The sequence below is a fragment of the Engystomops pustulosus genome, chromosome 7 (assembly GCF_040894005.1).
Source record: "Engystomops pustulosus chromosome 7, aEngPut4.maternal, whole genome shotgun sequence".
Taxonomy (NCBI): Eukaryota; Metazoa; Chordata; class Amphibia; order Anura; family Leptodactylidae; genus Engystomops; species Engystomops pustulosus.
In genome coordinates, this window is record NC_092417.1 from 146,843,486 (window position 1) to 146,986,417 (window position 142,932).

A 142,932-nucleotide genomic window follows, 5' to 3' on the forward strand; every position below is an offset into this window, starting at 1 on the left:
ACCCCAGACGCTGGAGCACAAGAGGATATGCAGCACTTCATCCCCTTATCAAACGAGCTGCGTCAGGCAGAATTTTCAGGTGTTTCACCAGATACATAGTTGAACTCGGTCTATCTGTCGCCGCCATGCTGGAGACCTGAAGTTGCAATCATAGCAGCGCAATATGAATGCCCCATACTGTCGCTCTTAATCATGGAAGTCGTCTCCATGGCTGCCTCCACATGTCGTCCCCTTATCAAAAGAGCTGTGTCAGGCTCATTTTTCGGGTGTTTCACCAGATACGTTATGGAACTTGGTCATATTTAGGGATATTATTTCAGCGCTTCTTGCGCATCTGTTTACATTCCCCTCACCCGCCATATCCTAAACTTATAAGAACGCTACTACACTTGATCTTATACAAAAGGTTCTTAGAAGTGCTGTTTGGGGAGTAGCCTAGAGACAGGGGCTTGGATTGGCGAAAGCTCGCCTGGCTGCAGAGCGCCAGCTCCATCCCAAGATCCAACTAACATAGTTGCAGCACCTTTAATCTACTACTAGTTCACTGCCTCCATAATAATAATAATAATAATCTTTATTTATATAGCGTCATCATATTCTGTAGCGCTTTACAAATCATAGGAAACAAATACAAATGTAATGTAACAGCACAACATTTGTATGGAACAACAGGAGTGAGGTCCCTGCTCGCCAGAGCTTACGGTTTATGAAGATGATGGGGTAACACGAGGTAAAAGAATATTTAATGGTCAAGCCATTCTTCTTAGGGAATAGAAAAAAATATAATAAATGGAATTGCTGTCGCTTGAACCACTCAGCCGTCATCTTATATACCAGGTCCAGGGTGAATGGGACTGCAGAGAAGTCTGGTGCCTGTTGGTTGCTGGATAACAGATGGGAGGACGACACAGGACGGGTTAGTAGAAGAGTTAAAACTTCATGCAGTTAATGAGTGTTATAGGCTTGCCTAAAGAAATGGGTTTTAAGAGCACGTTTGAAACTTTGGAGGTTAGGTATTAGTCTGATAGTCCGGGGCAGAGCATTCCATAGAATTGGTGCAGCTCTAGAGAAGTCTTGGAGACGCGAGTGGGAGGTCCGCACTAGGGTAGAGGTTAATCTAAGATCACTGGCGGATCTAAGAGCACGGGTTGGGCGATAGACTGAGATAAGAGAGGAGAGGTAGGGGGGTGCAGCATTATACAGAGCTTTATGGATGAGGGTTATTATTATTTTAAACTGTATTCGAAAGGAGACTGGCAGCCAGTGCAGCGACTGGCATGAACTGTAAGCATACATGGTCCCCTTATCAAACGAGCTGTGTCAGGCAGAATTTTGGGTTGTTTTCATGGCTTCCATGTTAACTTTGTCGCCACCCTGCTGTGTAATCCACAAAATATACTGGCAAACTTTTATCATGTACCGATATTATTTGAGCGCTTCTTGCTCACCTCCTTTGGTTCCTCTCTGACACCCATTGGTTTGAAGCCTGAGTCCAATTAGGGTATGTCGCCATGCCACTCTCTAGCCTGCTGCCGCTGCCTCTGCATGCCGTCCCCTATAGTGTCAGGGTCAATTATTGGATGTTTTAGATGCTATCTAGCTTCATTCTGTCACTCTGTCATGGCCATGCTGTTGCCCATAATTTTGGCATAATGGTGCGATTAGGCAGCCTCAGAGGCATCCATGCATGCTGCCCCTGCTGTTTCCTGTCCATTTCCGTGGTGTTTCCATCCTTTTCTGAGGTTCCCAGGTGTTTGGCCAAGCTTCCCTGTGCAGAGCCTTGGTCCCCTTGAAAAATGCTCGAGTCTCCCATTGACTTCAATGGGGTTCGTTATTCGAGACGAGCACTCGAGCATCGGGAAAAGTTCGTCTCGAATAACGAGTACCCGAGCATTTTAGTGTTCGCTCATCTCTAATCTTTAACTTATAATGACAAATCTATCTGATCCCTGATGAGAATTGTCAGGAAACGCGTAGGATCTTAGTATCTTTAGGAGTACTCGCTGAGGAGTTAGGGTTCTAGACAGCCTCTGTATTAGGTTAACAGCTGATCTTAGCCCATTGCGGCTTCAGTTTAGCCGACTAGTTGACCCATCTCCTACATCAATTCAGCTGATAGCCTCCATCACATTTCTTTCCCCTCCTGGTGCAGGGTGTACACTCCGCTCTGCACTGTGGTTGGGGGTTGATATATATTTTTAAAAATTTTTGTCCATCTCATGCAAGAGGTGTTGGCCGGATAATAGGTGCATTAGCCTGCTTTTGGCACACATAAAGGCTCTCTATTATCCATTAGCCTGTAACCCCTGCAATACTGTCTGACCCTGGTTTAGTTTGCCCTAGACTAGCGCCATGAACTGGGCCCAGCACAAATGTTTTTAACGCACATGAATTTGGTGTAGTACCACACACCCTCCACATTCGTTATTTTTAATTTATTAAATAAAAGTTATATTTTAGTTTACATGGTTTAGTCGATACTCTCTAACTACCCTCGTCAGTGATGTACTTATAATTCAGAGAGGTGAACAAATCTTTATCTCTATACAGTGAATAATAACATCATGGGGCACTAAGACATTAAAGGGACTTCATTAAACTACTAGACCAATGATGGTGAACCTATGACACGCGTGTCAGTGCTGACACGCGTAGCCATTTTCAGTGACACGCAGCCGCCGAGGAGTTAAGCTTAATCCTCAGGTGCAGTACCCGGGAGGCTGAGAGACTGTTACAAACTGAGCTCCCAGCACTCCCCCCTCCTCAACCTCCTTGCCAAGCTGTGTCTCCAGTCAGCACAGGTATCATCCCGGGGCTCAGCACCAGGAGAGGTGACCCGGCCATCATCTCCAGACACTCCTCTGCAGCTCCTGATAGGTGTGGTGGGGGGAGGGTGGCAGCACAGAGAGAGGCTACATCAATGCTGCTCTGTGTGATGTCCCAGCAGCTGCCACCCTACACTGACCATCTCCACAGCAGGGACCAGTGAGGAAAACCACTCTCATCATACAGCGAGTAATGTCAGTGTAACTCTGCCACCTCTACACTGACCATCTCCACATTAGGGATGAGGGAGGACAACCTGCCACTCACATCATACAGTGAGTAAGGTCAGTGCACTGTATGATGAAAGACAGTCATCGCCAGACATTGCGATTATTTTGCTCCTCATGAAGGAGATGCAGACAGCGGCGCCTGCGCCCTCGCTATAACCTGTGAACTTTCATAACTGAAAGTTTGCATGTTACTAAGCATTTCCACACCTGTCCGATTTGCACATAGTAATAGATGATGCGGAAAATCCCCATATACTGCCATACTGTAATATGTCAGTACATGGTAGGATCAATCAGACAACCTAGGGTTAAAGTACCCTAGAAGTTTAATAATTATACGTATTTGTTATTTAAACTATAAATATTGCAAAATTAAGGGTTTTTTTTCACGGTGACACACCACCTGAGTTATGCTCGGAATTTTGACACACCAAGCTCAAAAGGTTGCCCATCACTGCACTAGACCCTCAGGTAGGATATGAAACAGAATTTCTAGAATTTCCTTTATTATGTAAAATCCACCCGTTGACCTATCAAAAAAAATCGCATCCCAAGTCATCCCTGATCGTGAAAATGATCAGATAAGAGTCATTTTACGTCTTAGATGAGTCAAGTTTATAGGCTGCTGGTGGCCCTTATCTTTGGTTCTATAGTAGCTAGAGATATGCATTTGGTAACATTTTTGTGAAGATAAGGAATTCATCTTTCATTTTGCTTGTGTTTCTGTGAAAACTGGAGATACAGGCAGTTAAAGAACTAAGCAGAAACTGGATCTTTATCTGCCACTTGCATTTCCCACTATGTCTTCAACTGCCTGTATCTCCGGTTCTTTAGCTTACACAACCATACTATCAATGTTATTCTATAGATGAGATCCTTATCCTCAAAAGCATGTTTCTAGTTAATGTTTCTAGCTAGTACCAACTAGCCCGATCCTTCTATCACCTCCTCCATCTATGGAGAGTCAGTGGGGTGCTGGGAGGTCTTGCATACGATTAAGGGAAAAAAATCAGCAAAAATCAGCAAGTTTTGTCAATTTTTATCTAATGTGTACATCCTCTGACATCATAAGTGATGTTCTGTGGTCCAAGGAGACCAGGTATTGTCCCAAGTAGGTCCCTTTAACCCAAAACACTTTCAGCCAAGAATAGCAGCGGAAGACTGGAAGTATTGGCACAACTTGTGAACAGGGATATAGAGCAGGGCAAGACCACTGTTTTTTGACCATCCTTGTTTCAGCCCCTAAGTGACAATGGTAGTATGGAGAGGGTTCATGGCCGAGCTTACTCTATACAGCATATTGCTGGCACTGACTTGGGGTGTCATCCCTTTATAGGCCACCCCCTGATGATGCCAAGGTTTGTCACCCCCCGTTGGCATCATCGAGGGATGGCAATCCATTGCTGCGACCACCAGGAGTCTCTGTGAGACTCAGGGGCCTGTTAACAGCCTGTCTATACAGATCACTAGCAAAATGCCCATATATTGCAATACAGGACATCCCACATATGGATATAAACCAATTTATGGGCTCATAACAGGGCACAAAAAGGAAAGGGGCACATTTGAGATTTTGATAACATTGTTATCAGGTGCAATTACACATCTGAAAAAGTAGAACCCCCTCAAATTACCATATTTTGATAATTACATCACTTGCAGAGGGTAAAATGACAATTTTAACACCACAGATACTATAGATTTTTTTTTTTATATTTACTTTTGTTTGTAATATTCTGTAATAGATTTTTACTTATTTTTTTGTTTTGTACACAGTCCCGGCATAATACATACAGTTATGTAACATTAAGGGGTAATACACATGGCAATGTTACAGTGCAGGTATAATACACTGATATCACAGTACACAGAGTGGTGTCAAGGTACAGGGATAATGTACACAATGGTGTCACAGTACAGGGATAAATCACACAGACAGTGTTGAACCGCCTCACTGGTGGGCCCCAACCCCTGCTGCCCGCTGATTTTGCTGCTTGCCACTCAAGCCAACTCTATCTGCGTCCTCCTGAAGATGATTATGATACAGAGAGCCTTCAGCATTCTGCATCATCACTGTTACCTGGCCGCAGCTCTCTGGCCGGTAGGCTGGATGTGATGATGTCATCACGTTTGGTGGCATCATGGCACACAGCAGCAACAGCAGCAGCAGAGAAAGATGAGAGCTGCTGGGGAATGGGGCAGGTGAGTATCGGGTGTTCAGTATTATTTTTAATTAATTTGAAACAAGAAAAGGAGAAGGAGAGGGGGCCCACAAGAAGGGGGAGGACAAAGGGATAAGGGTGGCAACAGGATGTGGAGAGGGTACCCACAATATGAAGGGGGGTTGATGGGGGCCCATAAGACGAGGGGATGAGAGGGGCCACTATATGAGCAGCAGGTGATGGGGCCACAATATGAGGGGAAGATGATGGGACACAATATGAGGGGGAGATGGTTGCCCACATTATGAGGGGAAATGAGAGGGGCCACAATATGAGGTCTGAGAATTCATGTAGAGATATAGAATTTAGCGCTATAAGTAATATACTGCTTAGCACCGTTTGTTACAACTGCTTCACCATCCCCCTCAATATTTTTGGACCATTTTGAATCATTGTATGTATAGATTGGATGTCTTTTCAACAATATTAACAACAAAATTTATTATTTTTTATTAAAATGGTGGTAAAGTTCCCTTCATTTAGGTGATTTAGGTTTATTGAAGTGGGGGACACCTATGTAAAAAGATAGGATGAAACTAATTTTGGTTGAATTCAGTAATTATGTTATAGCCATTATACAGTCACAGCACAGCATAATATACACCAGGATATAAACACCTAGGGGCACATTTACTAAGGGTCCGCAAACGCATTTCCGTCAGGTTTCACGATTTTTTCCGATTTGCCCTGAATTGCCCCGAGTTTTTGGCGCATGTGGTCGGCTTGCATGCGACACAAATCGGAGGTTGTGGACGTCGAACAACTCAACTGATTCGGACAAACCGCAGAATTTAAAAACCAAATTGTGTCACAAGATCAGCACTCACATGCACCGAGAAGAAGAAGGTGAATTCCGGCGGACCTCAGCAGCGAAGCAACACATGCAGGAAATTGGACGCACGATCTTAGTGAATCTCAGTAGCTCCAAATCCTTGTCGGACATTCCGGATCGGCGGCATCAATGGGGCGGGTAAGTAAATGTGCCCCATAGTTATAACGTTCATAAAAAAGTATAACAAATAGAACTAATGCAAAAAAGTTGGAGCAATGGATGCAGGAGATGTAAATACGAATGCATTCAGTTTTATTTGCCTTCTCCTATAATCACTGCTAAGTGAATATACCGTAGGGTCAGGAGTTTTGGGACCCTAGAGCAGCTGTTATGTCTGTAGGTGCACCCATGACATGAGCAATACCAATGAATTTTCATAGCTGAAGACAAAGATATTTAGTGAGCGTGGAAGTGCTAAATGTACATCTCACTTAAATCCAAGAGCTCTGAAAGTAACAAATATGTCATGTAAATGCTAAACTAATACACTTTATAAATTACATGGAAAGCAGTGTCCAAGTTCTCAGGGTTCTCTTAAAATCCTACAAACAGATTAATTGATTTCTTGTTCTCTATTTTACGAAACAATAAAACCAGCTTAGGAATATTTGCAATGAAGGAAGATGGGTAAACAACGGTATGTACATACAGAGCAACAAACCTTTTGAACTTAGAGGTGATCCCAGCCCAATAGTACTGTAACCTCTGTTGATTTTTCCATGTTACTGCTGTTGATTCTGTGGGTGAAGTTGTACCAGACGGCCTGAAAAACTAATGAAGCAGAAAGATCATTTGATTCATACATCACAACGTGGAAATACAGTACAACCTGCGTAGAAGTCTCCTGCAAACAAAATCATTATCAGATGACCAGGCCCAAAAGGGTGTAAATGTGCTGTGGTCCTGGGTGATAGCAAGGATCCTGGCAATGATAATCTCAAGCCAATATTAGGTTTGGCAACGTCATATTCACCATGTTGATTATTGATAGACTCACCAACAGGAGTTTCAACGAAAAGCTAAGGAAGGGAGATGTTTCTTAATTAAAACTCTATTTAAAATGAACCCATAGGACTGGGCCAGTATCCTCACCAATGGACCTTAATGGAGGGTCTAGTTCTGCTATGAGAATTTACGTGTCCTGTGTAGTTTCTCTCACAAAGGAAGTTTTGAGTTCTCTTACCTCCCTTTGCACAGAATGTTGTGGTAGATTATCCCTTCTGACACTCCCTAAAACCATCTAACTGTTTAAAGGGGTATTCCGGGAATATGAACGACTGATACAAAAACCTATAATGCTATGAATAAATGAATATAACAAAACTCAATGGGGTACATTTACTAAGGGTCCGCAGAACGCATTTCCGGCGGGTCTCCCGAATTTTTCCGTTTTGCGCTACATTTAACGGGGCTTTCTGGCGCACGCGATTGGATTTTGGCGCATCGGCACCTGCTTTAACACGACACAAATCAGGGGGCGGGCCATCGGGCGATCTGACAGATTCTGACAATGCGCTGGATTTAACATCTCAAATTGTGTCGCAAGACATGCACTCACATACACCAGGAAGAAGGTGAACTCCGGCGGACCTCAGCGGGGAAGCGACACATGCAGGATCTCGGGGCGCACGATCTTGGTTTAATTGCGCCGGAATTCATCTTCGTCAGACTTCCCGGATCGGGGATCGCGACAGGACCGGGTAAGTAAATGTGCCCCATTGTCATTAGTTACAAAATGGATCTTAAAGGGGTATTCTGGGAATATGAACCTCTGATGCAAAAACACATAACGCTATAAATAAGTGAATACAACAAAGATCAATGTTATTAGTCACCAAATAGAGCTTAAGTAGTTTTATTTTATGATTTACAAAATATTTGGGCTTCCTTAAGTAGGTGGAGTTATCACCAAGATGCGTGCATACCTGTTCCCTGCAACTTTCTGGAGTAGATCCTCATAAAATCAGTCATGGCACCATGACCTTCTAATAGACTGCTGTGTACATAGACACTAAGGGAGTAATTTATCATTAGGTGGCTCCTTGGGACAGTTCTATGCCTGTCTTTGGAGCACCGCTGCCCATCAGATTCATCAAAGTTGCTGTGGTCCTTTAACGAATGTTCTCATGCTTTACTTGCCGTCTGTAAAAAAATTTTCTAAAAGTTGCAAAAATGTATGAAAAAATACCCAGCACATACACCCGCAGGGAACTCGATTGACTACAGGCAGTCCCCGAAGATGGGGTCTCTAAGTTTGTTCTTAAGTTGAGTTTGTATGTAAGTTGGAACAAGTATATTTTGTATATGTAAATACGGACAAAAATGTTTTGGTCCCTGTGAGAAATTAGTTTTTCTCAATTTTGAGTTGTCATGGGAAAAGGATTAACAATAAAGCTTCATTGCAGACACCTTTCAAAACTACAGCTGTCCATTGTAGCCTAAGTTTAGTAAATTATCACCATCCACAGGTCCTTTTGTGACTAGGAGTTGTCTGTAAGTGGGTGTTCCTAAAGGAAACCTACCGTGAGAAATCTACCTATTAAAGAGAACCTACCACCATGGATCTATCTATAAAAGTAGATCAAATGGTAGGTGGATCTATAGGACGTGGTCACTACTCCAAAGCCGGAGCTGCGCAGCCACGGGCCTGCTGTTCTGCGCATTTGCAGGTTTTGCAGACGAGGGCGCGCAGCTACGAGGACCTGCGTGCCGAAGATTTCTGGTAGGTGGATCGGAAAGGCTACTGGGGCGTGGTGTAGCTGTGCCGTGTAGCTTCAGCTCCGGCTACTCCACGCCCCCAGTAGCCTCTTTAGAAAATTTACATATTAGGCAAATAAAAGTTATTAAAAAAATTGCGGGGACATGAGAATTAGCCCTTAAAAGGGCTATCCTCACATCCTATAAATCCACCTTTCACCTGGTCTACCTTTATATCTGTGATCTGTAGATCTGTGGTGATAGGGTCCCTTTAAATTAGATCTGATGGTAGGTAACTAATAACATGCAAAGGCCTAAACTATTTTTACCTAATCCTAAAAAACTAGACTTTATCTAGCTAATATGCTAATTGTGGCGTGGATTAGCAATTGCTTCCACTACCTCGAGAGGCTACTCCATGACCCAGTAGCCTCTGCCGATAATTAGCATATTAGTTAGATAAAGTGTAGTTTAGTTTAGGAAGTATTTTAGAATTAGGTCATAATAGATTAGGGTTTAGCATGTTACTAGCCGCCTCCCATAAGATCTGCCTTAATAGGTAGATTTCTGATTGTAGGTCTGCCTGTATATACGACTTTATATGCGGGTCACGAATCTGGTTTTGCATTGCATTGCACTAGCAGTAGTTTTGTGTTTACACCAGATTAGTGAAGTGGCGACTTTTTAGCAGTGAAAAGTAAAGTGGAAAATAAACTCAAGGGGGGGACATTTATCAGAATTGTCTGAGGTAAAACTTTTCTAGATGCCCATGGAAAACAATCAGAGCTCATCTATAATTTTATAAATAGCTGTGGGAAAATGAAAGTTGAACTCGAAAAGTGTCTGAGACAAAAACTCTTCTAGTTCCCCATGGCAACCAATAAAAACTCGGCTTTCCTTTTCCCACAGCTGTTTATAAAATGAAAGCTGAACTTTGATTGGTTAACATGAGCAACTAAAACAGTTCTGCTCAGAAACGAGGCCCAATTCGACTTTTTTGAGACTTTTTTACGCCAAAATAGCCAGCAAAACCAATGATAAAATTGCAGCGTGATATCAGATGAGGTGAACAGGTTGAAGGTTACTTGTCACCAGATTGGAATTTCATATTGTTAATGAATTAGTGGCTCATAGTGAATTATGTTATACTTGTGAAATATAATATGCATCTTTCCTGCATGTTTGTTTTCCTGTGATTAACTTCTGCTAAGGGTGACAGTGCGTGCATATTGACTGTGAATAGAGTGCTTAACGTGCTGGAATGAAAGAGAATATCCTGTGTTTATTTTACCAATACCACAAGCAATCACGCTGCTATTAACCCTCTACTAATGACTAATGTCTTTACGAAATATTGGAAAGTGAGACTGTAATATACAAGATTTACTAGATTTACTAGATTTCCTGGTCTGTACAACTATTACATACATACCTGACCGTATGTATACTCAAGTATAAGCCAACCCGCATATAAGCCGAGGCCCCTGATGTTACCACTAAAAACTGGGAAAACAAATTGGGGCACATTTACTTACCTGGTCCAGTCGCGATCCCGTGGCGTGTTATCCGACGAGGATTTGGGTCTGCCGGGATATCCAGCATGTGTCGCTGCTGCACTGAGGTCCGCCGGAGTTCACCTTATTCTTCCTGGTGCATGCGAGTGCTTGATCTTGCGACACAAATAATTTTTTAAATTCTTCGGTTTTTCTGAATCCGTCAGGTTGTCTGACGGCAACGACCCCAATTTCTGTCGCGTGAAAGCCGGCGCTGATGCGCCATAATCTGATCACCTTTCCGGTGCCCCTGCAGGTCTTCTGTTTGATCCGTCCGGCAGTAGCGGCAGGTCGTGCTGCGCACAGCTGTGACTGTAGCCGCTACTGACATTAAAGTGTGAGCCAGCTGCCGGTTATTGACTGAAGTGAGATGAGTATCTCACCTCAAGCGGCAGACTGCATAATCCCTGGTGCCAACTCTGTATCTGAGCCATGAGCAGCCAAGTTCCAAGTCCCATTGTGATTATTATTTATTTATAGAGCACCATTAATTCCATGGTGCTGTACATCAATAAGGGGTTCACATACATTTCATTACTTACATCATATACAATACAAAAACTACAGTGATTAGGAAACAAATGGAAGGAAGACCCTGCCCATGAGGGCTCACAATCGACATGGTCCTATAAAAGTCCCATCCCTCCACCTAGAAGGACCCTGCCCATAAGGGCTCGCAATCTACATGGTCTCATATAAGTCCCATCCCTCCACCGAGAAGGGAAGGACCATTCCCCTGAGGGCTTACAATCTACATGGCCTCATATAAGTCCCACTCCTCAACAGATCCTGAACTGTGGTTTGAGAAAACAAAGTGGCCTTCTTCCATCCTCTACTAGTGTGTGGTTTGGCTCCATAGGTTCAGCCTATGTCATGTCTTCCACATAAGTTGAATACAGTTGAGTGCAATTCTGGAGCAGGAAGTCGTCAAGTCCCTGTACCATTAGTTACCAAATTAAAATAGGAGTAGTTTGGGGTGATGTTTGATGTCTTGGTGCCTGCTGCTCTGAGCTGTTGATAGCGTATTATGGAAATGGGGAATAGGAAAACATTTATTTGATTGAATTACTTTAAATAATTACTTTTGTTTAAGGATTTATTTTCTGCTGTGCAAAGTCCATCAGTTGCATTAAAATATAAAATATATATAATATAAATATATTGCACCATATGGGACCATATACGGTTCTACATATGGGATGTCCTGTTTTGGAGTGCTGAGATCTTGTGTCACAAGTGTTCAGGAACTCAGACCTAAAGTAAACATTTCATTTACAAAGAGAAGATAAAATAATGTAAATGTTAAGATTTTACAAGTGCTAAGTGACTGGTGGAAAGCGCGGTGATTTCCCACATCTATATAACTACTTCATGCATGACTCGTTTCACCGGCTGTCAGGTCAAATTTTCTTTTCCTTGTTCCCTTAGAAGCCATTGCAACAAGGAAAGGTCCTGGTCGATAACAGAATGGCCGGACTAGCTGTCCCTGTATGACTCCCATTTGCTCAGTCGTGGCCATAAATGATCTCCAGTTATAGAATCCCTCATATTTAAGACAACTGAATAATACTTTTGGAGCAGAATAATAATGTGCTGCATAAAACTGCCAGGGCCGGTGTTAGGGGACGGCAAGCTGGGCATCTGCCCAGGGCCCCCTGTCCTAAAAGGGCCCCCTGCATGTGGACTTTTGTGGGCAGAGGATGTATTGCTCCATTAATACTCCTTGGTTGAATGCCCGGGTGCAAATGCTTATCATCTATTTCCTGTCTATATATCTATCTTCTATCTTTCTAGTTATCTATCTACTATAATTAAAGGAGTTTTCCCTCAAAAGAAAATTCTCACATCTCAATCCCCTAGTGATGTTAACACAATAAAGAACATATTAACCCCTTACTTTACAATGTTACTCAGTGTTATTGCTGTTTTAGCTCCTATCACTCCCTTGGCTGCTCAGTAAAAAAAAGTACCAAGGTGTGGGCGGGGACTCTCTAAGCGGACACATTATAATCCATCTAGTTCTGTGGGGTGACAATGTGGTTAGATTATCAGAGTACAGGTGTATATGCACTTCCACCTGGCTTCTGACATTGTACTAACACACTGGACATAGAAAGAGAGATCAGAGATGATGAGATGCACAGCAGAGGCATGGCAGACAGAGGCTGACAGACTTTTACACTGTTACACTTTTAGCTTTGCTTTATCTCACAGATATGTGCTTGCCTCCCCCTTCCTTTGTATCACTTATCTCCTTGTAGTTTGCAGCCTCTCTCTCTGCTCACGATCTCCTGGCAGGATGTGATCAGCCATACAAATCCAAGATGACGGCCACCTGACCTGTCGTGTCTAGTGCCAACTGAAATTGTGTACAGCAGGACTGATAGAGACAGGATGGAATTATATCTGTGAAATGCTGTATTTTTGGTAATAACAGTGAATTATAGAATGTGTTATTTTGTTATCCTGAGTATATATAAGAAACCTGTCTTCGTGGGAATACCCCTTTAATCTATTTTCTATCTATAGATCTGTCTATCTAACCATTTATCTATCTAGTTTTCGGCACCAGTTTGTCTAAAACCGGTCCTGACCACTGTAGATATTTTTGGGCATGTCCTTTCCCCTCATCATATCAAAGCTTAGTCCATTATTTTGATTGTTGAACACAAGATGGCTTGTTTTTTGGATGGATGGATAGGTTGTTAAAATAAGTCTACCAGCAGTCTTGACCAGCAGCACGCATGTTGAATGTTACAGCAGTCACTTAGAACAAAAGAAAGGGGCTCCAGAGATCTCACAGCAGTGTAAGGACACTTCCAAAGTGCACCAAGTCCAGCTACAATTCTTGAATATAAATCCGCTATGGAGGAGGAAGAGAGAAGAGTTAGTTGCAGCAGCTAGGTCTCCATATGAGACAACTACAAATTACACACATCACAGAGAGGGAACATCACAAAATTGTTACATAATGACAAGAAACAGTGTTACACCTTGTGTGTACTCACTGGACTTCAGATTTCCCTGAGTAACCTTTTATTATGACTAAATGGATATAAAATGCAATTGTGCCTCAGTTTTATTAAAGCCACTTATTTTAATATTTATATAATGCATAGAGTTCTTCACTTTCGTGTATGGGGATGAGGGGGGCACCTTATATATTTGTATGAATGTATGGTTCAATACCATTTTTTTGCATTTAATTGTTTACGGTCACAATTATATTTTTTAACCCTTCTGTGATCAAATATTGTTGGAACCTGAATGTCCAGGTCATTTTTTGCTGGTCTCTTTTGCTCTTCTTTAAATTATGATATCTTTGTAACAGCTTTACAGATCATAATAATTTTTACTTAATATTTTTCATGACATGTGAGTCTTGATAAGTTGTAAAAATAAACTTTTTTGTCATTTTAACCAGTAAAGGTTTTTGATAAGCGGTAACATTTAATAAGCCTTTTCCAAAATATGTTAAAAATATGTACAGCGTCAATCCAGGTTCAGCAACAGAAGTAGGGGGTGCATGTCCTTCTGCACACTGTCAGCTCTGTCTCCCAGCAACTCCTCCATTGTGACATTATCTGACAGACTGGAGGGAGGGGGGACTTCAAAAGGTTATATCTTCTAAAGATCCCAACAGGATTGTTTAGGTTTCACAGAACCGGAGATATCTACTGTTAAAGTTAGAAAGAGAGCATGGTATATTAAAATACAATTTTTTACTGAAAATATAAGACTGGATATCTACAGTTCTGTCTAGAAACACAGTCCTGATGCAACATTTAAGGAGACTCTCTTTTACATGACACCAGAACTGTATTTGTAGGTGCCATAGATAAGAAGATATAGCCATTTGAAGCGGGCCACTGTCACAACATTTATACATGAGGTATGTGAAATTAGGACATTTATGATCTTACGGCATTCGTGAAGGGATCCATAAAATTGTTGGGCTTAGATGCTCTTGTTATTTTTCAGTAGCAGTATTGTGTGTGTACCTCAGTATCTGAGAATGATCTCCTGCACCTGCATTTACACTCTAGAGCTGCACCCATTCTATGGAATGCTCTTCCCTGGACTATCGGACTAATAACAAACCTCCAAAGTTTCAAACGTGCTCTTAAAACCCATTTCTTTAGGCAAGCCTATAACACTCATTAACTGCATGAAGTTTTAACTCTTTTACTAACCCGTCCTGTGTCCTCCTCCCATCTGTTGTCCAGCAACCAACAGGCACCAGACTTCTCTGCAGTCCCATTCACCCTGGACCTTGTATATAAGATGACGGCTGAGTGGTTCAAGCGACAGCAATTCCATTTATTATATTTTGTTCTGTTCCCTTAAGAAGAATGGCTTGACCATTATATATTCTTTTACCTCTTACCCCTTGTGTTACCCCACTCCTCCTCATAAACTGTAAGCTCTTGCGAGCAGGGACCTCACTCCTTTTGTTCCATACGAATGTTTGTGCTGTGTAATGTTTTATTATATTTGTATTTGTCCCTTATGATTTGTAAAGCGCTACGGAATATGATGGCGCTATATAAATAAAGATTATTATTATTATTATTTACATTAAATGTGTCGAGTGGGACATGTTGTGATCATTAGTTACCAGTAGATGGCTTCAGAGCTCAATGGCCACACATTTCTAATACATGATGAATTGTCTCCAGCAGCATATTGTATAATGGATCACCAGCAGGGGTAGGTTTAAGCTATTACAAGTCCTTGGGCTGTATCAAGATTATCCCCCCCAGTATAAGATGTCAAATGTATTGGATTCTTACTGCCAAATATTTAGAACTAAACATTTTAGTGTATTATAGCCCCTACAAGTCTGGAATCACTTCCTACTTTTGGTGCCAGAATCACCTTTTGGGGGCAATGGAGGATGTGTCCCTACTGCTGCTTTCAATCTGTGAAAGCAGGAACAGATTTACAAGGATTTCATGGGTGAAGGTCCTTTTCAGTATAAAATTTGGTGGGTGGTTTGGGTGATCATCGACCCCCAAACCACTCCTATATTATAATCCACTACTAACCAGAACGATTGAAACTATAGCGCAAGTTGATACTATAAATTGATACTATAGCGCAAACTTACTACATCAATAAATATTAGAGCCAAACATACCTAATAGATGGGGTACCAGAGCCAATTGTTATGATGTAGATACCATACAAGCACCAAGCTTTCTATGTACAGGGCGTACAGGGGTCACCCAAACTTTGCCAAGTAAGAGGGGCATAGTAACAGGTCTGTAGTACCTAATAGTACCTTAAACTGTGTTACTATAGTAGTGTATATTTAATAATGGATATACAGTATGACCAATGGACTGTATTTATGTCGATATAGTGTGCTGTATATCCCTTCAACAAACATAATGTGGAACATTCCTCTAAACCATAAGGAACCCATCTAGACAGTCTCAGATTTACGGGTCTGCACTGCTGTCCTATGAGGCGAGGATAAAAGGAACCTCAAATCTGAGCCTCTACTGCTTCAGGTGAAAAGGAGCAGAACTGCTGTGGGGGAATGGGGACAGGTGAGCACCTGATTCTTTAAAAAATTTTACAACAGCAAAAAAAGGAGGAGGTTAATATGAGGATGAGGGGTGTCCACAATAATGAGGGGGTTGAACATCAATATGGAGGGGAAGGGCATAATATAAGGGAGTGGACAACAATTTTCTAGGAAAGGAGGAAAACAGTGAGAGGAATGACACAACGGGGCACATTTACTTACCCGTCCCGTCGCAATCCCCGAGGTGCGTTGTCCGACGAGGATTCGGAGCTGCCGCGATTCACAAAGATTGTGCGTCCAATTTCCTGCGTGTGTCGCTTCCCCGCTTAGGTCCACCGGAGTTCACCTTCTTCTTCTCGGTGTAATTGCATGGCTTGTGACACAATTTTGAATATTAAATCTGGCGCTTAGTCCAAATCAGTCGGGTTGCCCAGCGGCCGCCCCCCAGATTTGTGTCACATGAAGGTCGTTGCAATTATGCCAAAATCCGATCGCATGCGCCAAAAAACCCAGGTAAATGCGTCGCAAAATGGAAAAAGTCGGGAAACCTGATGAAAATGCAGCCCGCGGACCCTTTGTAAGTAAGGGGGTCAACAGTGTTGGGGTGTAATATTGTGAAGGAGGGCTGCACAAAATGATGATTAAGTGGGGCCAAAATTAAAGGAGGCATTTTTTGTTAGGGGCCAACAGAAAAGGAGGTATTATGAGTGGGAGCTATAAAACAGGTTATTATAAGGGCAGGTAACATGAGGGTGCAACAGAAAGGGTGGGCATTATGTGTTTTAGGGCCACTGTAGGAGGTATGATATTTTGGGTCCACATTTGGTCATTGGATTGAGTGGATAGTCACAGAACAGGAGGCATTATAAATGGAGGAGCCCATGATACGAGGTATTATATGTGGTCAGGGTCGGACTGGGGTGCCTGGGGCCCACCAGTGAAATTGATTTTGGGGGCCCACCTACTACTGCATATAAATATTCTGGGATGAGGGAATTTGTAAGCACTAGCGGGGGCAGTGATGCAGAGGCTAAGCTAAGCCCTTTCTCCCACCTTTTCTGCTAGTGCTCGGCTCTTGGTTTGTGTACAGGGGCTGCAGTGGTGATATCACCTCAGGGCATTAATGCTAGGGATAGTATAAGAGTTACCCCTGGTGTCCCGGGCTTCTGCTGGTGGCGGGGCTGTGGTTAGGGATAGTATAAGAGTTACCCCTGGTGTCCCAGGCTTTCTGCTGGTCGCTGGGCTGTGGTGAGGGATAGTATAAGAGTTACCCCTGGTTTCCCAAGCTTTCTGCTGGTCGCTGGGCTGTGGTTAGGGATAGTATAAGAGTTACCCCTGGTTTCCCGGGCTTTCTGCTGGGCTGTGGTTAGGGATAGTATAAGAGTTACCCCTGGTTTCCAGGGCTTTCTGCTGGTGGCTGGGCAGTGGTTAGGGATAGTATAAGAGTTACCCCTGGTGTCCTGGGCTTCTGCTGGTGGCTGGGCTGTGGTTAGGGATAGTATAAGAGTTACCCCTGGTGTCCTGGGCTTCTGCTGGTGGCTGGGCTGTGGTTAGGGATAGTATAAGAGTTACCCCTGGTGTCCTGGGCTTCTGCTGGTGGCTGGGCTGTGGTTAGGGATAGTATAAGAGTTACCCCTGGTGTCCTGGGCTTTCTGCTGGTGGCTGAGCTGTGGTTAGGGATAGTATAAGAGTTACCCCTGGTTTCCAGGGCTTTCTGCTGGTGGCTGGGCTGTGGTTAGGGATAGTATAAGAGTTACCCCTGGTTTCCAGGGCTTCTCCTGGTGGCTGGGCACTGGTTAGGGATAGTATAAGAGTTACCCCTGGTGTCCTGGGCTTCTGCTGGTGGCTGGGCTGTGGTTAGGGATAGTATAAGAGTTACCCCTGGTGTCCTGGGCTTCTGCTGGTGGCTGGGCTGTGGTTAGGGATAGTATAAGAGTTACCCCTGGTGTCCTGGGCTTTCTGCTGGTGGCTGGGCTGTGGTTAGGGATAGTATAAGAGTTACCCCTGGTGTCCTGGGCTTCTGCTGGTGGCTGGGCTGTGGTTAGGGATAGTATAAGAGTTACCCCTGGTGTCCTGGGCTTTCTGCTGGTGGCTGAGCTGTGGTTAGGGATAGTATAAGAGTTACCCCTGGTTTCCAGGGCTTTCTGCTGGTGGCTGGGCTGTGGTTAGGGATAGTATAAGAGTTACCCCTGGTTTCCAGGGCTTCTCCTGGTGGCTGGGCACTGGTTAGGGATAGTATAAGAGATACCCCTGGTGTCCTGGGCTTCTGCTGGTGGCTGGGCTGTGGTTAGGGATAGTATAAGAGTTACCCCTGGTGTCCTGGGCTTCTGCTGGTGGCTGGGCACTGGTTAGGGATAGTATAAGAGTTACCCCTGGTGTCCTGGGCTTCTGCTGGTGGCTGGGCTGTGGTTAGGGATAGTATAAGAGTTACCCCTGGTTTCCAGGGCTTTCTGCTGGTGGCTGGGCTGTGGTTAGGGATGTAAGTGTTCGCACTGCACCAACCTTCCAATAAGGAAATGCTGAAAACCTTTATAAGAACTGATGACAATAACCCTACTCTGGCGCCCGCACCACAAAGACAAGTTATACCTGGCTCTCTGACCCTATAGATATAACAGTATATAAGCTGAGAGCAGTCTCACACTAGAAGGTAAGTCAGGGACTACAATACTGATCGGACACACTGCCATCCCCCCCTCCATATTTTATTAATGCCCCCCATGCAAACTGCTATCCCCCCCCCATATTTTATTAAGGCCCCCGCCCCATAGATGCTGCCATTCCCTCCAGCATCTAAGGTTTGAGTGTGGTGCACGCACTCAGTGATAGTACCCAAGCGTCTGCTTCCGGCCGCATTGAGTACTATTGCAGCCATTGGCAGGGGCCACCAATACAGGGGTAAAGAATTTAAGCCTTTATGCTGCCCGAGGCGAGCCATAGAGAGACCCCCCCCCATATATGTAATATGTAGTACAAAATAATTACAGCGTAACGCCATGTAGTACAAAATGCATACAGTGTACCGCCATGTAGTACAAAATGCATACAGTGTACCGCCATGTAGTACAAAATATATACAGCGTACAGTAATCAGTGTATACAGCTCCCCCAGCAATCACTATATACAGCTCCCCCAGCAATCACTATATACAGCTCCCCCAGTAATCACTGTATACAGCTCCCCCAGTAATCACTGTATACAGCTCCCCCAGTAATCACTATATACAGCTCCCCCAGTAATCACTATATACAGCTCCCCCAGCAATCAGTGCATACAGCTCCCCCAGTAATCACTGTATACAGCTCCCCCAGCAATCACTGTATACAGCTCCCCCAACAATCACTATATACAGCTCCCCCAGTAATCACTGTATACAGCTCCCCCAGCAATCACTATATACAGCTCCCCAGCAATCACTGTATACAGCTCCCCCAGCAATCACTATATACAGCTCCCCCAGTAATCACTATATACAGCTCCCCCAGTAATCACTGTATACAGCTCCCCAGCAATCACTGTATACAGCTCCCCCAGTAATCACTGTATACAGCTCCCCCAGCAATCACTGTATACAGCACCCCCAGCAATCACTATATACAGCTCCCCCAGTAATCACTGTATACAGCTCCCCCAGCAATCACTGTATACAGCACCCCCAGCAATCACTATATACAGCTCCCCCAGTAATCAGTGTATACAGCTCCCCCAGCAATCAGTGTATACAGCTCCCCCAGCAATCAGTGTATACAGCTCCCCCCAGCAATCACTATATACAGCCCCCCAGCAATCACTGTATACAGCTCCCCCAGCAATCACTATATACAGCTCCCCCAGCAATCACTATATACAGCTCCCCCCAGCAATCACTATATACAGCTCCCCCAGCAATCACTATATACAGCTCCCCCAGCAATCACTATATACAGCTCCTCCAGCAATCACTATATACAGCTCCCCCAGCAATCACTATATACAGCTCCCCCAGCAATCACTATATACAGCCCCCAGCAATCACTATATACAGCTCCCCCAGCAATCACTATATACAGCACCCCCAGCAATCACTATATACAGCCCCCAGTAATCACTATATACAGCTCCCCCAGCAATCACTATATACAGCTCCCCCAGCAATCACTATATACAGCTCCCCCAGTAATCACTATATACAGCTCCCCCAGTAATCACTATATACAGCTCCCCCAGCAATCACTATATACAGCCCCCCCAGCAATCACTGTATACAGCTCCCCCAGCAATCACTGTATACAGCTCCCCCAGCAATCACTATATACAGCTCCCCCAGCAATCACTATATATAAATATACACACACATTACATATTACACCTATATATAAACTAGAGATGAGCGAACATGCTCGTCCGAGCTTGATGCTCGGTCGAGCATTAGGGTACTCGAAACTGCTCGTTACTCGGACGAATACTTCGCCCGCTCGAGAAAATGGCAGCTCCCGCCGTTTTGCTTTTTGGCGGCCAGAAACAGAGCCAATCACAAGCCAGGAGACTCTGCACTCCACCCAGCATGACGTGGTACCCTTACACGTCGATAGCAGTGGTTGGCTGGCCAGATCAGGTGACCCTGGGATAGACTAGCCGCTGGCCGCGCTGCTCGGATCATTCTGTCTCTGGATGCCGCTAGGGAGAGAGCTGCTGCTGGTCAGGGAAAGCGTTAGGGTGTTCTATTAGCTTACTGTTAGGCAGGAGTGATTCTCAAAGAACCCAACAGCCCTTCTTAGGGCTACAATAACGTTCTACTTTTTTTATTTTAATTTGCATCTATTACCATTTTGTGAGGAATTAGCAGGGGGACTTGCTACCGTTGTGTTTAGCTCTTAGTGGCACACATATCCATAGCAAAGACCGAAGTGGGAAAATTCAGTAGGGGTTGGATTTCTATTAGGCAATAACTCAGTGTCATCTCATCTGGCATAGTAGTGTGCTTCCTTTGATACTTGGCTAGAAAATAGCCATAGGAGAATACAAACAGCTTCTTGAAGCCTACAGTAGCGTTCTATATATTTGATTTCTGGTTGATCTGCTGGTGGCTGTAGTTTCTGCAGTGCATGTACTTGCCAATTCTGAGCAATTTGTAGTGAGACTTGCGACCGCTGTGTTCTGCGCTTAGTGGCGCACATATCCATAGCAAAGGCCGAAGTGGGAAAATTCAGTAGGGGTTGGATTTCTATTAGGCAATAACTCAGTGTCATCTCATCTGGCATAGTAGTGTGCTTCCTTTGATACTTGGCTAGAAAATAGCCATAGGAGAATACAAACAGCTTCTTGAAGCCTACAGTAGCGTTCTATATATTTGATTTCTGGTTGATCTGCTGGTGGCTGTAGTTTCTGCAGTGCATGTACTTGCCAATTCTGAGCAATTTGTAGTGAGACTTGCGACCGCTGTGTTCTGCGCTTAGTGGCGCACATATCCATAGCAAAGGCCGAAGTGGGAAAATTCAGTAGGGGTTGGATTTCTATTAGGCAATAACTCAGTGTCATCTCATCTGGCATAGTAGTGTGCTTCCTTTGATACTTGGCTAGAAAATAGCCATAGGAGAATACAAACAGCTTCTTGAAGCCTACAGTAGCGTTCTATATATTTGATTTCTGGTTGATCTGCTGGTGGCTGTAGTTTCTGCAGTGCATGTACTTGCCAATTCTGAGCAATTTGTAGTGAGACTTGCGACCGCTGTGTTCTGCGCTTAGTGGCGCACATATCCATAGCAAAGGCCGAAGTGGCAAAATTCAGTAGGGGTTGGATTTCTATTAGGCAATAACTCAGTGTCATCTCATCTGGCATAGTAGTGTGCTTCCTTTGATACTTGGCTAGAAAATAGCCATAGGAGAATACAAACAGCTTCTTGAAGCCTACAGTAGCGTTCTATATATTTGATTTCTGGTTGATCTGCTGGTGGCTGTAGTTTCTGCAGTGCATGTACTTGCCAATTCTGAGCAATTTGTAGTGAGACTTACGACCGCTGTGTTCTGCGCTTAGTGGCGCACATATCCATAGCAAAGGCCGAAGTGGGAAAATTCAGTAGGGGTTGGATTTCTATTAGGCAATAACTCAGTGTCATCTCATCTGGCATAGTAGTGTGCTTCCTTTGATACTTGGCTAGAAAATAGCCATAGGAGAATACAAACAGCTTCTTGAAGCCTACAGTAGCGTTCTATATATTTGATTTCTGGTTGATCTGCTGGTGGCTGTAGTTTCTGCAGTGCATGTACTTGCCAATTCTGAGCAATTTGTAGTGAGACTTGCGACCGCTGTGTTCTGCGCTTAGTGGCGCACATATCCATAGCAAAGGCCGAAGTGGGAAAATTCAGTAGGGGTTGGATTTCTATTAGGCAATAACTCAGTGTCATCTCATCTGGCATAGTAGTGTGCTTCCTTTGATACTTGGCTAGAAAATAGCCATAGGAGAATACAAACAGCTTCTTGAAGCCTACAGTAGCGTTCTATATATTTGATTTCTGGTTGATCTGCTGGTGGCTGTAGTTTCTGCAGTGCATGTACTTGCCAATTCTGAGCAATTTGTAGTGAGACTTGCGACCGCTGTGTTCTGCGCTTAGTGGCGCACATATCCATAGCAAAGGCCGAAGTGGCAAAATTCAGTAGGGGTTGGATTTCTATTAGGCACTAACTCAGTGTCATCTCATCTGGCATAGTAGTGTGCTTCCTTTGATACTTGGCTAGAAAATAGCCATAGCAATAGGATAGGATTGTTTGGTTTTAAAAACTCAAAAAAAAACAAAAAACACAAAAAAAAAAAAAAAACACAAAAAAACACAAAAAAAAACAAAAAGAAGTAAAAAAAAAAAAAAAGTTATAACTCTCATTTTAAAAATGTTTAACCCGAGGGCTAGGGGTAGAGGACGAGGGCGGGGACGTGGGCGTCCAACTACTGCAGGGGTCAGAGGCCGTGGTCCTGGGCGGGGTGAGACACCACCTGCTGATGAGGGAGCAGGGGAACGCCGCAGAGCTACACTCCCTAGGTTCATGTCTGAAGTTACTGGGACTCGTGGTAGAGCACTGTTGAGGCCAGAACAGTGCGAACAGGTGATGTCGTGGATTGCTGACAATGCTTCGAGCAATTTGTCCACCACCAGTCAGTCTTCCACGCAGTCCACCCATGTCACCGAAATCCCCACTCCTCCAGCTCCTGCACCTCAGCCTCCTCCCCCCCAGTCTGCCCCCTCCCAGGAAAATTTGCCATTTGAACCGGCATACTCTGAGGAACTGTTTTCTGGACCCTTCCCACAGTCACAAACCACTTGTCCGGTTGCTGCTGAGCAATTTTCCGATGCCCAGGTTTTCCACCAGTCACAGTCTGTGGGTGATGATGACCTTCTTGACGTAGTGGAAGTGTGTAAAGAGGTGTCCGACGATGAGGAGACACGGTTGTCAGACAGTGGGGAAGTTGTTGTCAGGGCAGGAAGTCCGAGGGGGGAGCAGACTGAGGGATCGGAGGATGATGAGGTGACAGACCCAAGCTGGGTTGAGAGGCCGGGTGAACACAGTGCTTCTGAGACGGAGGAGAGTCCTCGACCTGAACAGGTTGGAAGAGGCAGTGGTGGGGCCAGACGGAGAGGCAGGGCCAGAGCTGGTGCATCAGCGCCACTGTCAACTAGTGAAGCTCCCGTGGTGAGGGCTCTTGCGGCGAGGGCTAGATCTTCAGAAGTGTGGAGGTTCTTTAAGGAAACACCGGATGACCGACGGACTGTGGTGTGCAACATTTGCCAAACCAGGCTCAGCAGGGGTTCCACCACTACTAGCTTAACTACCACCAGTATGCGCAGGCATATGAATGCTAAGCACCCCACTCAGTGGCAACAAGCCCGTTCACCTCCGGCCGTGCACACCACTGCTCCTTCCCCTGTGTCAGCTGCTAGTCAGCCCCCTGCCCAGGACCCTGGCACAAAAACCCCATCGTCGCCTCCACGATCCTCCACAGCATCCACCAGCGTTCAGCTCTCCATACCCCAGACGCTGGAGCGGAAACGCAAATATAGTGCAACCCACCCGCACGCCCAAGCCCTTAATGTGCACATCTCCAGATTGCTTAGCCTGGAGATGCTGCCCTATAGGCTAGTAGAGACCGAGGCCTTTCGCAACCTCATGGCGGCGGCCGCCCCTCGGTATTCGGTCCCCAGCCGCCACTACTTTTCCCGATGTGCCGTCCCAGCCCTGCACCAGCACGTGTCAGACAACATCATCCGTGCCCTGACCAACGCCGTTTCTGACAAGGTCCACCTGACCACGGACACGTGGACGAGTGCTGCCGGGCAGGGCCACTATATATCGCTGACGGCACATTGGGTTAACTTGGTGGAGGCTGGGACCGAGTCTGACCCTGGGGCTGCTCATATACTGCCGACGCCGAGGATTGCGGGGCCTACCTCGGTCCAGGTGTTTCAGGCCTACTATGCCTCCTCCTCCTCCCACCCCTCCTCCACCTCCTCCTCCGAACTACCATCCGTGGGCACGGCGCCATCAGTCGGTAGCTCTAGGCACAGCAGCAGTGCCGTCGCTAAGCGACAGCAGGCGGTGCTCAAACTGCTGAGCCTAGGCGACAAAAGGCACACCGCCCAAGAGCTATTACAGGGCATCACGGCGCAGACTGATCTGTGGCTGGCACCGCTGAACCTCAAGCCGGGAATGGTTGTGTGTGACAACGGCCGTAACCTGGTGGCGGCTCTGCAACTCGGCAGACTGACACATGTGCCATGCCTGGCCCATGTGTTAAATCTGATAGTGCAGCGTTTCCTCAAGACATACCCCAATCTGTCTGATTTGCTCACGAAGGTGCGCCGCATCTGTGCGCATTTCAGGAAGTCCAGCCCAGATGCTGCCACTCTCAGGGCAGCGCAGCGCCGCCTCCAACTGCCCGCTCACCGACTGTTGTGCGACGTGCCCACGAGGTGGAATTCAACACTGACCATGTTATCCAGAGTTTACCAGCAGCGCAGAGCGATTGTAGACTGCCAGATGTCAACTTCCACCAGAACTGGTAGTCAGGTCAGTCAGCTTCCTCAAGTCTACAATGAGGAGTGGACGTGGATGTCTGATATCTGTCAGGTGCTGAGTAACTTTGAGGAGTCAACACAGATGGTCAGTGGCGATGCCGCCATCATCAGCCTCACCATCCCGCTGCTTGGCCTGTTGAAAAACTCTCTGGTCAGCATGAAGTCGGAAGCTTTGCGCTCGTCACAAGAGACGGGGGAAGAATATTCCCTTGTTGATAGCCAAAGCACCCTGAGGTCTGTTTCTCAGCGCATATCGGAGGAGGTGGAGGTGGAGGAGGATGAGGAGGAAGAGGAGGAGAATGTTGGCGAGACACAAGAGGGGACCATTGTTGAGTCCTTCACTGTTCAGCGTGTATGGGCAGAAGAAGAGGAGTTGGAGGAGTTGGAGGAGGAGGAAATGGACAGTCAGGCCAGTGAGGGGAGTGAATTCTTACGCGTTGGTACTCTGGCGCATATGGCAGATTTCATGCTAGGCTGCCTATCCCGTGACCCTCGCGTTCAAAGAATTTATTCCAGCACCGATTACTGGGTGTTCACTCTCCTGGACCCACGGTACAAGCAAAATCTTCCCACTCTCATCCCTGCAGAGGAAAGGAGTGTGAGAATGCATGAATACCAGCAGGCCCTGGTGCACAAGCTGAAACAGTATTTCCCTTCTGACAGCGCTAGCGGCAGAGTGCGTAGTTCTGCGGGACAAGTAGCGAGGGAGAGTAGGCGAGCAGGCAGCTTGTCCAGCACTGGCAAGGGTACGCTTTACAAGGCTTTTGCCAGCTTTATGTCACCCCAGCAAGACACTGTCACCTGTCCCCAGTCTCGGCAGAGTAGGGCTGATCTTTACAGAAAGATGGTGAGGGAGTACGTAGCTGACCATACCATCGTCCTAAATGATCACACAGCTCCCTACAACTACTGGGTTTCAAAGCTGGACATGTGGCACGAACTGGCGCTGTACGCCTTGGAGGTTCTTGCCTGCCCTGCCGCTAGCGTCTTGTCCGAGCGGGTTTTCAGTGCAGCTGGTGGCATCATCACCGATAAGCGTACACGCCTGTCGACTGACAGCGCTGACAGGCTGACGCTTATTAAAATGAATAAAGGCTGGATTTCTCAGAATTTCCAATCTCCACCAGGTGAAGGAAGCTCAACCTGAATAATTGATCCACTCCTCCTCCTCCTCCTCATTTTCCTCCTTCTCCTCCTCTTTGTACAGTAAAGCAGAGGAAAATGGCTATTTTTTGACAGGGCCCACTGGCTCTTGCTATAGTACTTCATGCATTTAATTTTTCTGGAGGGCCACCTACCCGGTCCTCTGTTTGAAACAATTTTTGTGAGTGCCACATACAGGCACTCAATCTATTCCATTTTTCTGGAGGGCCACCTACCCGGTCCTCTGTTTTAAAAAATTTTTGGGACTGCCACATACAGGCACTCAATCTATTCCATTTTACTGGAGGGCCACCTACCTGCTCCTCTGGTTTGAAACATTTTTGGGACTGCCACATACAGGCACTCAATCTATTCCATTTTACTGCAGGGCCACCTACCTGCTCCTCTGGTTTGAACAATTTTTGGGACTGCCACATACAGGCACTCAATCTATTCCATTTTACTGGAGGGCCACCTACCTGCTCCTCTGGTTTGAAACATTTTTGGGACTGCCACATACAGGCACTCAATCTATTCCATTTTACTGCAGGGCCACCTACCTGCTCCTCTGGTTTGAACAATTTTTGGGACTGCCACATACAGGCACTCAATCTATTCCATTTTACTGGAGGGCCACCTACCTGCTCCTCTGGTTTGAAACATTTTTGGGACTGCCACATACAGGCACTCAATCTATTCCATTTTACTGCAGGGCCACCTACCTGCTCCTCTGGTTTGAAGAATTTTTGGGACTGCCACATACAGGCACTCAATCTATTCCATTTTACTGGAGGGCCACCTACCTGCTCCTCTGGTTTGAAGAATTTTTGGGACTGCCACATACAGGCACTCAATCTATTCCATTTTACTGGAGGGCCACCTACCTGCTCCTCTGGTTTGAAACATTTTTGGGACTGCCACATACAGGCACTCAATCTATTCCATTTTACTGGAGGGCCACCTACCTGCTCCTCTGGTTTGAAAAATGTTTGGGACTGCCACATACAGGCACTATCCAAATTAAATTGTCTCCATAGCAGCCTCCACACGTTGTCTCCATTGCTACCTCCAAAAGTCGTCCATATAGCTGCCTCCATACATCGTCCCTTTATCAAACGAGGTGTGTCAGGCAGAAATTTGGGTTGTTTTCATGGATTCCACATCAAAGTTGTTAACTTTGTCGCCACCCTGCTGTGTTATCCACAAAATATACTGGCAAACTTTTACCATTTAGGGATATTATTTCAGCGCTTCTTGCGCATCTGTTTACATTCCCCTCACCCGGCATATCCTAAACTTATAAGAACGCTACTACACTTGATCTTATACAAAAGGTTCTTAGAAGTGCTGTTTGGGGAGTAGCCTAGAGACAGGGGCTTGGATTGGCGAAAGCTCGCCTGGCAGCGGAGCGCCAGCTCCATGCGCATCATGCGCTTCTTGCGCATCTGTTTACATTCCCCTCACCCGCCATATCCCAAACTTATAAGAACGCTACTACACTTAACTTGGTGCAGGCTGGGACCGAGTCTGACCCTGGGGCTGCTCATATACTGGCGACGCAGAGAATTGCGGGGCCTACCTCGGTCCAGGTCTCAAAGGCCTACTATACCTCCTCCCACCCCTCCTCCACCTCCTCCTCCTCCGAATTACCATCCGTGGGCATGGCGCCATCAGTCGGTAGCTCTAGGCACAGCAGCAGTGCCGTCGCTAAGCGACAGCAGGCGGTGCTGAAACTGCTGAGCCTAGGCGATAAAAGGCACACCGCCCAAGAGCTATTACAGGGCATTCCACATCAAAGTTGTTAACTTTGTCGCCACCCTGCTGTGTAATCCACAAAATATACTGGCAAACTTTTACCATTTAGGGATATTATTTCAGCGCTTCTTGCGCATCTGTTTACATTCCCCTCACCCGGCATATCCTAAACTTATAAGAACGCTACTACACTTGATCTTATACAAAAGGTTCTTAGAAGTGCTGTTTGGGGAGTAGCCTAGAAACAGGGGCTTGGATTGGCGAAAGCTCGCCTGGCTGCAGAGCGCCAGCTCCATCACAAGATCCAACTAACATAGTTGCAGCACCTTTAATCTACTACTAGTTCACTGCCTCCATAATAATAATAATCTTTATTTATATAGCGTCATCATATTCTGCAGCGCTTTACAAATCATAGGAAACAAATACAAATGTAATGTAACAGAGCACAACATTTGTATGGAACAACAGGAGTGAGGTCCCTGCTCGCCAGAGCTTACGGTTTATGAAGATGATGGGGTAACACGAGGTAAAAGAATATTTAATGGTCAAGCCATTCTTCTTAGGGAATAGAAAAAAATATAATAAATGGAATTGCTGTCGCTTGAAACACTCAGCCGTCATCTTATATACCAGGTCCAGGGTGAATGGGACTGCAGAGAAGTCTGGTGCCTGTTGGTTGCTGGATAACAGATGGGAGGACGACACAGGACGGGTTAGTAGAAGAGTTAAAACTTCATGCAGTTAATGAGTGTTATAGGCTTGCCTAAAGAAATGGGTTTTAAGAGCACGTTTGAAACTTTGGAGGTTAGGTATTAGTCTGATAGTCCGGGGCAGAGCATTCCATAGAATTGGTGCAGCTCTAGAGAAGTCTTGGAGACGCGAGTGGGAGGTCCGCACTAGGGTAGAGGTTAATCTAAGATCACTGGCGGATCTAAGAGCACGGGTTGGGCGATAGACTGAGATAAGAGAGGAGAGGTAGGGGGTGCAGCATTATACAGAGCTTTATGGATGAGGGTTATTATTATTTTAAACTATTCGAAAGGAGACTGGCAGCAAGTGCAGCGACTGGCATGAACTGTAAGCATACATGGTCCCCTTATCAAACGAGCTGTGTCAGGCAGAATTTGGGGTTGTTTTCATGGCTTCCATGTTAACTTTGTCGCCACCCTGCTGTGTAATCCACAAAATATACTGGCAAACTTTTATCATATAGCGATATTATTTGAGCGCTTCTTGCTCACCTCCTTTGGTTCCTCTCTGCCACCCATTGGTTTGAAGCCTGAGTCCATTTAGGGTATGTCGCCATGCCACTCTCTAGCCTGCCGCTGCTGCCGCTGCCTCTGCATGCCGTCCCCTATAGTGTCAGGGTCAATTATTGGATGTTTTAGATGCTATCTAGCTTCATTCTGTCACTCTGTCATGGCCATGCTGTTGCCCATAATTTTGGCATAATGGTGCGATTAGGCAGCCTCAGAGGCATCCATGCATGCTGCCCCTGCTGTTTCCTGTCCATTTCCGTGGTGTTTCCATCCTTTTCTGAGGTTCCCAGGTGTTTGGCCAAGCTTCCCTGTGCAGAGCCTTGGTCCCCTTGAAAAATGCTCGAGTCTCCCATTGACTTCAATGGGGTTCGTTATTCGAGACGAGCACTCGAGCATCGGGAAAAGTTCGTCTCGAATAACGAGTACCCGAGCATTTTAGTGTTCGCTCATCTCTAATATAAACCTATTTCATGTTATACCTGTATATACACACACACATTACACCTATATCTACACCCTTTACATGGTATACCTGCATATACACACATATATCACATGTAAAACCTGTATATACACATACATGACACCTATATATATATATATATACACACACACCTAATACATGTTATACCATTATATACACACACATATAGAACACATTACACCTATATATACAGCTATTACATGTTATCAGTCTATATACAAGCACAGGACATGTTGTACACACATATATACACATGACAAAACACACATACACAGGGAAGACACACACATATACACATTACACTAACCTGGTATACAGCAGCAGGTCCAGGTCAGGCAGTGGATGGAGCTGTCTCCTCTGTGCAGCAGGCCCGGGCTGGTGGGCGGGGCTTCTCCTGTCAGCTCTGCCCGGGCTGCACCTCCAGGGAGACCAGCCACAGATTTGAATGTGGTGCTCCCGCGCTTCCTCCCCCTCGCTCCTCCTCCTGTTCGCTCCTCTGGCTGCTTCTGTGGTAGTGACACAGGAAGCGCTAGCAAGGGCTTCCTGTGTCACAGCAGCGCCGCACAGGACGTCCTGCGCGGTGCTGTAAGAAATAGTACTTGCATCTGAATGATGCAAATACTATTGTTAGTAGTAGAGGAGCAGCCTCGATTAAAGGCCCATGCTATAGTGACAGGAGTCGGGGCCCACCGGGGGATTCACCGGCCCCCCGGCGGGCCAGACCGACCCTGTATGTGGTGGAGTCTTATTAACATGTATGTCACAGCACACAGCTCTGTATGACTAGGATGTTCAATTGTGTAACCCAGGAAACATACTAAATACTGAATTGTAACATGTGAAGTGCACATTAGTGCGAGAAGTTCTGTCGGCCACCATCCCAAATACTATTACATTTGACAGAACGGCGGACGCAGCACTTATTCCTGAATAAGGAGGCAGCAAAACCGAAACCCATCACTGGTGCCATTCACTGGACGCTTTCAAAATTTATTGTGTGACATATCAGACGTGTTCTGGTTAATGTTAAAAATGGAAACCATCTATTTTACTCACATACCGTGACATCTAGTGTTCAGCTTTGCAAATCACTTCTTACAGTACAGAAAACTCTTACTGCTCTTGTTAAAAGAATATGTACCATATTTGGGGACTTTAACCCCTTTCTGACCATGCCTTTAAAGGCTTTAACGACCAGGTATTTTTATACTGGATTGGTCCAAATCCTTTTTGTGCAATAACATTTTTGTGGCGTTTCAATATTTCACATGTTTCAAATGTGTTGGAGATCAAAAAAGATCAATATTATATTGATCTCTAACACATTTTTCTACATGGTCTGAAAATGTGAAATATCGTCATTCTATATAACTTCAACAAAGTTACTCAGATTTATTCTATGTGAATTTCGAATTCTAGAGGTAGGATTTTTTTGCAAGGGCACTGCAAGATGTCTCATATACCATATATCACATTTTTAGGTATTTTATGCATAAATAAGTCTTATTTCTATTTGTATTTTTATTATCTGAGTACTCCTTGGTTCCATGTATTGCGGTGCCTGGCATGTACAGGCAGCTCTGTAGGTAGGTTCTGTAGGTTTGTTCTTAAGTTAAATTTGTATGTAAGTCGTTTCATTCATTTGCCATATGTAAACATTTCTTCAATTGGATGTTATTAAAAAAATTTTCCTGTTTGAAGATAATTTCTCATAAATGTTGCCATGTTGTCACTTAGAAACTAGATAGCTTCCTGGGATATGATCAACTCACATTTTGGCAGCGGTGGCCAGAGATTCGCTATTAAGCCCTGCCTAAACCTCCTGGCTTCAGCAATCAATACCACAGGACGGCTGTGCTGTTATGCAGTAAATCCTGGGCATTTCATATACAAAAATGTTTTGGTTCTTTATGCAATCCCTCCAGCAGCTTACCGCCTGTATATATGATCCATTTTTAGTTGATGATACCCCAACTTTTAAAATAAGTGCACACTGGTTATCTTTATTTTTCAATATTCCACAAGAAAAAGTAGTAAGCCGTGGTTCAGGTCCCCAGGCAGTCGGCCGTATTCATGAGGGGGCCGGCCGACACCCCCCTCTGCACCGCATCGCATAGAGCCGGCAGTTATTGTGCAATACATGCGCTGCTGCTGGCGATTCTTACATGTCCCTGACTGACAGGTGCGTGGAGGAGGTGTGTCGGCCGCCCCCCTCATGAATACGGTCGACTGCCAGGGGACCTGTACCACGATCTGACCTCTTATTTGGTAACAGGACAGATCGATTAAAACTATTTTTGCACACACAAATTGTAATAAAAATTGAATAAATATAAAGGGGCAGAGGACAGGATTAGGGGGAACATATTTGGTGGGGGTATTTTTCAGGGGTGACAGGTCCTAATGGCAAAACAAGACCAGGAAGTAGAAAGCAGCGGAGACCTAAGCAATATCAAAATAAAAATGGTGAAGTTGGTTTTAGTTCTCTGGATCCAATTATTTCCCATTTTATTACAAAGTGGTAACTTATGGTAATTTCTGTATCAGCAGAACCCCAATTTCCTGTGAATAAGCCATCAATAAGTCCCTTTAAACGTCTATTTAAAGATTTTTATTATCACATATTCACGATTACCATGTAGCCAGTGACGATAATAATTGTAACATAATCTGACATTTTTTTATTGCATCATTATAGTCTGTATTCTAGTATAAGAATATGATGGAATATTTGTAATACAGTAGTAATTACAGGTAAATGCTACCCGGTATTTAGTATTTAGGTCTGGTTTCAAGTCTGGTCTTGTCCTCAGTTTTCCTTATAACAGGTTATGGCCACACATGAACATTTATCTACATGATCATAAGTGTAAGGTTTTGTACTTCCATCGAGACACGTGAGCTCAACACTTCTGGAGCTTCTCTCTGTATCCATACAGCAAGAACACTTTCGTGTCATTCTTTCAGAGACAAGGGAATACCTAGAATAAAAGGATTTATATGTTATTTATATTTCATATATAATTATTCTTACTTGCTATCATTAGTGATATCGATTATGATTTACTATACAGGCATTTGAGAACTCTGGGGTGTAACCCATCTAATCCCGGAGCCTTGTACACATTGATTTTATTGAACTTAGATTGGATCATGTCTACATTCATCCAGTCCAGTCTAGTATATTACAGGATGCATGACCCGCACTGGCACCACCCACGCCAGATTGTCTTTCTTATAATGTATAAACTGAGCTAAAAAATTTTTAACTATCTCCACTTTGTCATGGTCTCCAATCACCAAAGGCCCATTTCGAGAAACTTAAAATTAGTGGTCACATATGCCCCTTGCTAATCTATGAAAAGTCTTTGCAATTGGTGGATAAAGCATTGTGTGACAAAGATAAGAACAGACAATAAAAAACAAGTTTAAAAAAGTTTTATTAAAACCTTAAAAATAACTCCAGAACTGCAGTATTTAGTCACCTCACCAATAAAGTGATCAAAAAATGCGTGTACCACCATAAATAGTACAGCAGCTTTCTCCCAAAAACCAAGCCCTCATACAACTTTATCAATGAATGAAGATAAAGTATATAATGGTTTAGAACATAAAATATACAGGCCCACATTTTTTAAAAACAGTGCAAACTGCACGTTCATGAATTGTGGCGCACGTTCTTCATGAATCTGACGCGGACACTTTATAAATACATGTGCAAGCAGTTTGCACTGAAAAAAACATGCAAAGTCTAACAGAAAACTGGCGCAGGGGCTTTAATAAATCTGGGCCTTTGTGTTGCAAAAAAAAATGTTTTGCCTGATTCACTTGGTGTACCTCTTGGTGAAAACTAGGCTAATCAATATATTAGTACTAAATAATATGAATATAAACTAATTAAGAAATAGGTTATCAGAATAAAAAACTAAAACCCTAGAGTGAATGCTGCTGGCTACTTACAATGAAGATGTGGCACAGCGGCCAGAACAGTAATTCATAGACACAGGGTCCAGTGTTCTGCAGTCACCCTTTGTAATATTCATGAGTTGTGACATCAGGAGACAGTCAGCTGGAAAAGTAGTAACAGATTATGAAAGTGAACCATTACAAGGCACAAGGTAACCAGATAAGATTATGATTGGCCGATTTTGCTGCTTTTGGGACCAGTAGCTGGAAGAAGGATTAGACTGTTGGATTCCAACGTGCCCAATCCTATTGCTCCCAAGCAGATGAGCTTTTTTGTGATTTTTCACAAATGACTATTGAAATCCAATCCTCAGTATAGGCTATCAATAATTGATCATGGAGGATCAAAACTCAGACCTCGCTGCCTGGTGCTGCTTTGGCACAAAGCCAAAGCATTTGGTCTCATGTAACAGTGTAGTGGTCGGGAGCCTTCAGTGCATATCTCCTATTAAAAATGAACTAAAGTTATGACTTCTGATGGCTAACAAGATATAGAACTAACTGCTTGTGGCTGTTCTGAGGGTTATTCTTGGAAAACTTTTAACTAAGCTTTAATTTTACTTTGCCCAAAAGCTCCATAAAATTGCCAAATGCTTTTTCAAATAAAAAAACAGAGTTTAGTATTCAGTAAAGAGGAATCTTTTTTTAGCTATTTTTGTGATATATATATATATATATACATTATTGGTAAAATCATTATTACCTTGCACCCAAAATAACTGGATATCCAGCCCACCTGGCAAAACTTGAATAAAATATGTCTCAGCCTAAATGCACAGTTTCCAATCTCAAAGCCAGGTATGTATAGGTAAAAGAACAATAGGGTGTACGTGAGTGAAACGCGTTGGTTTGTCAAGTGTTTTTGTCTTAATAAAGGAGAGTTTTACTGCCATATATGTTGTTGAAGGATACCTTACTGTTTTTGAAAAATTATGAGCAGTAGTATAGCAAGTAGTGTATTCTTATATGTTCACAGTTAATTGCTGGCCGTTGACTTTAGCCACTAAACATTGGGAGAATGGGAACTGTAGAACCCAACTGATCAATGCAGAGAACAGAACCAGATGAACAGCTCTGTTGCATAGTGGTAAAACCAGGTAATTGAATCTCAGCTTAAGTTAATTCAGATGAATGGGAATCTCAGCCACTACACAGAGAATAGGGCTGTCTTCCATCACCATTCTCTGTCTTGGTTCTAGCACCCGAATCCCAAAGCTGCTCTCTGATATTAGGTTCCTGCACTGACTTACAGACGGAAGATTGAAGAAGGTGATCCCCTACCATCCACATGTCCATGTAGTATGGAAACTGGACATACATTTTTTCATGTTGTAAAAATAAAGACTTGACAAATACTCACTGATCGGTCTGGTACGTGTTCCTTCTGTTGGTTGCAGAGTTGATTTTCCTCCAGTTGTTCCCATTTTTGTAGAAATCATTGAAAGTTCCCTAGTAGATGGTTTGGTTGTTGTAGATTTAGCAGAGAGAGTGGTACTCTTTGATGGGACTATTTGAGTTGAGGGCTGGATAGAGGTGTGTAACATGGTAGTCTTTGATGTTTTAAAATATTCAGCAAATGTCCGTGGAGAAGTTGTGGGCTTTCTAGTATATGGTGGATAGAGTGTAGGTGTGGTAGTGAGAAGTGGAAATGTGGTGACTGTTGGAGTTGTGGATGAAGTAGAAGTGCGTAAATTTGTTGTCTTTGACGTAACATAATCATGTGTCTGGAAGGGAGTTGTAGTCTTTCTAGTATCATAATATATGCGAGGAGTTGTGATTGGAGTAGTAATAGTATACGGTGGAGATAGTGTTGATGTGCTGGTGGGGAATGGAAATGTGGGTGTGTGGGTTGTTGTTTTGGAGGGGACTGTTGGTGTTGTGGATAGAGTAGAAGTGCGTAACTTTGTTGTCTTTGACGTAACATAATCATGTGTTTGGAAGGGAGTTGTAGTCTTTCTAGTATCATAATATAAGCGAGGAGTTGTGGTTAGAGTAGGAATAGTATGTGGCGGAGAGGGTGTGGATGTGGTAGTGGGGAGTGGAAATGAAGTTGTTTGAGTAGAAGTATGTAACTTTGAAGTCTTTGATGTTTTAAAATAATTAGCATATGTGCGGTAAGGACTAGTCCTAGTCATACGTATCATAGTTTTCATTGTGGCAAACTCTCTAGAATATGTTGGCGACATTCTAGGTGTAGATTTTGATTTAATTAAAGTTCTTGATCTGAAGGCAGTTTCTGTTTTGGTAACTGAACGACTTGATTTTGGAATTAAACTACTGACAGGAAAAAATTTTGTTGATGAATACTTTTCTATTGTTGTTGAGGCATTAGTGTAGCGTAGAGTGCTATATGTATATTTAGAAAGGTCTTTTTTTGTAATTTCAGAAACAACTGTAGTAGTTTGTTTTGGAAGAGACGGTGTTAGAAGTTTTGGTGTTACAGTCAAAGCTGTAAAACAAGAGGATACAGAATGGTAAATTACTGTAATATAGATTTAAATTGATATGTTACTTTTATTAGTTTATGTTTATTTAGAAATTATTAGCGAAATCAGCCACCATGGTTGTTTAGAAGTAGCTCAGACAGTTTAACATCACTTGAACATAAAGGTTGGCTTCCTTTTTCCTCCTACATTCTGTTGTTCTGCTTATACCACCCAGTTACTTCATGTCTTCTATAACTGTGGTACATCTGTGCCATAACTGTGATCCATGTTTTATGTAACTGTGGTCCATCTCTCCAACACCAATGTCATAATCAACTAGACCTAATCTACTAGAGGTGTTACCAGTGACTTAACATTGCTCCACCATAGACCCAACTCTGCTATAGCTTTCATCTTTACTACACTGGGAAGTACGCAAATACGTTTTCCAAAGTGTTTAATGGAAACCAATACCTCCTTTTGCTACCTTGAAACCAATACCTCCTTTTGCTACCTTTTGCCCCCTTAAAACCAGGTATGACCTACAAGAAGTCTAAAAACTTGATGTGGGATTAAGCCAAACCAGTATATCTATCCCATAAGGAACAGACTCCCAACTGTAGACAGCACTGTTTCGACCTGTTTGGGTCTCCTCAGTACAGTGTAGGGAACTGGATTGGCTGTGTGAGAGGCTATTGACTAGGGTCAGACAGTAGGTGTTCTCCTTATAGAGAGATTGCCAATGAATGCCACCGTCTGACATTTGTACTACACCTGAGGCTAAACGTTGCTTAACCAATAGTCCAAAATATATCATATCAAAATATGTCATGTGCTAACAAAGACCAAGACCACACCCTTTCTATTTATTAGTCATGTCCAAAAAGATTCTTAAACAGATAGAAAATGTGTCTAGACAGTCTTTGGACAAATTATGCCACACTTCTCACACAAGTTTATCCCTCCTGTCAGTGGTTGGCCACTTTACCTCAAGTTTTTAGTAAGGTGTGTGTAAGTGTGGGGGGCAGGATATTAGGTAATTTACCAACATAAAACCATGAAAAGTTTTGCACTGCTTTAATTATGTTTTAATTGAAGCCTCCTGTCTTTTACCTCATCAGTCAGACATTCCTATCCATAAAATGGCTGCAGATGGAGGGTCATGTGATCCTATATGTCCATTAAAAAAAAATCGCCTTCCAGGACCTTATGATACTATTAATGAAAATTGTTCATGGATAGTTAGAGATCACATGACCCTCCATCTGTGGCCATTTTATGGAACGGAATGTTTGGCTGGTGAGGTAAAAGAGGCTTTACATTACATTTCAAGAAAGCGGAGCAGAACATAAATTAGAGGTATATTGGTAAATTACCTAATATCCTGCCCCACACTTACACATACAATACAAAAAAACCTCATGCAAAGTGGCCAACCCCTTTAATTAGTAAATAGATACAATGGGGGGTATTTATCATACATCGGCGCTCGCATGTGCTAGCATTTGCAGTTACTTCAAGGCTTCTACACCAATTTTGTGGCGTAGAAGTCCTTATAAATACCTCCCAGTGTGTCCATAACTTAAATGCACTTCTATAGGGGTTTAAGAAGAAAAGCACAATCCTACACTAATTTTGTAAAACAGTCAGCATTTAAACATTTAAAATCTGAATTTATGGGAAGCATTTTTGGGGCTTCACTTTAAAGATACTGTAGGTATGGGTCCAGGAGGTAGGAGCTACTTCATATCTCCCGTAAATGTTTTTTTCTGGGAAAATTCTTATAATTAATAAGGATTTCTTATGGTATGTATTCTTTATTTTACTTATTTTAACCAGATTTAACCATTTCGAGTTTCTTGCATGTTTGTTTTATATTGTACATGATTATAGGGAAGCCATCTTGCCTGTGCTATTGTTAACAGCATTTGGAGATATGCTTTATAGAAGTGACATGGAGTGAAGGCACAATAGTCTGGACATTACCTATTTTGAATGACTGATAGAGATGTGTGGACCTGAACTCTACGTTCAGGTTTGCGTGCATCCCGCATGACCCCAACAAAAATCTGACAAATTTAAAATCCTAGCCAGCTAGCTAAAGCTGTGATTGGCCAAGGGTGACACCTCATTGCCATGGCTAATTAGCCAGAGGCGTAAATTTGCTGAATAGCTGTCCGACCACCAATCCGGCAATACGTCCGGGTCACGTGGGACGCACTCAAACACTGTACACGAACAGATAGTGAACCCTATAAAAGAGGTATTTTCATGCCTTTGATGAAAATGAGATGCTGCTGAAATGTGAACATTAAAAAACATAAACTATCAGGCTGTTTTTAGGCCAAATAATCCATGCAAAACCTTCAGTATTTTACTAAGTTTTTCCTCTACAAATAAAGACATGGAATATTAAAATAATTGTCCTAAAACGATGACTACCCTGGGGATAAGATATGTTTTATGTCTTTAGTTCAACATATTTCTGCATTAAAACAGTTCTTTTGTGGAAACAACAGATAATGTTCCATGTTTTGTACATATATCACATTATTTTGCTATACCTGTAGTTGCAGATGTCAGAGGCTTACAAATGGTCTCAAACTCCATAATATTTCCCTGCAAGCAATATCCAGATACACACAGTTGTCCATTGATTATTTCTATGAGTGGTTGTCCGTCACGGTAAGTCTTTCCATAATAGCAACATAAGCATTCTGCCGAGTAATATAGAAAGCGATAATGTTATATCCATCCTAAACAAGCCCAAAACTGGACTTTTTTCTTCCATTTTTCGAGTTTCAATTTTTTTGTAGTTTTTTAAATTTGATATTGAAATAAATATTACAGTTTTCAATCTCGTTTCTATGACCTTGTACAGAGCCACAATTTAGCAGAAGCCCTTTAACTCAGTATGGAGCTTAAAATTGACCGGATTGCTCAATGAACCTTATCATGTGCATGTAGTGTATTTTATGAATCATACCATATTCTATTAAGTATATTCTATTATATTAAGTCAAATAGTTTAAGAATGACATTACCTTTCGTCTGTTCATCGCAAAGTCTGTCCTTGCTTTTAGAAAATAAGCAAAATATAAAAAAAAAGGGAAGGAAGCTTTTACTATCATGTTAAGTGAAAACTTAATTAATAATTCCAATTTGCCGTAAAGTAACAGTAATATATAGTTCATAAATATGGGATAAGTTGTATTTTAAAATCAACATACTGCAGATTTTTTTTTTTTTGCAGACTTTTGTTTTTTTATAAATCCCATACACTATGCTGTATCAGTAGGATGCTGCAGATTATTCACCTAACAATCCATCCAATTCAATCAGATGGAGATTTACTGTACATCCTGGCTGCATGAGTTTATACATCTACAGGTGGTAAGGTAAAGCTACATACCATACTGAACAGTTCAATATTTGGACACACATTTGGCTCTCCACATCAAAGTAGGGTCTTTCTGCACTGCACTGTGGGTAACAGCCTAGGAAAATGTGAAATAAAGTATTAAAAAATGTATACAATGGAAACCACATTAATGTGCTGCTCAAATAGACATCACAAACATTTACCATAACAGGTCTAAAAAATAAACAGGGGTAAGTAAAAAAAATATTAATATCCACAAAAAAAGAAACCTTTGGTTGAGTCAGTAAAACTACAGTTATTCCAAATCTTCATTTATGTTATGGTTTCCCCCCTTTTGCAAGATAAAAACCCTTCTTTTGTATTTCCATACTCTGAAGGCCAGATCTGTAATTTAAATAAAGGGAACTGCAGGAGGGCTTGCTTTTTGCAGACTGAGTTAAAGTTGTTCTTTGTTTTTTTGTTATTATAATAAATCTTTTTTCTTAATACAAAAACTGAATGTAAACTTGATCATTTTATGGTTAATTTTTTTCAAAGGAGAAAAAATGGTTCTTATGGTTTTCTGTATATATAAGATCTTTTTACATTTTTGAGACTTTTTTACTCTTAACTGTTTATAGCACTCATATAATGTACAACAATACTTCTATATACTTCGGTTTCTGTAGACAGTAGCCTCAGAGGTTATTATTTGGCGTAAAGGTGTACTTGAAACCCAATTGCCGCTGAGCATGGTATCTAAGTTGTAGCCAACTGTAGCACAAGATTATCTACCATGGGGCTCCATTTATATATATATACACTCACCGGCCACTTTATTAGGTACACCTGTCCAACTGCTCGTTAACACTTAATTTCTAATCAGCCAATCACATGGCGGCAACTCAGTGCATTTAGGCATGTAGACATGGTCAAGACAATCTCCTGCAGTTCAAACCGAGCATCAGTATGGGGAAGAAAGGTGATTTAAGTGCCTTTGAATGTGGCATGGTTGTTGGTGCCAGAAGGGCTGGTCTGAGTATTTCAGAAACTGCTGATCTACTGGGATTTTCACGCACAACCATCTCTAGGGTTTACAGAGAATGGTCCGAAAAAGAAAAAACATCCAGTGAGCGGCAGTTCTGTGGGCGGAAATGCCTTGTTGATGCCAGAGGTCAGAGGAGAATGGGCAGACTGGTTTGAGCTGATAGAAAGGCAACAGTGACTCAAATCGCCACCCGTTACAACCAAGGTAGGCAGAAGAGCATCTCTGAACGCACAGTACGTCGAACTTTGAGGCAGATGGGCTACAGCAACAGAAGACCACACCGGGTGCCACTCCTTTCAGCTAAGAACAGGAAGCTGAGGCTACAATTTGCACAAGCTCATCGAAATTGGACAGTAGAAGATTGGAAAAATACCTGGTCTGATGAGTCTCGATTTCTGCTGAGACATTCGGATGGTAGGGTCAGAATTTGGCGTCAACAACATGAAAGCATGGATCCATCCTGCCTTGTATCAACGGTTCAGGCTGGTGGTGGTGGTGTCATGGTGTGGGGAATATTTTCTTGGCACTCTTTGAGCCCCTTGGTACCAATTGAGCATCGTTGCAACGCCAGAGCCTACCTGAGTATTGTTGCTGACCATGTCCATCCCTTTATGACCACAATGTACTCAACATCTGATGGCTACTTTCAGCAGGATAATGCGCCATGTCATAAAGCTGGAATCATCTCAGGCTGGTTTCTTGAACATGACAATGAGTTCACTGTACTCAAATGGCCTCCACAGTCACCAGATCTCAATCCAATAGAGCATCTTTGGGATGTGGTGGAACGGGAGATTCACATCATGGATGTGCAGCCGACAAATCTGCGGCAACTGTGTTATGCCATCATGTCAATAGGGACCAAAATCTCTGAGGAATGCTTCCAGCACCTTGTTGAATCTATGCCACGAAGAATTGAGGCAGTTCTGAAGGCAAAAGGGGGTCCAACCCGTTACTAGCATGGTGTACCTAATAAAGTGGCCGGTGAGTGTATATATATATATATATATATATATATATATATATATTTACATACAGTATATATATCTACATACCTTCCAACTTTTCTGGCATAGTTTCACATTCTCCTGCAGGATTTAGACATGTCTTCATGCATGGAGCTCCGCAAGGATTGTAGTGCCAGTCACAATGACCTTCCTTGTTGAAGTAGTCACAGAACAAAGCTGAGAAAAGATAAGATCTAGATAATGCAACTACATAAACATATCCAAAATTGCTTACTATAATAAAGAATATTAATATCAAACAGTTATTTATAATAATCATATAATGGATGCATCAGAGGAGCGGAATCAATGTATCTAAGTCCGGTATTTTAACCATTAAATAGAGATGAGTGTACCCAAAGCTTGGACCCGGATGTTCGAGTCCGCTCATCTCTGCCCTTTAACGGAGGAAAGTTTAAAAGTTAATCTTATTGCATTCTGGAAAATCACTTAAAGAAAACGTACGGCAGATTTTTGGAGTCCTCCATTTTATGCAGATGTCATGTCTTCTACACGCTGCGGAATAAGCAGCAACAGAGGTACAAAGACATTCACAGTCTCCAATATCATTATTGCAGCTACAGGTATCAGCAACACAAGTGTCAAAGAATGGAATGGGGTCCACCTGCGGAGAGTAGGCAATATACACTAAGATTTTCAAGCTCTATGTTAAGATGCAGGTAATAATGAATTAAAAAACATTAAAAAATGGTAGCCTAAATCTAAAGGCTGTCTCTATGATCTATCAGTATACTTAGGTGTGGGAATAGGGACCACCAAAGTTTTAGTATAACTATTAGGATAAATCAACAGAAGCTCATTGTTTTTATCACACCCTCAATTCACAGATGCCAGAAGCACTGCTCACTTCTCACCTCCTAGGTCCACATCCAGTTGAAACACATGAAGTCCAGCTCTCCTGCTTCCATGTACTTGAACATCTTCAATTTGTTTCTGGAATCGGAAACTGATGAGTAAGGGTGTCTACTAATGCCAAAAACGCGTTGCCAGTGTACCATATGTGTTGTCAGTGGATAATTAAATAATACTATGAGGAAGCAAGAGAGCTGGACTTCATGTTTTGGAAGTTTGTATATCTCAAGAAAAAGCGTTTAAAATAAACTACCACATAATAACAAGTATTATGAATGGAACATGGTGAAGTATTGACATCTGGGCCCAGGAGATTCAGCTTCTGGTAGTCATACTGAGACATAAGTATGTGGTATGATAATAGATTGCCAAGACAGGCAGGTAGGGTGGTATCGGAAATCATTTTCTTGTGTGGAGTCTACTTTCTCCTGGACAAAGATTTATTACCTCACCACCTACTTGATACTTACCCAATTTAATGGCAGAATTACAGTTTAATAAAATCAATCTTTAGTAAGTAATTTCAAGTAATGGCTTTGGTTGCATACCGATAAGTGACAGGAGGAAAAAACTTCACCCTTGATGATACTGCAGTGCTTTTGGGCCCAGGCTAGCTTTGTTGGACTGTTGGAACATGCCGACTCTGAACTTCTTGATCCTTCTTGAATACATCCTTGTGACCAGGGAGATGTGAAGTCATTCCCCCCTTTTCCATCATTATCTCCGCAAAGTCCACAAACAGCCCCCTGAAAGCAGAGTACAAGGAGTCTTCTTAGATAATCAATGCATCATAAACATTTTTATACATGAATCTAATCATCATGTTATTAATATTCAGCCAGTCTAAAGGAAACCTACCATTTGATTTGATGCATTATAAAGCAAACATACCTTAAAAATGTTGTATCTACACTGATGTCAGTTCACATCTTGGTTAATCCCTGTACTGAGTGATTTTGCTGATAAAACAGATATAAAATTATGATACTGAAGCTCTGTCCCTTCTATGGCTCCTTCAGTGCATGGTTCCACGCTTCTCCTAGCCTGTGAGTTTTTGTCTGCAGGAGATGATGATGCAATCACTTTTCTCCCTGCCAGACAGAAAAATCAATTGCTGTACCATCCAGCTGCTGTGTATGAGTGATCCAGCTCAGGTTGATTAGTCATGCTTGACTAACCTCCATTTGTAATTTCACGCTCCCGTGTGCAATGTGTTGATCGAGGCAGCCATGCTGACCCAGCTTTCCCAAGGTCCTGAATGATATAAATGTTTTTTCAGCAAAACCACTCAGCTCAGGGATAAACGAAAAAAATATGATCCTGCATCAGTGTAGCTACAGAATTCTCAAAGTATGTTTGCTTCATAATGCATGAAATCAAATGGTAGGTTTCCTTTAAGTAAAATGGGTTCACAAAATGGTATTAAATATGAACATTCTATACCTACGCTTCTAAAGTTATCAAACTTGACAGAGATTGGACAACACAGCATGTGACCTTTTTGCCAGAAGACCATTTGAAAAAAAAACATTAAAAGGAATCTGTCCCCACTATTTACCTACCTAAACTAACTGCTATGTTGTGTAGGGTAATATCCACACAGGCCACCCAAACCATTGTTTTTTATTTTCCACCTACTCCTACCTTGAAAAACGTGAGCTTAACAAATATGCAAATTGAGCTTATGTGCTTAGGAGGGCTTTTGAGGAGTACCTCATACCTCAACAATAACAGTTTCCTACCCTTCGACCGCCCCCTCCTCTCTCCCCCCCCCCCCCCCCCCAGTGTCTTCTCTCATCCTAATCATAAGTAGAACTAAGAATAGAAAGATGGCCATACCTCGGTGGCATTTGAGACCTGAAGAGTAACAGTCACCTTCTGATCATACATCAGAATCATGTCCTCCATCATGAAGACAATGTGTTGTGCCATTAAGATGATATTGTAAGAATAATCCTTATGTCCAGTTTTGCTTGTTTCCTCTACTCGTTTTTCGGATATCTCTATAGTTGTGTTCTGTAAAAAAAAAAAAACTAGATAATTGATACTGAATATGACTTATTTTCTTAGTCTTATTTGGTATTTGGGTTGCTCCTTTTTTAATAATGTCTTTGAAATATAAACATTTGTGGTTGCAGATTTTAATTAGCTTCAGTTATCCTTTAGTTTAGCTTTAGTTTTTATGTAATATGTGTCTGTATGTGAAACTCGTAGTCTACAAGTAAAAATCCCTTGAGTGGTGATGTGGAAAAGAAAGATCTCCTGTTTTTCTTATTATTAACAGTCCGTTACTTTCTTGAGTAATCCTCATAGTGGTTATGCATTGGGCAAAACAAAACATGGTGAGAGCAGATCTCATTAGTTCTTTCCACCACTTTCCCAAAACATTTTGTATGATCTTTGGATGCTGCCCAGTGTCCTCTGTATTTTTAGCTTGATTAGTTATTCACAACTTTTTGGTTATGATGCTTAGGCTACTTACACAGGAAAGTAGAATTTGCCCCTGGATGACCATCCAGCTGTGCTTTCTGTGGCTCTGTGTGTGTGGTTACTGCCGATGCAGGTCCTACTCCTGTAGCTTGTTTGTAGCTTGGACAGTCTTTTAGGCTGGTTCATATAACGTTTTTTGTATACATTAAGAAAAGCGCCCGGCATATACACTTAATATATACATTGATAAATAGTGGCAAACAAAATAGAGGCATAGTTGTTTCCTCCTTCTGGCTACTTCACATTCCTTCCGCCAAAAAAAAGCAGGATGGAAAGACATAACAAGGTACATCTTTTCATCCTGCAACCTCCACCTGAGTGACGTATGCGCTTAGCGGAAGCAATGGAAGGCTGTGGAGAGCGGATGCAGCGTATTCCATCTCTCCTTCCAGCCCCATCGAGCACACGTGTCACTCAGCAGGAGGGAGGAGCGGATGATGTCACTGTCCATATTAGGACAGTGTCACCAGTGGGGGAACACCCCATTCATTGGCAGCAGCCAATCGCCGGCTGCTGATGACGCTTTTAAGGTGGAAGTGGGGTCCCCGGTCGACATATCCAAATGTATAGGCATACAGTGGGATATGTCTGTGCCATACGTTGTTAGGACATGTGGGAATCCTCCTGACATGTCCTTACAACGTATCACACAAAATGTGATGTGAACCTAGCCTAATACTGCCAAAGGCCTGTCAACATACTGTAAACATGCAAATGAAACACAGGCTGTAAAATACTGGATCACAGGGTGTGAAACCTAATTGGATTCTAAGACACTCTACATGTGTTATGTGCAGAAAAATTATCCATTCATTATTATTATCCCCAAGAGAAGTGTGTATAGGCCAAAAAATATATATACAAGTCTTTATTAATTCTTGACACCTCACATAACAAACAATTAAAAACACTTAAAACATGCATATGTACATGTATCTTAGACCCATGTGTTCGGATCACAATAGATCCATACACAACACATCACCCACATGGACAGTGAGAATGTTGTCCAAAAAATGTCCTATCAGGAGGGTAATTAGATGGAAGTAAGAATCAATACATCAAAATAAAGAATCAGAAAAATACATTAATAGTGTCCCTTCCAAATGCTGAGCTTGTAACACTGAGTGAACAATTGGCACACTCCGTAACAGATGGTTTGATCAAAGGTACATATTTACCCATTCAGAGAAGATTGTTTGATAAGGCAGAGCATGCATGGAGGGTGATGTGGGCAAAATATTTTTGCCCACATCACCCTCCATGCATGCTCTGCCTTATCAAACAATCTTCTCTGAATGGGTAAATATGTACCTTTGATCAAACCATCTGTTACGGAGTGTGCCAATTGTTCACTCAGTGTTACAAGCTCAGCATTTGGAAGGGACACTATTAATGTATTTTTCTGATTCTTTATTTTGATGTATTGATTCTTACTTCCATCTAATTACCCTCCTGATAGGACATTTTTTGGACAACATTCTCACTGTCCATGTGGGTGATGTGTTGTGTATGGATCTATTGTGATCCGAACACATGGGTCTAAGATACATGTACATATGCATGTTTTAAGTGTTTTTAATTGTTTGTTATGTGAGGTGTCAAGAATTAATAAAGACTTGTATATATATTTTTTGGCCTATACACACTTCTCTTGGCTTTTTCTTGCATATGTAGTTTGATATATTAGTGTGTTGGCCGCTTCTAAAATAATTCTTTGTATCATCTGCTAGCTGTGCAGGCTTGCCATCTATTTGATTATTATTATCCCCCCCATATTGTAATATTGTCAATATATTTACCCCCGAAACAGTGAAAAAATCTGTACTTTCCTAGAAAACATAAAATTATTCCTACTATCCTTACAACAAATAAACATAGTGTCACGGGTGCTCCCATGATCCCTGGCAGCACACCCATGTCCCTCTGTGTGCACCCACTCCCCCGGACTCACCTGTCCCAGCTCCTGTTCTCCAGTGGACTGCCATGCACGTGCATCTCCGCTTCCTCGGAGAACACCGTTCTGCACGCGTGTCTCCGGAGCAGATCGCAGATGTCCCGGAGACACGCGTGCAGAACTGTGTTCTCCGCAATAGTATTTGAAGAACAATATGTGTGAAGAACAACTTGCAGATGTTGCCAAACATCTGCAAGTTGTTCTTCACACATATTGTTCTTCAAATACTATTGCGGAGAACACCGTTCTGCGCGCGTGTCTCCGGAACAGATCGCAGATGTTCCCGAACATCTGCAATCTGTTCTGCACTGTGTTATTTCACTGTGCTCGTTTAGTTTGTAATTTTACTGAAAAATGCTCGGGTCTCCCATTGATTTCAATGGGGCTCGTTACTCGAAACGAGCACTCGAGCATCTGGAAATGTTCGGCTCGAGTAACGAGCACCCGAGCATTTTAGTGCTCGCTCATCTCTAATGTCTATACATTAAAACATTGTATTCAGTTAAGCTCAGGTGTAGTTATTGTACCTCCTAAATCACATAGATGCATTTATGGGACTAGGCTGAACAAAAGGAACAACACAGGCAGTCTCTGAAGAAGACCCCACTTACACACAACCCCTAGTTACAGAAGGACTTCTCTGCCCTATGTGTTCTCTGGTGAAGCTCTCTGGATGCTGTTAATTTTTTGGCCCCAGGCTGCAATGATCAGTATAAGAGTTATGAAATTTCTCTAATCCAATTGTCTTGGGGATGAAAAAAATCAAGATTTGTTTATCTCTATTAACATCAGGTACATTTGAAATTTTTTTAGATGACTGTACTTATGCCATATGCTATCGTTTAGAACATTAGACTCAAGAAATTGTTGTTCCCAATGTTATTTTTTGTATTTGCTTTGACTTGCCACACATCCTTTACAACAATACTATTGTATAAAAAATGTGAATGGTTCTTACCAACAAGGAAATTTTAATTTTCATAGAACATACTGCGTTGGTGTTTCCACAGATAAAATGCTGTATTTCTATTTTAAAAGTTCCATTTTTTTTATTGTTTGGGCAGAAATCCTTAGGAAAAAAGAAAAAATTTCAACTATAAAAGAAAAAAGTCACAAAACTCCTGCCAAATCCTAGAACTTCTATACTATAAATATAATATAATTTGGTGTTGGAATTTATTTTTCTTTGCCATTTGGGTGGTTACAACGTAGGCTCCTTTCACACTACCGCTCCTTCCCTCCATTGAAAAAATAAAGAATGGAGAATTAACAGAAGTTTAACTGAAAATTAACGTATTAATTACAAATCTCCTTGACATCAATGTAAATTTTATGTCATCCGTTAAGTACCAAATAGACAGGAATCTGTTATCCATGCATTTTTTTGGACGGAAAAAATCACAAAGGCTGCAGTACTTTTCCTCCATTTGAAAAAAATGCATGGATAACGGATCCATAACAAACTGACCATATCGGATGACATAAATTTACATTGATTTTTAACTGATACGTTAAACCTCAGTTAATCCTCCAATCTTTACTTTTTAACGGAAGGAACAGTAGTGTGAATTTAGCCATATATTCATTCATATTACAGGAAAATGCCACATGAGGATGTTGCTGCTGGTAGTGGATTATTCGGCTAAGAATTATGTTTGATACTGAGTATGAGACCGAGTTCTCTGGACAACATATCTAAACATATGATCACCTGAGCCAAGATGTAGTCACACGTGCCACTGAATGTCTTCCAAGACTGATCAAAGCTGATGATATTTCCATTTCCATATAATTTGCAGGTCTTTGGACAATGTTCTTGGGTGCATTCCCATGTCCGTTCTTTACATGTGCTGTTATAAAAAAAAGGCCATATTACTGTATATTTTGGTAACACCACAATTGGAGTGCAACTGGGTATCAATGATGAGAAACCATATTCCGAACTACGTGAATTAACGTAGTTGTGGTAGTTGTGCCTATGCCTCATGTAGTCGTCAGATAAGGTTACTGCAGATTAGTTACCATTCATTTAAATGGGTGCTGTTTTGTAGTGACTTTTAAATGCTAGTGTTAAAATTCCCTCGGCGGTGCTCTGACGCCTGTATGTGCTAAGAGGTTCCGACCTCTTAGTAGATCAAACACAATCTCTGCCAGGCCAACCTAAAACCATGTCTTATCTAGTAGAGTTGTCCAGCAAAGACTATAGTAAATCCAGCAGATCGCGCTCTTACACCCTGCTCGCCCACAACATTGACATTCCCAAAGTGGTGTGCGGGTCAGAGAAGCCAGGAAACAGTCAGGGAGGGGGAGATTTATGTGCCTTCTACCCCTGAAAACTGGCGGAGAAGGCATAATGAATCTCCCCCATAGAACCTCTGCTACCCCCTGGCCTTGAATTGTTCATTGGTCGGCTTATCAAAAAGTGATGGTCCTGCTCACTGTGTATACATCAGACATTATAAAGTTAGAAGAGCCGTACCATGTATTGCAAGATATCTTGATTTCACTTCCAGTAACATGAAACTTCCCTCCATATACACATGGGCACTCGCTGGGGGGGATGCAGCCACCATTGTCATCAGATACAAGACCTTTTGGGCAGACACATCCTGGCACACATTCATCGCTGTACTGCATCATAAAAAGTCACCAAAGAGAAGAAAAATAGAAACTGGGTTAGGATTATTTTTAATTTTGGAAATGTATTATGTAATACTAAAAAGCCTAAGCCTGGTTATAAATAGTTAATTGAATTTTTTTTTAAAATTTTAACTAATTAAAGAATTTCCACCTAAAACTGGCCCCGTATGTGAGGCATTAAGAAATAGCCTTTGCTATAGTTCCTAACACTAACATGAAAAGGCAAGTTATGATATTTTAGAATCTTTGATCTGTATATGCACATTAGGTATCTCCATATAGTTTCCTGCCAGGGAAATGGTTACTTTCAGCTTTATGTTTAAAAATTAATTCTCAGTCTGAGGCCAGGGAGAGAGAAGTAAGGGTTAACACTCCCTGCTCAGAGCTGTGTAAACACACAGGAGGGTAGAGAGAATCCTGTACACAGATCAGCCTTAGGCTACATTCACAATGTCGTCGCCTGCCGTACCGTAGCACGGCGGGCACATGGCAGTGCCGGGAAGAGGAGCGCCGCTATGGCCCCAATGCCGTCTATGGGGGACGTATATCGGTCGTATATACGTCGGCCGTATATACGTCCCCCATATGGCAGTGTGCATGTACCCGTGGTATTCCCACGAATATAAGTTTCATAAATGTACTTAGGATAACAAAACAACACATTCCCTAATTAAATTTTATTAACAAAAATGCAGCATTTCACAGATATAATTCCAACCTGTCTCTATCAGTTCTGGTGTACACAATATAAGTTGCCCGCTGAGACAGAAGCAGACCTGTCCTTTTGAGGTCATCAAGGGTGTAACTAGGAGAGGCAGGGCCCCATAGCAGACTTATATATGTGGCCCCTTCCTTCCAAAAAATATGAATATTTGCTCGCATTGTGAGTTACAATCACACACATTAATATACATAGATACACATACAGCATAAACACACCATATAAACATATACAGCATAAGCATACATACAGTATACACACAGCACATATACATACATACAGAATATACACACATACATACATTGCTATATAGAAACATGCAGTATAAATACATCTCAAATACACACATACAACAAATACATACATAAATACAATACCATATAGAGACATACAGCATATACACATACATATATTATACACACACTACACACACACATAGGGGCAGATTTATCAAGTGTCTGAAAGTCAGAATATTTCCAGTTGCCCATGGCAACCAATCACAGCTCAGCTTTCATTTTACCACTGCTCATGAATATTTTAAAGGGGAGCTGTGATTGGTAGCCATGAGCAACAGGAAATATTCTGACTTTCAGACACTTGATAAATCTGCCCCATAGAGGATACACACTATACAAGATGCCGGGGCCCCCTGACACTGCAGGCCCCAAAGCGGCTGCTACCTATGTAGTTACTCCCCTGGAGGTCATCATAACAGCTACTGTATTGTTATCACAGGAGGTGCAGCCCTGGATCACAGGTAAAGAGAAAGGCATTTTACATCAGTCCCTGCTGCCTAAAAAATATATATAATAATATTCTTCAGGACTGCACCTTTATTTGCTGCAGCTACTTTTATCTTAAAGGAAACACTAGTGCTGGTGTTAGGATAGGGGAGAATCATTATATATTTTGCAATTTATAATAATATAAATATATTGAGATTTTTTTCTTACACATTTCATGTCTTGGGTTTTGCAGCTTTTCTGACACTGAGAACCCATTGTATCTGGACCAGGAGAGCTGCAGTTATAATAGTACATAGGAGGCTTGCAGGCTAAAAGTAACAAAACAAGTGATCAAAACTCTAGAAATGTATCTACAAATGCAAAAGTAATGTCTAGATGAACAATATGGATCAATGGCTTTTTCAGTTTCATGTATTTAATCCTGAGTGTTTAGTTATATTATATATTTTATATATATATATATATATATATATATATATATACAAGTACTTATAAAAAAGTACATAGTTCATAGAATCATTGCATCTGGGGGAAAATATTGCAGTGATGTAAGGAAGCACATTACTATATCCACAGTATTTATTCCCTATGTGCCTAAAATTACATAAAGACTTTTAATACTAGAACTTTCCAGGATGGGTGGGGGGTGTTAAAATGCATCTCTTTAAATGCACAGTGCAGGGTATTGTGCTCTGGAATATATTGGGGCAGATTTACTTACCCGGTCCTGTCGCGATCCCGCGGTGCGTTGTCCAACGAGTATTCGGGTCTGCGCGATTCACAAAGCTCCTGCGCCTGAGTTCCTGCATCCATCGCTTCTGCGCCGAGGTCCGCAGGAGTTCACCTGCTTCTTCCCGGTGCTTGTAAATTCGTGTCTTGCGTCACATTTCTAAATGTTAAATCCCGCGTGTTGTCCGAATCCGTCGGGTTGTTTGACGGCACGCCCCCCCCCCCCCATTTGTGTCGCGTGCAAGCTGGCGCCAAATTCCTATTGCGTGCACTAAAGTCCCGGAGCAATTTGGTGCAAAAAGGAAATCGTTGGGAAACCCTACAAAAATGTGTCCAACGGACCCTTAGTAAATGAGCCCCATTGTCTCTTATAGTTCTATACTAGTTCGCTGGAGACACTTGTGTTGTAATAGACCATACTCCATTTTTTCTATAGGATAAATATAGAACCAGAATCAGATATTTAACCCTGTACTGTATAAAAGAAAATATTGACAGATTGTATACCACTAAACTACCTATAAAAAATCAACTCCAAAGTCAAATGAAAATGAGCTCAGAAGAATAACTTTTTGCCTGAGATGAGCCATTTTTAGAGGCTGAAGGTATGCCGGTATAGACATGTATCTTGGGCTCTAGAGTACCTTTTGGTATCACATCAAAGATAAGAATCAGGCTTGTGATCCGGTCAACTGCAGAACTGGAGATATGACTAGTGACTAGTTGTAGACTTAGTTGAAAATGTGAGCTGCAGATAAAAATCCAATTCCGGAGTTTTAATGATTCATAGCTATAGTTCTGTAGCTTTGCCTGATGCAATATTAAAGATGAAATTTTTGTAATTCTGAAAGTATGGTCCTAGATACTATAGAACCTAAGATATGGGCATCTGAAGTATATAATGAATCTATAGGGGTTAGGGGGGTGCATAAAATTAATCCATAACCCATGAAGAGGTCTGTAAATTATACACCCATGATGGAACTGTATATACCGTATATACTTGAGTATAAGCCGACCCGAGTATAAGCCGAAACTCCTAATTTCAAAACAATAAAAAAACTGGGGGAAACTTTTGACTCGAGTATAAGCCGAGGGTGGGAAATGCATTGGTTACAGCCTCCCAGTATATAGTCTGCCAGCCCCTGTAGCATACAGCCTGCCCAGCCCCTGTAGTAGGAAAAAAAAATAACACTGTACTCATCTTTCCGACGTCCCCCATAGGTCCTCTTCTGTCTCAGACTGTCTCAGACAGAAGAGGACCTACAGTTGATGTCAGAAAGGTGAGTTTTGACTTTATAAGCCGATATAGGGTTTTTGAGCACAAATTTTGTGTTGAAAAACTAGGCTTATACTCGAGTATATAAGGTAATATAATCACAAAGGGGGCTGTATATAATATAACCTATAATGAGCTGTAATAAACAATGAGGGGGCAGTTTGGGATAATAAACTAGTTAATATTTTAGGGAACTTTTAGTTTCAGATTTTTTAATGCCTACTGATACCTTGAGCTGACCCTTTTTAGTGGTAAAGAAGCAGAATCCTTATAAATTAGGGTTATAGAGAAGGACAATGAGTCTGCATCACCTGTTCAAGTAAGTGCATTGAAGGGAAGGTCATAAATATTTAAAACCTTATTGGGAACATCTAGGGTCGATTTTAGTGGACAACATACACCCCACACGTAACATACCATGGCTGATCTCTGTCACCTTTGGACACTCCAGAATTCCACGTATACATTTACTGCAATGAAAGAGAAATAATGAAATCTTGTCCTACTTCAAATTAACATTTACAGATAATGGGGTGTCGTACAGGATATGAAGTCACCCCATGCTTCCTCTCTCGTGATAAAGAATGCAGTATTGATTCAATATCAATTCCATCTGACAAATCACCACAATCACATACGTTTAGACCCTCTTAATATGGGGTTTCCGATAGAGCTTATTAAAAGACAAAGGGATCATTCACATTAGCAAAAATGCAATAGCTTAAATAAAACAAAAGGTGGAAAGTTTTTTGAATTTATTAAACCGTAATACATCCTATAAATATTCCTGCAAACATCCCAACCCAACGAATAAAGGGGAGGTGTCATTTGGAATACACAGTGAAAGCCATAAAAATAGAGCCAACAAAAAACTTGCGCAGATACGTTTTTGCGAAAAGTTTACATCATTTGGAATTTTGTTCCCATTTTGCAGAACATGGCTTGGAGTATAAAAAAATGAACTAATGTTCGGATCTACAATTTCCTATGCAGACAACAAGTCCTTGTTTACCCAGGGCACGCAGAAGTATAAAATAGTTAGGTGCTGAGACTTCTCTCACAATGTCATAATACCGATGCATTTGGATTTCATAGTGGCCGTATCCCAAAGTGCACCTTCAATATACCTGTCTTAAAGGGGCTTTACAGTACAATGACCGATAATTGCATTCATTAATATAAATATCAATGATCTAGCTCATCTAATCCCTTACCACATAATCTCATCTATTTCAAATGTTTGATGAGCTGGTACTGTGCGCCCCTTGTAGTTGCAAGGACAATCCTCTGGGGGCACACACTTATCATTGAATGTCAGATAAGTCCCTTCAGGACAGCTGCAGCCTTCGCTTGGATCCGCTCTGAAGTGGCAGAGAACGTCTAGTTCTGCTAAGGAGTTGCAGGTGAAATTGCATTGCCTTGGATTCGATGTAAACACCATGGTCTCAGGGCAGTCAAGAGCTACAAAAACAGAAAGGAAAGTAATATGAAAATATTGGACAAAGTGTATTCTTAACCTTCCCAAGTACAAAATGTACTTTCTGTATGGTACAGTTAATAGCAATCTATACCCATCTTTCCTATAGATTTTTGTTAATTGCTTATTACAGTTATTTATTATTATGATATGTGATACTATAGTAATACCTCCATTACTTAAAGGAATTGTCCACTTTGTACAAAACGTATTGTTATATGTTACCCAACAATCTGAATTTATCCTCAGCTGTCGTAGGAAAGTATTTACTTTTTTGGAAAGTATGAATTCATGCATATCAGAGGTCTGGAGAGTCATTGAAGCATATGCAGACTCAGACTGGCCCACTTATAGGCAGGTGGATCCACTGGTAGGCCTCGACTTCTGATGCTATAGAAAGGGCCTCCTTCCCCATAGGAGGTCCCTGTTTGTAACAGTAAGAGGTGAATATACGATTTTTAATTTTTTATTAGCCTATGGGTAATAGAGGAGGTTGCAAGGGTTTAACAGTTCCCAGGTAAACAATTGGGGACGCTATATAAAAAAAAACATATATGAAAATAAATAACCTGGGGTCCTTATATAAGAATTTATAATTTGAGGACCACTATATAAGAATTATTTGGGAGGTCACTGTATAAGAAATAATACATACTAAGGAGAACATTATATAAAACTAAATTTATTAGTAGGGGGAATGTATAAAAAAAAATTAAAGTGGACATTGTAAAGAAAAAACATTGAAGGGGAACCCTACATTAATGGATTAATTGGGGTTTAACAATTTATTAGTGGTAGAGTAATATTTATTCAAGGTTATCGTTAGAGTATATAGGAGTCCCAATATGATTTCATGTTATATGCAGGGAGCATAGTGTTGTTAACAGTATTACTAACACACACACACATATATATTTATATATATATATATATATATATATATATATATATATATATATCAATTGTGTTTTGAGTGGCACATATAATTATTTAGGAGCACAGTGTGGGACATATCTATTATCCAGGAGACATGGAGACATTATAATATAAAGGACTATAGTATCTTTAGGGGTGTTGTATAATGAGCAGTGAAGCCTGGAGAGTGTCCCGGATTCACTTTACGCAACGCCAGAGGTGGCGCCAGCAGGAGACCTGCTGATGCGAGTCCAATGGGCCTCTTCAGACTTACCTCAAGATAAGTACAAATGATTGGGTTTTTTTTTCATTTAGACCACACAAATGTAATATACAAGTCGACTTGGGACCCTAAACCACAGGTGTTTCCGGGTCCCAAATCAATCTTATAGGTTCTCTTTAAAACATTCCTAACATAAATGCCCTTATATAATGCCCAATATAATAAAATGCTTGTAAACCAAGAACCATGCACTTGAAGAAAAGAAATTAAAAAGATCATTTTTTATTTTATATTTTACTGCCAAAGACTATAAATTCTCAAATCCACAACTTCCACGATAAAGGTAATGGGGGTCATTTACTAAGGGCCCGATTCGCGTTTTCCCGACGTGTTACCCGAATATTTCCGATTTGCGCTGATTTTCCCTGAATTGCCCCGGGATTTTGGCGCACGCGATCGGATTGTGGCGCATCGGTGCTGGCATGCACGCGACGGAAATCGGGGGGCATGGCCAAACAAAAACACGACGAATTCGGAAAAACCGCCGCATTTAAAAAAAAGTGTCGCGGGACTCGCGCTTACCTTCACTCGGTCCGGCTTGGTGAAGATCAGTGGATTCCGGGGAACTTCAGCACAGCAGACGTCGGAGGAACTGCCTTAGTGAATCCCGGACGGACCCGAATCCACCGCAGAGAACGCTCCGCTGGATCGCGAATGGACCAGGTAAGTAAATCTGCCCCAATATTTCTATGTAGCACTAGGATGGACCCCAGGATCGATTTTACTGGCAGGTCCCAGGCACCAGAGCATACATTTAATCTTAAGTTTATATTTTTGTCTTAAGAAACATCTTTACCACAATTATTGTCTCTCCAGTTTTCCAGTATAACATTTCGACTTCTACACTCATCTGCATATACTCCAAGCCAGGCGCACATGGTCTCCTCGCTGTTTTCTAAGTTACATACATCATATACACAGTTCTGAAAGAAATCGGAAAAAGAAAAGAATTAACTTTTTCAAATTATAGTTAACATGTTTACAAATAACTGTTGTTTACAACCATGTAATGCTCTCAGGTTACAAATAATAGGTCTGTGGTACATTGTTTTATTGTCATGGATATGAATAGGACCAGCTCTGAGTTTTGTGGGCAATTGGCTCACGTTGGATACAATGTGAGCCCAAATAAATATATGGGATGTGCTAACTTTTGAAACAATGGCTAGCACATGTCCTAATACAACAGTCAAAAGCATGAGCGCTCTATGAATGTATGAATTGTCTTAATACGATATATATCTTCTAAGCATTATAAAATTGGGCACCCGGTGTTGTAGAGAAGAAAGCATGTTCAAGGCTTGAAAGGACACTATTTTTATATTACTCAGAAATAATTTTATTTAGTTTTTTTGTTTCTATCTAAAAATTCATAAGATCCTTCTCTTCATTTGGGTGACCCCATGGGAGTCATATAACTTTCTGCTGTTTTATAGGGGTTACCATCTCAAATTCATGACTTCCTGGATGAAAGCATATGGACCACCCACATAGGATCTTCACACTAACCCCCATCATAGGTATTGATGATGATTAGACGCACTCCTATCACACATATAGCATAACAACGCTAGAGAAAACAAACATGGATGCAGAATGGAACTGTGAATCATCGGTTTGATAGAAGAGCACAGAGATAATCTTACCATCAAAATAATGGGGCTCATTTACTAAGGGTCCACAGACCGCACTATCGTCAGATACTCAGACGATTACCGATTTGCGCTGCATTTGGCAGGAGATTTTGGCACACACGATCGGATTTTGGCACATCGGCGCCGGCTTTCAAGCAACACAAATCAAGAGGGGGGCCGATTGTCGGATCGATCCGACTGATTCGGACTAAGCGCCGGATTTAACATTTAAATTGTATCGCAAGACATGTGGGAAGAACATGGTGAACTCCAGTGGACACATGCAGGATTACGGACGCACGATGTAAGTGAATCGCGGCACAGTGCATTCTTGTCGGACAACGCACCTCGGGGAACACACAGGGACGGGTAAGTAAATGTGCCCCAATGTGTGGGCAGACGGATAGAATGGTTTAGGGTCTAGGGGTGAAAAAAATGTCCTCACTGGTAGTTTCCGTTTGGTCCACAGGTGTCCCAGAGGATCTACTGGTGGGGCATAGATTCAGCAGAAGGCAGCAGAAGACAACCTTATTCGGAGGCTATTAGAGTCTGTTTCCTAAGGGAGGAGGAAGGGTGGGCCTCTATAATAATCTTAATACAGCTCACTTTGAAGGGAAGTTATTCATTAGTGAGACAGTTGCTAATACACAAAAGATATCTGCATCTTTGAGATCCTTACACACACAAAAAACTCAATACAATAATGCTATTATTAGGATCAGGATTATCTTGTCTTCCTCCAACATGGCTTTATCAAGATTTTTACCCTATGATACGGTTTGGGATCCAGTTCATCATGGCAAGGAGCAAAGACATCTTTGGGATCGACTAGGCGAGAACACCAGTGTTTTGCATATTCCTCTAAAAAAACAACATAAAAACAAATACGGTAAATCCAGAGAAACTGTTAAATGAAAAAAGGTTTTACTTGCTAAATTGGAAAAGCAGCACTCTGTTGTGGTGCCTGGTATTGTCTTATTCTCCTAATTCATGAAGCCAATCACTGACTCTATTTGTGTCATCATCAGTTAGGTCAACATGATCAAATAACCAAATTAAGGCATCTTTCACAGTGATGAAAAAGGCCGTATGCTACCCATATCCTACCATTTTAATACAGGTAACATACAGCCACATTCATTTCAATGGGCAATAAAACCATCCATTTACATGGCTATATTATCCACCGTACCATAAGCAAGACATAAAAAATTATAGAGCATGTCCTATTTTCTCCTGTAGTTCCGTTCTGTATGCCCCATAGAAGTCTATTGGAATGTTTAAAATATGTGCTGAATACGGTTGTGAACCAAATATTGCTGTATATACATGCAGGATCCAGGGAGACCAGGACTAGTGGGAGGTGCATTTTGTCAGCCAATTGTAAGCCATCCATCATTTGTCAGCCCACTGTATTTTATACAGATACTGTGGAATATGTACAGATATTGATTAAAAAAACAACACATATATACAGATTCATACAGCACAGAAATAATGAAGAAATCATCCATTCTTGTGTATGGGGTCTAATTTTACCTTTAATGATGTTTGTAGAGCATGGGTCATCATAGTAGTCTGGCACATCACTGCAGCTGGCTTTAACTTTATAGGAATTGCAGAAGGCTGACACTGCGTCTTCCACCACCCCGCTAAGGGTCATCAGATCATCAGCCTGCATCCCATCAAAGTTTCCGCAAAGACCTATATACAAAGACCTATATATATCATCTCTTATATATATCATATATTTCTTAGAAAAGCAAAGCGGTGGAGCGGCACCGTGAAAAAAATCTTAAGGTGCAGGTCTTCGTCGGGGTCCGACAAACCCCTCCAGTATTGGTATACAGCAAATGGATGAAGCAGCACTCCAAGGAAAGTGAAGTGAAAACTTTTTATTTCGCTATAGATGCATCTATGGCGGAATAAAAAGTTTTCACTTCACTTTCCTTGGAGTGCTGCTTCATCCATTTGCTGTATATCATATATTTCTTATATATTCATCCAGATGTCTTTCTGCCTTGCGCAGTGTGAGATTACCTGAGGTTTTGTTCTGAAATGTGGAATTCACTGAGATGAAGAGCTGAAAGACTGGCTTCACCTGTACCTTCACACTAAGCCCAAATGGTGTCTCAACATAGACGTAGAAAGCTGAACGTTTATAAATGGCGACTTTATCTGGAAAGGGAGAAAGAGAAAGTACAACGTCACCTGTAAAGATTCTTTTCTTCCTGTATATTGTATTGGAGAAATACCTACCTTTTATTTTTGGCAGGTGAACTATAAAATTGTTGATATAAACATTTCCACAATAGCAAATTTTTATAGTCTGTAAAGAAAGCAATAAAAAAGTAAATAATGACAAAATACAACTTCATACTGTATCTTGCCTAGAGCTTAACAACATCTAATTAGTACGCTATAGAGGCTTCATACACTGTCATGTGGCCTGCTTCATACCCATGCTTATGGCATACTTGCCAACTATATAACATTTATCAGAACAGCCCTCAATTTTAGAGACTGTTCTGGCAAAGATGGGCGTATCATAATCCAAAAAAGGTAGGTGGGGTCACTGGGAATGGGAATGTTCCTCACCCTTAGGCTACATTCATACTGCCGTATGGGGGACATATATACGGCCAACGTATATACGGCCAATATACGTCCCCCATAGACGGCAATGGGCACACAGGGCCCAACAGGAGCACCGTATCGCTCTGTACCCCGGAAAACGATATGACATGTCATATCTTTCTCCGTAGTACGGCGCCGTGCGCCATATGTTACTATGGAGAGGAGCGGGGATGAGCTGACCTCAGCTCCTATCCCCGTGCGCTGCTGTTACCCGCCGTGCTACGGTACGGCGGGCAACAGCAGTGTGAACGTAGCCTTAAACAGTAGAGATGAGCAGGCCCGAACTTTCGGGTTCAAGTGCATCGCATGTGACCCTGACATATTGCTGCCTGTGGAGCCAATTGTGCAAACACACACCCTTAGTTACTAGCTATAGCTGTGATTGGTCAGGGACACACACAGGGGGCTCATCTCTCTATTAAACAACATATACAGATCTGTATAGTGTACACTGGCGCAAAACTGCAGATAGGTTAGATGAAATGTTTTTTCTTTAGAAAGCGGAGCCTTCACTGGTAAAGGCAGTGTGCCTCTTCACACTATAAATAGCTAATTCCAAAAAAAAACAATATTACCTGCGCTGGCTAAAACAAAGGGGTTGTGTTTTAACTATAGGAACAAACCTCACTATGCCAATGTTACTCATACAGTGACTTTGTGCGCTGGTGTTAATAGTACACTAACCTGTATATATGACACCTTCCTTTAGTGAAGGCTTTAGTTTTGCCGTTGGTAGATGATTTAGGTTCCCTTGGCAAAATCCTGTAAGTCCACAAGTGTATGAGACAATGCTTCCTGTGAGTCTTTTTACCGCGTTTATACAACGCTGTAATCCTAATAGTATTCCACGAGGTATAGATCAGCAGAGAAGAAAATCCCATTTGGTGGAAACTCCTTTTTGTCTCACCAAACTATTCCTACCTAGGGTGACGTCACCGGTACCTCCGTCAGTTAGATTCAGGGAAGCCGCCGGCCGGGACTTCTCTGCTGATCTATACCTCGTGGAATACTAAGTAAGCTGATCCTCACCCGCAGGCAGGGACAGGGACAGTTTTCCCTTCCCTGTTTCCCTAGTTCTTGCTGCTCTCTTTATATGGTTTCCTTCTTCCTTGCATACCGTGGCAACAGCCTTATACAGATAATCTTAGTACAGATATATTTTTCAATTCTTTGCCAATGATACCAATACATAACAATATGGTCATAGATACATAAAAAAAAATCTATTGAAATACAACCATATGTCTGTTACCAGTAGAAAAGATTTATTTTAGAAATGAGCCTTGTCAGATATTTTTCAATGCAGCAAAATATGCAATATTTCTAAATATTAATTTAAAAGAAACCATGAAAAAGGGAATGACATTTAAGCATGTTTTTGTTTATTTCAGAAATAAAAATTACATTCTGTGAATAAGCTTCTCTGTGGCTTTAATCTACTTCTTTCTCCTGCAGTGAGCAGTGTATCTGAAAGCCTTCTGTGCTCTGTCCACATAAGATAAGGAGTCTAAAGATTATCTCATTCCATACCTAGATATTATCTCCCTGTTTTCAAAGTGTCAAACCATTAGATGTTATATTGGGTTCCCTTATCTCTCTGCTTTCAGTGGATTCAGGATGAAAGCTGATTTACATAATAAAAAATGGAGGAATAGCAGAGAAAAAATGACACAGTTATTGATTTATAACTTTTTGTAAAAATTTTAGTTACACTTTAAAACTTATTTTATATAATTAGCATTTTAAAGCCATATACTAATAGGATCCCTTACCATATTTTCTAAATAGATGAATACAGTGTTTAAGCAGGTCTCAGTTGGCCTCATTCCACAGTGTACAATGTTGCCTACTATGGTAAATCTGCCCTCGGTATCCTAAAGAAGGTAACACAAAATGATTCATTATGATGCTAATAAAACATGAACTAGAAAATTCTCCTTATAAATGAATACAGTAACATATAGCTAGTAAAGCCAGAAGAAATAGTCTATTTTAATCATCATAAGCACAACCAACTATGGACAATGTTACCGGTGTCTGTGGAGTTCTGACTGCTTAGACTCCCACCCATCATAAGAATAGGGGTCCTTGTCTCTCAAATTGATGGAGCAGTAGATTTCTGGAATTGCTGAGCATTTAGTGTAGATTTTCTTCGTGCAGCATAACGTGTGTATAATGGTGCACATCCTATTGGGACGGATGCTGGGGTCCCCTGATACTGCGGGCCCCAAAGCAGCTGCTATGGCTACTACCCCTGTAGCCACGCCCCTGAGCTGGATAACATTGATGTACAATATTTGCAGTGTGATTGGCTCACCAAGAAGACAGGTCCTACCGTGGATATCACGTACTGACAGTTGCCATGGAAACTATATTCCCTTTCATCAAATGTCTGTACATGTGCTCCTCCTTTTATGGTGCAGTTTCCCGAACAGGCAACTTGATTGCAAATCCAATGACCCAAAATACAGGTACTGCAATATACAATATATAGGAAGACATATTTAGAAAGGTGGGCACTTTACCTCATGATTTCTGTAATGTGTGTGTAAGCTTGTTTTCAAGAAAACTATCATAAGATCCAGGAAGGTAGATTGGTCATGGACAGTGAGGATCACATGACTCTCCATCTGCAGCCATTTTGTGGACATGAATGGCAACTAATAAGGTAAAAGACATTCCTGAAGGAATTGGAGTCAATAAAGTGCTGGAGAACTTTTAATAGACATAGGTATATTGGTGAATTACCAAAAATCCCCCCCCCCTCCCCACACACACATACACACTCACACACACACATTACAAAAATGAGGAAATTAAAAAGGTAACCCCTTTAAATACATTTAAAACTATTGATTTATATAGAGATAGAAAGATAGGGGGGAGGGGTTGATAGCTTATCCATAGGCTATTCAGAACATTAGGCATGTGTTATAATAATACAGGCAGTCCCTGGGATAGATACAAGGACCTTCACGTTTGTCCTTAAAGAGAACCCGTCATGCAAAATAACCCCCCTAAACTAAATATATTTTCATAAACTGCCATTAGAGAGCATTGCCTCTATCCCTTCATTGTCCCTCTACATGCCTGTAATCCTAAGCAATGAGGTCCTAAAGCTGTATGCAAATGACCTGTGAAATGTCCAATGAAGCATTAGCATATTCAAGCTGTCCACTCTATTCATGAGTGGGAGGCACAGCCACACCCCCAGTGCTTGACTGACAGCCTGTATAATGATGTGAGGCTGTATAATGATGTGCTTCCTGGTGCTGGTGACCACGCCCCCTGCAGCCTGTGTGTGCATGTGTGTGTGTTTAGGAGAGATACAGCAGCTCCAGGCAGCCATGTTATAGCAGAACATGTCAGATTCATGTGTAGCTGATGTCTGTGTCTCTCACCTGTATATTAGGAGGATGCAGCATGTCAGCAGATGCAGCACACACACTAGCCATGCTTTACTATACATTACACACAGACATGAGCAGGGGGAGGAGAGGGGAGGGGTAACAGGGGTGACATCACTGCCTCTGACCATGTGACCAGCCTCATTTACATTATAAAGAATAGATGATTTTACAATGAATAATGTATGAAATAACTAGATAAAGGCTGGGATGGGATCCTTGTGAGCTGCTCCAACAGGTAGTAGTGACAGGACAAGTGGCAGAGACCTGATGACAGGTGTCCTTTAAAGGAAATCTGACATCAAAATCCAACAAGGATAAGCCAGGGACACTTACTGAAAAAATCCAGGCACCAAGATTGTGTGTCTCTTCCTATTAAAATCACCTTTCGTAATTACTCAGAAACACTCACTCTGATGAGTGTTTCCCTTCAGGCTCATTTGCATCATTTTAATAGTTGTTTTGTTAAGGAAGGAGTCCACAATGAACAAATATAATAAGCGCCCCTCCCATGCTATAGGCTGGCGGTGACTGCCAGGCTTTATGTAGCAGCCACCACCACTTCGCACTGCCCCCTCATGAATACGTTCTGAGGGTATGGCAGTGCAGTGTTCGCTAGCTTTTTCGGAAGGTTTCGATAAAGCTGGCAGTTTATCACTGATGATAATGGGGTAGCACTAGGAGCTGCTTACTTTAGTATGAAAATAAATTAAAAATGAGAGTCTAAGAAATTAGTTAATACCACTTCTGACAAGCAGCCGAGTACGATTCTCCAGACTTGTAAATTTTACCATTGTGAGCACAAGGGCAAAGTTTTTTTTTCACACACATCTTATTGTTATTTACATCATCCAGAACAGTTCCTGCAAAAAAAAAATAAAGAATAGTTAAAAACTGTAACAGGCAGAGGTGCAGCTAGCGGGAGGGGGGGCAGGGGTTGCAGTTGCTCTGGGCCCCCAGGACTTTCAGGGCCCACTAAGGTGCTTTGAACTCTGTGTGAGTTGCAGGGGCGGACTGGCAATAAACTTTACTGGGAAGTCTCCCCATGGGCTGCAGGTGTTTTTCCCGGGTCACATCCTGTCACGTGCTGTAGGGAGGCTTCCGCTGCTGTGAGAAGCCTTCATGTTGTACTGTTTCATGGTGTGTGTCCCTGGGAGCAGGCTGGCATCGGGACCCTGTAGACACTGAGCTGCCTCCTTGCACTGCTCCTCCCGTCACACATCGGACATGGAGAGGAGCAGCCACAAGCTACACAGGCACAGCCCAGCAGGAGCTCATCATGGTCAGTGAAGACTTGACAGCTTTCTTTGTCTGAAATTTTTTTGTAACTCCATACAAAATTAGTTAGTATGGCGTATGTATGTTACATACAAAAGTATGTTAAATCAGTGTATTCATTTAATCTGTATGGTATATTGTACGTGTGATAATGTGGTATATATGTGTATGACAGCCTCCATGTATGTGGTATATATGTGTATGACAGCCTCCATGTATGTGGTATATATGTGTATGCCAGGATCCATGTATGTGGTATATATGTGTATGACAGCATCCATGTATGTGGTATACATGTGTATGACAGCCTCCATGTATGGTATATATGTGTATGACAGCCTTCATGTATGTGGTATTTATGTGCATGACATCCTCCATGCATGTGGTATATATATGTATGACAGTCTCCATGTATGTGGTATATATGTGTATGACAGCGTCCATGTATGTGGTTTATATATGTGTATGACAGTCTCCATGTATGTGGTATATATGTGTATGACAGCCTCCATGTATGTGGTTTATATATGTGTATGACAGCCTCCATGTATGAGGTATATATGTGTATGACAGCCTCCATGTATGTGGTATATTTGTGTATGACAGCGTCCATGTATGTGGTATATATGTGTATGACAGTCTCCATGTATGTGGTATATATGTGTATGACAGCCTCCATGTATGTGGTATATACGTGTATGACAGCCTCCATGCATGTGGTATATTTATGTATGACAGCCTCCATGTATGTGGTATATATGTGTATGACAGCATCCATGTATGTGGTATATATGTGAATGACAGCATCCATGTATGTGGTATATATGTGTATGACAGCGTCCATGTATGTGGTTTATATATGTGTATGACAGCCTCCATGTATGTGGTATATATGTGTATGACAGTGTCCATGTATGTGGTATATATGTGTATGACAGCATCCATGTATGTGGTATATATCTGTATGACAGTGTCCATGTATGTGGTATATATGTGTATGACAGCGTCCATGTATGTGGTATATATCTGTATGACAGCCTCCATGTATGTGGTATATACGTGTATGACAGCCTCCATGTATGTGGTATATATGTGTATGACAGTCTCCATGTATGTGGTATATATGTATATGACAGCTTCCATGTATGTGGTAATATGTGTATGACAGCCTCCATGTATGTGGTATATACGTGTATGACAGCCTCCATGTATGTGGTATATATGTGTATGACAGCCTCCATGCATGTGGTATATATATGTATGACAGCCTCCATTTATGTGGTATATATGTGCATGACAGCGTCCATGTATGTGGTTTATATATGTGTATGACAGCCTCCACGTATGTGGTATATATGTGTATGACAGCCTCCATGCATGTATTATATATATATATGTGTATGACAGCGTCCATGTATGTGGTTTATATATGTGTATGACAGTCTCCATGTATGTGGTAATATGTGTATGACAGCCTCCATGTATGTGGTATATATGTATATGACAGCATCCATGTATGTGGTATATATGTGTATGACAGCCTCCATGTATGTGGTATATATGTATATGACAGCATCCATGTATGTGGTATATATGTGTATGACAGTCTCCATGTATGTGGTATATATGTGTATGACAGCCTCCATGTATGTGGTATATATGTGTATGACAGCCTCCATGTATGTGGTATATATGTGTATGACAGCCTTCATATATGTGGTATATATGTGTATGACAGCCTCCATGTATGTGGTATATATGTATATGGTAGCCTCCATGTATGTGGTAATATGTGTATGACAGCCTCCATGTATGTGGTATATATGTATATGACAGCATCCATGTATGTGGTATATAGGTGTATGACAGCCTCCATGTATGTGGTATATATGTGCATGACAGCCTCCATGTATGTGGTATATATGTGCATGACAGCCTCCATGTATGTGATATATATGTATATGACAGCCTCCATGTATGTGGTATATATGTGTATGACAGCCTCCATGTATGTGATATATATGTATATGACAGCCTCCATGTATGTGGTATATATGTGTATGACAGCGTCCATGTACGTGGTTTATATATGTGTATGACAGCCTCCATGTATGTGGTCTATATGTGTATGACAGTGTCCATGTATGTGGTATATATGTGTATGACAGCGTCCATGTATGTGGTATATATCTGTATGACAGCCTCCATGTATGTGGTATATATGTATATGACAGCATCCATGTATGTGGTATATAGGTGTATGACAGCCTCCATGTATGTGGTATATATGTGCATGACAGCCTCCATGTATGTGATATATATGTATATGACAGCCTCCATGTATGTGGTATATATGTGTATGACAGCCTCCATGTATGTGATATATATGTATATGACAGCCTCCATGTATGTGGTATATATGTGTATGACAGCGTCCATGTATGTGGTTTATATATGTGTATGACAGCCTCCATGTATGTGGTATATATGTGTATGACAGTGTCCATGTATGTGGTATATATGTGTATGACAGCGTCCATGTATGTGGTATATATCTGTATGACAGCCTCCATGTATGTGGTATATACGTGTATGACAGCCTCCATGTATGTGGTATATATGTGCATGACAGCGTCCATGTATGTGGTTTATATATGTGTATGACAGCCTCCATGCATGTAGTATATATATGTGTATGACAGCGTCCATGTATGTGGTTTATATATGTGTATGACAGTCTCCATGTATGTGGTTATATGTGTATGGCAGCCTCCATGTATGTGGTATATAAGTATATGATAGCCTCCATGTATGTGGTATATATGTGTATGACAGCCTCCATGTATGTGGTATATATGTATATGATAGCCTCCATGTATGTGGTAATATGTGTATGACAGCCTCCATGTATGTGGTATATATGTATATGACAGCATCCATGTATGTGGTATATATGTGTATGACAGCCTCCATGTATGTGGTATATATGTATATGATAGCCTCCATGTATGTGGTAATATGTGTATGACAGCCTCCATGTATGTGGTATATATGTATATGACAGCATCCATGTATGTGGTATATATGTGTATGACAGCCTCCATGTATGTGGTATATATGTATATGACAGCCTCCATGTATGTGGTATATATGTGTATGACAGCCTCCATGTATGTGATATATATGTATATGACAGCCTCCATGTATGTGGTATATAGGTGTATGACAGCCTCCATGTTTGTGGTATATATGTGTATGACAGCCTCCATGTATGTGGTATATATGTATATGATAGCCTCCATGTATGTGGTAATATGTGTATGACAGCCTCCATGTATGTGGTATATATGTATATGACAGCCTCCATATATGTGGTATATATGTGTATGACAGCCTCCATGTATGTGATATATATGTATATGACAGCCTCCATGTATGTGGTATATAGGTGTATGACAGCCTCCATGTTTGTGGTATATATGTGTATGACAGCCTCCATGTATGTGGTATATATGTATATGATAACCTCCATGTATGTGGTAATATGTGTATGACAGCCTCCATGTATGTGGTATATATGTATATGACAGCATCCATGTATGTGGTATATATGTGTATGACAGCCTCCATGTATGTGGTATATATGTATAGGACAGCCTCCATGTATGTGGTATATATGTGTATGACAGCCTCCATGTATGTGATATATATGTATATGACAGCCTCCATGTATGTGGTATATAGGTGTATGACAGCCTCCATGTTTGTGGTATATATGTGTATGACAGCCTCCATGTATGTGGTATATAGGTGTATGACAGCCTCCATTTATGTGGTATATAGGTGTATGGCAGCCTCCATTTACGTGGTATATAGGTGTATGACAGCCTCCATTTACGTGGTATATAGGTGTATGACAGCGTCCATGTATGTGGAAAAAATAAGACATCCCCTGAAATTAAGCCTAATCTGACCACCAGTGTAGTCTTATTGCCTGAAGCAAAAATAATAATAATAATAATAACTTTTTATTTCTATATCATATTTTATAGCACTTTACAGATCACATACAAAGAAAATGAATCATTACATAGCCCCAACATAGTCTGATGTAACAATAAGAGTGATGGGCCAGTCTATAAGGAGAAAGGAGGGTCACGGAAGGAACAAATGCTTGACCTGTCACTCCTTATGAGGAGTCAGAATAATTAGATAAATTACTTAATTAAATAAATAATTCTGCATATACCAGTTATCAGCTGTCATCTTACATACTTGGACCAATGGGAATAGGACTGTGTGGAAATTAAATCAACATCTTGGGAAAGAAGTGTTAGACTTAGTTTCAGTAAACACTATTGGAGTTCAAGCCATCACATAGTCTCAATTCCTGACGAAGAGCCCGATATTGCTTCTATTTCCCCCTCTATACCATGTGGGCGGGAAGAGGGTAGTGCTAGGTCACAGATCAACTTTGCACCAGGTCCAGGTATAGGCTATAACACATTTATATGCCAGGCAAGACCGGGCATAGAACTGTTCCCGATACACGGTGCGCCCACTGCGCTGTATATATCGAGAGGCCAAATCCTCTAGATATATTCATAGCGGCCTCAGGAGCAGGGCCAACATCTGTCTCACAATGTTTGTAGTGCTATCATTTCTAACAAATTTATTAGACTGTTTTTTAAATTCCATATCTGATAAATCACTGAAATGCAAGAGTGTTTCAGAGAAAATGAGGATAAAATATGATGGGGATACATATATATTGATGACCTACTGTGGTTGTATAATAAAGGAAACACAATATAGGAGGCTGATCTCAACTGATTCTGGCATTGATTAACACCACAGCTCAGCTCTCATTCTGCTTCTGTACATTTAGGTGATCAAGAAGAGATGATAAATTTGAGTCTTGGAAGAATAGGAGTATTTCCACAAACCAATGACCTGCCCTGAAATTGCTAACATATCCTAAAAATGCTTCCCTGACATGATTGTGAAAATTAACATCAGTGTGCATTAGAGACAACGTTCAGATTTTACCTGGTGGACAAGAACATCCTTCTTTGCATTTTTCGGTACACAGTCTACTAGCCATGGGGTTGGTGCAAGTATTTGGACATGGTGAAGCACACTCCGAAAACTCCATAGTCTTAGGGCAACTTATATCTAGGCAGGAATAGTAAATTGATGAAGATCATTTTACTTTGTTGCTCAGTTAGAACTTAACACTTAGATTGTATTCTAATAATAAAAACATACAGCTTTGTCAATATGGTTGATTCATGAAAATGCAATTAAAAAAAAAATTCCATCCTTGATTGTCAGCTATAATCCCTAGGAAAGCTGCACCACTTAAGTGGATACATTGACATTTATACAAATTCCCATAAATACGGTAAGTAGACACCCAATTCTCCATTCAATTCCACAGAGTCCCAAACAAGGGATGTCCATGCTCTCTAATCCGTGCACTTGAATTTTGATGGATCATCTAATAAATGATATAAATCTCCGTTTTTATTCCTTTTAGTTAAAAAAATTCTAAATTCCATGAACATGTTGCAAATATTTAAAATACAAAAGCTTATTTTTCAAGAGTTTTGCGCTGAAATATAAGTGGGTACTGTGATAATATTTTATTAAAAAAACGATGTCAATGACTTAAAGACAGATCACATCTCTATTGGGGGTCTTTAGTTATTTTGTTTAGTTATTAGGAACCAAAACCAGAAATGATTCAACAGACAGAGCAGGTGCAAGTCCTTACACAGGTAGGTTGAAATGGTAGAATTGAATCTTTGTGATTGACCACTCCTGGTTTGCGCTCACAATAACTGAAGGAAACACTTAAAAGGGTTGTCCGAGAGTTGTGAAAAAAAAATAAAGCTGGCCGCAGGGGGCTGCTTAAAAAGATAAAGATGTACTTACCTTCCGGTGCCCTCCGGTGTCCCGCGCTGCTGTCGCTCCGGGCGCCATGTAAACAAATGTGGCTTCCGGAGCACTGCTGGATACATCTTCCAACCGGCCGGCCACGCCTATATGTCCCCATTCAAAGCATTGTGTATGAGGGCCGGAAGGTTGTTGGGTCTGGCCGAAAGCTGAATCTAGCACTGCTCCGGCGGCCATGTCTGTTTACATGGCGCCTGGACCGGAGCGACAGCAGCGCGGGAGACCGGAGGGCGCCGGAAGGTAAGTAGATCTTTATTTTTTTAAGCAGCCCCCTCCGGCAACCTTTAGTTTTTTTTTCACAACTCTCGGACAACTCCTTTAAGGTGAATCACCAACAATTTTTGCCAAATTGAAAATACATATCTTGGTATCAGAGTAGATTTGGTTAATTGAAGATGCAAGAAGAAAACATAAAACCACATTAGGCCTGACTCCAAATATGGCAACCACAATATAACCCTGGATCTACTATCAAAACTCTACTACTATTACAGGTGAAATGTAGTTTTTAGGAAAGACATCCGTGCCCCTCTTGAACATGTACAGAATTTAAGCCATCCCAACATCCTGTGGCTATAAGTTCAAAAGTCTCACTCCTCTTACAACAAAGAGTCTGCCTATAACAATGGTTGGTGTCTGAAACCACGATGGTCAGGTGATACAACCATAGCTTAAAGGGGTTATCCGGGTTTAAAATTTTTTTTATGGCCGGGCTGGGGAGGGCTATTTAAACATAATAAACATGTACTTACCTCCTCCGGTGCTGCCGATGTCCTGCGCCGTGGCCCGTCTTCTCCGTGCGCCGGTTTCAGTAGAAGGGCGCACAGGGAGCTTCCGGCCGCCCGGATGCTCCCATGTGCACCATCTCCCAGCGCTTACAACGCTGAGAGATAGGGACGGATTGGAGGAGCCGTCCACAACGCGGACCGGAAGCTCCCTGTGCGCGGCTTCCGTGCCCCTGTTTGTTTACAGGGGCACGGATCGAAGTGACCGCGGCGCGGGACATCGGCGGCGCCGGAGGAGGTAAGTCCATGTTTATTATGTTTAACTATCCCTCCCCAGCCCGGCCATAAAAAAATTTTTAAACCCGGATAACCCCTTTAAAGTTGTGGTCACAATTTTCCCAGATAGTCACCCTTGTGACATCTTAGAACCAAGCTTGAAAATCTTTAGCTTAAAAATGCTCTCCCTTTAACAATGTCTTTGAATGGATAGTTTGGGATTTTAATAAAATTTGGTTTCAAGCTGGATACAGTATAAAATAAGGAATCAACCTAAACTTATTTATCATATGTAGCAACGATAACGTAATGCACATCATTTACTTCATTGGCCTCAGCAGTTATGCTTGCATGAACAGCATGTGACTGATGAGGCTAGTGACTAGCTAACTTGAATGTTGCCTCAGTGGGAGTGGGGACAAGGACTATGAAGCTGTAGCAAGAAAGGGATCTGATGAGTTTAGGTTATTAATGCCATATTATGCCTGGACCCAAGGAATGTCCATCCCCTATAGATAAAAATAAATTGAGAAAGGATACAATTTTTATTTTAGGACCCAGAAAGGGATTTGTAATTTTTGTTTTATGACAAAGGTTGAAAATTATGGACTATGTATTTTCAAACTCTATAACTAAAGTATATAATTAGTCTTTGCTCGATGTTAAGGTTATGTAGTTTCTGTCTATTGAAAAAATAGGATTCTTACAGCAGAAATCCGTGTGTCTCCACATTCCGGGATGTCCCTTTACCTCCACACAGGCTTTAGAAAACTGATTCAGGTTACTACACAGACAGATGGTTTGGTTCTTCTCTGCACAGTTACACAGGTCCTCCGTGCACATTTCCAAATAGGCTTGATAACTTTTCATTCTATACTTGCAGTCTCCCATTTGTGACATAATGTTCTCACATTCGTCTCTCTGTACCAGAGGCAGAAAATTTGACAGATATCAATTTTACATACACTAAATTTAGTCATATGGAAGTGTTTAATTACCTCATATAACCATAAATAATGCGCTGTGTGAATGCAGAAAAAACGGCACGTAGACTGAACCCTTTCACATCAACGTCAACAAATTAAGTCATGTGTTCAATTTTATACATAGACTGTCCAGTGATTAAGTTCTAGATAAAAGTCAATGATGATTTAAAGGCAATTAACCATCAGAAAAAACAAAAAAAACCCCTAGGTGCTCCCCTCCGCTCTTCTTGATTTTGATCCCTGCATTGTCCTCTGTCCATTGTCTTGACACGCCGTCATCAACAAGTAAAGTATGAATTCAAGCCCCTCGAGTGACGTCAGCGCGGGAGAGGAAGGCGTGGGGAGAGCATAATTAGCAGCCTGGAACATCGGACATCTTGCCCCCCCCAGCCCGGACTGCTAAGCATAAGTTTCTTTTTTAGACCATAACAAGTTTCTTTTGTGAGTGATTCTGGCGTCTCAAGGCTTGCGGAGGACAGGTTAACATCAAGAGGAATGGAGGTGAGTATTTCTAGTTTTTTTTCTAATATATGATTTCCTTTCATAGTGAGAAGTTTAGTACATCTTTAAGATGTTCAATAATATTATGGGTTTTTAAATAAGACATGCATATTCCCGGAATACCCCATTAAGTCAGAAGTGTTATATTTAGTAACTCCAGCCAAATAGTTTTCTCTTCCCTTTGACTATTGTTTTTTGGGTTTGAAAGTGAACAAAGGTTAACACTAAAGCTTCATTGCAGGCAGCTTGTTGATCACTGCAGCCTGGAACTACAGTACATTATCAGCATCCAGAGAACTTCCTCAGAGTTTGCCGTTTGTAATTAGGGGTCGTCAGTAAGTTGGGTGTCCGTGACTGTCTGGATAGGCAACATCAGACATCTAGATTTTTATGAAAATTCATTGTGTGAGCAAGGAGACAAAACATTCTGTTTCATTTAACTTTAAGTAGATTCTGGTCTGAATATGCACACCTTAGAACAGTGATGGCGATCCCTTTAGAGACAGAGTGCCCAAACTACAACCAAAATCCACTTATTTATTGTGAAGTGCCTGCATGGAATTTTAAGCAGTACCTCATTGCTACCCGTTCTTCCACATCTTTCAATCGTATCGGCCGTCAATACAGTTGAAAGAAGAAGGGCAATTTCAGACTATCATTGTAGCTTCTCTCCAGGGTCTCTGTACAGGAAGAATGGTGGGTTCAGCAGGATGACCTCCAAATAATGCAGTTCTGTCAACACCTTCTCCCAGTTCCCGCAGTTCAAAACAGCCAATAAAGTGTCACTTTAAAATAGCGCTGAGAGCAGCATCTCTTAAGTTGCCTGGTACTGCAGGAAGATTCAGTGTTTGGTGAACAATGTCCTGGTGTGATGGCCTTAGTGCCCACAGAAAGGGCTCTGAGTGCCACCTCTGGCACCCGTGCCATAGGTTCGCCACCACTGCCTTAGAAGGTCTGAAAGATTAACCATGTGGAGGCTAGAATTTTCCACTTTGTGCTGAATAATATTTTCAATTATTATTAGCAATATTGAATATCTGTCACTTACCTTATTCTTACATTTATTATTAACTTCCTGAGCACCTGGTTCCTGTGAGTTATCAACAACATCTGGACAGTCTCCTGTAAGATCACTTGCCTTGTGGAGATTGCCAAAAACCGCTGTAGAAATATTAAGTCCTAGAGAACAAAATGTATAATAATAATTCTTTATATAGCGCCTACTAATCGCTCCCAAACTCCAAAACATACTGGTAGGTAGATTGTGAGCTCCATGGTTGTAAAATTAAGTCAATATAGCAATAAAACATTGAAACAATTGTAAAAAACCACATAAATTTTAAAACATTGAAACAAACTGTTAACTCTTTTTTTAACACTATAAATAGATTATGACTAGAGATGAGCGAACACTAAAATGCTCGGGTACTCGTTATTCGAGACGAACTTTTCCCGATGCTCGAGTGCTCGTCTCGAATAACGAACCCCATTGAAGTCAATGGGAGACTCGAGCATTTTTCAAGGGGACCAAGGCTCTGCACAGGGAAGCTTGGCCAAACACCTGGGAACCTCAGAAAAGGATGGAAACACCACAGAAATGGACAGGAAACAGCAGGGGCAGCATGCATGGATGCCTCTGAGGCTGCTTAAACGCACCATTATGCCAAAATTATGGGCAACAGCATGGCCATGAAAGAGTGACAGAATGAAGCTAGATAGCATCTAAAACATCCAATAATTGACCCTGACACTATAGGGGACGGCATGCAGAGGCAGCAGCAGCAGCGGCAGGCTAGAGAGTGGCATGGCGACATACCCTAAATGGACTCAGGCTTCAAACCAATGGGTGGCAGAGAGGAACCAAAGGAGGTGAGCAAGAAGCGCTCAAATAATATCGGTACATGATAAAAGTTTGCCAGTATATTTTGTGGATTACACAGCAGGGTGGCGACAAAGTTAACATGGAAGCCATGAAAACAACCCAAAATTCTGCCTGACACAGCTCGTTTGATAAGGGGACCATGTATGGAGGCAGTGAACTAGTAGTAGATTAAAGGTGCTGCAGTTAAAACTATGTTAGTTGGATCTTGGCATGGAACTGGCGCTCCGCTGCCAGGCGAGCTTTCGCCAATCCAAGCCCCTGTCTCTAGGCTACTCCCCAAACAGCACTTCTAAGAACCTTTTGTATAAGATCAAGTGTAGTAGCGTTCTTATAAGTTTAGGATATGCCGGGTGAGGGGAATGTAAACAGATGCGCAAGAAGCGCTGAAATAATATCGGTAAATGATAAAAGTTTGCAAGTATATTTTGTGGATTACACAGCAGGGTGGCGACAAAGTTAACAAGTTTGATGTGGAATGCCCTGTAATAGCTCTTGGGCGGTGTGCCTTTTATCGCCTAGGCTCAGCAGTTTGAGCACCGCCTGCTGTTGCTTAGCGACGGCACTGCTGCTGTGCCTAGAGCTACCGACTGATGGCGCCATGCCCACGGATGGTAATTCGGAGGAGGAGGAGGTGGAGGAGGGTTGGGAGAAGGTATAGTAGGCCTTTGAGACCTGGACCGAGGTAGGCCCCGCAATTCTCTGCGTCGGCAGTATATGACCAGCCCCAGGGTCAGACTCGGTCCCAGCCTGCACCAAGTTAAGTGTAGTAGCGTTCTTATAAGTTTGGGATATGGCGGGTGAGGGGAATGTAAACAGATGCGCAAGAAGCGCTGAAATAATATTGGTAAATGATAAAAGTTTGCCAGTATATTTTGTGGATAACACAGCAGGGTGGCGACAAAGTTAACAACTTTGATGTGGAATCCATGAAAACAACCCAAATTTCTGCCTGACACACCTCGTTTGATAAAGGGACGATGTATGGAGGCAGCTATATGGACGACTTTTGGAGGTAGCAATGGAGACAACGTGTGGAGGCTGCTATGGAGACAATTTAATTTGGATAGTGCCTGTATGTGGCAGTCCCAAAAATTTTTCAAACCAGAGGAGCAGGTAGGTGGCCCTCCAGTAACATGGAATAGATTGAGTGCCTGTATGTGGCAGTCCAAAAAAATTTTCAAACCAGAGGAGCAGGTAGGTGGCCCTCCAGAAAAATTGAATAGATTGAGTGCCTGTATGTGGCACTCCCAAAAATTGTTTAAAACAGAGGACCGGGTAGGTGGCCCTCCAGAAAAATTGAATAGATTGAGTGCCTGTATGTGGCACTCCCAAAAATTGTTTAAAACAGAGGACCGGGTAGGTGGCCCTCCAGAAAAATTAAATGCATAAAGTACTATAGCTAGAGCCAGTGGGCCCTGTCAAAAAATAGCCAGTTTCCTCTGCTTTACTGTACAAAGAGGAGGAGAAGGAGGAAAATGAGGAGGAGGAGGAGTGGATCAATTATTCAGGTTGAGCTTCCTTCACCTGGTGGAGATTGGAAATTATGAGAAATCCAGGCTTTATTCATCTTAATAAGCGTCAGCCTGTCAGCGCTGTCAGTCGACAGGCGTGTACGCTTATCGGTGATGATGCCACCAGCTGCACTGAAAACCCGCTCGAACAAGACGCTAGCGGCAGGGCAGGCAAGAACCTCCAAGGCGTACAGCGCCAGTTCGTGCCACATGTCCAGCTTTGAAACCCAGTAGTTGTAGGGAGCTGTGTGATCATTTAGGACGATGGTATGGTCAGCTACGTACTCCCTCACCATCTTTCTGTAAAGATCAGCCCTACTCTGCCGAGACTGGGGACAGGTGACAGTGTCTTGCTGGGGTGACATAAAGCTGGCAAAAGCCTTGTAAAGCGTACCCTTGCCAGTGCTGGACAAGCTGCCTGCTCGCCTACTCTCCCTCGCTACTTGTCCCGCAGAACTACGCACTCTGCCGCTAGCGCTGTCAGAAGGGAAATACTGTTTCAGCTTGTGCACCAGGGCCTCCTGGTATTCATGCATTCTCACACTCCTTTCCTCTGCAGGGATGAGAGTGGAAAGATTTTGCTTGTACCGTGGGTCCAGGAGAGTGAACACCCAGTAATCGGTGCTGGAATAAATTCTTTGAACGCGAGGGTCACGGGATAGGCAGCCTAGCATGAAATCTGCCATATGCGCCAGAAAACCAACGCGTAAGAATTCACTCCCCTCACTGGCCTGACTGTCCATTTCCTCCTCCTCCAACTCCTCTTCTTCTGCCCATACACGCTGAACAGTGAAGGACTCAACAATGGTCCCCTCTTGTGTCTCGCCAACATTCTCCTCCTCCTCATCCTCCTCCACCTCCACCTCCTCCGATATGTGCTGAGAAACAGACCTGAGGGTGCTTTGGCTATCAACAAGGGAATCTTCTTCCCCCGTCTCTTGTGACGAGCGCAAAGCTTCCGACTTCATGCTGATCAGAGAGTTTTTCAACAGGCCAAGCAGCGGGATGGTGAGGCTGATGATGGCGGCATCGCCACTGACCATCTGTGTTGACTCCTCAAAGTTACTCAGCACCTGACAGATATCAGACATCCACGTCCACTCCTCATTGTAGACTTGAGGAAGCTGACTGACCTGACTACCAGTTCTGGTGGAAGTTGACATCTGGCAGTCTACAATCGCTCGGCGCTGCTGGTAAACTCTGGATAACATGGTCAGTGTTGAATTCCACCTCGTGGGCACGTCGCACAACAGTCGGTGAGCGGGCAGTTGGAGGCGGCGCTGCGCTGCCCTGAGAGTGGCAGCATCTGTGCTGGACTTCCTGAAATGCGCACAGATGCGGCGCACCTTCGTGAGCAAATCAGACAGATTGGGGTATGTCTTGAGGAAACGCTGAACTATCAGATTTAACACATGGGCCAGGCATGGCACATGTGTCAGTCTGCCGAGTTGCAGAGCCGCCACCAGGTTACGGCCGTTGTCACACACAACCATGCCTGGCTTCAGGTTCAGCGGTGCCAGCCACAGATCAGTCTGCGCCGTGATGCCCTGTAATAGCTCTTGGGCGGTGTGCCTTTTATCGCCTAGGCTCAGCAGTTTGAGCACCGCCTGCTGTCGCTTAGCGACGGCACTGCTGCTGTGCCTAGAGCTACCGACTGATGGCGCCGTGCCCACGGATGGTAGTTCGGAGGAGGAGGTGGAGGAGGGGTGGGAGGAGGAGGAGGCATAGTAGGCCTGAAACACCTGGACCGAGGTAGGCCCCGCAATCCTCGTCGTCGGCAGTATATGACCAGCCGCAGGGTCAGACTCGCTCCCAGCCTCCACCAAGTTAACCCAATGTGCCGTCAGCGATATATAGTGGCCCTGCCCGGCAGCACTCGTCCACGTGTCCGTGGTCAGGTGGACCTTGTCAGAAACGGCGTTGGTCAGGGCACGGATGATGTTGTCTGACACGTGCTGGTGCAGGGCTGGGACGGCACATCGGGAAAAGTAGTGGCGGCTGGGGACCGAATACCGAGGGGCGGCCGCCGCCATGAGGTTGCGAAAGGCCTCGGTCTCTACTAGCCTATAGGGCAGCATCTCCAGGCTAAGCAATCTGGAGATGTGCACATTAAGGGCTTGGGCGTGCGGGTGGGTTGCACTATATTTGCGTTTCCGCTCCAGCGTCTGGGGTATGGAGAGCTGAACGCTGGTGGATGCTGTGGAGGATCGTGGAGGCGACGATGGGGTTTTTGTGGCAGGGTCCTGGGCAGGGGGCTGACTATCAGCTGACACAGGGGAAGGAGCAGTGGTGTGCACGGCCGGAGGTGAACGGGCTTGTTGCCACTGAGTGGGGTGTTTAGCATTCATATGCCTGCGCATACTGGTGGTAGTTAAGCTAGTAGTGGTGGAACCCCTGCTGAGCCTGGTTTGGCAAATGTTGCACACCACAGTCCGTCGGTCATCCGGTGTTTCCTTAAAGAACCTCCAGACTTCTGAAAATCTAGCCCTCGTCGCAAGAGCCCTCGCCACGGGAGCTTCACTAGTTGACACATTTGGCGCTGATGCACCAGCTCTGGCCCTGCCTCTCCGTCTGGCCCCACCACTGCCTCTTCCAACCTGTTCTGGTCGAGAACTCTCCTCCGTCTCAGAAGCACTGTGTTCACCCGGCCTCTCAACCCAGCTTGGGTCTGTCACCTCATCATCCTCCGATCCCTCAGTCTGCTCCCCCCTCGGACTTCCTGCCCTGACAACAACTTCCCCACTGTCTGACAACCGTGTCTCCTCATCGTCGGACACCTCTTTACACACTTCCACTATGTCAAGAAGGTCATCATCACCCACAGACTGTGACTGGTGGAAAACCTGGTCATCGGAAAATTGCTCAGCAGCAACCGGACAAGTGGTTTGTGACTGTGGGAAGGGTCCAGAAAACAGTTCCTCAGAGTATGCCGGTTCAAATGCCAAATTTTCCTGGGAGGGGGCAGACTGGGGGGGAGGAGGCTGAGGTGCAGGAGCTGGAGGAGTGGCGATTTCGGTGACATGGGTGGACTGCGTGGAAGACTGACTGGTGGACAAATTGCTCGAAGCATTGTCAGCAATCCACGACATCACCTGTTCGCACTGTTCTGGCCTCAACAGTGCTCTACCACGAGTCCCAGTAACTTCAGACATGAACCTAGAGAGTGTAGCTCTGCGGCGTTCCCCTGCTCCCTCATAAGCAGGTGGTGTCTCACCCCGGCCAGGACCACGGCCTCTGACCCCTGCAGTAGTTGGACGCCCACGTCCCCGCCCTCGTCCTCTACCCCTAGCCCTCGGGTTAAACATTTTTAAAATGAGAGTTATAACTTTCATTTTTTTTTAACTTTTTTTTTGTGTTTTTTGTTTTTTTTTGTGTTTTTGAGTTTTTAAAACCAAACGATGCTATCCTATTGCTATGGCTATTTTCTAGCCAAGTATGAAAGCACACTACTATGCCATATGAGATGACACTGAGTTATTAAACAAAATAAACGTAAAATAAAAAAGGACAAATGGCAGACTGTGCCTAATTGAAATCCAACCCCTACTAAATTTTCCCACTTCGGTCTTTGCAATGGATATGTGCGTCACTAAGCGCAAAACACAGCGGTCGCAAGTCTCACTACAAATTGCTCACAATTGGCTAGTAGATGCAATGCAGCAAGTACAGCCACCAGCAGATCAACCAGAAATCAAATATATAACGCTACTGTAGGCGTAAGTAAGCCGTTTGGATTCTCCTATGGCTATTTTCTAGCCAAGTATGAAAGCACACTACTATGCCAGATGAGATGACACTGAGTTATTAAACAAAATAAACGTAAAATAAAAAAGGACAAATGGCAGACTGTGCCTAATTGAAATCCAACCCCTACTAAATTTTCCCACTTCAGTCTTTGCAATGGATATGTGCGTCACTAAGCGCAAAACACAGCGGTCGCAAGTCTCACTACAAATTGCTCACAATTGGCTAGTAGATGCACTGCAGCAAGTACAGCCACCAGCAGATCAACCAGAAATCAAATATATAACGCTACTGTAGGCGTAAGTAAGCCGTTTGGATTCTCCTATGGCTATTTTCTAGCCAAGTATGAAAGCACACTACTATGCCAGATGAGATGACGCTGAGTTATTAAACAAAATAAACGTAAAATAAAAAAGGACAAATGGCAGACTGTGCCTAATTGAAATCCAACCCCTACTAAATTTTCCCACTTCAGTCTTTGCAATGGATATGTGCGTCACTAAGCGCAAAACACAGCGGTCGCAAGTCTCACTACAAATTGCTCACAATTGGCTAGTAGATGCACTGCAGCAAGTACAGCCACCAGCAGATCAACCAGAAATCAAATATATAACGCTACTGTAGGCGTAAGTAAGCCGTTTGGATTCTCCTATGGCTATTTTCTAGCCAAGTATGAAAGCACACTACTATGCCAGATGAGATGACGCTGAGTTATTAAACAAAATAAACGTAAAATAAAAAAGGACAAATGGCAGACTGTGCCTAATTGAAATCCAACCCCTACTAAATTTTCCCACTTCGGTCTTTGCTATGGATATGTGTGCCACTAAGAGCTAAACACAACGGTAGCAAGTCCCCCTGCTAATTCCTCACAAAATGGTACTAGATGCAAATAAAAAAAAAAAAAAGTAGAACGTTATTGTAGCCCTAAGAAGGGCTGTTGGGTTCTTGGAGAATCACTCCTGCCTAACAGTAAGCTAATAGAACACCCTAACGCTTTCCCTGACCAGCAGCAGCTCTCTCCCTAGCGGCATCCAGACACAGAATGATCCGAGCAGCGCGGGCAGCGGCTAGTCTATCCCAGGGTCACCTGATCTGGCCAGCCAACCACTGCTATCGACGTGTAAGGGTACCACGTCATGCTGGGTGGAGTGCAGAGTCTCCTGGCTTGTGATTGGCTCTGTTTCTGGCCGCCAAAAAGCAAAACGGCGGGAGCTGCCATTTTCTCGAGCGGGCGAAGTATTCGTCCGAGCAACGAGCAGTTTCGAGTACCCTAATGCTCGACCGAGCATCAAGCTCGGACGAGCATGTTCGCTCATCTCTAATTATGACCACTGATAGTCTCAAGCGTTAGATTGACAGTACACAACAGCAAAAAACAACCTCGTGCCATTCGGTATTTTTTAATGGGCTGCGCCCAATAGCACTAGATGTTTTAACTATTAATGGATCAATGACCAAGGACATTAATTCTCAGCTTTGATTCATAAAACATCCGCTTGACTCTTTATTTTGCGGTAGAGTATTATACTTTAATTGCTGGGTTTGTGTTTTATGAGTATCTGGGGTCGCTGGTTTCCTCTTAGCATAACCTTTGGTCTGGAGAATTTCAGTGTGATTGTGGGTTCTATTCTTTCTATCTCTTCACCTTTAGTATCTTTTATTATTCACTGACCCTCAATGGTATTTTGTTGGAGCACATCTCCAAATACTTTGGAACCAAACCTATTCTTTCCATGTCTTTCCCATATATTCAGTCTCCTACACATTTTCCCATTCAGGTTCATCAGGGAAGTTAAAGGAAACCTGTCAGGGTGATTTGGGACACTAAACCCCCCAAGAGGTCCTTACTGACTGGTGGTTTAGTGTCCCAAATTGCCCTGTAGTATTTTTGAGCTGTGGTTTAAAAAAAATAAAACTTTATATATACCTCGTCCCTTATTTCCTTGGTACATACGAGTTCTGGCAACTGACAGCTCAACTTTATTGCGCCTGCTCCATTGGTACGGCGTATGCGCAATGAAGCCGGGGCTTTATCCTGGCTTCACTTGCCAGACCGTTAGAGGAGCATGGGGCTTCTTCAGAATCACATCTAGGTAAGTATAAAAGTTTATTTTTTAAATGTTTCTCTATGTACCGGCTTCAAAAAGGTCTATTTGGGACCCTAAACCACAGGTCCCAAATCAACCTAAATTATCCTCTTTAACTTTTGAATCTGTACAGCATAGACTCTCCTCATTGCAAGGTCTCTGTCAATGCTGTCTAGCAAATTCTAAAAAAAAAAATCTGTGTAGCTGCCAGGAACAGCTGGTAGCTGCAGTTGCATGACATATCAGCAGCAGGACTTGGGACTTCATGTGAAATCCTGTGTTCTTCTGGTTTCAAGCAGATGGAGGGGGCTGTGCTGTCAGTACTTTAGGCCATGTCTTTGTCTATACCCTCCAACCACTGATAAAGAAGTAGTTATCATATAGAAGGTGTGCATACAGTAATGATCGTAGAGCCCCCTCCAACCTCTAGAAGTCAGCAGGACACAGGACCTAACAGAAAGTCTAGAGTCCTGCTGCTGGGGGGGGTCATGTGACCCACCATTCCTGGGGGCTACACAGAAACTTTATTACGGTAGCTATAAAATGGGTGACACTATAACATACTAAAGTTTTGGGTTTTTTTATCAGTAGTCAACCACTTTTACAATTATAATGGGAAAATACATAAATATGGGAATACTGTAGTTAAATGTCCTATTTTTATCCTTTCTCATATTTTTTTTTTCCTTTCATTCTAAAAATAAGTTTCATTCAGGAAAGAATAGGAACAATAACTCAGATTGTATCTAAACCGGGCAGAATTTCCATACAAAAGCCTAGGAAGGGTTTGTTTGTAACATTTTCGGAGGAGACTATAAATATGGTCAGTAGGTCACAATATTGGCACTTTTAATTGAACTGTTTCATCCAGGTTGTTGGAACTGAAACAATTAGATCCTGATATTGAACAGTAAATATTTGACTGCTTTCATCTGAACTTTTTATCTTCCGGACATAAAACAGTTGGAAGATCCTGGAGGAAATGTTAGATGTAGCAAATTACTCTTCTAAGCTTTAGTTTTATCTCTAGAATTAATTTTACGCCCATCTGCACAAGAACAAAGTCAGAAAGTAAGAAGCTGCTAATAGAGGTAGATGACCAGATTATACTTGATACGCACTTTAAAACCTGGAAATCTCAGGATTTTCTTTCAAAATGAGGGGTAGTACATTATAGTTTTTGTAGAGGTGCTCTTAAATCAACCAACAAGTAAAATCTACACTGCGTAATACAATTTGCAAGCTTTTCTGATATATATATCTATCTTGTTGCCCAACAGAGGTGTAACTTGAGGGGCACCGAGGGTGCGGTTGTGCTGGGCCCAAGAAGCTTAGGGGGCCTGTAAGGAGTCACTTTCCCATATGAGAAGACTTATACTATAAACCATATTTTATAGTTGGGGACCTGGCTCAGACTTTGCACTGGGGCCCATCAGCTTCAAGTTAAGTCATTGCTGCCCAGTGATCAGTATTTATATACTAATATTAACCTGCTGATTCACCTCTTTTTCTACATCAAACAGTATCATGAAAATAAATTAAGTCAAGATAAAACTTTTCAACACTGGGAAACAGGAAAGGTACTATAAAAAAAAGCTAAAAGCTTAAAAGCTTTTAAAATGCCCTAACAATACAGTTTCTACTTGTGGATTATTTATTAAAGTAAACTTTGGAGATTTTTTATTAGCACTGGCTTGCAAAAGGATTCATACCCCTTGAACGTTTTCTTATTTATTATTGATATTTTATGGGTTAAAGCATTGTTTTTTTCGAGGTGCAAAGAAAATGTGACATGCATTTGCAAATTTTTGCTAATTAAAAAAGAAAAATGTGAGTGCATACATATTCAGTCCGCTGTATATACCTATATTGATTCCAGTTTGTCAAACTGCCTTTAGAATTCACATGATTAGTAATTAGAGGATATATGTATGTAATTCATCATCAGTATAACTACAGATGTTTTGAGAAGGCCTCAAAAGTTTGTAAGAGAACATATATGAACAAACAGCATCATGAAAGCCAAGGGACACTCCATGGATAAGGCGGTGACAGAGTAATTGCATGGTTAGATTTTTTTAATTGTATTGTTTGTAAGTATTGTTCAATCGATCATCCATAGATGGAAGGAGAATGACACCACCTAAACTCCCTAGAAAAGGAGAAACATATATGAGGTCCACAGCTTCCTCAGATGTGAAAAACCATAATTAAACTTGGTATCCTAAATTCCAAATTCAGTGTGTGGAGGAAAGCGTTTTTGCGATGGGAAGACAGGGAAATTCTGCTGGGGTACCTATTAGAGGCTATAAAAGACTTGAGGCTGTGGCATAGGTTCACATCACAGCAGGATAACCTAAACATATAGCCAAGGTTACAAGGGAATGTATACATCAAAGCATATCCATGTATTAAAATGACCCAGTCAAAGCCTGGACATAAATCCCATTGAGAATCTGTGGCTGCACTTCAAAATTGGTGTTTACAAACGTTTTCCAAATAATTTGAACATGTGTTATGCAAAGAAGAATGGGGAAAAATTCCATCCTCTAAATGTGTGATGCTGGTAGAGACATACCCTAACAGACTTGAAGTCTTCATTGTAGATAAAAGGAATCCTACAAAGGGGATGGGAGATATTCACATCACACTTTTCAGTTTTTACATTTTCCAAAATTTGCAAAAGCAGATCATTTTCTTCATGCTTCACAAATACTTTGTCTTGCTTCGTCACTTAAACATCAGTAATTTCCGGACCCTAGTAAAAAGCCTCTCACTCTGCCAAACCAGTTCCCTACACTGTACTGAAGAGATGCAACCACATCGGAACAGTGCTGTCTAGCGTTCTTGAATAGATATATCGGTTTAGCATTATGTCATTTTGGTTCTTTATATCATTAGACTTCCTGAAAGTCATGCTTGACACCACGGGAGCTTCCCTACAAGGTAGCTAAAATAGATGTAGTTTGCCTTTTTTCCTAGATTCCCCAGGCGGAGCATCAATGGCTATAAGTCTCCAAGCGTCTGTAAGACATCCGTTAAGCTGGACCTCAGAGTCAGAAAAGGGTAAGTACACTTTCAATTTTTTTTTTCTGGTTAACCCAAGGGGTTTCTCAGGATTCCTGGAAAAATTGTACCTGAATATATACAAAACTTACACAACTGTTGCCCATAAATAAATCAAAAGAAGTTATGGTATTATAAATGTGTAGTAAGGTGAACATATACATCATGATTGCACATTACAAAACTAAAGAAGTGGATTGGGAAAGGAATAAAAGGAAGCCTGCACATACAGTAGCAGGTCACATGTGAAGTCAGGAAAAAAAGACTTCACAAGACCACCTGCCGATTTAATGGAAGTTGATTAGAGATGAGCGAACATGCTCGTCCGAGCTTGATGCTCGTTCGAGCATTAGCGTACTCGAAACTGCTCGTTGCTCGGACGAATACTTCGCCCGCTCGAGAAAATGGCAGCTCCCGCCGTTTTGCTTTTTGGCGGCCAGAAACAGAGCCAATCACAAGCCAGGAGACTCTGCACTCCACCCAGCATGACGTGGTACCCTTACACGTCGATAGCAGTGGTTGGCTGGCCAGATCAGGTGACCCTGGGATAGACTAGCCACTGCCCGCGCTGCTCGGATCATTCTGTGTCTGGATGCCGCTAGGGAGAGAGCTGCTGCTGGTCAGGGAAAGCGTTAGGGTGTTCTATTAGCTTACTGTTAGGCAGGAGTGATTCTCCAAGAACCCAACAGCCCTTCTTAGGGCTACAATAACGTTCTACTTTTTTTTTTTTTATTTGCATCTAGTACCATTTTGTGAGGAATTAGCAGGGGGACTTGCTACCGTTGTGTTTAGCTCTTAGTGGCACACATATCCACCTCAAACACCAAAGTGGGAAAATTTAGTAGGGGTTGGATTTCAATTAGGCACAGTCTGCCATTTGTCCTTTTTTATTTTACGTTTATTTTGTTTAATAACTCAGCGTCATCTCATCTGGCATAGTAGTGTGCTTTCATACTTGGCTAGAAAATAGCCATAGGAGAATCCAAACGGCTTACTTACGCCTACAGTAGCGTTATATATTTGATTTCTGGTTGATCTGCTGGTGGCTGTACTTGCTGCAGTGCATCTACTAGCCAATTGTGAGCAATTTGTAGTGAGACTTGCGACCGCTGTGTTTTGCGCTTAGTGACGCACATATCCATTGCAAAGACCGAAGTGGGAAAATTTAGTAGGGGTTGGATTTCAATTAGGCACAGTCTGCCATTTGTCCTTTTTTATTTTACGTTTATTTTGTTTAATAACTCAGCGTCATCTCATCTGGCATAGTAGTGTGCTTTCATACTTGGCTAGAAAATAGCCATAGGAGAATCCAAACGGCTTACTTACGCCTACAGTAGCGTTATATATTTGATTTCTGGTTGATCTGCTGGTGGCTGTACTTGCTGCAGTGCATCTACTAGCCAATTGTGAGCAATTTGTAGTGAGACTTGCGACCGCTGTGTTTTGCGCTTAGTGACGCACATATCCATTGCAAAGACCGAAGTGGGAAAATTTAGTAGGGGTTGGATTTCAATTAGGCACAGTCTGCCATTTGTCCTTTTTTATTTCACGTTTATTTTGTTTAATAACTCAGCGTCATCTCATCTGGCATAGTAGTGTGCTTTCATACTTGGCTAGAAAATAGCCATAGGAGAATCCAAACGGCTTACTTACGCCTACAGTAGCGCTATATATTTGATTTCTGGTTGATCTGCTGGTGGCTGTACTTGCTGCAGTGCATCTACTAGCCAATTGTGAGCAATTTGTAGTGAGACTTGCGACCGCTGTGTTTTGCGCTTAGTGACGCACATATCCATTGCAAAGACCGAAGTGGGAAAATTTAGTAGGGGTTGGATTTCAATTAGGCACAGTCTGCCATTTGTCCTTTTTTATTTTACGTTTATTTTGTTTAATAACTCAGCGTCATCTCATCTGGCATAGTAGTGTGCTTTCATACTTGGCTAGAAAATAGCCATAGGAGAATCCAAACGGCTTACTTACGCCTACAGTAGCGTTATATATTTGATTTCTGGTTGATCTGCTGGTGGCTGTACTTGCTGCAGTGCATCTACTAGCCAATTGTGAGCAATTTGTAGTGAGACTTGCGACCGCTGTGTTTTGCGCTTAGTGACGCACATATCCATTGCAAAGACCGAAGTGGGAAAATTTAGTAGGGGTTGGATTTCAATTAGGCACAGTCTGCCATTTGTCCTTTTTTATTTCACGTTTATTTTGTTTAATAACTCAGCGTCATCTCATCTGGCATAGTAGTGTGCTTTCATACTTGGCTAGAAAATAGCCATAGGAGAATCCAAACGGCTTACTTACGCCTACAGTAGCGCTATATATTTGATTTCTGGTTGATCTGCTGGTGGCTGTACTTGCTGCAGTGCATCTACTAGCCAATTGTGAGCAATTTGTAGTGAGACTTGCGACCGCTGTGTTTTGCGCTTAGTGACGCACATATCCATTGCAAAGACCGAAGTGGGAAAATTTAGTAGGGGTTGGATTTCAATTAGGCACAGTCTGCCATTTGTCCTTTTTTATTTTACGTTTATTTTGTTTAATAACTCAGCGTCATCTCATCTGGCATAGTAGTGTGCTTTCATACTTGGCTAGAAAATAGCCATAGGAGAATCCAAACGGCTTACTTACGCCTACAGTAGCGTTATATATTTGATTTCTGGTTGATCTGCTGGTGGCTGTACTTGCTGCAGTGCATCTACTAGCCAATTGTGAGCAATTTGTAGTGAGACTTGCGACCGCTGTGTTTTGCGCTTAGTGACGCACATATCCATTGCAAAGACCGAAGTGGGAAAATTTAGTAGGGGTTGGATTTCAATTAGGCACAGTCTGCCATTTGTCCTTTTTTATTTTACGTTTATTTTGTTTAATAACTCAGTGTCATCTCATATGGCATAGTAGTGTGCTTTCATACTTGGCTAGAAAATAGCCATAGCAATAGGATCGCATCGTTTGGTTTTAAAAACTCAAAAACACAAAAAACACAAAAAAAAGTTAAAAAAAAATTAAAGTTATAACTCTCATTTTAAAAATGTTTAACCCGAGGGCTAGGGGTAGAGGACGAGGGCGGGGACGTGGGCGTCCAACTACTGCAGGGGTCAGAGGCCGTGGTCCTGGCCGGGGTGAGACACCACCTGCTTATGAGGGAGCAGGGGAACGCCGCAGAGCTACACTCCCTAGGTTCATGTCTGAAGTTACTGGGACTCGTGGTAGAGCAGTGTTGAGGCCAGAACAGTGCGAACAGGTGATGTCGTGGATTGCTGACAATGCTTCGAGCAATTTGTCCACCAGTCAGTCTTCCACGCAGTCCACCCATGTCACCGAAATCGCCACTCCTCCAGCTCCTGCACCTCAGCCTCCTCCCCCCCAGTCTGCCCCCTCCCAGGAAAATTTGGCATTTGAACCGGCATACTCTGAGGAACTGTTTTCTGGACCCTTCCCACAGTCACAAACCACTTGTCCGGTTGCTGCTGAGCAATTTTCCGATGCCCAGGTTTTCCACCAGTCACAGTCTGTGGGTGATGATGACCTTCTTGACGTAGTGGAAGTGTGTAAAGAGGTGTCCGACGATGAGGAGACACGGTTGTCAGACAGTGGGGAAGTTGTTGTCAGGGCAGAAAGTCCGAGGGGGGAGCAGACTGAGGGATCGGAGGATGATGAGGTGACAGACCCAAGCTGGGTTGAGAGGCCGGGTGAACACAGTGCTTCTGAGACGGAGGAGAGTCCTCGACCAGAACAGGTTGGAAGAGGCAGTGGTGGGGCCAGACGGAGAGGCAGGGCCAGAGCTGGTGCATCAGCGCCAAATGTGTCAACTAGTGAAGCTCCCGTGGCGAGGGCTCTTGCGGCGAGGGCTAGATCTTCAGAAGTCTGGAGGTTCTTTAAGGAAACACCGGATGACCGACGGACTGTGGTGTGCAACATTTGCCAAACCAGGCTCAGCAGGGGTTCCACCACTACTAGCTTAACTACCACCAGTATGCGCAGGCATATGAATGCTAAACACCCCACTCAGTGGCAACAAGCCCGTTCACCTCCGGCCGTGCACACCACTGCTCCTTCCCCTGTGTCAGCTGATAGTCAGCCCCCTGCCCAGGACCCTGCCACAAAAACCCCATCGTCGCCTCCACGATCCTCCACAGCATCCACCAGCGTTCAGCTCTCCATACCCCAGACGCTGGAGCGGAAACGCAAATATAGTGCAACCCACCCGCACGCCCAAGCCCTTAATGTGCACATCTCCAGATTGCTTAGCCTGGAGATGCTGCCCTATAGGCTAGTAGAGACCGAGGCCTTTCGCAACCTCATGGCGGCGGCCGCCCCTCGGTATTCGGTCCCCAGCCGCCACTACTTTTCCCGATGTGCCGTCCCAGCCCTGCACCAGCACGTATCAGACAACATCATCCGTGCCCTGACCAACGCCGTTTCTGACAAGGTCCACCTGACCACGGACACGTGGACGAGTGCTGCCGGGCAGGGCCACTATATATCGCTGACGGCACATTGGGTTAACTTGGTGGAGGCTGGGAGCGAGTCTGACCCTGCGGCTGGTCATATACTGCCGACGCCGAAAATTGCGGGGCCTACCTCGGTCCTGGTGTTTCAGGCCTACTATGCCTCCTCCTCCTCCCACCCCTCCTCCACCTCCTCCTCCGAACTACCATCCGTGGGCACGGCGCCATCAGTCGGTAGCTCTAGGCACAGCAGCAGTGCCGTCGCTAAGCGACAGCAGGCGGTGCTCAAACTGCTGAGCCTAGGCGATAAAAGGCACACCGCCCAAGAGCTATTACAGGGCATCACGGCGCAGACTGATCTGTGGCTGGCACCGCTGAACCTGAAGCCAGGCATGGTTGTGTGTGACAACGGCCGTAACCTGGTGGCGGCTCTGCAACTCGGCAGACTGACACATGTGCCATGCCTGGCCCATGTGTTAAATCTGATAGTTCAGCGTTTCCTCAAGACATACCCCAATCTGTCTGATTTGCTCACGAAGGTGCGCCGCATCTGTGCGCATTTCAGGAAGTCCAGCACAGATGCTGCCACTCTCAGGGCAGCGCAGCGCCGCCTCCAACTGCCCGCTCACCGACTGTTGTGCGACGTGCCCACGAGGTGGAATTCAACACTGACCATGTTATCCAGAGTTTACCAGCAGCGCCGAGCGATTGTAGACTGCCAGATGTCAACTTCCACCAGAACTGGTAGTCAGGTCAGTCAGCTTCCTCAAGTCTACAATGAGGAGTGGACGTGGATGTCTGATATCTGTCAGGTGCTGAGTAACTTTGAGGAGTCAACACAGATGGTCAGTGGCGATGCCGCCATCATCAGCCTCACCATCCCGCTGCTTGGCCTGTTGAAAAACTCTCTGATCAGCATGAAGTCGGAAGCTTTGCGCTCGTCACAAGAGACGGGGGAAGAAGATTCCCTTGTTGATAGCCAAAGCACCCTCAGGTCTGTTTCTCAGCGCATATCGGAGGAGGTGGAGGTGGAGGAGGATGAGGAGGAAGAGGAGCAGAATGTTGGCGAGACACAAGAGGGGACCATTGTTGAGTCCTTCACTGTTCAGCGTGTATGGGCAGAAGAAGAGGAGTTGGAGGAGTTGGAGGAGGAGGAAATGGACAGTCAGGCCAGTGAGGGGAGTGAATTCTTACGCGTTGGTACTCTGGCGCATATGGCAGATTTCATGCTAGGCTGCCTATCCCGTGACCCTCGCGTTCAAAGAATTTATTCCAGCACCGATTACTGGGTGTTCACTCTCCTGGACCCACGGTACAAGCAAAATCTTTCCACTCTCATCCCTGCAGAGGAAAGGAGTGTGAGAATGCATGAATACCAGCAGGCCCTGGTGCACAAGCTGAAACAGTATTTCCCTTCTGACAGCGCTAGCGGCAGAGTGCGTAGTTCTGCGGGACAAGTAGCGAGGGAGAGTAGGTGAGCAGGCAGCTTGTCCAGCACTGGCAAGGGTACGCTTTACAAGGCTTTTGCCAGCTTTATGTCACCCCAGCAAGACACTGTCACCTGTCCCCAGTCTCGGCAGAGTAGGGCTGATCTTTACAGAAAGATGGTGAGGGAGTACGTAGCTGACCATACCATCGTCCTAAATGATCACACAGCTCCCTACAACTACTGGGTTTCAAAGCTGGACATGTGGCACGAACTGGCGCTGTACGCCTTGGAGGTTCTTGCCTGCCCTGCCGCTAGCGTCTTGTCCGAGCGGGTTTTCAGTGCAGCTGGTGGCATCATCACCGATAAGCGTACACGCCTGTCGACTGACAGGCTGACACTTATTAAGATGAATAAAGCCTGGATTTCTCATAATTTCCAATCTCCACCAGGTGAAGGAAGCTCAACCTGAATAATTGATCCACTCCTCCTCCTCCTCATTTTCCTCCTTCTCCTCCTCTTTGTACAGTAAAGCAGAGGAAACTGGCTATTTTTTGACAGGGCCCACTGGCTCTAGCTATAGTACTTTATGCATTTAATTTTTCTGGAGGGCCACCTACCCGGTCCTCTGTTTTAAACAATTTTTGGGAGTGCCACATACAGGCACTCAATCTATTCAATTTTTCTGGAGGGCCACCTACCCGGTCCTCTGTTTTAAACAATTTTTGGGAGTGCCACATACAGGCACTCAATCTATTCAATTTTTCTGGAGGGCCACCTACCTGCTCCTCTGGTTTGAAAATTTTTTTGGACTGCCACATATAGGCACTCAATCTATTCCATTTTACTGGAGGGCCACCTACCTGCTCCTCTGGTTTGAAAAATTTTTGGGACTGCCACATACAGGCACTATCCAAATTAAATTGTCTCCATAGCAGCCTCCACACGTTGTCTCCATTGCTACCTCCAAAAGTCGTCCATATAGCTGCCTCCATACATCGTCCCTTTATCAAACGAGGTGTGTCAGGCAGAAATTTGGGTTGTTTTCATGGATTCCACATCAAAGTTGTTAACTTTGTCGCCACCCTGCTGTGTTATCCACAAAATATACTGGCAAACTTTTATCATTTACCAATATTATTTCAGCGCTTCTTGCGCATCTGTTTACATTCCCCTCACCCGGCATATCCTAAACTTATAAGAACGCTACTACACTTGATCTTATACAAAAGGTTCTTAGAAGTGCTGTTTGGGGAGTAGCCTAGAGACAGGGGCTTGGATTGGCGAAAGCTCGCCTGGCAGCGGAGCGCCAGCTCCATGCCAAGATCCAACTAACATAGTTTTAACTGCAGCACCTTTAATCTACTACTAGTTCACTGCCTCCATACATGGTCCCCTTATCAAACGAGCTGTGTCAGGCAGAATTTTGGGTTGTTTTCATGGCTTCCATGTTAACTTTGTCGCCACCCTGCTGTGTAATCCACAAAATATACTGGCAAACTTTTATCATGTACCGATATTATTTGAGCGCTTCTTGCTCACCTCCTTTGGTTCCTCTCTGCCACCCATTGGTTTGAAGCCTGAGTCCATTTAGGGTATGTCGCCATGCCACTCTCTAGCCTGCCGCTGCTGCTGCTGCCTCTGCATGCCGTCCCCTATAGTGTCAGGGTCAATTATTGGATGTTTTAGATGCTATCTAGCTTCATTCTGTCACTCTTTCATGGCCATGCTGTTGCCCATAATTTTGGCATAATGGTGCGTTTAAGCAGCCTCAGAGGCATCCATGCATGCTGCCCCTGCTGTTTCCTGTCCATTTCTGTGGTGTTTCCATCCTTTTCTGAGGTTCCCAGGTGTTTGGCCAAGCTTCCCTGTGCAGAGCCTTGGTCCCCTTGAAAAATGCTCGAGTCTCCCATTGACTTCAATGGGGTTCGTTATTCGAGACGAGCACTCGAGCATCGGGAAAAGTTCGTCTCGAATAACGAGTACCCGAGCATTTTAGTGTTCGCTCATCTCTAAAGTTGATTACCGTAGAAATAATTTATAACATTGGTAAAAACATATGGCACAAAAGGAATATGATGAGAATAAAGGAAAACTAGGGATTCTTATTTCATGGAATAAAAGATTAACCATATTCAATGGGAAACGTTTTAACACTGTATTTTACATTTCATAGAGGACACTTTTGTTTACCAACCTTCCCATTGGATATCATTCATGGCACTGCCATCATAATTGCCACACATTCCACACACCTTCTTCTTGTACTGTTCATCTAACTCCACCTAGAAGAAAAAGATTTCTGAAGAGTTTAAACATTAGTAAAATCTATGGTTGCACATTACTGTATTATAGATATCTCTCAAAATAAAATTCTAGAGTTAACTCTAGACTTATTCTAGAGTTATTCTAGAATTCTAGAGTTACTTCATCCTGTAAACTCTACACTAAAACTCAGATAACTAAGAAAGTTAATGACCAAGTTTCTTACCAGTTCTACCATTTGGGTTCATGAAGGCTTATTTTTTTGAAGATATAGGATGATATAGGAGGAATTTCCCCAATGTGGGACTAATAAAGGATTATCGTATTTTATCTTATATAGTAAGACACATGGAATGGGTTAAAATGGAATGGGTAAAAGAATTATCGACATTGACAAATCTTAAAGCATACATTATGATACATTGGGTCACATGTATCATAAGTCAGGCTTTGACTGTCTGTTTTTTGGGGCTTTTCTACTGGTGCTGATGTAAATTAGCGTTTTTTCCTTAGCGGCATTTGGTCTTTAGTAAATTTGTCACTTTCAGTTCTAAGCTTATTTCTACGCCTAGTCAGTGGCAGCCATAGACTTGCGCCAAAATTTTAGAGTTTTTTTAAAAAGTCGCAACTTTCACATCTGGATTCAGGTGATAACTCAGAGAACAAGGCAGAAAAATAGACAATGGTTTGAAAGAAGACTGTTTTAGGCGCAAAAAAAGCAGATGAACACAAGCACCATGAAAAGTCTCAAAAATTAAAGAAAAAGGCAAGCCAAAAGTTTGATACATGTTCCCCATTGAGCTAATTGGGATTCAACATGGATTCAATTTAGGGTTTCTACAAGAAGTTTGCTTTTAATGAGGGTAGGAAAAGGTGGAAAATGGATGGTATCTTTTCTAGAGATTCTATGGTCTTATGAAGCCACTCACCCACATAGACAATCTAGAAGATAGTTGGGGCATTGTGTGGATGGCTTAAAAAACATCACAGGTTATAGGAAAAAAAACATTTGCTTAATCGTTATAGGTTGGAATTGATGGGACTGCGTCTTTTTCCAAACTGATATACTATGATTCTCTAAAGCACCTACAAGCTGCATCTGAAAGTTAAGCTATTGCTATATTGATCCCTATTCTTTTGATAAGTGTGACACATCAGTGTATATGTGATTATGGAGACAACCTCTACTAATCATATATAATTCATTTGTTAAAAGGAACCTGTCACCAGCCTCATGGCTATTAAACCTATAAACATACCTTACAGTACACACTTACAGTTGTTAAGTGTTCTTTAGGTATGTCCTTATTATGTTCCAGAGCTGCCTTTATTATATGCACGTAGATGTACCAGTCAAGGGGGTAGGCATCAGGATACAGGAGTCAAGCACTCACCCACCCTCAAGGCCACTTTGTCATGTAGGCCCTGCCAGCACCGCCAGCTAGCAGGTGCGCAGTGTGAAGTGTGTTGGAGATGGCGCATGCACAGTGCACGTATCTCCCTCTGGGTAAGAGCAGGGTTGGAGAGGACATAACAGGCGCACTTTGAATGTGCAAGATTTCAAACAAGAGCGCCGGAGAACTGGGAGGTGGCGGAGTTCTAGGAGGCAGGTCAAGTATCTGCTCGACGGAGGGAAGAAGGCAGGGTTTACATGACAAGGCAGTCTGGAGGTTGGATGAGCACTTGACTCCTGTACGCCGAACCACATCCTCATGACTCGTACATTTCCGTGAATATAACTTTAGTTTTCAGGATAAAGGCAGCTTTGGACTGTCATAAGGGCAATCCTAGAGAACACTTAACTGCCACTATAAGTTATGTTTCTGGATTTAAGAGCCGTGCGGCTGGTGACAGGTTCCTTTTTAATTATTTTCCCTAAATATTTGTCATAATTCTATTAAATTCTGTCATTTCTAATTATTCTTTAAAAAATCTTTAATCATACATGGCGAGGCGACAAGTCTGGCCAGGAACTTTTAGTATTTCACAATGAAGCGATTCATGTAGCACCTCTAGCTAAACTTTTGACTCTACATAAAATACTTAGCAATGTGCAAACAATGCCTGTACTTTGATTTGAATCAGATAACAAAGTGACACTGTCCAGAATGTGATGTAGATAAGCCTGTAGTACAGCTCATTATGTTATTGTTCACAACACTCCAGAGCACTTGTGCTAGGGCCTCGGAACAATTCATATTTTATTTATAAATTCTCTAAAAAAAGGAAGACGGAAACAAAAATTTTAGGCTATAATTAATTTGAATATATTAGATTTTACAAATTGCATTAAAGGGAACCTGTCACCAGATTTTACCCCATTAAGCCACTAGACCCCTCAGGTAGGGTATGAAATGTCATTTTATAGAATTCCCTCTTTTATGTGAAATCTCAGCTATTTACCTATAAAATAATTTCCTTCAAAGTCATGTAAAATATGCAGAGAAAAGTCCACATAATCTTGGCTCCTCACAAGATCATCTGCTTCTCTCTCTTACCATCTATTCTGTCTCCAGAACTTCTCCTGCACATCCCCCCATACTCAGGAACTCCCTACCAAAAGGTAAACCCAGTGCTCTGCTCCCTCGCCTTGTGTCTCCATCTACTCTCCCATACTGATTGTGAGCCCTCACATGCAGGGTCAACCCTCCACTTGTATCAGATCTGTGTAGTGTTTGTGACTTTTGTATATATGTTCTCATTGTTTAGAGGCTGAAGGAGAGTGTCACTTCAGAAGCCCCTATCTTTTGTTCTATAGCACCTATAAATGTACTTCTGGTGAGATATGAAAGATAAGAAATTCCTCTTTCAAATTACATAAGGTTTAAAATCAGACAGTTAAAGTTATAGTTATAAATGGAAATGTGAGCAGCAGATAAAGATCCAGTTACTGCCTATTTTTTAACTACTTGTAATTCCGGTTCTGTAGCTCATAGAACCACAAGGCTAATGTGCTCTGAAAGATGAGATTCTTATCTTTAATATACAACCAAAGCTACTATACAACTAAACATAGTGGCCCACATTTATCAAAAACTGTGCAAATTGCACCATGTGCAGTGGGCCTATGGAGTGTGCAGAGGGCGCTGCTCCAACAATGTGCACCAACTTTTTTGGTGCACCTTTAACATGGGCCTTGCCACACACTTCTGTCGGACTCTGCACATGCTGTCGGACGCACGGTCCGCCCATTTCAGTGTAGAATTTTGTGTCATGTTGGGTATAGTGCAGCTGCCACACAAATATGTTGTGGACACTTTCTAAATACATGTGCAAACTGTTTGCACATAAAACTGGTGCAGGGACTTTAATAAATCTGAACCGGTGATGCCTAAAGTGCAGCCACTAAACTTGACTCATGTAAGGTAAAATCATGACTATGGAGGAGATTTTTCATTGGTAAACGGGTCAGATTTCCCATAAATGAGGAAATTCTAGAAAGGACCCTTCATATCCTACCAGAGGGCACTACTAGTTGAATGGGGTAAAATCTGGTGACAGAGTCCTTTTAAGATACACCAAACAATTCTAAAACTCAAGCAAACATACAGTATGGACCTTTGGTGGCTCATTGCAGATCTGGTATTGATATTCTCAACATGATGGGGGAGATTCATTATGCCTCAAAGGCACATGAATTTCCCCTTCCCCACCACTTTTGCTGTTTCCCCCACCAGCATGCCACTTTGGGGCAGGGAGTGGGTCTGAAGGAGACTCCGGTTTTCTGATGGCAACTATAGTAAAACTGGAGGGCCAAACGTTCACGCCCCTGCCCGCCCTCCGCCCACCCTGCTCACTGCCTGCTCCCCAATAACTCCAAAGTTTTTTTTTAGTTGGGGATACAGGAAAAGTAACCGAGGAGGCAAAATGAATCTCCCCTCTTGTATTTTAGATTTCTGAATACTGTGTCCAGGCTAAACTTCTAGAAGGAGTTGCTTAAGAATTGTCATTTCACTGTTATATAATGCAAATCATATTTTGAAAAGAATCATAATTATGTTTTCCAAGATTTCCTTACCTTGAGGTTGTCACCCCAGTTCCAGAAAACTGTAATACCATTAGCAGAGATTTTTAAGTTTTCACAAGAATCTTTCACTTCAACGGCGTTCTTTTTTTCATACATAATAAAGCTGAAAGACAAGTTCCAAATTTTTGTTGGCCAAGTTCATGCTAATAAATGAATTTCCTTCTCTGTAATCAGAATGATTCTCTAATTATTTATATGCATGTTAAGAAGAACACTAAGGGGGGCATGTATCACTCCTATTGCTTTCTATTTCTTTTTTTGTGCACATTTTTGTGAGACTTTTCGCAGGTTGAGACTTTTTAGGTGCAGAATTAAGCAGCGTACCAAAGTTATCTGCCTCCAGAATGTAATGCAGAAGCCATATTTATCTTTGTAGCCCAGTTGTTTGCTCAACTTGTGAGACTTTCGGGCTTGGAATTATCCTATTCTTACATCTAATAAGTCGCAAAACAGAGCATGCTAGACCCAGACTTTTACTTTTGGTAAGCTACTATTTAGGACTGAAGTCCCGAAAGTGAGACTAAACAGTCAACTCATCACATGAAAGTAGGCCATCTTCAGGAACCTTGAAAAAGAGGCAGCCAAAAATCTATGATACATGTGCCCCAAAGTCTAGCATCACAAGGGTCTGCAGGATAGTCACTATGAAAATCAGTGGCTAACACACAGGGGCTTATTTACTAAGGGTCCACGGCCGCACTGTAGTCGGATTTTCCGACATTTTCAGGGATTGCACGGCTGTAATAGGTAATAATTTAGCAGGGGATTGTGTCACACGCGATCCGATTTTGGCACCGGCATTTATGCAACAGAAATTGGGGGCATGCCGACAGACGATCCGACTGATTCGAATTGAGTGCGGGATTTAATATTCAAATTGTGTAGCAATCAAATACACTTACATGCATTAGGAAGAAGAAGGTGAACTCTGTCGGACCTGAGCGGGGGCACATTTACTAAGACTAGTGCAGTGTGTACTATGTGCAGACTCCCTGTGTAGTGTGCAGGGGGCGCCAGATTTAGGATTTCTGGTGCACATTCTTCATCAATCACCTCACAAAATGGTTACATGTGACACAAATGTGGAGCGGACACTTCTTAAATACATGTGCAAGCAGTTTTCACCTAAAAGATGGGGCAAGCACCTTAGTAAATGTTCCCCATAGAGTGCTCTATGATTGTCAGTTATGCAAATATTGAAGAGGGCCAAACACAATACCGCAGGCTATTGCAGGTTAAAGGCAAATCTACTTCTCGTAAAGTTAACAAGACAAATAGTTAGAAGACAAAAAAATTTGAGAAAGTTTGCTTCAAAGTGCATGTTTTACGATTTAAAGGTAGTTACTACGTACAATTTGCTTTTTCTCCTTGCTCTATAACATGCTGCCTGCAGAAAGCACACTATGTACAATTGTCTCTATAACATGCTTACTGTAGATAGGACACTATGTACAATATGCTCAGCTTCTCCTGCTCTCTCATATGCCACCTTCAGATAGGACACTGCACAATATACTCAGCTTCTCCTACTCTATAACATGCTACTTCCTGATAGGACACTATGTACAATCTACTTAGCTCCTCCTGCTCTATAACATACTTCTTGCAGTAGTACACTATGATCCATCTACTCAGCTCCTCCTGCCTGTAGATAAGACACTATGTACAATTTGCTCAATTCCTCCTGCTCTATAACATGCTGTTTGCAGGTAGGACACTATGGGCCACATGTATCACTCGTTTTTTCTGTTGTTTTTGCGCCTTTTCATTCAGGCGCACCGTTTTTGCGCCATTTTTACGATTAAACGCCAAACTAGCCGCGCAGAAAAAATAAGCAGCTTTCCCTCATCTATCTTACCAGTCCAGATGTTTTGCTGCGCCTAATGATATTCATCACTTGCAACATTTTCATTTAGGCGCAAAAACAGGCGCAAAAACACTCCAGCCCGAAGGTGGTGTTATCTGAGAAGAAAGCACTGAGCCCCTTTGCAGAACAGCTCATTTCTAGCAGCAAAGCTCAGCCAGACACTGGAACAGATAATAGATACATTAGATACACTGCAGACAGGAGCTGCAGACTCTATTTACAGTTCATCACCTTCTATTTACAAAATATTCTGCAAAACGCTGAGCTCAAAGCAAGTGCTAAGAACTTTGCACAAGTTTGCAAGAAGTTTGCAGAATGTAGCAGATACGACATACAAGTGTCCCCCATGTAATTCTGCACAGTATCACCAGTGTTTCTGAGGGGGATACTGTGCAGAATTACAGGTGTGCAGCAGGAGACCAGCACTGGGGGATCCCCTCCAGGAGATGCCCCTGCTGAGGAGGTCGCTGGGTGCAGGGTGTCACACACCTGGGTGCTGCTGTGAATGTTATCTTCATTCTGGGCTGTGGGAGAAGCAGAGAGGAGCTTGTAGCAGGATCACATGTAAGTGCCCGAATCTAACATTGCGCCTAAACTGCGCCAAAATTGCGCAGTTACACTATGTGCAATCTGCTTAGGTCCTCCTACTGTATGACATACTCTGTATGACATTTCAGTACTTTATAAAACTTTAGTTCAAATTGCCTGGCTCCATGGCAGCTGTGTATGTTGAACCAGGGGGAAGAAGCAGCTTCAGCAGCCTGTGTACCTGTGCCACAGTCTCCTCATGTACAGTCTCCTCTCCTCTACACCATCCCCCTCCCTCCCTTGCCTGCTCAATGCACATGACAGGAAGTGGTAAGGGAGAGAGTTGAATGATTGTGGAGGAGACACAGGCACATGCTGGATGCAGCTGCACCTCTCATACCCGACTCAACACACGCTGCTGGTAGGGATTAAGGTAAAGTGAAATAAAGTTTAATAAATTATTGAAGTGATTCAGAATGCTGACAAAAGCATTTTTAAAATCAGCAATAACATATATACGAATGGAACCTGTCACCAGCTACAAATAACATTCCTGGTGACAGGCTCGCTTTAAGACACTGGGGCTCATTTACTAAGGGTCTGAATCATGCACGTGTTTCCCAACGATTTCCGCTTTGCCCTGAATTGCCCTGGGATTTTGGCGCACGTGATCGGATTTTGCTGCATCGGCGCCGGCTTTCACGCAACAGAAATCGGGGGGGGGGGGGGGGGGGGTGGTTTCATGACTGGACCGGGTAAGTAAATGTACCCCACTATGTACAATCTACTCAGCTTCTCCTGCTCTATAATATGCTGCCTGTGGAGCAGAATGTTTTTTCCATGTGATATATTCCCTTTAAGCTGCTAATAAAAACCATATCATTTTAGCTTTTAATTGCACTAAAAATTTACATTTTCTCACTTACTCTTTGCCATCTATAGAGATTCCTTCTGGTTTCACAACCACGTAGACATTGTCAATTTTTGCTGTAAAATATACTATGTTGTTTTCCCCTGTAGTAGGTCTGTGGACTGTGATAGAAAAGTAGGGAAGTGCGGATGTGCAGTCCGTGCACAAATCATATGTACATTTTCCTTCAAACTTGAAATTTCTGTCATCAAAGGTCTTAAAGTGATACATTCCCCATGTGCTACAGTATTTCTTGGAATCTTCAGTCTTCTGAACTGTGTAAGAGAAGAACAAAAGTAAATCACTGTAATCCTACAAGAATGTATATATACCGTATTTTTTGGACTATAAGGTGCACCAGATTATGAGGTGCACCTTATTATAAGGATGAATGACCAGCAGGTGGCAGACCTGTGCACAGTTCAAGGCAACTGTTGTCTGTCAGTACGGTTCATATATAAGGCGCACTGGACTATAAGAAAATCAAAGGATTTTTTGTGCACCTTGTAGACCGAAAAATATGGTATATATATATATATATATATATATATAAAGAGAGAGAGAAAGAGAGATAATAAGAGAGAAGTAATGTAGAATATACATGTAAAATCATTCAACAGTTAGGATCACTCTCTGCACACCTTGCGGACTCCATGTGGGCTTTACACGCAAAAAAAAAAATCCTGCAGAATATGAATTTTTATTTTTGTGGAAATAGTATTTTGATGCAGAAAATAAAATAATGATCATTTTACTTTTCTTGTGCTTCCTCACAGATTTTTGCATGCATTTTTTCACATCTAAGGCTACATTCCCACTGCCGTGAGCCCGCCGCACCGTAGCACGGCGGGCACACGGCGGTGCGGGGAGAGGAGGAGGAGGTGAGCGCAGCTCACCCCCGCCCCTCTCCGTAGCGATGTGTGGCCGCGGCGCCGTAATATGGGAAAAGATAGGACATGTCCTATTTTTTCCCGGGCACCGTAGGGTGCCGCGAGCCCATAGAAGTGTATGGGGGACGTATATCTGCCGCATATAAGTCGGCCGTATATAGGTCCCCCATACTGTAGTGTGAATGCAGCCTAAGTCTAAGGGAGAGTGGAAATCTGCATCTCCGACACTGTACAGTGGTTGATATCAAGCGTGTTTGTCTTTTGTTTTTTTTTGTGTCTTTTAACCCCTTAACGACTTGGCCATTTTGCACCTTCCTGACACGGCCCTTTTTTTGAAATCTGACATGTGTCAGTTTATGTGGTAATAACTTTGGAACATTTTAATATATCTGGGTGATTTTGAGATTGTTTTTTCGTGACACATTGTACTTCATGTAAGTGGATAAATTAAGGCAATATGTTTAGTATTTAGTTATAAAAAAAATGGAAATTTGGTCAAAATTTTGAAAAAAATGATGTTTTCCAAATTCAAAAATTTACACTTTTTGGAAAGTTAGTCATATCACCAAAATAACTTGATAACTAACATTTTCCATATATCTGCTATAACTTGGCATCATTTTTCAAACATTATTTCCTTTTTTTTGGATGTGAGGAGGCTTATAACGTTAGGTGCTATTTTTCAGATTTTCACAAAAATCGTCAAAACCTATTTTTGCAGTGACCAAGTTAGTTAGAAGTCACTTTTTAAGGACTTTATGATAGTACTCCCCCCACAAGTGATACCATTTTAGAAACTGCACCCCTCAAAATATTCAAAACAACCTTTGGAAAGTTAGTTAACCCTTTGAGCATTTCACGAGCGTGAATAATAAATGAACGTGAAATTACGGAAATCTAATTTTTTTTAACAATATATTCATTGAACACTAAATTTTGCGCCTTCACAAGGGGTTAAAAAGGAAAATGCATCTCAAAATGTTTGGTGCAATTCCTCTTGAGTATTCCAATACCCACTGTGTCAATATACAATGCTGTACGGGCACAGGGTGGCACTTGGTAGGGAAACAGCACTGTTCAGTTTTTAGAGGACAAATTTTGTTGAAATACTTTCCATGTGTCAGGATACAATTGGAGAGCCCTAGTGGTACAAAACAGAGGTGAACCCCAACAAGTGACATCATTTTGGAAAGTACACCCCTTGGAGAATTTAGCAAGGTGTAATATGTGTATGTACCCCTAAAGGTGTATGATCCAACCAGACCCCAAAAAGGAAAAAGGTGAAAATTTTCCCCAAAAAGTCACTTTTGCCCCAAATTATTCTAAGCCAAAAGTGTCAAAAGATGAAACAATCCCACAAAATATGTACAACTATTTCTCCTGGATGTAGAATTGCCCCACATGTGCAGATAAAATGTTGTATGGGTACACAGTGGGGCTCAGAAGGGAAAGAGAGATGTGTGTCTTTTAGAAGCCAAATTTGACAGAAATCTTATACATGGGTTAAGGTGCATTTGGAGAGCCCTAGTGGTACAAAACAGAAGGGAACCCCAACAAGTGACACCATTTTGGAAAGTACACCCCTTGGAGAATTTAGCAAGGTGTAATATGTGTATGTAGCCCTAAAGGTGTATGATCCAATCAGACCCCAAAAAGGAAAAAGATGAAAATTTTCCCCAAAAAGTCACTTTTACCCCAAATTATTCTAAGCCAAAAGTGTCAAAAGATGAAACAATCCCACAAAATGTGTACAACTATTTCTCCTGGATGTAGAATTGCCCCACATGTTCAGATAAAATGTTGTATGGGTACACAGTGGGGCTCAGAAGGGAAAGAGAGATGTGTGTCTTTTAGAAGCCAAATTTGACAGAAATCTTATACATGGGTTAGGGTGCATTTGGAGAGCCCTAGTGGTACAAAACAGAAGGGAACCCCAACAAGTGACACCATTTTGGAAAGTACACCCCTTGGAGAATTTAGCAAGGTGTAATATGTGTATGTACCCCTAAAGGTGTAGGATCCAAAAAGACCCCAAAAAGGAAAAAGGTGAAAATTTTCCCCAAAAAGTCACTTTTACCCCAAATTATTCTAAGCCAAAAGTGTCAAAAGATGAAACAATCCCACAAAATGTGTACAACTATTTCTCCTGGATGTAGAATTGCCCCACATGTGCAGATAAAATGTTGTATGGGTACACCGTGGGGCTCAGAATGGAAAGAGAGATGTGTGTCTTTTAGAAGCCAAATTTGACAGAAATCTTATACATGGGTTAGGGTGCATTTGGAGAGCCCTAGTGGTACAAAACAGAAGGGAACCCCAACAAGTGACACCATTTTGGAAAGTACACCCCTTGGAGAATTTAGCAAGGTGTAATATGTGTATGTACCCCTAAAGGTGTATGATCCAATCAGACCCCAAAAAGGAAAAAGGTGAAAATTTTCCCCAAAAAGTCACTTTTACCCCAAATTATTCTAAGCCAAAAGTGTCAAAAGATGAAACAATCCCACAAAATGTGTACAACTATTTCTCCTGGATGTAGAATTGCCCCACATGTTCAGATAAAATGTTGTATGGGTACACCGTGGGGCTCAGAAGGGAAAGAGAGATGTGTGTCTTTTAGAAGCCAAATTTGACAGAAATCTTATACATGGGTTAGGGTGCATTTGGAGAGCCCTAGTGGTACAAAACAGAAGGGAACCCCAACAAGTGACACCATTTTGGAAAGTACACCCCTTGGAGAATTTAGCAAGGTGTAATATGTGTATGTACCCCTAAAGGTGTATGATCCAATCAGACCCCAAAAAGGAAAAAGGTGAAAATTTTCCCCAAAAAGTCACTTTTACCCCAAATTATTCTAAGCCAAAAGTGTCAAAAGATGAAACAATCCCACAAAATGTGTACAACTATTTCTCCTGGATGTAGAATTGCCCCACATGTGCAGATAAAATGTTGTATGGGTACACCGTGGGGCTCAGAATGGAAAGAGAGATGTGTGTCTTTTAGAAGCCAAATTTGACAGAAATCTTATACATGGGTTAGGGTGCATTTGGAGAGCCCTAGTGGTACAAAACAGAAGGGAACCCCAACAAGTGACACCATTTTGGAAAGTACACCCCTTGGAGAATTTAGCAAGGTGTAATATGTGTATGTACCCCTAAAGGTGTATGATCCAATCAGACCCCAAAAAGGAAAAAGGTGAAAATTTTCCCCAAAAAGTCACTTTTACCCCAAATTATTCTAAGCCAAAAGTGTCAAAAGATGAAACAATCCCACAAAATGTGTACAACTATTTCTCCTGGATGTAGAATTGCCCCACATGTTCAGATAAAATGTTGTATGGGTACACCGTGGGGCTCAGAAGGGAAAGAGAGATGTGTGTCTTTTAGAAGCCAAATTTGACAGAAATCTTATACATGGGTTAGGGTGCATTTGGAGAGCCCTAGTGGTACAAAACAGAAGGGAACCCCAACAAGTGACACCATTTTGGAAAGTACACCCCTTGGAGAATTTAGCAAGGTGTAATATGTGTATGTACCCCTAAAGGTGTATGATCCAATCAGACCCCAAAAAGGAAAAAGGTGAAAATTTTCCCCAAAAAGTCACTTTTACCCCAAATTATTCTAAGCCAAAAGTGTCAAAAGATGAAACAATCCCACAAAATGTGTACAACTATTTCTCCTGGATGTAGAATTGCCCCACATGTGCAGATAAAATGTTGTATGGGTACACAGTGGGGCTCAGAAGGGAAAGAGGGATGTGTGTCTTTTAGAAGCCAAATTTGACAGAAATCTTATACATGGGTTAGGGTGCATTTGGAGAGCCCTAGTGGTACAAAACAGAGGGGAACCCCAATAAGTGACACCATTTTGGAAAGTAAACCCCTTGGAGAATTTAGCAAGGTGTAATATGTGTATGTACCCCTAAAGGTGTATGAGCCAATCAGACCCCAAAAAGGAAAAAGGTGAAAATGTTCCCCAAAAAGTCACTTTTACCCCAAATTATTCTAAGCCAAAAGTGTCAAAAGATGAAACAATCCCACAAAATGTGTACAACTATTTCTCCTGGATGTAGAATTGCCCCACATGTGCAGATAAAATGTTGTATGGGTACACAGTGGGGCTCAGAAGGGAAAGAGGGATGTGTGTCTTTTAGAAGCCAAATTTGACAGAAATCTTATACATGGGTTAGGATGCATTTGGAGAGCCCTAGTGGTATAAAACATAAGGGAACCCCAACAAGTGACACCATTTTGGAAAGTACACCCCTTGGAGAATTTAGCAAGGTGTAATATGTGTATGTACCCCTAAAGGTGTATGATCCAATCAGACCCCAAAAAGGAATAAGGTGAAAATGTTCCCCAAAAAGTCACTTTTACCCCAAATTATTCTAAGCCAAAAGTGTCAAAAGATGAAACAATCCCACAAAATGTGTACAACTATTTCTCCTGGGTGTCGAATCGCCCCACATGTGCAGATAAAAGGTATGGGTACGATGTAGAGGGAATGGGGGATGTGTGTCTTTTAGAACCCAGAAATCTTATACATGGGTCAGAGTGCATTTGGAGAGCCCTAGTTTTACCAAAACAGAAGAGAACCCCAACAAGTGACCCCAATTTTGGAAAATACACCCTTGGAAAATGTTTCAAGGTGTAATATGTGTATGTACCCCTAAAGGTGTATGATCCAATTAGACCCCAAAAGGAAAAAGGTGAAAATTTTCCCAAAAAAGTCACTTTTACCCCAAATTATTCTAAGCCACAAGTGTCAAAAGATGAAACAACCCCACAAAATGTGTAACCATATTTCTCCTGGATATAGAATCGCCACACATGTGCAGATAAAAGGTATGGGTATGATGTAGAGGGAATGGGGGATGTGTGTCTTTTAGAACCCAGAAATCTTATACATGGGTCAGAGTGCATTTGGAGAGCCCTAGTGTTACCAAAACAGAAGAGAACCCCAACAAGTGACCCCAATTTTGGAAAATACACCCTTGGAACATTTTTCAAGGTGTAATATGTGTATGTACCCCTAAAGGTGTATGATCCAATTAGACCCCAAAAGGAAAAAGGTGAAAATTTTCCCCAAATTATTTTAAGCTACAAGGGATAAAAGATGAAACAATACCCCAACATTTGTAAGACTATTTCTCCCAAATGTAGAATTGCCCCACATGTGCATATCAAATGTGATTTGGGTGCAAAGTAGAGGAAAAGAGTGATGTTTGTCTTTTAGAACCCAGAAATCCTTTACATGTGTCAGGATGCATTTGGAGAGCCCTAGTGGTACAAAACAGAGTAAAACCTAAAAAGTGACCCCTTGAAGAATTGAGCAAGGTGTAATATGTTGTGTAGTGTAATGCAAGTGGTGTAGTGAGCATTTTGAACATACAGGTGGTTTTCCCAATATAATGTGCTATGGATGCCCAAGAATTTTTATTAAAATTTTATTACTCAGGAGTTGTATGGTATATCCTGAAACACTCCTTCATGCAGAGGCCAGGTTTCTCAGGGCAGGTTTCGCAATGGTATATAGTGTCTTTCCTAACCCCTCTTTTGGAACAGACTCTGCATCTTTTCTGAGTCCTTCCTTTAGATGCAGTCTGGGGCACTTCACCGGGAAAATGTTGCCCTGGAACAACACGGGGGACATCTAATCCAGAGGTACTGGGGACCTGTCCTTCCTGTCCAAATACTAATGCCTTAATCACCACCTCTTGAAAATGGAGGAATGATACAGCATGGCCTGCACATTGGAACAGCACGTAAGAGTTGTACAGTGCCATCTGTACAATGTACACAGCCAGCTTTTTGTACCATATCTTCGTTTTCCGTAGAGCACTGTACGGCTTCAGCACTTGATCTGACAGATCAACCCCACCCATGTATTTATTGTAAGCCAGGATGCAGTCTGGTTTAGGGGTAGTGGTGGTGGTACCTCGTACAGGGGTGAGGGTGCTGGAGTTCCCATGAATGGTGGTCAGAACAAGGACATCCCTTTTGTCCTTATACTTTACCAACATCATGTTCTGATTGCAGAGTGCCTTTATGTCCCCCTTTCTAAGTGGCTGCCTAACAAGGGATCCCGGGAGGCCTCTCTGGTTTTTGCGTACAGTGCCGCACGCTACAGTACCTCTGGAGTTTAGGGATTGGAAAAGTGGAATGCTGGTATAAAAGTTATCCACGTAGAGGTGGTAACCTTTATCCAGAAGTGGGTGCACCAAATCCCACACAAGCTTCCCTGTAACTCCTAGGACAGGGGGGCATTCTGGAGGGGTAATTTGGGTGTCTTTTCCCTCATAAATCCTAAACCTATGGGTGTACCCTGTGGTACTCTCACACAACTTGTACATTTTAATTCCGTACCTGGCCCTCTTGCTGGGCAGGTACTGGCGGAATTTTAATCTGCCTTTGAAATGTACCAGTGACTCGTCTACACAGATGTTTTGTAAAGGGGTGTATGCCTCGGCAAATTTTGTGCCAAAATGGTCGAGGATTGGCCGAATTTTATATAGCCGGTCAAATGATGGATCACTTTGAGGTGGACATTGTGCATTATCGTTGTAATGCAAAAATTTAAGAATTGCCTCAAAGCGTGGCCGCGTCATTACGGTGCGGTAAATTGGAGTACTGTAGAAAACATCAGTACTCCAATACTGCCTAACCTCTGGTTTTTTAACAATGCCCATGTGGAGCACAAGACCCCAAAACTTCATCATCTCTACTGCATCTACAGGGGTCCACCTAGAAAATGATGAAGTGGGGTTTTGTGCAAAAAATTGTTGGGCATATAAATTTGTCTGTGACACCATGAGATTTAGGAGGTCCTCAGAGAAAAAGAATTTGAAAAAATCTATTTCAGTGAGGCCGTCAGTGTCAAAATGAATTCCTGAGCTGCCCACGAACTCAGGAATTTGGGGCACATAATTTTCAGGGGGTGGGTTCCATGATGAATCACTTGCGGGCTGGGGAACATGCTCGGCGGTGGTCCTGGGGCGCCTTCTTGAGGGCCCCTCATCACCAGATGAAGAGGAAGGGCAGTAGGAGGAAGAGGATGAAAAATAAAGAAATGGGGCATCCTCCCCTTCTGAATCAGTCTCGGCAAGGAAGGCATAAGCCTCCATTGCTGAAAAAGATCTTTGGGATGTATTGGACATTTTTATTGGGGTGGGGTTGGGGCGTGTATAAATGTTGTGCTTTTAACACGTGTAAACTTTATTCAAGGGGGTGTGTATGTTGTGCTTCAACACGTGTGGGGCGATGAAAGAATAGACTGTAACCGTAACTAGAACTTTTACTACAGGAAAAAAAAAATTTACAACAAAAAAAAGCGACAAAAAAAGGAGCAAGTGCTGAACAGTAAGATGCTACTGATCAGCGCTCAGTTGTCGCAGCGCACTCACAAGATGGATTGTGTGCGCAAAAATTATTTAAAAAAAAAACTTTTTTACAACCAAAAAAAGCGACAAAAAAGGAGCAAGTGCTGAACAGTAAGATGCTACTGATCAGCGCTCAGATGTCGCAGCGCACTCACAAGATGGATTGTGTGCGCAAAAACTATTTAAAAAAAAAAACACTTCTTTTTTACAACCAAAAAAAGCGACAAAAAAAGGAGCAAGTGCTGAACAGTAAGATGCTACTGTTCAGCGCTCAGTTGTCGCAGCGCACTTACAAGATGGATTGTGTGTGCAAAAACTATTAAAAAATCCCTCTCTTTTTACAATCAAAAAAAGCGACAAAAAAGGAGCAAGTGCTGAACAGTAAGATGCTACTGATCAGCGCTCGGTTGCCGCAGCACACTCACAAGATGGATTGTGTGCGCAAAAATTATTAAAAAAAAAAACCTCTTCTTTTTTACAACCAAAAAAAAGCGACAAAAAAAGGAGCAAGTGCTGAACAGTAAGATGCTACTGATCAGCGCTCAGTTGTCGCAGCGCACTCACAAGATGGATTGTGTGTGCAAAAACTATTAACCCCTTAACGCTGAAGCCAATTTTCACCTTCCTGACACGGCCCATTTTTTAAAATCTGACATGTGTCTATCTAAGTGGTTATAACTTTGGAACGCTTTAACATATCCAGTTGATTTTGAGATTGTTTTTTTGTGACACATTGTACTTCATGTTGGTCGAGAAATTTAATCTATATATTTAGCATTTATTTATGAAATAAATGGAAATTTGCCCAAAATTGTGAAAAAAACAATGTTTTCAAAATTCAAAATTTTCTACTTTTTGGAAAGTTGGTCATATCACTAAAATAACTTGATAACTAACATTTTCCATATGTCTGCTTTAACTTGGCAACATTTTTCAAGCATCTTTTCCTTTTTTTAGGATGCTAGGAGGCTTATAACTTTAGGTGCAATTTTTCAGATTTTCACGAAAATCATCAAAACCTACTTTTGGAGGGTCAGTTTAGTTAGAAGTGACTTTATAAGGCCCACATGATAGAAAACCCCCACAAATGACACCATTTTAGAAACTACACCCCTCAAAATATTCAAAACAACCTTTGGGAATTTTGTTAACCCTATGAGCGTTTCATGAGGGTGAAAGATAAATGAAAGTGAAATTACAGAAATGTAATTTTATCTTACTATAGATTCATTGAACACTAAAATTTGCACCTTCACAATGGGTTAAAAAGGAAAATGCATTTTACAATGTTGAGGGCAATTCCTCCTGAGTATGCCAATACCCATTTTGTCACTGTACCCTGCTGTACGGGCACAGGGGGGCACTTGGAATGGAAAGAGCGTTGTTTCGTTTTTGCAGGGCAAATATGGCTGAAAAAGTTTTCATGTGTCAGGATGCATTTGGAGAGCCATAGTGGTACCAAAACAGAGGAAAGCCCCAACAAGAGACACCATTCTGGAAAGTACACCCCTTGGAGAGTTTAGCAAGGTGTAATTTGTGTATTTGCCCCAACAGGTGTTTGATTCAATTAGGCCCCAAAAGGGAAAAAAGGTGAAAATGTTCTCAAAAAAGTCACTTTTACCCCAAATCTTTGTAAGCCACAAGGGATAAAAGATGAAACAACCCCATAAATGTGTAAAACTATTTCTCCTAAGCACAGAACTGCACCACTTGTGCATATAAAGTGTTGTATGGGTACACAGTAGGGCTCAGAAGGGAAAGAGGGGCTTTGGCCTTTTAGAAGCCAGATTTGACAATCATCCTTTACAAGTGTCAGGATGCATTTGGAGAGCCCTAGTGGTACCAAAACAGAGGGGAACCCCAACAAGTGTCACCATTTTGGAAAGTGCACCCTTTGGAGAATTTAGCAAGGTGTAATATGTGTATTTTCCCCTACAGGTGTTTGCTTCAATTAGGTCCCTAAAAGGAAAAATATGAACATTTTCCCAAAAAAGTCACTTTTACGGCTAATTTTTGTATCCCATACGGCATTAAAGATGAAACAACCCCAAAAAATGTGTACTAGCATTTCTCCCGAGTATAAAATTGCCCCACACATGCAAATAAAATGTTGTATGGGTACGCAGTGAAGCTCAGAAGGGAAAGAGGGGCGTTGTCCTTTTAGAAGCCAAATTTGACAGACATCCTTTACATGTGTCAGGATGCATTTAGAGAGCCGTAGTGGTACCAAAACAGAGCGGAACCCCAACAAGTATCACCATTTTGGAAAGCACACCCCTTAGAGAATTTAGCATGGTTTAATATGAGTATTTGTCCATAAAGGTGTTTGATTTAATTAGGGCTAAAATAGAACAAAGGTGAACATTTTCTTATAAAGGTCATTGTACCCCTAATTTTTTATAGCCACAAGGGATAAAAAAATGTGATAACCCCCCAAAATGTGTAAAGCTATTTCTCTCGAGTGTAGAAGTACCCCACATGTGTATATAAAATGTTTTATGGGCGCACAGTAAAAGGAAAGGGGGAGGTTTGCCTTTTAGAAGCCAAATTTGAAAGAAATGTTTGACATGCATTTGGAGAACCCTAGTGGTATAAAACAGAAAAGAATCCGAAAAGTGACCCTAATTTTTGAATGCACACCCCTTAGAGAGTTTTGCAATGTGTTATATATGTATTTGCCCCTACAGGTGAATGATCCAATTAGGCCCTAAACATTAAAAAGGTGAAAATTTTCCTATAAATGTCACTTTACTCCTAATTTTTGTAAGCCACAAGGGATAATATATTAAATAACCCCGAAAAAGGTTTAAAACTATTTCTCCCGAGTGTAGAAGTACCCCACATGTGCATATAAAATGCTTTATGGGCGCACAGTAGAGGAAAAGAGGGGTGTTTGTCTTTTAGAGGCCAAATTTTACAGAAATCCTTCACATGTGTCAGGATGCATTTGGAGAGCCGTAGTGGTACCAAAGCAGAGGAAAACCCGAAAAGTGACCCTAATTGTTGAATGTACACCCCTTGGGGAATATAGCAAGGTGTAATATGTGGTGTAGTGTAATACACGTGGTGAAATGAGCATTTTGAACATACAGGTGGTTTCCAAATACGATGTGCAATGGAGTCCAAGATGCAAATTGCAATTATTTCTGGAAAGTTCAGTGCCCGCTATGTGGCGCCCGTTATGTGGCGCCCCTTATGAGATAATCGAGGGGTATAGGGAGCAACGGGACATAACAGTTGTTACAATTATTCATTTTACCTAAATTAATTCACAACAGGTTGGGTGTCAATTGTGAATGTGTTGCGTATAAGGAGGTAGAATATACCAGGGGACCAACTAAACTTTTGTCACACTTGGAGTTGTCGCAGGTCTCTTAGTAGTATGTAGTGTCCATCCTAACTCCTCTTTTGGAACAGACTCTTTATTGAGTCCTACCTTTAGAAGCAGCAGAATTTACCGGGAAAATGCTGCCCCAGCAAAATACAGGAACATCTAAACCAGAGGTACTGGGGCCCCGTCCTTCTTTTCCCAATATTAGTTTCCTAATATCTTCCTCTTGAAAATGGAGAAATGATACGGCAGGACCTGCACATTGGAACAGCACGTAAGAGTTGTACAGCATCATCTGTACAATGTGCACAGCCAGCGCTTTTGTACCATATCTTCGTTTTTCGTAGGGAAATTATCGCCAAGTGTTTCTCTTATTCACCCTAGCGATGGCCATTGTGACGAATATTGCTGCTTTTGGCTGGACCAAATCGACCAGCCAATAGCAGCAAACATGGACAGAGGGGGGGCTACAAAACCCTTCTGAACCACAAGGCACAATTGGTGGCTGTCAGGAACAGCCGCTTCCCTGCCCCGATCACCGTATCTACAGACATAGTGACCGGTATTACTGACGTCATAAGTAAATTCGCTGCTATTGGCTGGTCTGCATTGATGAGCCAATAGCACCGATCATGAACTGGGGGGGGGGGGGGTGCGGGGGGACGTAACCATTCTGTTCCATGGGGCAGGATGGATGGCTTTCAGGATCAGCCGCCATCTTGCCCCGATCAATGTGTCTGAATTGTGTTGGCAAGTCACTACCCGCCGCACCGTTCTATTACAACGCGCGTTGGGAATAGGCTATACAATCTTTATTTTTTAAGCAATTTAGACAAATAAGGGGTTATTTTTTGCTTGACGAGATGCACTGTAAAAAAACCTTTATTTTAGAAGTTGTTTAGCTTATCGAAGCAATTTTATTAACTTTTTCCGTGTGGAGGAAAATAAAATCATCAATTCTTGTTTTGGATTTTTAGCATTTTTTTGGGGGGTGTTCACTGTAGCATAACAATAATATATTATCTTTATTCTACGATTACGATTACGGTGATACCTCATTTATATAGTTTTATTTATATTTGTCCAATTTTATTGAAGGAAAACTAGAATAGAAAAAATTGCATTTGTTTTAGTATTGCCATTTTTATAGCAGCATAACTATAGTATTTTTTGGTTGACGGAGCTGGTTGTGAGCTTATTTTTTGAGTTCTTTTCAGTGGTATCATTTTGGCGCTTGTAACTTTTTCGGATCACTTTTTAGAACATTTTTTGTAAAGCAATTTGATAAAAAGTTTTAATTTTTGGCAAGTGTTTGGGTTTTTTTTTTTACCACGTTCACCTAGAGGGTCCAATTATGATTAGGATTTATTGTACAGATTGTTACGGACGCGGCGATACCAAATAAGTGGTTTTTTTTTGTGATTTAGTGTTTTTTATACTTTATTGCTTGTGTACAGGGAAATGTGGTGTTTGGGGGGACTTTCACTTTCTTTTATTATTTATTTTTATTTAAAAAAACCTTTATTGTTTTAACTTTTTTTTTTACAGTAAATGGCATCTAAGCTTGAACAAGTGATCTTCTGATCACTTGTTCAAGCTATTTTACAGGTTACACAGTGCAATACAGAAGTATTGCACTGTGTAATGTAAGACACTGAGCATGCTGCGCATGCCCAGTGTCTTACAGCCGGGTCCTGCCAGGAGGCACGGACCCGGCTTCCGGATCAAGATCTCGCAGCCCCGGGCATCGGCAGTCCCGGGGCTGCGATCGGAGCAGCGGACCCCCCCGGTAAGCGCCGCGGGGGGGTCCGATTCAACTTATATTAGATTTAAATGCCTCTGACACGCCGCGGTCAGCGCGACCGCGGCGTGTTAGGGGTTAACACCCGCGATCGGAGAAATCTCCGATCGCGGGTGTTAGAGGCAGGTGTCGGCTATAATATATAGCCGACACCTGCAGCTTCTGGCGCCGGCTCCGTTCAGGAGCCGGCGCCAGAAGCTTGACGTAATAATACTGCATTTTGCGGGAACGCACCTCCCGCCATGCAGTACTATTACGTCAAATGTCGGGAAGGGGTTAAAAAATCCCTCTCTTTTTACAACCAAAAAAAGCGACAAAAAAGGAGCAAGTGCTGAACAGTAAGATGCTACTGATCAGCGCTCGGTTGTCGCAGCGCACTCACAAGATGGATTGTGTGTGCAAAAACTATTTAAAAAAAAGCAGCAGTAAAAAATTGGCACTGTGCAAGCACAAGTGCCAACCAGTGATGTGTGTCACCGATCTGCACTTGGCGGTCACAGGACACACAAAACTGAGCAAAAAACAAAAAAAAAAACCCTCCTGTATAAAAAAAAAGCTGAAGCTAAAGCTGATCAGTGATGCAAGTCACTGATCAGTGCCCAGCTTACAGGATGCAACCACGAAGGTGGTGCAGGGGAAAATAGGAGAAAAAAAAAAAAACTGCGACCAAAAAATGAGCACACGTGCTCGGCGTCGCAGGACGCACACAGGGAAGGGGTGGAAGGGATCAGGAACAGGGATTGATATAGGGAAATTAGGGATCACACAAAAAAAAAAAAATAAGATCACACAGAAGTGAGATCTTACTGTAGTAGTCACAGCAGCAATTGAGGATCACACTGGTGGTGCCCAGAAAGGTGCCAGCCAGCAATTCTAGAGGGTCCAGCAACACAGGGGGGTGATATACACTGTTCTGCACGCTGTCTCACACTAGAATGAGACGTGCAGAACAGTGATCACTAATTTGAACTTCCCATCTGAAATCCGATTGGCCGATCTGTATAGATCGGCCAATCGGATGTCTATGGGAGGTGGCATGATGCCACCAGACATGCCCCCTAATGATGATGATTGGTGCTGTCCTAGACAGCACCAATCATCATCCTGTGTTAACCTACAGGACCCCCTGGTGACGTATACTGCTGCTATTGGTCGGTCGCATCGACCAGCCAATAGCAGCGATCGCGGACGAGGGGGGGGGGGGCGAAACCCCTCTGCACCACGAGGCAAGATGTCGGCTGTCGGATGTCGGTAATAGCGGCATTCCAGCGCTATCGGCTGGTCTGAACTGACCAGCCGATAGCATCGATCGTGAACCGGGGGGTGTGACGAAACCCCTCTGGTCCACGAGGCAAGGTGGCTGGCTGTCAGGGACAGCCGCCATCTTGCCGCGATCACCGTGTCTGCAGACACGGTGATCGGTACATCGCGCGCCGTAGTACTACGGCGCGCGTCGGGAAGTCACTTCCCGCCGCGCCGTACTAGTACGGCGCGCGTCGGGAAGGGGTTAAAAACAAAAAGTAACACAAATGTTGTAGTTTCTTTTGCAACCCTTTTCAAAACTTTTACCTCCTCAGGACTGGGATTTAAGATTTATACAAAAAATACATTTCACTGTACAAAACTGAAATAAATTGAAATGAGAGTTACTCTTTGAAGGTTAACACACCTGTAAACATAAGCATATCTTCCATGATACACTCTAGGCGCAAAAGATCAACATGAAAACAATAATTGTGGACACTTGGTCACAAAATACATATTCTTTAGGTATATACACTCACCAGCCACTTTATTAGGTACACCTGTCCAACTGCTCGTTAACACTTAATTTCTAATCAGCCAATCACATGGCAGCAACTCAGTGCATTTAGGCATGTAGACATGGTCAAGACAATCTCCTGCAGTTCAAACCGAGCATCAGTATGGGGAAGAAAGGTGATTTGAGTGCCTTTGAATGTGGCACAGTTGTTGGTGCCAGAAGGGCTGGTCTGAGTATTTCAGAAACTGCTCATCTACTGGGTTTACAGAGAATGGTCCGAAAAAGAAAAAACATCCAGTGAGCGGCAGTTCTGTGGGCGGAAATGCCTTGTTGATGCCAGAGGTCAGAGGAGAATGGGCAGACTGGTTCGAGCTGATAGAAAGGCAACAGTGACTCAAATCGCCACCCGTTACAACCAAGGTAGGCTGAAGAGCATCTCTGAATGCACAGTACGTCGAACTTTGAGGCAGATGGGCTACAGCAGCAGAAGACCACACAGGGTGCCACTCCTTTCAGCTAAGAACAGGAAGCTGAGGCTACAATTGCACAAGCTCATCGAAATTGGACAGTAGAAGATTGGAAAAACGTTGCCTGGTCTGATGAGTCTCGATTTCTGCTGCGACATTCGGATGGTTGAGTCAGAATTTGGCGTCAACAACATGAAAGCATGGATCCATCCTGCCTTGTATCAACGGTTCAGGCTGGTGGTGGTGGTGTCATGGTGTGGGGAATATTTTCTTGGTACTCTTTGGGCCCCTTGGTACCAATTGAGCATCGTTGCAACGCCACAGCGTACCTGAGTATTGTTGCTGACCATGTCCATCCCTTTATGACCACAATGTACCCTGTAACATCTGATGGCTACTTTCAGCAGGATAATGCGCCATGTCATAAAGCTGGAATCATCTCAGACTGGTTTCTTGAACATGACAATGAGTTCACTGTACTCAAATGGCCTCCACAGTCACCAGATCTCAATCCAATAGAGCATCTTTGGGATGTGGTGGAACGGGAGATTCGCATCATGGATGTGCAGCCGACAAATCTGCGGCAACTGTGTGATGCCATCATGTCAATTTGGACCAAAATCTCTGAGGAATGCTTCCAGCACCTTGTTGAATCTATGCCACGAAGAATTGAGGCAGTTCTGAAGGCAAAGGGGGGTCCAACCCGTTACTAGCATGGTGTACCTAATAAAGTGGCCGGTGAGTGTGTTGCCAACAAGAGGGAGATTTATGAATCTCAGCTTATAGCACTATTCTATTGAATATTTATGATTGGAGAATGTAACTGACAATAAGCTAATAGTAGTTGCAATTTAATTGCATGTACTGATTACAAGCCTTTGGGCCATGGTTTAGGGGACATGATTAATTTATATAAATATATGAATGGTCCATACAAACAGTATGGTGGTGAGTTGTAGATTAAATCTATATCTATAAACTATGATACAATGATACAAAAGTCTGAAAAAGAGGCAGTGAATGAAGAGAGCTGCACATGCAAACTCATCTTATCCATTCTACATTGAATGTTATCAAGGGCAGAAGTAGGAGAGGCAGGGCCCGATAGCAGGCTTCTAAATGGGGCCCCCCTTTCCCACTTAGAAAATATACATATTTGTACAATCACACATTCCAGTTACAATCACACATTTATACATTTATGCACACACATATAGAGCATATACACACATACAGTGTCACATACAAACATACAAGAACAGCACAAGAAACCGGGGGGGCACATATATCATAAGTCCTTTATTTGGAACTTTTCTTGTCTTTTCAGCTGGTCAGATGTATTTTAACATATTTCCTTATTGACACATGTGACGTTTTGATGTTCAGTGAATTTGTGACTTTTCAAAACAAAAGTCGCAAGCAGTTTCAAGCTAATTTCTATGACTGGACAGGGGCGTAGATTTGTGCCAAAATTTGCAACTTTTTGTGCGACTTTTTTAGTTGCAACCTTCACATCTGGATTCAGGTGATAATTTAGGAAACACTGCAGAAAACTAGACAATGGTGAACTTTGAAGGGCGCAAAAAAAGTGAGCACCTTGAAAAGTCTCAAAAATTTGAGAAAAAGGCAAGCCAATAGTTTCATACATGCCCCCCAATGTGGTGATAGATCTGCCCCTAGGTGTTCGAGTAATACCCCTATGTTGGGTTATAGGAGTGATGAGGTCCCAACCTGTTGGATCCTACCGATCACAAGAACAGGGGTCCTCTTTCTGCACTGTAAATGAAGTGATAATACTTGAAATGAAGCAGCAGTTCCTATTCTTTACCATCCTCATGTCCTATATGTGAAGCCTATAAGAGGGATTCTTTCATTTTGCTCAGGTTGCAGTGACCCGAGACACATTGCATTATGTACAAGGTCAGTTGCATTGTTCAACCTGGACTATATTTAACCCCTTGGTAAAAGAAGAAACTTTTTCCCAGCTTCCATGATTTTTCTTATATGATTTGCTTTAAATCTATTGATTCAAAAGTACAAACCTTTAACATCTCTGAATTGCTACCTCTCAGGACAAAATACATGACATCTTATTTTTTAGGGCTGTTGATAGTATTATTTCTGGCACCTAATCACAATGTAATTGCACATGTACATCAAAATTGTGCAAAACCTATGGGTTACCGTAGAAGAACATACCATATGGGTTTATATGACAAGTATCTAATGTGTATTGGCAGCTGACACCTAGTGCTTCACTGATCTGCTCATAGAAGAGTCTCCAGAATTCATCAAAGAATCACAGTCCACTAAGTGCAGCGCTGTACATTGTATCGCGGCTCTGATCGCTAAAGTCCAGTGACTTTATTTAAAATATAAAAGAGCAATACCAATTCACCAAATACCAAATTATTCATCTAATTATAAAACACAACATGGACAAACATCAGTTATTCAAGTGGATGACTCAACATGATCACCTCTTTTCTGAAAATAGAGCCATTTGCTCAATTTACGTCTCGTGACTGCCATAAGCTTACAGTATAATATCCAATCACAAGCTCCTTGGGTCTTTGGATTGTGTCTCACAATCTACTAAATGATCAAATGTACATGATTTGTCTTGGTGGGAAAACTAGATCGGCAATGAATATTATATGTCTGTTTTGTACATAAAAGCAATACAAAAAATATCCACACATGTTAGACTTTAATTAATCTGACTGCTCTTAACCTTACATATGCTCTGACCAAAGGGCATGGACAATTCACTCACACTCCAGGGAACAACATGGTTTATTTTGTGCCAAACTCAAGGAACTCAACTTACCAAGTTTAAAGGGGTATCCCACTCTGGATAATTACATTTAATTTAAATCATCTGCCATATATAAACACTTCTTCAAAATGTACTTGGGTGGAGGTAATTTCCCATAAATGTAAACATATTGTCCCTTAGATATGATAGCTGGCCTTGGATATGACCACCCCGTGCTCTGGTAGTGGTGGTCAGACATCCACTATTGAGTTCTACCTGAAAACTTGGATTCAGCGTTTATTACCATAGGATGACTGTGAGATAAGAAGTAACTAACATCTATTTCCTATGCAAAAACTATTGGCTACAGTGTCATTACTCCAGGAGTGGTGGTCATATCCAAGGACAACAATCTTGTTTCTAAGGGACCATATGTCAAATTATCTTCACAGGAGTACATTCAATCTAATTGAAGAAATGTATCTAGTTGGCCAATGAAATAAAAGTAAATGCCCAGACAAGAATACCCCTTTAAGTATAAAATATAAAGGTAACAAAAAATCTCACTAAGTTGCAGGGCTTATTTAACATTTTTAAAAGCAAAATGTAATATTTCAAATGAAATAAATGTTGGAACTTAAAAGATTTTGGTGCATAGGGACAAAGATTCACTTGTGTTTCTGTTGGTAAAATTTAGGTTAACTTTATACTTAGCTGGAGGTATCATCAAAACACCAGGTCCTCCGGCCTAAGGTTTTACAGATATATTGGAATAGGGTAGTGGTTTATCATATACCAATTACAGGACAACACTCAATGGTACAAATATCATAAAGTGAATATGCTACCTACAATGATATAAGAACAACCTGAAAAAATGTAGCATCTACTCAAGAATATAGTGAATAAATAAATGCATAAAAACATATATACAGGCGGTCCCCTACTTAAGAACACCTGACTTACAGACAACCCATAGTTACAGACGGACCCCTCTGCCCACTGTGACCTCTGGTGAAGTCACTGAATGCTTTACTATAGTCCCAGACTGCAATGATCAGCTATAAGGTGTCTGTAATGAAGCTTTATTGATAATTCTTGGTCCAATTACACCAAAAATTTTGAAACTCCAATTGTCACTGGGACAAAAGAAAAAAATTTGTCTAGAACTTCAATTATAAAATATACAGTTTCGACTTACATCCAAATTCAACTTAAGAACAAACCTCCGGACCCTATCTTGTATGTAACCCGGGGACTGCCTGTATATATATAGTAGTGTAACAAGGGAATTATCTGGCCTCCAGTATATATAATACATATGGTTATTCAGTAGGCACACAGATATTTTGTACTCACATAACATAACAGCAACTAAAATCTATATGATTCACAGTTCCCTTAGGTTCTCTGTGCATCCTAATCAAAGTTGTAGTAACAAATACATCCAAAAAGAGCCATAACCTAAGTAAAGTGGCCAAAATAGTGTGCAGCCGAGATGTACGTTTCATTCCTTCCAGCCTTCTTCCAGGGCTTCGAGAGGTAAATCATGTATGTGAGCCGCTCACAGAGAAACTAACTTATGTATCTTCAAAAATCTACTATAGCTTGTCATCCATAATCTCATCAGGATACGGCATTTATACAAAAGTGATCACCATGTTCTTAGATACAATTTGGTTATGGGCACTGATTTTTCATGCTACTGGGCGACAGATAGATAGACAGCTTGAGAAAGGTGTGTTATATCGCCTAAATGTCGCCATGGAATAAAGATGCACCCCATTTTCACTTATTTTGGAATAATGGGTCACATGTATAACTTGTTTTTTTCTGTTATTTTTGCACCTTTTCATACTGGCGCACCTTTTATTCCGCCATTTTTGCGATTAAACGCCAAACAAGCCGCGCAGCAAAAATAACCATATTTCCCTCATCTATCTTACCAATCCAGATGTTTTGCTGCGCCTAATGATATTCATCACTTGTGACTTTTCCTTTAGGCGCAAAAACACTCCTGCCCGAAAGTGGCGTTAACTGAAAACTAAGCACTGAGCCCCTTTGAAGAGCAACTCATTCCCAGCAGCAAAGCTCAGCCAGACACTGCAGACACTAGTAGAGATAATAAAGACACTACAGACAGGAGCTGCAGACTCTTTTTACAGTTCAGAATGAAGATAACACTTACAGCAGCACCCAGGTGTGTGACAACCAGCACCCAGTTACCTCCTCAGCAGTGGCTTCTCCTGGAGGGGATCCCCCAGTGCTGGTCTCCTGCTGCACCCCTGTAATTCTGCACAGTATCCCCCTCAGACACACTGGTGATACTGTGCAGAATTACATGGGGGACACTTGTCAGTACTATGTGCAACATTCTGTAACGTTCTCTTCTCTCTTGCTTTGAGCTCAGGATTCTGCAGAATGTTTTGTAAATAGAAGGTGATGAACTGTAAATAGAGTCTGCAGCTCCTTTCTGCAAAGCATCTAATGTCTGTATTATCTGTTCTAGTGTCTGCAGAGTATCTCATGTCTGTATTATCTGTACTAGTGTCTGCAGTGTCTGGCTGAGCTCTGCTGCTAGAAATGAGCTGTTCTGCACAGGGGCTCAGTGCTTTCTTCTCAGATAACGCCACATTCGGGCTGGAGTGTTTTTGCACCCGTTTTTGCGCCTAAATGAAAACGTTGCAAGTGATGAATATCATTAGGCGCAGCAAAACATCTGGATTGGTAAGATAGATGAGGGAAAGCTGGTTATTTTTGCTGCGCGGCTAGTTTGGCGTTTAGTCACAAAAATGGCGCCCCATATATATATATATATATATATATATATATATATATATATATATATATATATATATATATATGAGAGATAGTTAGATATGGTAATATAGATACAAGATAGATTGTAGATTAGATATGATAGATATGATTGATAGATAGATAGATAGATAGATATGATATAGATAGATAGATATGAATATAGATATGAAAGAGATAGATATGGTAATATAGATAGATGGTAGGTGGTAGATTGATAGATATGATATAGATAGATAAGATATAGGTAGATAATATAGATATGAAAGAGATGGATAGATAGATAATATAGATATCAGATAGATACGGTAATAAAGATACAAGATAGATGATAGATCAATAGATAGTTATCAGATAGATAGAAAGATAATATAGCTATGGTAATATAGATACAAGATAGACGGTAGAGGATAAATTAATATGTTATAGATATATAGATAGATAATATAGATATGAGATAGATATGGTAATAAAAATACAAGACAGATTGTAGATCGATGGATAGATATGATATAGATAGAAACAGAATATAGATATGAAAGAGATAGATATGGTAATATAGATACAAGTTGGGTGATAGATCTATTGATATGATATAGATAGATAATATAGGTATGAGATAAATAGATAGATAGATAAAAAATAGAAAAAAAGCAGCACTGCAAACGGTCAAATCAGGAAAACGTGGTCCTTTTTATTTCAGATAGATAGATAGATAGATAGATAGACAGATAGATAGATAGATAGATAGATAGATAGATAGACAGACAGACAGACAGACAGACAGATAGATAGACAGACAGATAGATAGATATTATAGATATAAGAGATAGAAAGATAGATAGATAGATAGATATGGTAATATAGATACAAGATAGATAGTAGATCGATAGATACATATAATATAGATAGATAACATAGATATGAGATAGATAGATATGGTAATATAGATAGAAGATAGGTTGTAAATTGATAGATATGATATAGATAGATAGATAGATAGATAGATAGATAGATAAGCTATAGATAGATAATATAGATATGAAAAAGATAGATAGATAGATATAGTAATAAAGATACAAGATAGATGGAAGATCAATAGACAGTTGACTCTCCATTGTGATATTTTCGGAGCTGCGGTTCCGTTGTTACATTTGTAGACAGATATTTTCTCTGTTTTATAACTAGAGTAACACTTCTTACCTCTCACCAGCTTCTGTTGGGCATTGACTATGAGCACCAAACCTGAGGTCCACAACAAGAGAGACAATACTCCTTCCATACTAGCTCCCGGCTCTCTCCTCTACTGTTGTAATGACCTGGAACCTCCACATCTTATAGGTGGGGATCCTGGCAGTGGTTACACAGTGTTCTGACTTGGCAGGCATGTGGAATAGGTGTGCTCAGGTGCAGGGGACCATAACATTTTCCCAGCTGACCAGGAGGTAAATGTAACAATTGCCTTTTGAGTTATTAATCTGTCTCCATCTGAAAGCCTGGTATGGGCCCAGATTTGTAGTCACACACTATGAGGTAGAAGTGACCGAGCGTTATGGGCCAGGTTATATTCATTGTTTATGTCATGTAAGTTCAGCAGCGACTGCTTGTCCACTTGTTACAGTGCACTGGACATAAATCACGGATCTAGTAGTAAACACAGTCTAGGATTCCTGGGCATGTGCTTCTTACACATGGATAAAATAAATCATGTAACACCATCATAATAAAATTTAACTCCTTAGCATGACAACCCCCTCAAAAATGGGATGTTTTTTAATATGTTGGTCACAAACAATGGATCTCTACTAGAGATGAGCGAACATGCTCGTCCGAGCTTGATGCTCGGTCGAGCATTAGGGTACTCGAAACTGCTCGTTGCTCGGACGAATACTTTGCCCGCTCGAGAAAATGGCAGCTCCCGCCGTTTTGCTTTTTGGCGGCCAGAAACAGAGCCAATCACAAGCCAGGAGACTCTGCACTCCACCCAGCATGACGTGGTACCCTTACACGTCGATAGCAGTGGTTGGCTGGCCAGATCAGGTGACCCTGGGATAGACTAGCCGCTGGCCGCGCTGCTCGGATCATTCTGTCTCTGGATGCCGCTAGGGAGAGAGCTGCTGCTGGTCAGGGAAAGCGTTAGGGTGTTCTATTAGCTTACTGTTAGGCAGGAGTGATTCTCAAAGAACCCAACAGCCCTTCTTAGGGCTACAATAACGTTCTACTTTTTTTATTTTAATTTGCATCTTTTACCATTTTGTGAGGAATTAGCAGGGGGACTTGCTACCGTTGTGTTTAGCTCTTAGTGGCACACATATCCATAGCAAAGACCGAAGTGGGAAAATTCAGTAGGGGTTGGATTTCTATTAGGCAATAACTCAGTGTCATCTCATCTGGCATAGTAGTGTGCTTCCTTTGATACTTGGCTAGAAAATAGCCATAGGAGAATACAAACAGCTTCTTGAAGCCTACAGTAGCGTTCTATATATTTGATTTCTGGTTGATCTGCTGGTGGCTTTAGTTTCTGCAGTGCATGTACTTGCCAATTCTGAGCAATTTGTAGTGAGACTTGCGACCGCTGTGTTCTGCGCTTAGTGGCGCACATATCCATAGCAAAGGCTGAAGTGGGAAAATTCAGTAGGGGTTGGATTTCTATTAGGCACTAACTCAGTGTCATCTCATCTGGCATAGTAGTGTGCTTCCTTTGATACTTGGCTAGAAAATAGCCATAGGAGAATACAAATAGCTTCTTGAAGCCTACAGTAGCGTTCTATATATTTGATTTCTGGTTGATCTGCTGGTGGCTGTAGTTTCTGCAGTGCATGTACTTGCCAATTCTGAGCAATTTGTAGTGAGACTTGCGACCGCTGTGTTCTGCGCTTAGTGGCGCACATATCCATAGCAAAGGCTGAAGTGGCAAAATTCAGTAGGGGTTGGATTTCTATTAGGCAATAACTCAGTGTCATCTCATCTGGCATAGTAGTGTGCTTCCTTTGATACTTGGCTAGAAAATAGCCATAGGAGAATACAAACAGCTTCTTGAAGCCTACAGTAGCGTTCTATATATTTGATTTCTGGTTGATCTGCTGGTGGCTTTAGTTTCTGCAGTGCATGTACTTGCCAATTCTGAGCAATTTGTAGTGAGACTTGCGACCGCTGTGTTCTGCGCTTAGTGGCGCACATATCCATAGCAAAGGCTGAAGTGGGAAAATTCAGTAGGGGTTGGATTTCTATTAGGCACTAACTCAGTGTCATCTCATCTGGCATAGTAGTGTGCTTCCTTTGATACTTGGCTAGAAAATAGCCATAGGAGAATACAAATAGCTTCTTGAAGCCTACAGTAGCGTTCTATATATTTGATTTCTGGTTGATCTGCTGGTGGCTGTAGTTTCTGCAGTGCATGTACTTGCCAATTCTGAGCAATTTGTAGTGAGACTTGCGACCGCTGTGTTCTGCGCTTAGTGGCGCACATATCCATAGCAAAGGCTGAAGTGGGAAAATTCAGTAGGGGTTGGATTTCTATTAGGCACTAACTCAGTGTCATCTCATCTGGCATAGTAGTGTGCTTCCTTTGATACTTGGCTAGAAAATAGCCATAGGAGAATACAAATAGCTTCTTGAAGCCTACAGTAGCGTTCTATATATTTGATTTCTGGTTGATCTGCTGGTGGCTGTAGTTTCTGCAGTGCATGTACTTGCCAATTCTGAGCAATTTGTAGTGAGACTTGCGACCGCTGTGTTCTGCGCTTAGTGGCGCACATATCCATAGCAAAGGCTGAAGTGGCAAAATTCAGTAGGGGTTGGATTTCTATTAGGCAATAACTCAGTGTCATCTCATCTGGCATAGTAGTGTGCTTCCTTTGATACTTGGCTAGAAAATAGCCATAGGAGAATACAAACAGCTTCTTGAAGCCTACAGTAGCGTTCTATATATTTGATTTCTGGTTGATCTGCTGGTGGCTTTAGTTTCTGCAGTGCATGTACTTGCCAATTCTGAGCAATTTGTAGTGAGACTTGCGACCGCTGTGTTCTGCGCTTAGTGGCGCACATATCCATAGCAAAGGCTGAAGTGGGAAAATTCAGTAGGGGTTGGATTTCTATTAGGCACTAACTCAGTGTCATCTCATCTGGCATAGTAGTGTGCTTCCTTTGATACTTGGCTAGAAAATAGCCATAGGAGAATACAAATAGCTTCTTGAAGCCTACAGTAGCGTTCTATATATTTGATTTCTGGTTGATCTGCTGGTGGCTGTAGTTTCTGCAGTGCATGTACTTGCCAATTCTGAGCAATTTGTAGTGAGACTTGCGACCGCTGTGTTCTGCGCTTAGTGGCGCACATATCCATAGCAAAGGCTGAAGTGGCAAAATTCAGTAGGGGTTGGATTTCTATTAGGCAATAACTCAGTGTCATCTCATCTGGCATAGTAGTGTGCTTCCTTTGATACTTGGCTAGAAAATAGCCATAGGAGAATACAAATAGCTTCTTGAAGCCTACAGTAGCGTTCTATATATTTGATTTCTGGTTGATCTGCTGGTGGCTGTAGTTTCTGCAGTGCATGTACTTGCCAATTCTGAGCAATTTGTAGTGAGACTTGCGACCGCTGTGTTCTGCGCTTAGTGGCGCACATATCCATAGCAAAGGCTGAAGTGGCAAAATTCAGTAGGGGTTGGATTTCTATTAGGCAATAACTCAGTGTCATCTCATCTGGCATAGTAGTGTGCTTCCTTTGATACTTGGCTAGAAAATAGCCATAGCAATAGGATAGGATTGTTTGGTTCTAAAAACTCAAAAAAAAACAAAAAACACAAAAAAAAACAAAAAACACAAAAAAACACAAAAAAAAAAAAAAAAAAGTAAAAAAAAAAAAAAAGTTATAACTCTCATTTTAAAAATGTTTAACCCCAGGGCTAGGGGTAGAGGACGAGGGCGGGGACGTGGGCGTCCAACTACTGCAGGGGTCAGAGGCCGTGGTCCTGGGCGGGGTGAGACACCACCTGCTGATGAGGGAGCAGGGGAACGCCGCAGAGCTACACTCCCTAGGTTCATGTCTGAAGTTACTGGGACTCGTGGTAGAGCACTGTTGAGGCCAGAACAGTGCGAACAGGTGATGTCGTGGATTGCTGACAATGCTTCGAGCAATTTGTCCACCACCAGTCAGTCTTCCACGCAGTCCACCCATGTCACCGAAATCCCCACTCCTCCAGCTCCTGCACCTCAGCCTCCTCCCCCCCAGTCTGCCCCCTCCCAGGAAAATTTGCCATTTGAACCGGCATACTCTGAGGAACTGTTTTCTGGACCCTTCCCACAGTCACAAACCACTTGTCCGGTTGCTGCTGAGCAATTTTCCGATGCCCAGGTTTTCCACCAGTCACAGTCTGTGGGTGATGATGACCTTCTTGACGTAGTGGAAGTGTGTAAAGAGGTGTCCGACGATGAGGAGACACGGTTGTCAGACAGTGGGGAAGTTGTTGTCAGGGCAGGAAGTCCGAGGGGGGAGCAGACTGAGGGATCGGAGGATGATGAGGTGACAGACCCAAGCTGGGTTGAGAGGCCGGGTGAACACAGTGCTTCTGAGACGGAGGAGAGTCCTCGACCTGAACAGGTTGGAAGAGGCAGTGGTGGGGCCAGACGGAGAGGCAGGGCCAGAGCTGGTGCATCAGCGCCACTGTCAACTAGTGAAGCTCCCGTGGTGAGGGCTCTTGCGGCGAGGGCTAGATCTTCAGAAGTGTGGAGGTTCTTTAAGGAAACACCGGATGACCGACGGACTGTGGTGTGCAACATTTGCCAAACCAGGCTCAGCAGGGGTTCCACCACTACTAGCTTAACTACCACCAGTATGCGCAGGCATATGAATGCTAAGCACCCCACTCAGTGGCAACAAGCCCGTTCACCTCCGGCCGTGCACACCACTGCTCCTTCCCCTGTGTCAGCTGCTAGTCAGCCCCCTGCCCAGGACCCTGCCACAAAAACCCCATCGTCGCCTCCACGATCCTCCACAGCATCCACCAGCGTTCAGCTCTCCATACCCCAGACGCTGGAGCGGAAACGCAAATATAGTGCAACCCACCCGCACGCCCAAGCCCTTAATGTGCACATCTCCAGATTGCTTAGCCTGGAGATGCTGCCCTATAGGCTAGTAGAGACCGAGGCCTTTCGCAACCTCATGGCGGCGGCCGCCCCTCGGTATTCGGTCCCCAGCCGCCACTACTTTTCCCGATGTGCCGTCCCAGCCCTGCACCAGCACGTGTCAGACAACATCATCCGTGCCCTGACCAACGCCGTTTCTGACAAGGTCCACCTGACCACGGAAACGTGGACGAGTGCTGCCGGGCAGGGCCACTATATATCGCTGACGGCACATTGGGTTAACTTGGTGGAGGCTGGGACCGAGACTGACCCTGGGGCTGCTCATATACTGCCGACGCCGAGGATTGCGGGGCCTACCTCGGTCCAGGTGTTTCAGGCCTACTATGCCTCCTCCTCCTCCCACCCCTCCTCCACCTCCTCCTCCGAACTACCATCCGTGGGCACGGCGCCATCAGTCGGTAGCTCTAGGCACAGCAGCAGTGCCGTCGCTAAGCGACAGCAGGCGGTGCTCAAACTGCTGAGCCTAGGCGACAAAAGGCACACCGCCCAAGAGCTATTACAGGGCATCACGGCGCAGACTGATCTGTGGCTGGCACCGCTGAACCTCAAGCCGGGAATGGTTGTGTGTGACAACGGCCGTAACCTGGTGGCGGCTCTGCAACTCGGCAGACTGACACATGTGCCATGCCTGGCCCATGTGTTAAATCTGATAGTGCAGCGTTTCCTCAAGACATACCCCAATCTGTCTGATTTGCTCACGAAGGTGCGCCGCATCTGTGCGCATTTCAGGAAGTCCAGCCCAGATGCTGCCACTCTCAGGGCAGCGCAGCGCCGCCTCCAACTGCCCGCTCACCGACTGTTGTGCGACGTGCCCACGAGGTGGAATTCAACACTGACCATGTTATCCAGAGTTTACCAGCAGCGCAGAGCGATTGTAGACTGCCAGATGTCAACTTCCACCAGAACTGGTAGTCAGGTCAGTCAGCTTCCTCAAGTCTACAATGAGGAGTGGACGTGGATGTCTGATATCTGTCAGGTGCTGAGTAACTTTGAGGAGTCAACACAGATGGTCAGTGGCGATGCCGCCATCATCAGCCTCACCATCCCGCTGCTTGGCCTGTTGAAAAACTCTCTGGTCAGCATGAAGTCGGAAGCTTTGCGCTCGTCACAAGAGACGGGGGAAGAATATTCCCTTGTTGATAGCCAAAGCACCCTGAGGTCTGTTTCTCAGCGCATATCGGAGGAGGTGGAGGTGGAGGAGGATGAGGAGGAAGAGGAGGAGAATGTTGGCGAGACACAAGAGGGGACCATTGTTGAGTCCTTCACTGTTCAGCGTGTATGGGCAGAAGAAGAGGAGTTGGAGGAGTTGGAGGAGGAGGAAATGGACAGTCAGGCCAGTGAGGGGAGTGAATTCTTACGCGTTGGTACTCTGGCGCATATGGCAGATTTCATGCTAGGCTGCCTATCCCGTGACCCTCGCGTTCAAAGAATTTATTCCAGCACCGATTACTGGGTGTTCACTCTCCTGGACCCACGGTACAAGCAAAATCTTGCCACTCTCATCCCTGCAGAGGAAAGGAGTGTGAGAATGCATGAATACCAGCAGGCCCTGGTGCACAAGCTGAAACAGTATTTCCCTTCTGACAGCGCTAGCGGCAGAGTGCGTAGTTCTGCGGGACAAGTAGCGAGGGAGAGTAGGCGAGCAGGCAGCTTGTCCAGCACTGGCAAGGGTACGCTTTACAAGGCTTTTGCCAGCTTTATGTCACCCCAGCAAGACACTGTCACCTGTCCCCAGTCTCGGCAGAGTAGGGCTGATCTTTACAGAAAGATGGTGAGGGAGTACGTAGCTGACCATACCATCGTCCTAAATGATCACACAGCTCCCTACAACTACTGGGTTTCAAAGCTGGACATGTGGCACGAACTGGCGCTGTACGCCTTGGAGGTTCTTGCCTGCCCTGCCGCTAGCGTCTTGTCCGAGCGGGTTTTCAGTGCAGCTGGTGGCATCATCACCGATAAGCGTACACGCCTGTCGACTGACAGCGCTGACAGGCTGACGCTTATTAAAATGAATAAAGGCTGGATTTCTCAGAATTTCCAATCTCCACCAGGTGAAGGAAGCTCAACCTGAATAATTGATCCACTCCTCCTCCTCCTCCTCATTTTCCTCCTTCTCCTCCTCTTTGTACAGTAAAGCAGAGGAAAATGGCTATTTTTTGACAGGGCCCACTGGCTCTTGCTATACTTCATGCATTTAATTTTTCTGGAGGGCCACCTACCTGGTCCTCTGTTTGAAACAATTTTTGTGAGTGCCACATACAGGCACTCAATCTATTCCATTTTTCTGGAGGGCCACCTACCCGGTCCTCTGGTTTGAACAATTTTTGGGACTGCCACATACAGGCACTCAATCTATTCCATTTTACTGGAGGGCCACCTACCTGCTCCTCTGGTTTGAACAATTTTTGGGACTGCCACATACAGGCACTCAATCTATTCCATTTTACTGGAGGGCCACCTACCTGCTCCTCTGGTTTGAAGAATTTTTGGGACTGCCACATACAGGCACTCAATCTATTCCATTTTACTGGAGGGCCACCTACCTGCTCCTCTGGTTTGAAGAATTTTTGGGACTGCCACATACAGGCACTCAATCTATTCCATTTTACTGGAGGGCCACCTACCTGCTCCTCTGGTTTGAAGAATTTTTGGGACTGCCACATACAGGCACTCAATCTATTCCATTTTACTGGAGGGCCACCTACCTGCTCCTCTGGTTTGAAAAATGTTTGGGACTGCCACATACAGGCACTATCCAAATTAAATTGTCTCCATAGCAGCCTCCACACGTTGTCTCCATTGCTACCTCCAAAAGTCGTCCATATAGCTGCCTCCATACATCGTCCCTTTATCAAACGAGGTGTGTCAGGCAGAAATTTGGGTTGTTTTCATGGATTCCACATCAAAGTTGTTAACTTTGTCGCCACCCTGCTGTGTTATCCACAAAATATACTGGCAAACTTTTACCATTTAGGGATATTATTTCAGCGCTTCTTGCGCATCTGTTTACATTCCCCTCACCCGGCATATCCTAAACTTATAAGAACGCTACTACACTTGATCTTATACAAAAGGTTCTTAGAAGTGCTGTTTGGGGAGTAGCCTAGAGACAGGGGCTTGGATTGGCGAAAGCTCGCCTGGCAGCGGAACGCCAGCTCCATGCGCATCATGCGCTTCTTGCGCATCTGTTTACATTCCCCTAACCCGCCATATCCCAAACTTATAAGAACGCTACTACACTTAACTTGGTGCAGGCTGGGACCGAGTCTGACCCTGGGGCTGGTCATATACTGCCGACGCAGAGAATTGCGGGGCCTACCTCGGTCCAGGTCTCAAAGGCCTACTATACCTCCTCCCACCCCTCCTCCACCTCCTCCTCCTCCGAATTACCATCCGTGGGCATGGCGCCATCAGTCGGTAGCTCTAGGCACAGCAGCAGTGCCGTCGCTAAGCGACAGCAGGCGGTGCTGAAACTGCTGAGCCTAGGCGATAAAAGGCACACCGCCCAAGAGCTATTACAGGGCATTCCACATCAAAGTTGTTAACTTTGTCGCCACCCTGCTGTGTAATCCACAAAATATACTTGCAAACTTTTACCATTTAGGGATATTATTTCAGCGCTTCTTGCGCATCTGTTTACATTCCCCTCACCCGCCATATCCTAAACTTATAAGAACGCTACTACACTTGATCTTATACAAAAGTGCTGTTTGGGGAGTAGCCTAGAGACAGGGGCTTGGATTTGCGAAAGCTCGCCTGGCAGCGGAGCGCCAGCTCCATGCGCATCATGCGCTTCTTGCGCATCTGTTTACATTCCCCTCACCCGGCATATCCTAAACTTATAAGAACGCTACTACACTTGATCTTATACAAAAGTGCTGTTTGGGGAGTAGCCTAGAGACAGGGGCTTGGATTGGCGAAAGCTCGTCTGGCAGCGGAGCGCCAGCTCCATGCCAAGATCCAACTAACATAGTTTTAACTGCAGCACCTTTAATCTACTACTAGTTCACTGCCTCCATACATGGTCCCCTTATCAAACGAGCTGTGTCAGGCAGAATTTTGGGTTGTTTTCATGGCTTCCATGTTAACTTTGTCGCCACCCTGCTGTGTAATCCACAAAATATACTGGCAAACTTTTATCATGTACCGATATTATTTGAGCACTTCTTGCTCACCTCCTTTGGTTCCTCTCTGCCACCCATTGGTTTGAAGCCTGAGTCCATTTAGGGTATGTCGCCATGACACTCTCTAGCCTGCTGCCGCTGCCTCTGCATGCCGTCCCCTATAGTGTCAGGGTCAATTATTGCATGTTTTAGATACTATCTAGCTTCATTCTGTCACTCTGTCATGGCCATGCTGTTGCCCATAATTTTGGCATAATGGTGCGTTTAAGCAGCCTCAGAGGCATCCATGCATGCTGCCCCTGCTGTTTCCTGTCCATTTCCGTGGTGTTTCCATCCTTTTCTGAGGTTCCCAGGTGTTTGGCCAAGCTTCCCTGTGCAGAGCCTTGGTCCCCTTGAAAAATGCTCGAGTCTCCCATTGACTTCAATGGGGTTCGTTATTCGAGACGAGCACTCGAGCATCGGGAAAAGTTCGTCTCGAATAACGAGTACCCGAGCATTTTAGTGTTCGCTCATCTCTAATCTCTACTGATCCTTAGTGTCTGATTCTTCTCTAGTTGTGTGTATTTATCACTATTCATGGCATAAAGAGATATCTAGAGCCTATTTAGGTTGCACAGGATGACAATGAAAACTGCTGAAACAGCAATTGTTTCTCTGATTCTCTCTCCTCTCCATTCCTGTATTTCTCTAGTGTTCAATCTTCCACCTAATAATCTCATCCCCACAATCTATTCTAAATGCAGCAGCCAAACTCATTACACAATTGCCCATCTCCTTCCAAATACAGTTTAACCCCTTAATGATCCTTGACGGAATAGTATGTCATGGAGTCATTAAAGCGGTACAGAGAGGACACTCAGACTAACAACCGTGGTTGGTGATGACACTGATCATGGGAGTTAACCATTTAAATGCCATGAACAAAGATGCTATCTTGGCCAATATTGTCACCTTCATGAGGTCATGTGTGATTTCTGTCAGACTCCAGGGCCTGTCATTCAGGTAGATCTGTTTTAGTTTGCCAGTGACAGACCCATACAAATCACAAGCAAAATTGTCATATATTGCAATACAGTAGTATTTCATGTAAAAAAAAAATAACACCAATACTTTACTCCAGGCTCCAGCACTCCCCATCTACTGCCATCTCTTCCTCTTCTCCCACCGGTAGTCACGTCATCTGTGCAGGGACATAGGCCGATATATGTGATGACCTCACGCCGGCCTGTGTCATGCAGAGCGGGGCAGATGGACGGGTCTTTGCTGCACCATTCTGCTTATCAATTATGTTACATTTGTCAGTACAGTTATACATTTTTCTGGTAGTATGGACTTTCCAGCTTTAGGCAAGTAAGTACTACTGATGATCCCTGCCCCCCCCCCCTTAGGGCTCCATGATCTGGCCCCTGTTGCGACCCTGAATCTATCGCCATTCAACTCAATACCCCCCACCTCCACCCGTCCCCCGCCCTGTTACAATATCAGAAAGCTTGTTGGGAAAACATTTCAAGGGGCTGGAAAGCCTCTTTAAGAGTCCACCTATCTTACTTCCTGGATATTTTCCTGGAGGTGTCTGTTTGGAAACAGTTGTTAAGGTAACTGTCAGGGTAAATTTTTTCTCTTTTATATGCTCTTAGAGACTGCAATAAGTCAGGGGTAACATCCTGAAAGCCCAGGGTTATGGTGACCTCCAGACTTGAGTACATAATCACAACATTGTCTGTATCTTTCCCATGATTGTAATATTTTCCAGAAGTAATAAAGAAGAATTACTAACAAGAGTAAGAACTTATTGCTCCTGGGATAAAAACTGAACCAGGGCAAATTTCTTGATCTGAAATTTATTGGATTAGTGACCCCAATGCTTAAAGTGGATGCCCTGCAAACATAAATTATCCACTTACCGACTTGGACTATAAGCCCATTCATGCAAAAGCTCAATAGCCCAAAATATTTCATAAGTTCTCATTACCTGCCTGGACATCAGCGCAGATATCCTCTTCTGAAGTTCCACATAAGAGGGGTAAGAATCCTTTTAAGAAGTACTAACATTTTTAAGTATAACCTGAATCAACAAGAGTCATCTTGAATTTAGACAAAGTTTTTTAGAATGAGCCTATAAAAGAGGTTTTTTGCATTGCATACATTTATTCCTAATCTTCAAGGAAGATTCCATAAATGTCAATGGAACTCATCCTGCGCTCTTGATTTCTATAGAGCATTATAGGGCAGCTCATGGGGCCTTCACCTACTTATCCTCTTATATGTGTTATCCAAAATCAGGGGTGGGTTTAAAATTTTTAACAACAGGCTCTCTTCTTTGTGAGAGAGAAGTCTGTCCCATTGCGCGTCACGAGAAAAAAATAACTAATGTACTCTAATCAACAATTCCAATATTTAAAATATACTTTGTGTGAATATACTATTTACTACTATACTATTTAAAACAACCTTTTATGTCTAAAATTATTTAATTAACATTAACATTAACAGCCGCTTTAACAGACCATTTAACAAACCATAAATAGAAAACTGTTAGGCCCCTTTCACACTTGCGTTGCAGATCACGTCAGAGTCTGATCAGGGTGCGATCAGGGTTTGGTCAGTGAAAAACTGACATTTTTCATCAGAGTTCAATCAGTTTTCAGTCAGAGTTTGTTCAGTGTCTCAGTTTCAAGGACTCAGGACTGAGCTCTATCTTTTCTATGGCAATTGATGCGTGAAAAACGCATTGCACTTGCAAGTGTCTCAGAGTGCAATGCATTTTTGATGCGTCTCCATAGACATGTAAGGTGCGTTTTTCACGCACGTGACTTGCAAAAGTAGAGCATGTCGAGATTTAAACACGCGTTAAAAAAAGCGCGTGTGTGCGTGAAAAAAAATGCAAGTGTGAAAAAGCCCATTGATTACAATGGGTCAGAGTGCAATGCAAGTTCTGCACGTCAAAAGCACTTACAACATCAGAACCAGATTAAAGATCATACCCTATAAATACAGCCTCATTACCAAATTCTGTACATAAGTACAGCACCAGAACCAGATTTTGAATACATGCAACTCCGGAACCCAAATCAATAAGTAAATGCTGCATGGGAACCCAGCTAAGTAGATAAAAATAGAAACAAAGTATTGAGTGCAGAATTGTGAGCTCAGCCCACCACTTTTTGAAAATCCAGTGACATCTGATTGTTGGAGACATCTGCCACCAGTAGCCAGTAGGCGCAGAGCCTGACCCCAATGGCCAGTATCAACGGTGCTTGCCACCACTAGCCAGTAGGCACAGAGCCTGCCCCAACTAGCCAGTAGTCACAGAGCCTGCCCTCACTAGCCAGTAGCAACAGTGCTTGCCCCAACTAGCCAGTAGTCACAGAGCCTGCCCTCACTAGCCAGTAGCAACAGTGCTTGCCCATCCTAGCCAGTAAGTATCCAAAAGATGTGTAGCTGGGTGGAATGGGCAATTATACAGAATTACAAATACAATCAGTATTATTATATAGATTAAATACAAATCTTTATTAAATCATTAAGGACATTTTTATAACATAGTCAACTATGTGCTACTGGTATTGAATACTGAATAATTGCTAATCGTACTTTTACGCATGGCAATTATTTTGGGGGGTAATGGCGCCTCATCATGCGTGGTGAGGCGTTAATGCGACCTCTGCTTGTGCCCTTTAATTTTTATATAAAATAATTCAGATATCTCTATCTTGCTCAACACTTAAATAGCAATTTTTTACTTTTTACGGTGATAAAATATAGTCACATTACTTTCATAGTCCAGATGAAATATTTTAGCGCTGCATGTGATGTCAGTATAGAATTTCTTAATCCTGCAATAGGGAGAGGAACACAATATTACCAAGTATTACTCAGAATCAAGCTCAAGTGTGGATATAGGGTGGTGGATACCCAAAATATATATTGTCTGCTTCATGTTATCCTTCAACTACTTATCAAAGCTACACAGATTCTGTCTTTCTTGAATTTTTTTTTACTATAAATCTATACAACAAAGGAAGCCATTGTAGAACCAGTTTTGTAGGAGGACTAGGTAGATGATTTTCTTTCTTCGGTAGGACAAACAGATATCTTTTATACTGTATGTTGCATGTTTTATTCTACTTTAAATGTACATTCAGTTTATACATTTAAGTAAAAAAATTGGGGGAAGCCCTGATGTAGACGTATAAAAAAGTCACAACTTTGGCATAAAAAGTGCCATTTTTTGCATAAATAAGCTTTAGTCCCTAGCAGATGTAGGCAATAGAATGGTATGTGTAGCTCAAGACTTTTTTGGAAAAAAAGTCACAAAATACTAACCTGCCAAATACATCACCCTCTGAGATATCCTAAACAAGGATAAGTCCCAGGTTAATGATAAAAGACCACCATAGTCTTCTGAACTTTGAAACATCACATCAGCTTATCTTAAAGAGATCTTCTGTGGATTTGATATTGATAACTTTTCTTTATCATAGATTATGGATCTCAGATCTCTAATACACAGACTAATACCCAACTACCAAAGCTTCAAACATGCTCTTGAAATTCGTCTTCTCAGGAAGCCCTTCGCATGGTCCCCAAATGTATATAACGCCCATTCTGTTTACACTAACTTGCTCTGTGCACTGCTCACCTCTGTTATCCTACAAGCAGTAAACACCAATCTACTACTTTCATAATAATAATAATAATTCATTTATTTATTTAGCGCACACAGAATACGCAGCACTGCACAGAGCTTGCCAAATCAGTCCCTGTCCCCTATGGGGTGCAGAATCTAATCAACCTACCAGTCTGTTTTGGAGTGTGGGAGGAAACCGGAGTACCAGGAGGAAACCCACGCAAACACCGAGAGAACATACAAACTCTTTGCAGATGTTGACCTGGATGGGACTTGAACCTTGCCCTTTGCACCTTGGACTTTGTATATAAGATGGTGGCTTATGACTGGTTCATGCAGCAGCTTTATTCATTCATTTATTTAATGAATTATTTTATCTATACAGATCCCTTAAAAATTATGTCTGGACCATTATACAAGCTTTTATTCCTCCTCTGCCTCCCCTCCCTCCTCATAGATTGTAAGCTCTTGTGAGCAGGGCCCTCATTCCTATTGTTTCTTATGACCATGTTATTACTGTGTAATGTCCTATTAGGTCTGTGTGTGTGTGTATATACTCCATGACTTTATGACTTTTTTTGGCGCAAAAAACTCAAGACCAAACCATACTTAAGGAAAACTTCGAAAATGGAAAATACTTGAGACATTTGTGCGACATTTTTGCGACATTTGTAACAAATGTCTCAAAAACAGATATGTAAAAAAAAACTCATTCAACACAAGGAAAAAGTGAGATTGATAAATTACCAAAGCAGACGGAAAAACGAAAAACTAACAGAGATAAGATAAATGACCCCCTATATATCTGTGGAAGAGGAAGGGAAGACATGAAAAATAGACCTGATTTTATCACACATTGCACTTATTATTATTATTATAATATTATTATGTACTGGTTTATCATATTGTTCATATTTTGGTAAAAATATTAAGTTTATAAGGTCACAATCATGGTTGTAAAGTTATATATTATAGAATATTGCACTATCGTGGTTATGTGCTTATGCATCAGTATATTTGCTTATAAATTGCACATTAATTGGATGCATAAATTACATTTAATTTGTATATATATTTTCTACATGCAGCACACGGTTAACTACATCATACAGGAATAGATTATTGTGATCAATGGAAGTTGTTGTGTTACTGGCCCTTAGACCAATGTTGGATATTTTAGTCATATGTGTTACTTTTATTTGGGTAAAAACTTTTTTTTTTTTTAACTTACATATTGCGGGTTGTATTGTGCATTGTCATTATTGTGCCTATAAAACAGTCTTGGCATGTAAATTGTGAAGTCTTCAAACAGATGAATGAATAAAAATGTACTCATGCTTATATTTGATAGATGTGATTCGCCAATAGTGATTTGCCTTTCATATTAAAATGCATACAGAAATATCATGTTTATTAGGGATAGGAACAAATACATCTTTGACCTGGTGCTTTAATATGTACAGAATATTAAAATCCATTTTGGAAGGCTACATTTCTTTCCTGTAAGATAATAACAAAATGTGTGTGTATGATTTATTCCAAACAAATGGGTAATATACAATCCATAAAAGCAATAACCCAGAAGTAAAGTGCATAACATGACTCTGACATACACCAAAAACCATGCAGAGATTTCCTGTATTTCTATCAGTTATCAGGAATAACAGTGGCCTCTGGTGGTTATAGGCAGAGCTACAACCATGTTATGGAGCACTGAGGAAGCTACAGATGTGAAAAATATTGGTGTATTGTTGAGACATAATTATTTGGAAGCTCAGAGGTAAAGTATTTGTACTCAATGAGGCAGATTTATCAATCTGTTGACATTGTCCAAGCAGGGCAGGTGTCTGATGTATTATAGAGCAGACACCTACTGTTACCACCTGCAAACCTTTAAAAGGAAATATACAACTTTTATAGTTAACTATTTATACATGAACTACCACCTCACTCGCCCAGATATATGTCAGCAGATGGGTGCCGCACGCAGGCATTGCGATTAAAGGACATCAATCACCAGATTGTCCTAATTAGGCTGCTTGTTCTAGGGGTTGGGGACTGTTTTTTACAAGTTTTCTGGCATCTCTTATAACGAAATAAGAACTTTGTAAAAGTGCTGGAGGCACTCAGGCAGATGGCACCTGAGCACCTTTTGGCTTTTAATTTATGCCTGTCCCCGCTGCAAGCCTCCTCCTGCTTCCGAGCAGGGAACTAGGAGAGAGCACACACCATTTTTTTTACTCGGATCCAGACGGTGACAACAGAGCTTGGGCGTGGAGAGAGTGGGGTGTGTGCTCTCTCTCCTAGTTCCCTGGCCGGGACCAGGAAGAGGCTGAGCACCTTTCGGCTTTTAACTTATGCATGTCCCCGCTGCAGGCCTCTTCCTGCTTCTGGCCAGAGAGAGCACGGACCAAGTTTTTTAAACTCGGATCCGGCCGGTGACGTCAGAGCTGAGGCATGGAGAGAGTGGGGCGGTTTTTTTATGGGGCGTGTGCTCTGTCTCCTAGGTCCCTGGCTGGGAGCAGGAAGAGGATTGCAGCGGGGGTCCTGCATAAATTAAAAGCCAAGGAAGTCCAGAGGCAATGGGGTACCGTCAATTTCCCCCCCATCCTCTATACTGAACGAGCAGTCCAATTAGGACACTCTACCACCAATTATCTTGTGGTAGATGTCATTTTTTCAGGCATACAAGCCATGATACATTTCCCCCTATGTTCTACTCTGCTGTTCTACTGCTACTCTGCAGTATTAATGGTAAATCTACCACAAACATAGTGTTATATTTTATTTAAAGAGGTTTTCCCACCAAACATGTTAGGCCCGATTCACAGGATAGAGTCTAACTTGCTGATCAGAGGGGGTCCCAGTGAAGGGACCCCCACAGATCACAAGATCGGGGGGTCCGATGGGGTCGGAGGTATCTCTGTCGGACCCCTCATTGCTGTCCGAGATGAGCAGAGCAGTGGGTCATGACAGTTATAGTAACAATAAATAAATTATCGTAAGTCAGCATGTCCCACAAAAAGGCACCTTACATTGCTGCTTACAAGTTGTGAAAAGAAAGCCCCTGAGAAAATGTACAGTTTTTTTGGTTAATTTCCCTAGAATTTTTTTGAGCTTCCCAGGAAACAACATAGAATATTATGCTAAAGTACTATTTGTAAATCAGATACCAGGCCCTTATGTATTTCTGTAAACTGAAACATAAAAAAGTTTTTGACTTTTGGAAGAGGGAGCGTAAAATACAGAAAAACAGAAAAGGGTTAATAATATGATTTTTTTTTTAATTTAGTGGGTCTAAATTATTTTCTTGTGTTAATTTATTTTGCAACTGGCTATTAATATATAGATGATGTGCACAGGATAACCCTGAGTAACCCGTGTCTTTTATGCTTTGTTATTAGGTGTGTTGAAAGATGTTGGTTCCGATTGCCGAGTGTTATGCCGTTTCTTTGCATACACCTCATCATCCTTTCCCATTTTCTTCCATTCCTTAATTTCCCATTTCTACCATGATCTAACATAGCCTATATTGTCTATCCCTTGGTTATGGGCTGATATTCTGTCATAATGCATGAAATAACTGTTTGTGTTCTGAATGATGTAAAAAATTATGTATTTCTTGAACTGCTCCACTGATGACAATTATTTTTCATTGAAACTTTTCTTATCATTCACCTGAGGTATAGATGATCCCCAAACCCCTAGCTGTAAAGAAATTGAACACTGCTATTGAGTCCTGGATCATAGTTGGCAACATTTGATGTATAAAAACATGTGTTGGATTGAGGTAGGTGGAGACTAGAGATGAGCGAGCACTAAAATGCTCGGGTGCTCGTTATTCGATACAAGCTTTTCCTGATGCTCGGGTGCTCGTATCGAATAACGAACCCCATTAAAGTCAATGGGAGACCCGAGTATTTTTTTAGTAAAAGAGAACATTAAAAGAACAGTGCAGAATAAAATATTCCAGATGTTTACTGATGTTTTGCTTGTAAGAACACATTGAAATAACACTAATCTTCACTTTGCAGGTGTTCGCGCGTGTCTCCCGCTAAGTTAGGAGATGTTCGGAACATCTGGAATGTGAAGAATATTGTTCTTTCAATGTGTTCTGCACTTGAATGGTCCTGTATTCACTGTTTTTAATGTTTTAATTCTATTCTTCACATTGCAGGTGTGCACACGTGTCTTCCGATAGGTTCGGAGATACACGCGCACAGCTGCAAAGTGAAGAATAGAATTAAAACATTAAAAACAGTGAACACAGGACCATTTAAGTGCAGAACACATTGAAAGAACACTATTCTTCACATTCCAGATGTTCCGAACATCTCCTAACTTAACGGGAGACACGCGCGAACACCTGGAAAGTGAAGAATAGTGTTATTTCAATGTGTTCTTACAAGCAAAACATCCGTATACATCTGGAATATTTTATTATGTAATAAAAATACTGTTCTTCACTTAATTTAATGCTCGATCTCGAGCCGACGAGATACTCGTCCGAGTAACGAGCCGGTCCGAGTATGCTAATACTCGACCGAGCAGTATACTCGGACGAGTATATTCGCTCATCTCTAGTGGAGACCCTTTGGAGAATCTGCTGGGGCTCCCACTGAAAGTGGTCCAGACAGTGGTACACATTACTATTCTAAACGTTCTCCTACTTACATGTACGTCTAGCTGGCACCGTGGCAGTGCTAGTAGTACTGACTACTAGTCCTATTCGTCATGCCAGTCCCACGCACCACTGCTTCCCTGAGAGATCTCTCCTCCTCTCACAGATCGGCCCAGTGATCCATAAGGAAGTAATCCTAACACAATTTGGCTAGAACTTGACAGGCACCCACTTCAATCAGCCAAACAGTGTTAGGTACTAAGGGAGGGGGATCAGGTGTCCTGTGCATGCAGCACAGCTCCTAAAATGAATGCTGCATGGATAATGTGGGTGAGTACTGCTGGGTGGGCACGCTGTCACTGACAATGCCAATCAGTTACTGTTTTTTGGGTTAATTTTCTCTGTAATGATAAAACATAAAACAATCTTGTATTTTCTATACAATGGAGAGGAGAGGTTTTACCATTGACGTCATCATTGTTTCCTTTTCCATCACGTTAACTTTGGTCTCAGGGTTTGCCCCAATCCATTCATGACAAAAAAAAGGTTTGTGGTTGAGATTTTCTGGCTTACATTATCTTATCAATTATGGATTAACAACTAGTAGGTCTAGTCTAGTAAGGAATACAGGATGCATCCTGTACGGTATGTATGCTTTGTTTTTCTTTCTGCTATTGTTTTTAGGTGTTTGTTTTCTTTGACCTGATGCAGATGCCAATAGTACTCATATTTCATTTACAATGAGCTATGGGCGTGTTATTAGAGATCTTCCAGGCTGTTGCATTCTAAAGGAGCACTTCCCCCATCCCACTGTGTCCTCACTGCTGCTGAAATTACAGGAAGTGCAGGGGAAGGATGAGACTGAGATGTACTATTGCAGTGTAACAACGGTCTGTGAAGCCAGAACACAGAGGGATTCTGTTAAACCCCAAGAGCTCTTCTAACTCATTAGCATAATTTTAAACAATGTTTTTAGAAGAAAGGAGGTCATATATATCAAATATAAAAAGATTACCACAGTCATGGTGCCTGGATCTATAAACCAGTGTCCCTGGTTTATCATGCTTGACTTTGATGGAATATTTCCTTTGAGAATAAAAGCTGTGTGGGTAACAAAAACGTTTTTTTTTTTATTTATCAGATAAACTCTCTGTCCTGAGGCAGGTTTCTGACATCTGATATATTGGGTACATATTTTGGTAGTAAGAGAAATGCCTATATTTTAATAAATACTGAAAATGAGCTTAAGGGAAACCTACCACCATGGATCTACCTACCAAGGTAGATCAAGTAATAAGTTGATGCTGATAGCCCCTTGCCTATAATATATTTATCTAATTAATGAAATTTGTTTAATATGTAAAAAGCTTTTTTTAGTATTATGTAAATTAGCAGCAAAGGCTACTGGGGTGTGGAGTAGCCACACCATGGAGCGGGAGTAAAAGCTACTCCATGCCCTGATAGCCTGAATCGATGCCACCTACCTCTTCAGTGTGCAGTAGCTCCAGCTTCCATAGCTGCGCAGCCTCGGCTCGG

At 42.5% G+C, this 142,932-nt stretch overlaps 1 protein-coding gene across 1 annotated transcript; it reads right to left on the bottom strand.

Annotated features, from left to right (window-relative positions):
* Window positions 1–32,207: 32,207 nt before the first annotated feature.
* On the bottom strand, window positions 32,208–97,465 carry LOC140070980 (mucin-5B-like). The gene is made up of 29 exons (XM_072118151.1): window positions 97,360–97,465; window positions 93,274–93,361; window positions 73,952–74,082; window positions 72,124–72,337; window positions 69,507–69,632; window positions 63,922–64,042; window positions 62,108–62,246; window positions 61,545–61,646; window positions 59,395–59,464; window positions 59,176–59,313; window positions 58,675–58,839; window positions 57,902–57,996; window positions 56,298–56,424; window positions 54,041–54,287; window positions 53,244–53,296; window positions 51,026–51,126; window positions 49,191–49,342; window positions 48,423–48,561; window positions 47,670–47,780; window positions 44,104–44,280; window positions 42,813–43,010; window positions 41,857–42,016; window positions 41,440–41,568; window positions 39,388–39,472; window positions 39,020–39,051; window positions 38,540–38,692; window positions 34,910–35,998; window positions 33,544–33,652; window positions 32,208–32,564 (listed from the first exon to the last, which is right to left on the bottom strand). Exons 1-29 carry the CDS (start codon window positions 97,462–97,464, stop codon window positions 32,393–32,395), a joined length of 4,728 nt encoding a protein of 1,575 aa, XP_071974252.1. The 5' UTR covers window position 97,465; the 3' UTR covers window positions 32,208–32,392.
* Window positions 97,466–142,932: the final 45,467 nt, after the last annotated feature.

Bases quoted from the DNA above. Each gene is read 5' to 3' on its own strand.
- LOC140070980 (XM_072118151.1), bottom strand. From the start codon at position 97,464: ATGTATGAAAAAAAGAACGCCGTTGAAGTGAAAGATTCTTGTGAAAAC. The intron at 61,647-62,107 runs GTAGGACCTGTC...TACCTTCTTTAG, and splicing joins GTCAGTACGTGATATCCACG to GATACCGAGGGCAGATTTAC. The intron at 33,653-34,909 runs GTGAGTATTTGT...CTACTTTTCCAG, and splicing joins AACACGTACCAGACCGATCA to CTGACTGTCTCCTGATGTCA.